This window comes from Bos indicus, chromosome 16 (assembly GCF_029378745.1).
Source record: "Bos indicus isolate NIAB-ARS_2022 breed Sahiwal x Tharparkar chromosome 16, NIAB-ARS_B.indTharparkar_mat_pri_1.0, whole genome shotgun sequence".
Taxonomy (NCBI): Eukaryota; Metazoa; Chordata; class Mammalia; order Artiodactyla; family Bovidae; genus Bos; species Bos indicus.
Genome location: NC_091775.1, coordinates 932965 through 1050037, shown reverse-complemented (window position 1 = coordinate 1050037; position 117073 = coordinate 932965). Strand labels below are relative to the sequence as shown.

The window sequence follows — 117073 nt, the reverse complement described above, 5'->3', positions numbered from 1 at the left end:
TTCCAATGAATATTCAGGACTGATTTCCTTTAGGATTGACTGGTTGGATCTCCTTGCAGTCCAAGAAACTCTTAAGAGTCTTCTCCAACTCCACAGTTCAAAAGCATCAATTCTTTGGTGCTCAGCTTTCTTTATAGTCCAACTCTTACATCCATACATGACTACTGGAAAAATCATAGCTTAACTAGATGGATATAGTTGGCAAAATAATGTCTCTGCTTTTGAATATGCTATCTAGGTTGGTCATTAACTTTTCTTCTGAGGAGCAAGTGTCTTAATTTCATGGCTGCAATCACCATCTGTAGTGATTTTGGAGCCCCCCAAAATAAAGTCTGTCACTGTTTCCATTGTTTTCCCATCTATTTGCCAAGAAGTGATGGAACCGGATGCTATGATCTTAGTTTTCTGAATGTTGAGTTTTAAGCCACCCTTTTCACTCTCCTCTTTCACTTTCATCAAGAGGCTCTTTAGTTCTTCTTCGCTTTCTGCCATAAGGGTGGTATCATCAGTGTATCTGAGGTTATTGATATTTCTCCTGGCAATCTTGATTCCAGCTTGTGCTTTATCCAGCTTGGCATTTCTCACAATGTGCTCTGCATAGAAGTTAAACAAGCAGGGTGACAATATACAGCCTTGGTGTACTTGTTTCCGAATTTGGAACCCGTCTGTTGTTCCATGTCCGGTTCTAACTGTTGCTTCTTGACCTGTATACAGGTTTCTCAGGAGATAGGTCAGGTGGTCTGGAATTCCCATCTATTTAATAATTTTCCATAGTTTGATGTGATCCACACAGTCAAAGGTTTGGCATAGTCAATAGAGCAGAAGTAGATGTATTTCTGGAACTCTCTTGCTTTTTTGATAATCCATCAAATGTTGGCAACTTGATCTCTGGTTCCTCTGCTTTTTCTAAATCCAGCTTGAACATCTGCAAGTTCATGCTTCACATACTGTTGAAGCCTGACTTGGAGAATTTTGAGCATTACTCTGCTAGAGTGTGAGATGAGTGCAATTGTGCAGTAGTTTGAACATTCTTTGGCATTGCCTTTCTTTGGGAATGGAATGAAAACTGACCTTTTCCAGTCCTGTGGCCTCTGCGGAGTTTTCCAAATTTGCTGGCATAATGAGTGCAACACTTTCATAGCATCATCTTTTAGGATTTGAAATAGCTCAACAGGAATTCCATCACCTCCACTAGCTTTGTTTGTAATGATGCTTCCTACGGCCCACTTGACTTCACATTCCAGGATATCTGGCTCTAGGTGAGTGATCACACCATCGTGGTTATCTGGGTCATGAAGATCCTTTTTGTATAGATCTTCCACATATTCTTGTCACCTTTTCTTAATATCTTCAGCTTCTTTTAGGTCCATACCATTTCTATCCTTTATTGTGCTCATCTTTGCACGAAATATTCCCTTGGTATCTCTAATTTTCTTGAAGACATTTCTAGTCTTTCCCATTCTATTGTTTTCCTCTATTTCTTTGCATTGATTAGTGAAGAAGGCTTTCTTATCTCTCCTTGCTATTCTTTGAAACTCTGCGTTCAGATGGGTATATCTTTCTTTTTCTCCTTTGCCTTTAGCTTCTCTTCTTTTCTAAGCTATTTATAAGGTCTCCTCAGACAATCATTTTGCATTTTTTTCCCCCTTGGGAATGGTCTTGATCACTGCCTCCTGTACAATGTCATGAATCTCTTTCCAAGTTCTTTGGTACTCTGTCTATCAGATCTAATCCCTTGAATCTATTTCTCACTTCTACTGTATAATCATAAGGGTTTTGATTTAAGTCATACCTGAATAGTCTAGTGGTTTCCCCTACTTTCTTCAATTTAAGTCTGAATTTGGCAATAAGGAGTTCATGATCTGAGCCACAGTCAGCTCCCAGTCTTGTTTTTGCTGCCTGTATAGAGCTTCTCCATCTTCGGCTGCAAAGAATATAATCAATCTGATTTCAGTATTGACCATCTGGTGATGTCCATGCGTAGAGTCCTCTCTTGTGTTGTTGGAAGAGGGTGTTTGCTATCACCAGCGCATTCTCTTGGCAAAACTATGTTAGCCTTTGCCCTACTTTAGTTTGTATTCCAAGGCCAAATTTGCCTATTACTCTAGGTATCTTTTGACTTTCTACTTTTGCATTCCAGTCCCCTATGATGAAAAGGACATTTTTTTTGGGTGTTAGTTCTAGAAGGTCTTGTAGGTCTTCATAGAGCCATTCAACTTCAGCTTATTTGGCATTAGTGGTTGGGCCATAGACTTGGATTACTGTGATATTGAATGGTTTGCCTTGAAAATGAACAGAGATCATTCTATCATTTTTGAGATTGTATCCAAGTACTGCATTTTTGACTCTTGTTGACTATGATGGTTACTCCATTTCATCTAAGGGATTCTTGCCCACAGAGGTAGATATAACGGTCATCTGAATAAAATTCGCTCATTCCAGTACATTTTAGTTCACTGATTTCTAAAATGTTGATGTTCACTCTTGCCATCTCCTGTTTAACCACTTCCAATTTACCCTGATATATTGACCTGCCTCTTGAGAAACCTATATGCAGGTCAGGAAGCAAGAGTTAGAACAGGACATGGAACAACAGACTGGTTACAAATAGGAAAAGGAGTACGTCAAGGCTGCATATTGTCACCCTGCTTATTTAACTTCTATGCAGAGTACATCATGAGAAACACTGGGCTGCAAGAAGCACAAGTTGAATCAAGATTGCTGGGAGAAATATCAATCACCTCAGATATGCAGATGACACCACCCTTATGGCAGAAAGCGAAGAGGAACTAAAGAGCCTCTTGATGAAAGTGAAAGAGGAGAGTGAAAAAGTTGGCTTAAAACTCAACATTCAGAAAACTAAGATCATGACATCTGGTCCCATCACTTCATGGAAAATAGATGGGGAAACAGTGGAAACAGTGACAGACTTTATTTTGGGGGGCTCCAAAATCGCTGCAGATGGTGACTGCAGCCATGAAATTAAAAGACGCTTACTCCTTGGAAGGAAAGTTAATGACCAACCTAGACAGCATATTAAAAAGCAGAGACATTACTTTGCCAACAAAGGTCTGTCTAGTCAGGGCTATGGTTTTTCCAGTAGTCATGTATGGATGTGAGAGTTGGACTGTGCAGAAAGCTGAGCACCGAAGAATTGATGCTTTTGAACTGTGGTGTTGGAGAAGACTCTTGAGAGTCCCTTGGACTGCAAGGAGATCCAACCAGTCCATTCTAAAAGAGATCAGCCCTGGGTGTTCTTTGGAAGGAATGATGCTAAAGCTGAAACTCCAGTATTTTGGCCACCTCATGCGAAGAGATGACTCATTGGAAAAGACTCTGATGCTGGGAGGATTGGGGGCAGGAGGAGAAGGGGACGACAGAGGATGAGATGGCTGAATGGCATCACTGACTCGATGGACGTGAGTTTGGGTGAACTCTGGGAGTTGGTGATGGATGGGGGGCCTGGATGGTGCAGTTCATGGGGTCGCAAAGAGTCGGACATGACTGAGTGACTCAACTGAACTGAACTGAACTGATGGACCAATTACCTAACTTTCCAGATTCCTATGCAATATTGTTCTTTATAACATTGTACTTTATTTCCATCGCCAGGCACATGTACACCTGGGTGTTATTTTCGCTTTGGCTCCATCTCTTCATTCTTTCTGGAGTTATTTCTCTGTTCTTCTCCATTAGCAAATTGGGCACCAATCAGTTGTTCAGTCATGTCCAACTGAATGCCTAAGCATACACTTTTGTACAGGATACTAATCCTTGAAGCTAGTTCTTGAAGCTTTGGGCTGAATCTTGGTCATTCTATTTGAATAAAATCTGCATAATCCATTTAAACTAATGATCCATTTTGTCTTGCCCTCACCCAAGGCTGTTTTTGGGGCAGTACTCAGGGAGGCAGTTAAGGATGGAGACAGGTAGGGAGAGAAATGAGCTGACTCTTTGCATGGGTACAAGCAGCACCAGATCCCTTGAGCAGGGACTTCCCCTCTATTCCCTGCCTGTGTGCCAGGCTTCTGAAAGCTGCTCTTCAGTCCAGAGCACAGGTCTGCTTTTGCCCATGTTTTTTCCGCTGAGGTCTCAACTGAGACTTAACTTCCGCTCAGAATGGAGTGTAGAATGGAAGTCTCCTTATGGTAGGGGGAGCACCAGGCAGGAGCAGAGCTGACTTCCTGCCCACCACCTACTAGTCGTGTGAGTTTTGGGGAAGAAATGGGAGCTCAGTGTCCTAGTCCGTCCTGCTGGCAGGGTGGGTGAGCATTAAGTACACATTAGCTGGATCAACATGATCAGCACTGCCTCCCACGAGCCTTCTCAGTGGGCTGTCTGCTTCTTGTACCTCTCTCAGCCAGTCCAACCTCCTCACTGTGACTAGCTTGATCTTTCTAAATTAGGAATCTAATCCTGTCATCTCCCATGCTCAAGAACTACCAACAACTTCTTCCTGTCTAAAGAATAAAGTCTCTGTCAAGTGCCAAGACCTTCCATCAGGCCCTAGTCTCTTCTCCTGCTCTCACATCTATCGTTCCACTCCAGTTTGGTTGCCAGGTACCCCAGTGGTCAGTGCTAACCTCAGACATGCCAGCTTTTCATATAGGATCCCCAGATGTCTACCATCATATGTCTACATCTTCCTATAATCTGAGCCCCTGCCCCATAGCAAATATTGCTTTAAACAAGACTGTCTCCATTGATCCACCAGTCCGTTGATCTCCAGTTGATCCTACCCATCCACCCCTAATTTTATAAACTAGGTGATGCACCCTTGAGTGGAGCAGGCCTTTGAAGTCAGGTGCAAATGCTGCCTGAAATGTTAGAATTTGCTTGTCTTTGAGCCACACAGTTTATATAAAAAGGAATTTGGGGTCACTTATGCTTTAGTGCTTAGCCCATGAATTGCTGTTAGACCACTCTTCCTAACAGCAGTGACCACTCTGAGCCCCCTAGAGGAGTTCCTCTGGTCTTCTCTCTGAGCACACTCTGAGCATTCACCACCATGTCTAATACGCCTGCTGGAACAGGCAAATCCTCAACCCCTATGCAACCCGGGACCCAGCTCTCTTGGTGGGCCCACAGGACTGCCCCAGCATCATCCACCTCTGACTGTGCCACACCTCACCTGGAGCCACGGAAACCGAAGCACTATTGTCTTTATCTTGTTTCAACTATGAAATCTACCACAGGAGCAAAAGAGTGTTTAAAATATGAATGTTCAGTATCTTCCAGAAATCAATCACAGGAGGTAAGGAAACAACATTACCAGGAACTTTGAAGCTACTCATGGGCCCCTCTTTAGTAGCACACTCTTGTAGCCAGACTTTGGTTAGTCATTCCTTCTTTTTTGTTAGTTTTACCAACTGTGTATATGTTTCTAAATAAGATATTGTTTAGTTTAGCCATTTTTGAACTTTAAATAAATAGAAACATACGTGTGGTACCTTCTGTGGCCCACTGAGTATGCTCCCCAGAGCTGGAGCCCAGTCTTCTTCACTGCTGTGCAGCAGTCCCTCACATGACTATACCACAACTTATACACACTGCTGTCAATTGGCATTTTGGGTTGCTTCCGGCTTTTGACCAGTGTGGACAATACTGGTATGAACAATACTGGTATGAACAGTCTTGAGCATGACTTGTGATGAGTGTGCATAGGGTGTGTCCAGGACTTAATCGGACCTGAGGCATGTTGAGCATGGCTTTTGATGAGTGTGTATAGGTTGTGTCCAGGACTTGACAGCACCTGAGGCATGTTGAGTATGACTTCTGATGAGTGTGTGTAGTGTGTGTCCAGGACTTTAGAGGACATGAGGCATGTTGAGCATGACTATTGCTGAGTGTGTATAGAGTGTGTCCAGGACTTGATAGGACCTGAGGCATGCATAAGTTCATTTTTACTGGGTGCTGGTGAATGTTTTTTCAAAGTGATTATACACATTTTTCCTCCTATTGAAAAGTTTACATTGCCTTCCATCCTTTCTACCAATCCAAGAGGTGCAAATAGGTATCTCACTATGGTTTAAATTTGCATTTTCATGACTAGTCATTACTTTACCATATTTTCCTGTATCTTAAGCTATTTGTATTCATTCTTTTGTGAGTAGAGTGAGTGTCTCTTGCCCATTTTTCTGTTGGGTTGTTTGTCTCTTTCTTATTAATTGTATGAGTTCTTTACATATTTTGAACACTGATCCTTAAATCTTTACAAGTTCGACTATATTTTCTCCCAGTTTGAGGCTGGCTTTTCATTCTTCTTGTGTGTGCTGGTTGCTCAGTTGTCCAGCTCTTTTGACCCCACTGACTGGATGAAGCTAGTTTCTTCTGTTCTCGGATTTCTCCAGGCAAGAATACTGGAGTGGGTTGCCATTCCCTTCTCCAGGATATCTTCATGACCCAGGGGCCGAACCCAGGTCTCCTGCATTGCACTCAGATTTTTTAGCATCCGAGCCACCATGCAAGCTCCATATCTTGGTCCCCCATCTTGGTAGACGGGACAGTAAATCCTTCTGTTTTCTGTTTCAGGAATGTCGTGGCTATTCTTAACTCATTCTATGTACATGTTAGAATCATTTTGCCAAATTTCATTAAAAATTCTGTTTAGGTTTTAATATGAACTACATTAAACTTATAGGTTAATTTAGGGAGAATTGGTATTTTTATTGTTTCCTATTCTAAAGACATGGTATATCCCTTTATTTAGTTTTATCTTCTAAAAGTAGCTCAATAAAATTTTGTAATTTTTTTCATAAAGATCTTATACATTTCTTATGATACTTATTCCTAGGTTTTTAATTTTTGGTAAATTTTATCCTTTTTAAAAATTAAAGTTTTTCATTAATTGTTGCTAGTGTATAATAATGTCAGTGATGTTTGGATATAGATGTTATGCTCAGAAACTTTTCCAATCTTCTTGTTAATTTCAGTGGTTATTCTACAGAAAGTTCTATGTAGACAATCATATCGTCTCCATGAATGTGTTGTATATTACGAACCTTATGACCTTTGTTTAATTTTCTTGTTGTCTGCACCTCCAGTATGGTGGTAAATAAAAACAGTGACAGTGGGCATCTTTATTTTGTTTCTGGCCGGATAGATGTTTGCAACAGTCAATCTTAAGTATGCTATTTATTGTAGGGTTCTTGTAGATCCCTTTTATAAGACAAAGGGAGTTTCTTTCTATTCCTAATTTGCCGAGAGTTTTCATAAGAAGGACTGTGATGCAAAATAAATGAGTCACCAGCATGAAATGTACAGTGTCAATAACAATGTTGTATCTTTGTATGGTGACATATAACTAGACTTATTATATGATCATTTTGAAATATATGGAAATATCAGATCACTATGTCACTTAATGGGAACTAAATTAGTGTTGAAGGTCAATTATACTTCAAAAACACCCAAGCAAACTCACAGAAAAAGAGTTCAGATTTGTGGTGTGGTTTTCAGGGGCAGGGCCTTGATAAGATGGTGGAGTAGAAGGACGTGCGCTCATCTTCTCCTGTAAGAACTCCAAAGTTACAACACACTGCTGAACAACCATCGACAGGAGAATGTTGGATCCACCAAAAAAGATACTCCACATCCAAGGGCAAAGGACAAGCCCCAGCAAGATGGTAGGAGGGGCAAAATCGAGTTTTGAATCAAACCCTGAACCCATCAGAGACTCTCAGAGGGCTCAAACAAAACCTTGTGCTCACCAGGACGCCACAGAGACTGAGCCAGACCTGCCTTTGAGTGTTTCAGAGTCTCCTGCAGAGGTACAGGTCAGCAGTGGCCTGCCACATGGGCAGGGGCTCTGGGTGCAGCAGACCTGGATCACACAGCATGTGGCACAAGCTCTCTTCAAGGAGGTCACCATTCCCCACCATAGAGCTGCCAAGAACACGACCCACAAACTGCAGAACAATTATACCAAATAAATTCTCGCACTGTTAAAAAAGTTCTAGGACCCACAACTGATTTCCCAACCTGGAGATCTGGCAAAGGGACTGAAAATTCCCAGGGAATTTGACATTGGAGGCTGGTGGGATTTGATTACAGAACTTAAACAGGACTGGGGAAACAGGCTTTTGGAGGGCACAAACAAAACCTTGTGCACACCAGGACCCAGGAGACAGGAGCAGTGAGCTCACAAGAGACTGAGCCAGACTTGCCTGTGAGTGTCCAGGAGTCTCCAGCAGAGACATGGGTCAGCAGTGGCCTGCTGCAGGGTCGGGGGCACTGAGTGCAGCAGTGCCTGCATGGGACCTTTGAAAGAGATCACCATTCTCTTCATTACCTCTGCCATGGTTTGGTCTCAGGTCAAACAACATGGAGGGGACACAGCCCCGCCCATCAACAGAAAGTTGAATTAAAAATTTACTGAGCATGGCCCTGCCCATCAGAACAAGTCCCAGTTTCCCCCACAGTCAGTCTATCCCATCAGGAAGCTTCCATAAGCCTTTTATTCTGATCGGAAGCCAGACAGAATGAAAACCACAATCACAGAAAACTAATCAAACTGATCACATGGACCACAGCCTTGTCTAACTCAAAGAAACTATGAGCCATGCTGTGTAGGGTCACCCAAGACAGATGGGTCATGGTGGAGAGTTCTGACAACACATGGTCCACTGAAGAAGGGAATGGCAAACCACTTCATTATTCTCACCTTGAGGACCCCACAAAAAGGCAAAAAGATAGGACACAGAAAGATGAACTCCCCAGGTCGGTAGGTGCCCAATATGCTACTGGAGAAGAGTGGAGACATAACTCCAGAAAGAATGAAGAGACGGAACCAAAGCAAAAATAACTGTGAATGTGACTGGGGATGGAAGTAAAGTCCAATGCTGTGAAGAACAATATTGTATAGGAACCTGGAGTGTTAGGTCTACGAATCAAGGCAAACTGGAAGTGGCCAAACAAGAGACGGCAGGAGTGACACCAACATTTTAGGAACCAGTGACCTAACATCGACTGGAACGGGCAAACTTAATGCAGATGACCATCATATCTACTACTGTGGGCAAGAATCCCTTAGAAGAAATGCAGTAGCCCTCATAGTCAACAAAAAAGGCCTGAAAAATGCAGTACTTGGATGCAGTCTCAAAAATGATAGAATGATCTCTATTCATTTTCAAGGCAATATCACAATAATCCAAGTCTATGCCCCAACAACTAATGCCAAAGAAGCTGAAGTTGAACGGTTCTATGAAGACTTACAAGACCTTCTAGAACTAACACCCAAAAAAGATATCCTTTTCATTATAGGGGACTGGAATGCAACAGTAGGTCAAGAGATACCTGGAGTAACAGGCAAATTTGGCCTTGGTGTACAAAATGAAGCAGGGCAAAGGCTAACAGAGTTTTGCCAAGAAACCCCACTGGTCAGAGCAAATACCCACTTCCAATAACACAAGAGATGACTCTACATATGGACATCACCAGATGGTCAATACTGAAACCAGACTGATTATATTCTTTGCAGCTGAAGATGGAGAAGCTCTATACAGGCAACAAAAATAAGACCAGGAGCTGACTATGGCTCAGATCATGAACTCCTTATTGTAAAATTCAGACTTAAATTGAAGAAAGTAGGGAAAACCACTAGACCACTGAGTTATGACCTAAATCAAATCCCTTATGATTATACAGTGGAAGTGAGTAATAGATTCAAGGGATTAGATATGATAGGCAGAGTGCCTGAAGAACTATGGACAGAGGTTCATGACTTTATAGAGGAGGCAATGATCAAGACCATCCCCAAGGAAAAAAATGCAAAAAGGCAAAATGTTTGTCTGAGTAGGCCTTGAAATATCTGAGAAAAGAAGAGAAGCTAAAGGCAAAGGAGAAAAGGAAAGATATACCCATTTGAATGCAGAGTTCCAGAGAATAGCAAGGAGAGATAAGAAAGCCTTCCTAAGTGATCAGTTCAAGGAAATGGAGGAAAACAATAAAATGGGGAAGACTAGCGATCTCTTCAAGAAAATTAGAGATAACAAGGGAATATTTCATGAAAAGATGGGCACAATAAAGGACAGAAATGGTATGGACCTAACAGAAGCTGAAGATATTAAGAAAAGGTGACAAGAATATATGGAAGATCTATACAAAAAAGATCTTCACAACCCAGATAATCACGATGGTGTGATCACTCACCTAGAGCCAGACATCCTGAAATGCAAAGTCAAGTGGGCCTTAGGAAGCATCACTACAAACAAAGCCAGTGGAGGTGATGGAATTCCAGTTGAGCTATTTCAAATCCTAAAAGATGATGCTGTGAAAGTGCTGCACTCAATATGCTAGCAAATTTGGAAACTCAGCAGTGGCCACAGGACTGGAAAAGGTCAGTTTTCATTCCAATCCCAAAGAAAGGCAATGCCAAAGAATGTTCAAACTACTGCACAACTGCACTCATTTCACACTCTAGCACAGTAATGTTCAAAATCCTCCAAGCCAGGCTTCAGCAATATATGATCTGTGAACTTCCAGATGTTCAAGCTGGATTTAGAAAAAGCAGAGGAACCAGAGATCAAATTGCCAACATCTGTTGCATCATCAAAAAAGCAGGAGAGTTCCAGAAAAACATCTACTTCTGCTTTATTGACTACAACAAAGCTGACTGTGTGGATCACAACGAACTGTGGAAAATTCTTAGAGTGATGGGAATCCCACACCATCTTACCTATTTCCTGACAAATCTGTATGACGGTCAAGAAGCAACAGTTAGAATCGGACATGGAACAACACACTGGTTCCAAATAGGGAAAAGAGTACATCAAGGCTGTATATTGTCACCCTGTTTATTTAACTTATATGCAGTGTATCATGGGAAATGTTTGGCTGGATGAAGTGGGAGCTGGAATCAAAATTGCCGGGAGAAATGTCAGTAACCTCAGATATGCTGATGATACCACTCTTGTGGCAGAAAGTGAAGAACTAAAAAGCCTCTTGATGAAAATGAAAAAGGAGTGTGAAAAAGTTGGCATAAAATTCAACATTCAGAAAACTAAGATTATAGCATCTGGTCCCATCACTTCATGGCAAATAGATGGGGAAATAATGTAGACAGTGACAGACTGTTTTGGGGGGGCTCCTAAATCACTGCAGATGGTGACTGCAGCCATGAAATTAAAAAACGCTTGCTCCTTAGAGGAAAAGTTAATGACCAACCTAGACAGCATAATACAAAAGCAGAGACATCAGTTGGCTGACAAAGTTCTGTCTGGTCAAAGCTATGGATTTTCTAGTGGTCATGTATGGCTGTGAGAGCTGGACCATAAAGAAGGCTGAGTGCTGAAGAACGGATGCTTTTGAACTGTGGTGTTGGAGAAGACTCTTGAGAGTCCTTTGCACTTCAAGGAGATCAAACCAGTCGCTCTTAAAGGAAATCAACCCTGAATATTCATTGAAAGACGGATGCTGAAGCTGAAACCCCATACTTTGGCCACCTGATGCAAAGAACGAATTCACTGGAAAAGACCTTGATGCTGGGAATGACTGAAGGCAGGAGGAGAAGGGGATGACAGAGGATGAGTTGGTTGGATGGCATCACCGACTCGATGGACATGAGTTTGAACAAGCTCCGGGAATTGGTGATAGACGGTGAAGTCTGGTGTGCTGCAGTCCATGGGGTCGCAAGGAGTCAGACATGACTGAGCGGCTGAACTGAACTGAGTGAGGCAGGGATGGGGGAAGAGGGAATTAGATGAAGACAGTCTAAAAATATAAACTTCCAGTTATAAGATAAATAAGTACTGGGGATGTAATGTACAACATGATAAATACAAATAACACTGCTGAATGTTACATATGAAAGTTTAGAGAATAAATCCTGAGTTTATCACAAGGAAAATATTTTTTGTGTTTCTTTAGCTTTGCACCTATATGAGATGATATTCACTAAATTTTTGTGATAATTGTTCCATGGTGTCGATCAAATCATTATGTTGTACACTTGTATACAATGCTGTATATCAATTATATCTCAAAGCTGTAAGAAAAAAATCTAAGGAATAAAGCTGAGACATTGTAATGTTCTAGAAAATAAGTAGAAGGGCTGTGAATTTTATCATATGGTTTTCATTTATAACACTTTTTGCTTTTATTCTCATAACATAGTAAATTACAGTCCTCAGTTTTCTCTCTTAAGCTCATCTTGCATTCCTAGGGCAAGTCTGAGTCTTGATAGCTTACAGTTTTTGTATATTACTGGATATGGTTAATATTGTGTCTCGTGTTTTTGCACTTATTTATTAATGAATAAGATGGGCCTGTATGTTTTCTTTCTTACATTCTAGGATGTCCTTGCCATTTCTTGCTGTCTTCTAGGCTTAAACTGAATTTTGCTAAACTTATAAAATGAGTTGGAGAGGTTCTATCTTTCCATTCTCTGAGTTTCATTGAAGGACTCATCTATTTCTTGAGTGTTTGTGCCATACTTTCACAGAGGATGATTTGTAACTGCTAATTAAATGTCTCTTTGTGGTTACAGGACTGTTGAATTTTCTAGTTTTCCTTTAGTAGATTGATGGCTGAAACTCTATTATTCTCTGGGCCAAAGTTCTTCCCTTCCTCCTCAGTGAATCTAAGAGTTGTATCTGGTGGCACTAGAGCCTGCTTTTATTTACTCAGAGTACAGTATCCTGTGCTTCTGGTACAGCCTTCATTTGAGATAAAGTTGGGGAGGTTACTGGTTCTCTCTTCTTCCCATCTGCCCCTCCCAAGTGGCCCTGGAGAGGATTGGGTCAGGTTGCACACCCATAATCTCAGAAGTCAGTGGGGTGGACTCAGATTGTTGAAGGTCCCATGGACAGTTACAAGTCTCCTGGAAAGGCAGCCCATCTAGACACACCATCCTTACCTCCTCCCACTAAAGAGTTCTCAGATACCCCCAGGGATCTCCAGGGGGTTCAGGCTCAAAGAACTAGCCTCCCCTATGCCTCTCTGCTTCCTTCCTTTGCCCTGACCCCAACTCCTACCCAGAAGGCAAAAGCCTCTGGATGCCACTCTCCCTCCAGTGTAAGACCTGGGAAACACTTGCAACCCTTGACCCTAGGGCCCGCTATTGATGAGTTTGGGGAAAACTGGAAGGGATTGTGGCTAAGGGATGAGCACCATGAGAGCTACAAATGGAGAGGTATGGAAAGGCATTTTAGATAGAGCTGCTTCTAAGAGGCTAGCGGAGGCCATATCAGGAGTTGGGGGCTGCTAAAGGACCCCTGGACACCCCTGCCGTGTCATGCTGCCCGGGCAGCTAGTCATACAGTACTTTTGCTAAGCATCTTCACCGGATGCCACCACACAGGTCAGTGTGGAGTCCCTTCCAACAAGCACTCCTGGAGTTCATTCCACCTTTCTCTGCTGTTAAGAAAACCCATTTCCTCATGTTTAGATCTTGGTGCAAAGTGAAAATAGCCAGTCATATATTAATTAAGCCAATAATTAACTCAGTCATTCAGACAAAAAAGTGTTTTTTAAATACATCTCAAGTAGAAAAGCATAGCTTCTGAAAGCTGACTGTTCAGATTCCCTTGGGCCTTGCCTCATTTTATTTAGCACTGGGAGTAGGGAGAAGAAAACACACAGACTTTCCTGGCACTCCCCTCTCCTCCTTGGCCCCCACCATACAGCATGTGAAATCTTGGGCGTTTAGGATGGCCCCACCATCATCCACTTCAGAGTCTCTTTGCTATTTCCAGCTGTTGCCTGAGCCAATAGCAAACTGACAGCTCAAAGCAGCCAGGACCCCAGGCTTAGCTGAGGATGTCCTCCCAGTCCTCCCATCCTCTCAGCCCCTTCATTTCCTGGAGACCATGCTCCAAGAAAGGACACCGAAGGGGCAACCTCAGAAGGAGAGGCACCTGGATGAAAAGGGCAGAGGGACTCAGTGTCCATAACTTCCATCATCACTGTGACTTGCCCTTGGCTTTCCTCTGAGACAAAACAGCTGTGGTACTGGGGAGCCAGACCAGTCTAAACCAGCCCAGACCACAGGCCTTGGGTCTTGTTTTCCTTAAGGTCCTTCCTAGCATTAAATATGAGAGCCTGGAGCTATAGTAATAATTCACGAAGCTTATTTGGACCTCTGTAGGTCTGGAAAACTTCACCCTATTGATTTTTAAAGTAAGCCCTCAATTAACACTCTTGGCTTCTCTGTGTCCATGTGTAAGTCTTGGGCTCCCTTCCAGTGTACAACCCAAGGCTCCTTCACTCACCCTTGCCCCCCTGAAAGGCAGACTTCAAATATGAGGAGCTCAGACTGTGTAACACGAGCCAGGGCAGGATTTGAAGCCAGACATCTGGAACCCCTAAAGTCAGAGTACGGAGAGATTGTCACCCCGTCTTGTTCCTACCACTGTCACCCAGACTGAAAAGTGACTTGATAAGGCAGAACGTATACTAGGCTTTACCTCGGCCTCCCTGTGCGGCCTTGGGCAAGTCACTTCTGATCCTGAGTCATTAGTGTCCTGCTGTACAGCGGGTGGTGAGACTTACTGGCCACAACCAGCCACCACCAACCACCAAACACCTCTTCCCAGGAAACAGCATGGGGAGGCCAGAACCTCCTTTTGGCTTAAACATTTCCCCCTCACTCTGTTCTCCCAACTGAACGGCCACTTTTAATATAAGTCTTGAGCTGAATGTTGGGAACATGCCCTGTGAATTTCTCCTACACACACACACACACACACACACACGCATAGGAAATTTGTGCTTCCTTGGCCAAGCAAAGGAGCTGCAACACTAGAATGGGGATTTTCCATTGCCCTTCATGCTAGAATCTGTCTTAACATATTTCTCAGGGTCTCCATTTCCGCTAGCAGACTTCAACCAGGCCTTCCCTGCCCTTGCCTCTGCCCTGTTCCACATCTGCAGGGGCAGCCTCAGAGCCAAAGCCAGCCAACAGCTGAGCATAATGTTCTGGCTGTGCTCCAGAGCATCCTTGGAGTGATTCAGAGGTCACTGGCCTCTGGGGGACATCCAGACCTCCACTCCCCAGTGGTGGAGCGATCTCTCAGCACACCAGTCCTCAAATGCCTTGAAACAATCTCTCTCCAATCCTTTAATCCAGGAGGTTGGACCATTTTCTATTAAGAGACAGTGACCTCAGTGGAAAAAACAAAACATCCGTGGGTCATATAATCACATAAAATTGCTTAAGTTAGGTGTGGATGCTGCTGCTGCTCCTTTTTAGCTTAAAGAGATGTATAAGCATTAAACACACCTAATTTTAAAAGGTAAACAAAGCTATACTAAATAATCAATGTTTTTAAATACGTCTTTAATCTAAAGTTTGGTTAGTTGAAACGATACGACTTGAAATAATGTGAAGGAAAGCACAAATAAGAAATTTGTGATGGAAGAAAAGAAAGAAAAATAAAGGGTAAGAAAAAAGGTGAAGCAGTGAGAAAAGTCAGGGAGGAAGAGGGAGATGGAATTAGGAGAGAGCAGGGAAGACTTGTTAGGACAACTGCTAATAATGCCTCACCTTCTGAGCTTCATGTTCCCGGTCATCCCTAACCTTATTAAGCTTGTTTCTAAATTACTACCCGGATTATAATTTACCATTCGTAAAGAGTCAACATGGTAGATGCTTATTTCTATCATATCATTTAATTTCATAAAAATTCTAAAAATGAGATCTTTTACAAATGAAGAAATTAAGACCCAGAAAATTTGTCCAAGTTCACACACTACTAATAATTAGAATCAGGACTCAAATTCATCCTTTGTTTTAAAACTCTATATACTATGCATCTTTTATGGGCTATCTCACTATCAGCTCCCTATTGAACACTTGTTTCCCATGACACAGTTACTCTCCCCTCCCTCTAGTCCTCACAGCCTTTAAACTCGCTCCATCTCTCTTCCCGCATTCCCCAATCTCAGAGCTTTGTGTTCCCCTCTTCACGGACTGCTCTCTTTGCCTTTCTGTGGCCACTCATGCTCATCCTTCAGGTCTTTCCTTAAGACCCACTTCTTCAGAGAGCCCTGGCACTCATTTTCCAGTTACACTATCACATCATTCTGACTTATTCTTTATCATGGCACTTACCACTAACTGATGTTTTCCTTGCTTATCATCTGTTTCCCTGGGTGAGAATAAAATCTCTACCTGAGTAAGAACTTAGCAGTCTTATTACTCTATCTCCAGCATCTAACATTATTTCTGGCACATGGAAGATACTTAATAATTGTTTGTTGAATGAATGGATGGGTGAATGAATGAATGAACGAATGGATGTTATCCCTTTATATACTGCTTTTAGCAGAGAGATGAATTTTTCCCAGAGAACCAATAAAATTAAGTCCTAGGCTGCATTTCCCACATCATTTCAAGTTTCCCCCTACAACTTTAATCAAAACTCACCCATTCCACAAACTTTACAGGATCTCTGCTAAGACTGTGGATGGAGATAAATGAGATTTGGGCCCCAGACACAAGGCTTGATCTCCTGGAGTTTATAGAACTAGAAGGGGCAACATGCATGCCTGAAGCATTATACTCCAAGATTAAAATGCCAGAAAGAATGAAAGAGGAACAAAGTAAACATGTTCAAAGGGAAGAGAAATTTTCTTTGGTTGGGTGCTGGGTGAGGGCTTTAACAGAGGTGCCAGCACTGAGACTGAGCCTTGGATGTGGGTTCAGATCCTCCTCAATCTCAGAGGCAGAGCATTACCCAGGCAAGGACTGAGTGCCAGGATCCCCAGGGCACAGCCAGACTGACTGGACATGGCACACGCAAAGGAGGCACACACAAGACAATGATGGAAGTAGAGGTTGGGGCCAGATTGTGCAAGGTCGTGGACTGGACCTAGCCAGGGGGGAGTGAGCCACAGTGCGCCTTGACCTAGAAGCAAAGCGAGCAAGTGCAGCCAGTTTCCCTTCCCCCATCAGTGGATGGGTGGGGGGAGGGTGGGCAGAGGAGGGTCTTCACTTGCAGTCATGCGGGGGCTGAACTGGCTTCTCTCTGAGAAGTTCAGTGAGACACATTTCTCTTCTTCAAGCAGTGTGAAAAACAAGCTGGTCGACATACACGATTTCTCAACAGTAAGAAATTAAGCAACAGTTTTTGAGACAACATCCTGCCTTGAGAGAGGGCAAGGTGCCAGAATAATTTTGCTCTGTAGTCAATCCTGTTTTTGAAAGCAGTTTTCTTTGTAAGGGTGCTAGTCTGTCTGGGAAGGGGCGGAGACCTGGGGCTGGAGACAGGGATGGAAACTAAGAGTGATCTGTATGGAGTTGGCATGGACAGTGGGTATTCTGGTGGAAGAAGACTAGGGTGTGAAGGGCGGGGGAGAGGTGAAGTTGAAGGTGAAGTTGAAGTTCAAGGAGACTCGGGGAGTCTCACGGGAGATCCACCAGATCAGGAATAATTCCAAGCCTCTGCATCCTTTCTCTTCACCTTCCAGAGGCTCATGGCCCCTCCCATAGACTCAGCCATACTCCCAGTTTCAGAGACCAGCAGACATTTTCAGCTCCTTCTCCTGGGTCCATCTCTACAACTGCTTTACCACATTGTGCTGTAATTACAGGTTCATACACATGCTCACACACACTGTGAGCTCCTGAGGGCAGGGGCCGTGTCCTCCTCCTCTGGTGTCTCTAGCATCTGTGCAGCCAAGCCTGTAGGCTGGACAAAGTGTTTGGCTGAATGAAGTGGCTCCAGCTGCACCTTCTGGGTGCTACTATCTCTGCCTGATCTCTAACCATCACGGGGCTTGGACAAGGGCTGGCTGCCCTTCCATCCCTGGAAGATCTCATCCATTCTCATGGCTTTAAATAGCATGTTTATGCTAATGACACCCATACTTCTATCTCTGTAGTCCAAGGCTCCCCTCTGAGCTCCAGACATATATATCCATAAGCCTTCATGTTATTTCCACCCAGAGGAAGTGTAAACAGCTCATCTTTACCATGTCTGAAACAGAACTCTTTACTCTAAAACCTATCCTCACCCCAAATATTCCTCACTTTAGAAAATTACCACAATCCTCTCCAAGTTGCTAGAAGTCCAAGGTGGTTCCTGATTCCTTCTTTTCCATCATCCATTTACATCCAACTCATCAGTAAGTTTGTTAATTCTCCTCCAATAAATGTCTAGAATTTGCCCACTTACCTCCATTTCCATCTCTACCAGCCTGGTGCAGGCCTTGATGTCTCTTGCTTCGACTCTTTAATAGCTATTTATGTTCTTACTTCTTTCCACTCTATATCTATTCTTTACAGAGCAACAAGAGTGGCTTTTAAAAACACAAATCCTACCACATACCTCTTTGCTTAAACATTCAGTGTCATCTGATTGCACACAGAGTAAACTCCCCCCATGGGTTACAAGGTCCCCCTGACCCAGAGCTTCCTCTCTCTCTCCACTGGGCTTCCTGCCTCTGTGCCCCTTGGCTCAGTCTGCCATAGCCACAGTGACTGTCTCTTTCTCTTACTTAAAAAATAAAATATCAAAGCTGTTTCTCACTCCTGGGACTTCACATATGGTATTATCTACCTAGCTCACTTTCCCATTTCTTGGCATGGCTAACTTCCTATCCCTCAGATTTAAGCTTAAGCTCACCTCTCCAGAGAGACCTCCCTGGCCATGCAGGGTAAAGTAAGTCCCTCCATGCACTCATCACTCCTACCCACACTGCTTAGCCCAGGACTTGGCACCTAATAGGGCTCAGCAATTACTTCCTGAAAGGATGGTAGGTGCAGCCCTGGGTCCCATATCCTGTGAGTTCTTTTCTTCCTCCTTCCATACCACCAGGGATTCAGCACTCTCCCCCACATTTTTACAGTTTCTCAAACCTGCCCACACAAGCACCATATTGTAGGATTTCTTTCTCCTCCAAAATTAGCTGCAAAATTGGACAAAGACTCCTTTGCTATCTGCTTCCTGGCCGTCACCTTCAGTTTCAGGTTTAAAAGCTAGTCACTGCAGGGAAACAGTGGGGAGAATGGAAAATCACCAACAGGGAGAAGTGGCTGAGTCCAGAGCCCGATGCAGTTCCCGGAGACGTGGTCGTGCTCTATAGTTAGCTCCTGACTGCCTCTCTTGGCAAGACCCCACCAGTTATCTAGGACAGCCCTGATTTCCACCGATCTGTTCTAGTGTTTGACTATGTACCATGAGCCTTCTTACCATGCGGTCATTCTAACCTTTTCCTGCTCTTCTCCCAAGACAGCAGGCTTTCTTAAACCACCCCCACTCTCAGTAGTTGAAAGGCCACAGTCTGGTCCAAACCCTTGTTCTGCCACATTAAAATCTGCATGACTTTGGGGAAATTACTTATCCTCTTCATGTCTCAGTTTGCTCATTTGCGAAATAAGGATAAGAACAATACCTCCATTCCAGGAACTGCCAAAGCCGTGACTGGCATAATAAGTGTCAAGTATTTGGAACCCATAAAAGTGCCCCCATTTCCCTCAGAATGGATAAATGGTATGACAGAATCCTAGGCTCTAGTGAACACTTTAGTGCTTTGACCAGTCTACACATGATATGGCATTGGATGACTGTTACATTCCTGCAGGCTGGGTTGTGAGCCAGGTCACGTCTATAGGTCAGGAGTTCGGTCTCCCTGAGGAGAGGAAGAAAGTGTGGGGACTTTTTCTTCTAGGGACTCAGGTTTGCACTTTAGTGGGGAAAGGGCAAATCTTTATTGGAAATCAGAGCTCCTAAGACTGGTCTTAGGCAGACAATAAAGGATCTCCAGTCTTTTGGGCATGGTTCTCTTAACCCCAGCTCAGGAACAGGGGTGCATCCCTGAAAAGTGGTTGTGAGATGGCACCCTTCCTACAGCATCAGCAGGAGACCATAGCTGGAAGGTCTGCTTCCTGTGGAATCCATCGCTTAGTGCTCACTTCCCTTTGACACCCCGGAGCCGCCCCTAACGTCTTAGTTGAATCCAGTGGCTCAGACCCAACTCTGCAGAGGGAAGGCGTGCCACCTCCTGGGCTAGAGTATTCATTGAGGGACAACCAGTGTCCCAAGGCCACTTTGCTGATAGCCTCTCAAGGTGGGATCACGTAGTCCAGTTGCCCTTCTGGAATTCCTCCAGCGCCAACTCAGGCAGTCCTGCTTGAAGTTTGCTTTTATTAAGGGAGCTGCAATGGCCCCTTCAACATTCCAGGGGCATTCATTTCACACTGCGCAGGTTTTACCTCCCAAGGCTTTGCAGGAGAACCCTCACTTTCAGGCATGGCCTCATAGTCCCTGAGCTCAGGTCTGCTTTATGCTGTGCCTGTTGGAACAAAACTGAAGTCTGGGCTCTAGGGCAGGCTTTGTCACAGCGGAGGAATGACCTGGGAATTCACCTATTCTATTTCCTTGTTGCTAGTTGGAGAAAACAACCTCTGTGTTAGTTTCCTACTGCTTCTGTAACAAATTACCACAAACTTTAGTAGCATATTTATTCTCTTACAGTTCTAGAGGTAAATTCTGTGGTGCTAGAATCAAGGCATCAGCAGGACTGTACTCCTTCTAGAGGCTTTGGGGTAGAATCCATTTTCTTGCCTTTTTACTGTCAACAAGCCACGGCATTCCTGGGTCTGTGGCCCCTTCCTCCATCTTCAGAGCTGATCACTCCAACCTCTGCTTCCATCATCACATCCCCTTTTCTGTGTTTGAAGGATTATTATGATTACATCAGGCCCACCCAGATAATCCAGAGTAATCTCCCCATTGCACAATTCTTGATTTAGACACATCTTCAAAGCTCTTTTTGTGTGTAAGGTGCTGTATTCCCAGGTTCAAGAATCAGGACGTGGGTATCTTTGGGGAACCCATATTCTGTTTACTGCAATGTCTTAGTGTATAAGCTATTCTTTTCAAACTTCATCTATTTCCCAGGCTCCAAAAGAGATTTTGTTATCTTAGTCCAAAGTGCCTGGCTTAAGATTCTAAGAATGGAGGATCTATCTGATGCTGGGAGGTATTGGGGGCAGGAGGAGAAGGGGACGACAGAGGATGAGATGGCTGGATGGCATCACTGACTCGATGGACGTGAATCTGAGTGAACTCCGGGAGTTGGTGATGGACAGGGAGGCCTGGCGTGCTGCAATTCATGGGGTCGCAAAGAGTTGGACATGACTGAGTGACTGATCTCTGATAGATGTTTCTAGTTGCCTGTTTTAGTGTTGAAAGCCCTTAAAGGAACCATCTCCTGGCTATGGTATAAGAGATCCATGTAGCTCTGCATTCACTCTCTCACACAAATGGATTGAATATTGTACTTGGATGAAAAAGGCTCTACAATCCTACCCCATCTTTTGATTAACCAGAACCATGTAATCTTATTATTGCAGATGATAGTCTATTAATCATAATTACAAATTAGTTTTCCTTGTGTCTACTAAAGGCCCCTGCTATAAGCTGAAAAATCAGAAATTCAGTCTTCTGAAAGAAATAACTAACAAAGGAACGTCAATAAAACAAAACAAAACCCTGAATCTGGTTGGTACTCTTGACTTGAACCCCATAGGACATACACTCACAGGTACAGTTCAGTTCAGTTCAGTCATTCAGTCGTGTCCGACTCTTTGTGACCCCATGAATCGCGGCACGCCAGGCCTCCCTGTCCATCACCAACTCCCAGAGTTCACTCAAACTCACGTCCATTGAGTCAGTGATGCCATCCAGCCATCTCATCCTCTGTTGTCCCCTTCCCCTCCTGCCCCCAATCCCTCCCAGCATCAGCGTCTTTTCCAATGAGTCAACTCTTCGCATGAGGTGGCCAAAGTACTGGAGTTTCAGCTTTAGCATCAGTCCTTCCAAAGAACACCAGGGCTGATCTCCTTTAGAACAGACTGGTTGGATCTCCTTGCAGTCCAAGGGACTCTCAAGAGTCTTCTCCAACACCACAGTTCAAAAGCATCAATTCTTCGGTGCTCAGCTTTCTTCACAGTCCAACTCTCACATCCATACATGACCACTGGAAAAGCCATAGCCTTGACTAAACGGACCTTTGTTGGCAAAGTAATGTCTCTGCTTTTCAATATGCTGTCTAGGTTGGTCATAACTCTCCTTCCAAGGAGTAAGCATTTTTAATTTCATAGCTGCAATCACCATCTGCAGTGATTTTGGAGCCCAGAAAAATAAAGTCTGACACTGAAACAGTGTCACTTCTATGAAATGATGGGACCAGATGCCATGATCTTCGTTTTCTGAATGTTGAGCTTTAAGCCAACTTTTTCACTCTCCTCTTTCACTTTCATCAAGAGGCTTTTTAGTTCCTCTTCACTTTCTGCCATAAGGGTGGTGTCATCTGCATATCTGAGGTTATTGATATTTTTCCGGGCAATCTTGATTCCAGCTTGTGCTTCTTCCAGCCCAGCGTTTCTCACGATGTACTCTGCATATAAGTTAAATAAGTAGGGTGACAATACACACCTTTTTATACACACCAAATAGGAAAAGGACGTACTCCTTTTCTTATTTGGAACCAGTCTGTTGTTCCATGTCCAGTTCTAACTGTTGCTTCCTGACCTATGTATAGGTTTCTCAAGAAGCAGGTCAGGTGGTCTGGTATTCCCATCTCTTTCAGAATTTTCCACAGTTTATTGTGATCCACACAGTCAAAGGCTTTGGCATAGTCAATAAAGCAGAAATAGATGTTTTTCTGGAATTCTCTTGCTTTTTCCATGATCCAGCAGATGTTGGCAATTTGATCTCTGGTTCCTCTGCCTTTTCTAAAACCAGCTTGAACATCCGGAAGTTTACGGTTCACGTATTGCTGAGGCCTGGCTTGGAGAATTTTAAGCATTACTTTACTAGCCTGTGAGATGAGTGCAATTGTACGGTCGTTTGAGCATTCTTTGGCATTGCCTTTCTTTGGGATTGGAATGAAAACTGACCTTTTCCAGTCCTGTGGCCAATGCTGGGTTTTCCAAATTTGCTGGCATATTGAGTGCAGCACTTTCACAGCATCATCTTTCGGGATTTGAAATAGCTCAACTGGAATTCCATCACCTCCACTAGCTTTGTTCGTAGTGATGCTTTCTAAGGCCCACTTGACTTCACATTCCAGGATGTCTGGCTCTAGATCAGTGATCACGCTATCGTGATTATCTGGGTCATGAAGATCTTTTTTGTACAGTTCTTCTGTGTATTCTTGCCACCTCTTGTTAATATCTTCTGCTTCTGTTAGGTCCATACCATTTCTGTCCTTTTTCGAGCCCATCTTTGCATGAAATGTTCCCTTGGTATCTCTAATTTTCTTGAAGAGATCTCCAGTCTTTCCCATTCTGTTGTTTTCCTCTATTTCTTTGCATTGATCTCCCTAAATAAATGGACATCCTTACCATAGGCCTATCAGGCTGAGCCAAGTCACCAAGTCAGACTTTCTAGAGTGACTTTGGTCTAGATTTGAATAAGGGTCAGCAAATTATGGCCCTCAGGAGAAATCCAACTAGCTGTTTGTTTTTGTAAATAACGCTTTTTTGGAACATAGTCACGCTCATTGAGGGGTTTTCCTGGTAGGTCACTGTTAAAAAAAAATCCCCCTACCATGCAGGAGTTACAAGAGATGCAGGTTCCATCCATGGGTAGAGAAGATCCCTTGGAGAAGGAGATGGCAACCAACATCATTATTCTTACCTGGAAAAATCCCATGGACAGAGCAGCTTGGCAGGCTACACTCCATGGGGTTGCAAAAGAGTCAGATAGGACTTAGTGACTGAACAACAACATGCTCGTTGAGTCACTGTTATCTATGGCTCACTTCCCACAACAGCAGAATTCAGTGGTTACATACAAGGTATGCAACTCACCTAAAAGTATAAAACTTTGTAGAAATAGACTGCTGCTGTGGCTAAGTCACTCAGCAGCAACCAACTCTTTGCAATCCTATGGACTGTAGCCCATCAGGGGTCCATGGGATTCTCCAGGCAAGAAAACAGGAGTGGGTTGCCACTTCCTTCTCCAGAAATAGACTACCTAACCCCAGATCAATAAAATTAAAATGAATTACCTACAGTTAAATAGACTAAATGGACTGATCTCATATTATTAACATTTATATTAATTGGCATAAGGGTAAAACCCTTCTTTTTAATCTATTTATTACCCTCAACTTAGAATATACTTAACTTTTAAATAATATACTTTATTTAACCCTATGTAATCCATAATATTAACATTCCAACATATAATCAATGCAAAAAATATTACAGATAGCCTATATTTTAAATTCTTTGTCTTCAGTTTTATTTTAAATCTAGTGTTTATTTTTATACTTTAGAGCCTACCGAATCACATTTTGAATGTCATTTTGTCCCAACTGAACTTTCAGATTTCAAAAGGAAAAAAAATAATACCTGACTTATCTTAAAATGGATTATAAGCTGATATATCATTAGCACAATTTAAAAAGAACAATGTTGTAAATTATAATGATCTGTATTGATGGGGCTTGTCTACAGAACAATGATAACACAGGTTAAATAGTATGGAAAGTGCCTTTACTGATTTCCTATACTTTTCATGGCCAAATTCCGTATTTTATAAGTTTGAGGCAATGTAACCAAACTGATATAGCTTATTTACCTTTACAGATCATGTAGATTATTTATATAGGCTCAGTAAGAATCTATCCATTTTTCCTACCAGAATATAATTGAATATTGACTATGCCAAAAATTCCACTTAATTAGGTGTGATAAGCCCTTTTTAAAGGAACAAAGATTATATTTTACATGTAAGGATGACATGAAGTCTTCTCAGGAAAAGTTTTCTGGGACAGCTTTATGGTTTGTGAAATTCAAAAATTTCATTTACTGGCAGACATATTAACAAATATGGGAATTTAAGAGAAAAAAATACTAATAAGGATGGTAAAATTTCTCTGACACATAAAAGTAATTCCCAGCCTAGGAGTTTCACAAGCCTCCAGACAGAAGTTCATTATATGGATATAAATCAAAAACAACAGGCTATCCTGACTGGTTTCAGACTCCAAAATAGTAAATTCTGACTATTTCTCATAAATATGGACTTTGGACAAAAGCTATTTTCTCCTTGATTTTTACCATGCTAACAAGTGAAGATAAACTGAATATGATGGACACTTAAGAAAGCTGCTGATTTCTACTATGAACATAGTAGCCTTAGTCATCTTTTTTCACTTTTTAAATACTTGTTGCAATTTGTATTCAACAAAGCTTTCTTTCTTAAGTTACTTTTGCAATTGTTTACTTGTCCAGATGTTTCTGTGTCTGAGTCTTTGATAGCATTTACTATGTGCTGGCACTAATACCATGCTGGAGCCGAGGATTTGGAAATGAATTTGAGGAAGAGACCTGCCTGTGAATAAAGAACTTCCCCTCAAATACTTGGTAGGATGTTAACATCACCTTCATTTGTTCTGACGCTCCATGCAAAAGGAAAGGATCCTCAAAACAGTTATGCCTGAGAGGCTATCCCTGGGATCCAGAAAGTTGTCCTCTGACATGGTTCTGTCTGCCCACAGCCTCCTGATCCAGCCTTATCTGTGCCTCCCTTGCCCTACTTTGCTCTTCAAAGTGAAAGAAAGAAAGCGAAAGGCGTTCAGTAGTGTCCTACTCTTTGTGACCCCATGGACTGTAGCCTGCCAGGCTTCTCTGTCCCTGGAATTCTCTGAGCAAAAATACTGGAGTTGTTATGTTAGCCACTCCCTTCTCCATGGGGTGTTTCTGTCCCAGGGATCAAACCCAGTTCTGCATTGCAGGCAGATTTTTTACTGTCTGGGCCACCAAGGTGCCTCCCTTACCCTACTTCGTGCTTCAACCTCTTAAATCCATGCAGATCCTGGAACATGGCAGCCTCTTCCCATCACGGGCTTTTTCTGTTTCTCCTGCCTCATATGTTTTTGCCAGGTTAGCACCTGTTCTTCCCCTTCCAACTGAAACATCATTTCCCAAGGAAGACTTCCCTGACCACCCACAGCATTTGTAAACTCTCCTAACCCTCAGAAGTACTTTGTTGAACTTTTCACAGTTGTAATAAATAACTGATTTATATGAGCCGCTGTTTAATGTCCATCTTCTTTGCAGACCACGTGCTTCATGAGGACAGGCGCTGACTCTCTGATTTCACTGTTTTCTGCCTCCACCGCCTCCCACAGTACAGGGCAACTGTAAGTGCTCAATTAGCATTGGTTGCACGAGTAAATGAAGGATAAGAGCAGACGATTAGAATGACTGGATCAGGGAAAAATTGTCAGGGTGCTTTCTTTGGGTTTTCATTGTACCTCCCGAGTTGGTTATTCACAAGGTGACATAACTATTGAAAAGATGAAATTTCTAGCACCTTCGGTTCCAAACTCAAAGCAGAAGAGTTTGAAGTTTTGTACCATCCTGAGATCATTTTTTAATTTATTCAGTCACTTAATAAATACTTCCCTAAGCATCTACTATGTGGCAGGCACTAGGGATGAACACAAACGTGAGTAGAACAGGACCGCGTCTTTGCCTTTACTGAGTTTATAGACTAGTGAGGGAGGCAGACATCAATGACATCCGCACTCACACACAAGATGTAAGATTATAACAGAGTCATGCGCTAGGAGGAGAGGTACAAAGTACTCTGACAGCCCCAGTAGGGATCTTCCCTCACAGGGGAATCTGCCTTTTCTGAAGGTGCTTGCTGAGCTGCAGTCTGAAGGATGCGTAAGTGTGTTAAGTTGAGAATATGCAGATTATGACCTGCAGACCGAGGAGGCATGAGCCATGCACACAGGGTGGGCAGGAGGCTCCTTCACTATCAGCTACGACTTTGGGGAAATGAAAACCCTGGGGCTGTTTTGATTGAAGGTACGGTTTCAATACACAAAGAAAGTGAAGTGACAGGATTACTTACAGACTCCAGAAACAGAGGAGGGAGGCGTGCAAGGAGCTGGGGCCAGTGCAAGGAGCAGTGCTCTGTCCTAGGTCACAAGCCGGCAGGAGACAGAGAGCAAGCACCTTTTACTTACAAGGTGGTTGAGGAGCACCACTTACTTTTCGAGGGCTCAACTTTAAAATTTTATTTTAAAAGGTGCCCAGGGAAATGCAAAGCAGGACCTTGTGGCTGGAATCCTAAACTCAGGTTCTTATCTAAATTGCCAGATTCTGGGTGTGAGTAGAGTTGTCATACTGTAAAATGCTTAGGCAGCAACTCAAATAGCTGCCTCATCACAAGAAATGATGCAAACATGGAGTTCATGCTGCTTGTTGTGACATGAAAAGTCCTTTGTCTCTGCCCTAAGGTTCTGTGTCTTCTGCCGGAATCCATAAGACTGGCTGTCTATCTCATTAGCTTGCAAGTAGTAGAAAATCTCAGGCCCTTCATCGTTACTGACATGCAAGTAGACGGCATATGCAAAAGCTGTGTGGTGGATGAGAGCAGAGCAAATATAAGAAAGTTCAAGAAGGAGGGCATTGGGACTTCCCTGGTGGTCCAGCAATGAAAATTCTGTGCTTCCATTGGTTTCCAACCCTGGTCAGGGAACTAAGAGCCCACATGCCACGTGGCGCGGACATAAAGTAAAAAAAGAAAGATGGAATGAATGGATGGGTTACAGGGGCTGAAGCGGGCAGGACATGAGATGAGGTTGGGAGGTGCTCTGGGACCCTCGGCCAGTCATGCTGGGGCAGCCCCAGGCAATGTCTTGGCCTCTTCTGGCCACATTCATGCACGACATGTGGAACCGATGAACTGGGTTTAGGGGAGCACAGGATAAAGCTTGGGCCAATCTAAGCCTATGAAATAATTTTTAACAAAGGAGGAGAGTGAAAGTAGGTGTTTTCTTAACATCCTGCACCCTGTTATGAAAATTTTTACATACCTACCACTGTAATATTTCTATTAGACTTAGAAGAAGTCTATTTCCCAGTGCCCCAAACAAAGAAAGGTTATTATGAACTATCATTTCTGTCAATTATCTAGGGTACAAAAGAAGGCTATTCACCTTAAGAGGGTGAAGCAATGACCCTTTAGTGTTCATGAGTATGACTCTGGACAAACTGCTCTCTGATCGTTTCTTTCAGTGAAGAGTTGTTTCAGTTCTACAGGGAGAGGAAGGAAGAGAAGTGCACAGAGAGATAGACCTCACCAAGAGAGGGCTGTGAAACCAGTGTGGCTAACATCAGATTAGTACCGAATGTTAGTGTCAAAGTAAAGGTATCTATTGAGAAGCCCTCTGACCTCTTCCAGCAACTGGAGTTCTGAATTTTTCACTCCCTGCCTATTAATTCATTTGTAGCCTACAAAGAATGGAGTTGTCTAGGATCTTTGGATCAAAGTGTATCCACAAATAAGACAAATCATGCAGAGCCTTGTTAAGAAGTTTTGTTCTTATCTGAAGAGTGACCAAAAAAAAAAAAAAAAAAATCACCGAGGGATCTAGAAAGGGGTGGTATCATTACACTTGGGTTTCAAAAGAGAGGAGCTGAGGGAATGGGGGTTATTGATCTTCTGAGATTATCTGCTCCTGGGGGAAACTGAGTAGTCTGCATTTTTACTTCTTGGTACTTCAGCGAAGCCTCAGACTTGCCAAATTCTTTCTCATTCATTGTAACTGGCATTTCAAAAGGAGGGAAAGCAGCAGCAGGTCTCAGAGTGCCACTCAGCACTTCCTACTCCTCTCTAGCTTTTCTTGTTAAACAATCAGCATGTCAGTCGCTGAAAGGCTCTCTGGCCCTCACCTTGACCTTCAGGCTGCTATGGGAAGCAGGCTTGGAGAGGAGGAGAGGAGGTCAGGCAGGGTGATGCCGGGGTCAGGGAGAGAAGAAATAACAGCCTTGTTTGGAGGTGCTGCGGGTTGCAGAATTCAATTGTGCCCAGTTTCAGCCTGGCCAAAGGCCTGGACAGAGGGCTGGAGAGGCAAAGGTAGGGGTTGCCAGAAAAGCAGGGGAACTGCTGACTTTTGGAGAAAAGTGAGTGGGAGGCTGAGTCACTGGGCCCAGGAACCCCCAGATCATCCCTCTAATGGCTGTTCTACTGGCAGATGCCTCAGGAAGACTTGGCCCAAGTTTTCAAGACTCTCCAGGGTTTCCCAATCCGCCTCTCGTGGCCCACAGTGCTCCTCCCCCGCCACTTCACAGTCTGCCAGTTCCTTCACTGACACACAGCTCGGTTTCCAGTAAAGGGAGGATTGCGGTGCAGGGGAGTGGAGAAGGGTACGTATAAGAGGAAGCTGGAGGCCCAGGAAGCGTCCTGCTCAGGCAGCTGGGGAGCAGGAACCTGAAGGCACAGGAAGAGGCCGCGCCATGCCCTCCTCTGCTGCAGCCAGGATGGGGCTGAGGGCGGCTCAGACAGGTCTCTGGGTTGGCCGCAGAGCTACTGCTTGCAGAGACTGGCCTCCTACCTGCTGTGGGGAGAGGCAGTGGGTGGGAGAAGGGGTGGTGCAGAGCCAGGGGGGAGAGAGGAGGTGCCTGGTGTGAGGAGGCCCTGGATTCCATGGTGGTGGCGGGGCAGGTGCAGGGAGCAGGAGGGAGGACCAGAGGTGCTTGCAGGGGGTCTCATCCTGGATTTCCCTTCAGGTTTTGTGGTCCTGGTGCTGCTCCAGAGCTGTAAGTAACCTTCTTTTAACTCATGGAAGGTGGGGGTGTGGTGAGGGCTATATGGAAGGGAACTTGGCACTTTTCCCCAGTTTCTTCTGTGATGCAAATGGCTCAGAAACATTAGCATTTGTTAAACCAAGGTGATGAGTATATAGATGTTTATTATACTACTCTCTACTTTTCTGTATATTTAATATTTTTCAAAATTAAAAACTTTCAAAGGCTCAGGTTCAATGAAGGCTTCAACCAATAGCCTAGTGGGAACCACTAATAGGAGCCCAGGAACAGTGTGCATGAGTGATGCCCACTCCAATCAAGAGGGCAGAAGAGGCCTGCTCTGCAGCAGCAGAAATTAGAAAAAGAAGAGAGCGGGAACTTTCCAGTCCACTGGGTTATTGTGTCTCAGCTAGGGGGATGGACTGAGGGGCCGGAGACTGCCATTCTGGGTGGGTTACGAGTCAGGGGTACCTTCCCCATGAAGGCAGAGAAGAGACAGGCCAGAGCCTCTCAGATCAAGGACTCCTGAAAGGCAAAGGTCTTCTAACACTGGCTGTTTGGAGCTAGGCCACTCCTTTCCTTCAAGGCCTCCAGGGAACCTTACTTACTTGTACCAAGTCCCATCTCATCTTTATTCATTAAAGCCTCCTCACTCCATGCAGTGTTCTGTTCTTAGTCTGCAGTATATTTATATACTTTGATCTTTCCTAAGCATTTTCAAAATAGGTTTTATTTTCACCAGACAGAGAACTCCCTTGAGCCAGCTGCTTTCACTGAGAATTTTAACTATGCTCACAATTCTACCCATCCATCCCACCCCTCCCCAAAACCCCACTGGTGCTCAGCTCAGGGCCCCAGCCAGAGGGTCCCTGGCTCAACCTTGGCCCAGGGCTCACCCTAGCCTTCTCCTCAGGTGCTGCATACAAGCTGATCTGCTACTACACCAGCTGGTCCCAGTACCGGGAGGGTGATGGGAGCTGCTTCCCAGACGCCATCGACCCCTTCCTGTGCACCCATGTCATCTACAGCTTTGCCAACATAAGCAACAATGAGATCGACACCTGGGAGTGGAATGACGTGACGCTCTATGACACACTGAACACACTCAAGAACAGGTTGGGCCACTGACTAGCCAGGGCAGGAGAAAGATGGAGGTCAGGAGGGCTGGTTTCAGGGTAGAGTGCGCCTGCTCAAGGGGATGGGCAAGGTCTCCGGGACTCACTTCTGGGTAGAGAATTGGAGGGCCTTGGCTCAAATGGGAGGCAGTGATGAGGGCAGAGGTCAGGGTATAGAAGAAGCCTGCAGAAAAAGGCATAGATGAACTCCCCTGGGAGAAGGAACTCTCTCTGTCCCCTGTGGGTGCCTCTCCACAGAGAAAATGTTCATGGTTCTATTTTGCCATATCGTGGCTTCCCACTGGAGGGAACAAAAATGGGCAACACATCTCAGAATACATGCCACAAATACTTAGAAAACCTTAGAATAGTGAATTTCAAGGTTGGAAGGGCCTTGGAGGCCTGATTCAGCCTCTACCCAAAGCTAGAAGCCTACTACAGCTTCCTAAACATGGGGCCACCCCATATCATGGCAACTTCACTCAACCCCAGCCTTCCTGCCTCTCTGTGCCCCACAGGAACCCCAACCTGAAGACCCTCCTATCTGTTGGAGGATGGAACTTCGGTTCTCAAAGGTAGGATGCATCCCCCAGAGGATGATGGGATAAGAGGAAGCATAGGTTTCTCTACACCCATGGGATGAAGGTCACAGGGACCCCAGAATGGTCAGGCACAGGGACGTGAATGGTTGTCAGGAGTTTGCATCACGTGCAATCATGAAACCAGAGCCCAGAAAGGGGAAGGAACTTGCCAAGAGACACACAGCAAGATGGCAGTCAATGTTCTGATTGCTTGCCAATGCTCTTTTTACTACTTCTCAGACATGAAAACAAAGAAATTTGAGGGGATACTGTCCTAAGGGTTGGAAGGAGCAAGATGGAATGAATGGGAATTTGGGAGTGGAGACCCTGGGAGGACTTCCTGGAGTGGGTAGAGTTGGAGCAGCTTTAAAAAGAGTTAAAGTAATGGCTATCACAGCTCTCATTTATTGAGTGGTTGCTATGTGTCAGGCATCCTGTCCAACCACTATCACATGTAATCCTCATAATAGCACTGTGAGATATTACATTTATGCCTGTTTTACAGATGAGGAAACTAAGGCTCAGGTTATAATCTGCTCAAAATGGCTTGGCTACTAGGTGATAGAGCCAGGGATATCTGATTATAATGCACATGTTCTTTCTATTAATAAGATGATTAGAAGTGGGTCCTGTCCAAACCATGCCCTCCTATAGCTGTGTGAGTTCAGGCTCCCAGCTGCACATGCCCCAGAGACCACTCCAAGGGGCCAAGGCACCCAGCATTTTGGTGCTGAGCACTCTACTGTGGTGATTTTGGTTCTAGATTTTCCAAGATAGCTTCCAAGACCCAGAGTCGCAGGACTTTCATCAAGTCGGTGCCACCATTTCTGCGGACCCATGGCTTTGATGGACTGGACCTAGCATGGCTCTACCCCGGGTGGAGAGACAAGCGGCATCTCACCACTCTGGTCAAGGTGCTGGTCGGGTCGGGGAAAGGGGCAGGGAGGTGGGGAGCACCAAGGAGTAAGGAGGGCAGAAGCTATCTTTGGGCATGTTCTCCCGAGGCAGGCAAAAGGAGACTAAAGCCTCCTTGCTGCAGAGTCCTGAGATCTGGGCCAAAGGTAAGACAAACAGGCCTGTGTCCTGAGGTCTGACACAGCAGGGAAGACATCCGCTGAAAACAGGGGAGGTGGGCTGGGGTTCTAAGAGGCAGCGTTCACTAACCAGGGCGCCTACTCCTCACTGCCACTTAGTCGAGCATCATTGTCCTCTATTCATTCTCAAACTGACACTGCGCACTCCCGAGCATGCACTAAATCAGGGATACTCAACTCCATCTGGGGGCAGCCCAAGCATCTCTAGTTACCCTAGGGGCAGAGCAATCAAACAAACTGTTCACAGTATCAGTAACATTTGCTGGATCATAGAGAAAGCAAGGGAATTCCAGAAAAACATCTACTTCTTTTTCATTGACTACAATAAAGCCTTCCACTGTGTGAATCATAACAAACTGTGGAAAACTCTTAAATAGATGGGAATACCAGACCATCTTACCTGTCTCTTGAGAAACTATGTGGGTCAATAAGCAACAGTTAGAATCTCAACAACTGACTGGTACAAAATCGAGAAAGGAGTATGACAAGGCTGTATATTGTCACCCTGTTTATTTCACTTATATGCAGAACACATCATGCAAAATGCTGGGCTGGCTGAATTACAAACTGGAATCAAGATTTCTGGGAGAAATATCAACAACCTCAGATACGCAGATGATACCACTCTAATGGCAGTAAGCAAAGAGGAACCAAAGAGCCTCTCGATGATGGTGAAAGAGGAGAGTGAAAAAGCTGGCTTAAAACTCAATATTAAAAAGAAGAAGATCATGGCATCCAGTCCCATCACTTCATGGCAAACAAAAGGGGAAAGGTGGAAGCAGTGACAGATTTCCTCTTCCTGAGCTCTAAAATCACTGTGGATGGTGACTGCAGCCGTGAGATTAGAAGATGGTTGCTTCTTGGAAGGAAAGCTATGACAAACCTAGACAGTGTATTAAAAAGCAAAGACATCACATTGCCGACAACGGTCCATATAATTAAGGCTATGGTCTTTCCAGTAGTCATGTATGAATGTGAGAGTTGGACCAGAAAGAGGGCAGAGCACTGAAGAATTGATGGTTCAAACTGTTGTGTTGGAGAAGACTCTTGAGAGTCCCTTGCACTGCAAGGATATCAAATCAGTCAATTCTAAAGGAAATTGATCCTAAATATTCATTAGAAGTACTGACACTGAAGCTGAAGCTCCAATACTTTGGCCACCTGATGTAAAGAGCCGACTCAATGGAAAAGACCCTATGCTGGGAAAGACTGAAGGCAGAGGAGAAGGGGGTGACAGAGGATGAGATAGATGGATGGCATCATTGATTCAATGGACATGAACTTGGGCAAACTCCAAGAGATGGTGAGGGACGGACAAGCCTGGTGTGCGACAGTCCATGGGGTCGCAAACAGTCAGACACAGCCTGGTGACTAAACAGCGTAGAACAACAGACTGAACAACAATCAATATGAATCACTTTAACTTTGTGTTCTCATTTACTACCTTAAACAAAGCAGAGACCGACAGGCAAATGTCTTCCAGCTCTATCTGTGGACTAAGCGGGATGACTCTTTATTCTCATGGTCCCTGCAGGACAAAGAAAAATGGAATATTGATGAGTACACACGGGGTGTAGGGATGAGATCGGCCCGAACTGTTTTTAGGAAAAGGATGGGTGAGCCTGCAGATGGGACCACTTTATCATTCCCACTAAGCTCCGGTCTGGTTGGAGATTACAGCAGACAGGGAAGGCCAATGACATCCTCAAAGATCTTTCTCCACAAGGCTTGCTGTCACTCACCTGCCTCTCTCCCAACCAGGAAATGAAGGCTGAGTTTGTAAGGGAAGTCCAAGCAGGCACAGAGCAGCTCCTGCTCAGCGCAGCAGTGCCTGCAGGGAAGATTGCTATTGACAGAGGCTATGACATCGCCCAGATATCCCGGTGAGTCTCCTGATCTACTCTGCCTTAGCAATCTGTGTACAATCAGAATACTGGGCTTTTGGTCCCAATTTCTCCAGAGATGAGTGACTTTGAGCAAGTCACATCACTTCTCTGTGCCTCAGTCTTCCTATCTGTCAAAAGGGGTATAATAATCCCTATCTTTCCTTTTCACTTGGGATATTGTGCTGACCAATTGAGAAGATTGCTATGAATGTATGTTTGTGGGAAAAGAAGTAGAGAGAGTTATACAAATGAGCCAGTCACTAGTCTCTGGAAGGGCAAAGCAGCAGTTAACAATACCTTTCATTTCTAGGCTGCTGGAGAGTCCTCAAGGGACTCTGTCTTGCAGAGACTCCCCTTTCTTGTCCACCTGTCCCTTCTCCTTGCCTTGCCTCCTTATGCATGTGGTGATGAGCAGTCTCCAGCCAAGCAGCTTGATTTCTTGGTGAAACAAGACATGGATCTTAGGAAACCCAAGAGTAAGAGACAAAGACTCTTCACTCTGACTAGAATCTTCTTTAGGGTCTCAGGCACATGTAGATTCATTGTTTTAATTGCTTTAATTGATCAGTTCAGTCACTCAGTCGTGTCTGACTTTTTGCAACCCCATTGACTGCAGCATGCCAGGCTTCCCTGTCCATTACCAAACTCAGGTCCATCAAGTTGCTAATGCCATACAACTATCTTATCTTCTGTTATCCCCTTTTCCTCCTGCCTTCAATTATTCCCAGTATCAGGGTCTTTTCAAATGAGTTAATTCTTCCCATCAGGTGGCCAAAGTATTGGAGCTTCAGCTTCAGTGGCAGCATCTGTCCTCCCAATGAATATTCAGGACTGATTTCCTTTAGGATGGACTGATTGGAACTCCTTGCAGTCCAAGGGACTCTCAGTTCAAAGGCATCAACGCTTCAGCACTCAGCTTTCCTTATAGTCCAACTCTCACATCCATACATGACTACTGGAAAAAAACATAGCTTTGACTAGATGGACCTTTGTTGGCAAAGTAACGTCTCTGCTTTTTAATATGCTGTCTAGGATTGATGATAGCTTTTCTTTCAAGGAGCAAGCATCTTTTAATTTCATGACTGCAGTCACCATCTGCAGTGATTTTGTAGCCCCAAATATAAAGTCTCTCACTGTTTCCATTGTTTCCTCATCTATTTGCCATGAAGTGATGGGACCGGATGCCATGATCTTAGTTTTTTGAATTTTGAGTTTTAAACCAGCTTTTTCACTCTCCTCTTTCATTTTCATCAAGAAGCTCTTTATTTCTTCTTCCCGGGTGGTGTCATCTGCATATCTGAGGTTGTTGATATTTCTTCCAGCAGTCTTGATTCCAGCTTGTGCCTCATCCAACCCAGCATTTCACATGATGTACTCTGGATATAAGTTAAATAAGCAGGGTGACAATATAGAACCTGACATACTCCTTTCCCTATTTGGAACCAGTCTGTTGTTCCATGTCCAGTTCTATTGCTTCTTGACCTGCATATAGATTTCTCAGGAATCAGGTAAGTTGGGCTGGTATTCCCACCTCTTTAAGAATTTTCCACAGTTTGCTGTGATCAACACAGTCAAAGGCTTTGGCATACTCAATAAAGCAGAAGTAGATGTGTTTCTGGAACTCTCTTGCTTTTTCGATGATCCAACAGATATTGGAATTTGATCTCTGGTTCCTCTGCCTTGTCTAAATCCAGCTTGAATATCTGAAAGTTCACAGTTCATGTACTGTTGAAGCCTGGCTTGGAGAATTTTGAGCATTACTTTACTAGCGTGTGGAATGAATGCAGTTGTGCGGTAGTTTGAACATTCTTTGGCATTGCCTTTCTTTGGGACTGGAGTGAAAACTGACCTTTTCCAATCCTGTGGCCACTGTTGAGTTTTCCAAATTTGCTGGCATATTGAGTGCAGCACTTTCACAGCATCATCTTTTAGGATTTGAAATAGCTCAACTGGAATTCTATCACCTCCACTAGCTTTGTTCATAGTGATGTTTCCTAAGGCCCACTTGACTTTACACTCCAGGATGTTTGGCTCTAGGTGAGTGATCACACCATTGTGGTTATCTGGGTCATGGAGATCTTTTTGTGTATATCTTCTGTGTATTTCTGCCGCCTCTTCTTAATATCTTCAGCTTCTATTAGGTCCATACCATTTCTGTCCTTTATTGTGCCTATCTTTGCATGAAATATTCCCTTGGTATCTCTAATTTTCCTCAAGAGATCTTTAGTCCTTCCCATTCTATTGTTTTTCTCTATTTCTTTGCCTTGATCACTGAGGGTGGTCAAGTGATCATTGATCACTTAGAGGGTGGGAATGAGGTGGCTCTCAATCATTTGCCCCAAACACCTAAAGCTCATATTCATGCAATCCACCTGGAGACCCCTAATCTGTGTGTGTAGAAAGCTTACTCCATATTACAAGGAATCATAGTTCCAGGCCATCCTTTGGTCCTGCTCTTTCCCCACAAGGCTAGTTACTGATGATATTAATCTGCTTTCTCGAAGATGAATGTGGCTGGAGAGCAGGGATTGAGATGTGCTGGAGGGCAGCTCCCAGTTGTGTCCTGGGTGCAGACAGGAAGAGCCCTGTTCTTGCTTTGAATGCTCCTGTGGGACCCTGAGCAGGAGCCTAGGTCCAGCAGCCTAGTCTGGTCACTGGGTTCTACCAGATTTTGGATTAATGACTGCCTGTTTTTCTTGCTCACATCCTGTTGGGGTGGTGTGCTTTTAAACTTTTCTCCTTGCCCTGCATCCACTCTTTTATAGACACCTGGACTTCATCAGCCTTTTGACCTATGACTTTCACGGAGCCTGGCGCCAGACAGTCGGACATCACAGCCCCCTGTTTCGAGGCCAGGAAGATGCAAGTTCTGACAGATTCAGTAACGCTGTGAGTGTCCCAAAGGAGGGAAGGCTGAGAGGGGGCCACAAATGCCTGCCGCCTGCCAGAGCTCACACACCAACCTCTCCACTGCTTGGTAATCCTGTAAGGGAGGGGTTAGGGGCCCACTTCACAGATGAGGAATCCGAGGCGCAAAGTTCATGCATCCTCCATGGCTCTGGGAACTGAGGAGGTGATATGTACATACAGAATCAAGATACCTCCTGACGGGCCTACAGGGTGAAGGCACAGGGCAGGTGGGAGAGAGCAAAAGAGGGCTGGGGGCTGAGAAGCCAAGAGTCTGGTCTAGCCCTGCCATTTGCTTGCTGTGAAATGTGAGCCAGTCACCTGATTTCTGCAACTATGAAACAGCATCTTCTCCTATACCTAAGAGGATTTCTTTGAGATGGAAACTGTACAGTGCTTTTTAGACTGACATTATAAGTTCCCGGAAGGAAGGGAATTCCAGGTGCATCTAGATCTGGAACTCCCTTCAAGGCAGCAATGGGAATTGCACGACCTTTTCCCTCCTAGACTAACTGCTCAAACTGTCCTGCCCTTCCCACACCCAGGACTACGCTGTGAGCTACATGCTGAGGCTGGGGGCTCCAGCCAATAAGCTGGTGATGGGTATCCCCACTTTTGGGAGGAGCTACACTCTGGCCTCTTCCAAGACAGATGTGGGAGCCCCCATCTCAGGGCCAGGAATTCCAGGCCAGTTCACCAAGGAGAAAGGGATCCTTGCCTATTATGAGGTATGAGCTAGGAAGAAGGTAAGATTTCCCACAGCATCGGCAGCCCTGGGGAAGGTGACCCTCCAAATCATCCTCATTTTACTCCTTTGAAAATTAAAAAAATTAAAAAAAAAAATTCCAGCAGACTTAGCACTCTAGAGAAGAGGGAGGAGGAGGGCAGGCAAATCACGTCTTCATCCCCTCTGGCCACCAAGTTGGGGCCTTCCTTTTAGCCCAGGAAAAAGCAACAGCCAAGAGGTAGGTTTTGTTTTGTTTTGACCCAACTTCTGCTGCTCTGAGTTGCCTTGGCCAGTCCTCAGTGTCAGTGGAGAGCAGCCACAGAACCCCGGGATATTTGCATCTATTTTAAGTAAAGTTGCGTGAAATCTGCAGGTTCTAGGGGCAGGTGCAACCTGCAGGATGAAGCAAGGGGCTGCAATAGATTTGGGGGGTAACATCCCCCCAGTGACCGGCAACGTCTCAGCACAGCTCTCCAGCCACCCCTGCCCTGTTCTCTGCTCAGATCTGTGACTTCCTCCACGGAGCCACCACCCACAGATTCCGTGACCAGCAGGTCCCCTATGCCACCAAGGGCAACCAGTGGGTAGCGTATGACGACCAGGAGAGCGTCAAAAACAAGGTACGTTCACAAGGCCACACCCCCCAGATGAAAAGCGAGAGGGACGCCCCCTGCACCGAGGGTGGGACTTGGCTACAGGGGTGTTTCGGGTCCCAGTGTCATCTAGATAGCATGCCCCCATGTGCACCCTGGCACGGGAACCCAGCCACGCCCACCTTGGGTCTCCCCACCAGGCACGGTACCTGAAGAACAGGCAGCTGGCTGGCGCCATGGTGTGGGCCCTGGACTTGGATGACTTCCGGGGCACCTTCTGTGGGCAGAACCTGGCCTTTCCTCTCACAAGTGCCATCAAAGATGTGCTTGCTGAGGTGTAGCCTTCTGCCCTTGGGCTCACAGTGGGGCAGAGACGCCTCTCACACTTGGCTCTGACTGACCAGAAGCCTGATCTCCTGCCCTGCTGGGGCCCCGCTGAGCCTCAGCCTCCCTTCCTTGGGCCCATGTGAGGGCCACGGCTCCACAGTCTGAGCTCAGCTCTGGTTGAGGGGCAGGCTGGGGTGGGGCTGTGGGGCCAGCACAGCGCACAGTGCAGGGTCAGCACGTACTTGCTGACGAACAAGAATGCTCAGCAGCGCCAAGCCCGACACCGGGAGATTTCTTCCCCTTGCTTACTCTGGGGCCTGATGCCTAAGGACGCCATTTTGGCAAGCTCTGCTGCCACACAGCCTTATAAGAAGCAGCAACCACACTAATTACACTGTCTGCAAGGCCTGGCTTGAAACCTTTTCCCGGGAACATAACTGTATCTCCATCCCACTTCCCCTTGCTGGTTCTGGACCTGCTCAATAAAGCACCAGGGTTCACCTGTTGTTGGCGCTTGCTTCAGTATCTGTGGCCCCACTGGGCTCACCTCCCACCTCTCTTCTGGAATCCTTTCTCTCAGACTTGGGAGCCCTGAGGTGCAGAAAGTGAGACCACCCTGTCCTCTGCTGCCTCCAGGGCATCCCCCAAAGCGGCAAGCATCACCAGATTCATCGGTTGTGGGCTTAACCCAAGAGTGCTGGAGGCCTTCTAGATCTTAAATTCATTGTCATCCAGACTTCTCTATATGGTTCTTTGTTGAAAGAAGCCTTTTCTGTTTCCAGGGGCTAGCAGGCACTAGGAAGGAAACCCTTTAATCCCAGCCCTTCATCTCTTCTCACCCTGGGGAGGGGTAGGAGCCAATATAGGGCCAGGTTAGAGAGAGCCCTGACCCTGGACTCAGAGGTAGGAGACACCAGTGTTACCTCACACACTGTCCCACAATCACTGGTCTAGAGTCTCTGCAGATCTTGAGAGCTGGCCTTCCAAGCTCCCCTCACACTCTCAGTGAGCAGTTGCTCATCACCTTAGAAGAGCCCTTTTCATTGCTGGACTGAAATTGGTCAGATGTCATAGGGCTGTAGCCTAGCCCTCTGTCTCTCTCCTCTCAGGACACACTTAGCCCTCAGCCCATGCAGAAATCAAGGCTCCTTGGCCCAGCCTGGGACACGAGGTGGGGGCCAGATGAGACAGTGTGGGTCAGATAGGATGAGCTCAGATCAGCCAGGCTTCCAGTCTTCATGAAGTAGAGATGCTCTTAACAGTTTCTGCACACTCCAAGAGCCTTGGACAAGCTTTGTATCCCGAGTTCATCTGCATGCTCCAAAATCAAAGAGAATTTATTCATGGATTCCCGGCTGTTTGAATTATCTGTGACTTGGCCCAGTGGTTTGTGGCACTACTTTGAGGTGTGGGGAAAGGAAATACCTATCGGCCTCCCTGAAATCTGAACTAGCTGGAGCAGGGCAGAAGCAACTAATCCCAAGGTCACTGCCAAGCTAAAGGCAAAGAGTGAGAACTTGGCCAGAGCTTCAGGGTTGCCTGGCATTTCACTGCAGGCCAGTGGGCCCAGCATTCCCAATCTGTGCCTACAGCCCTCCCACCACACTGGGGTCTTTGAAATGCCAGGAGCTGTGAATCCTCCAGTGCAGCTACCCCCCTCCCCATCTCCCCCGGCCACCCTTCCCCCATCCTGGGACAGGCTCTGCAGGGCTGACTCAGGGTCCTACAGAGTTAGTCACATTCACTTATAGCTGCAGAGTCAGAGCCCAGGGATGGGGATCGGGTCTCCGGACCTAAATCCCGCCCGGCAGGACTCTGACTCACCCAGCAGAGGGCTCGGGCACCCAAGCAGGGCAGGATGAAGAGGCTCCTGAGGCCCTCCACTGCCTTTCCCAACAAGAACAGCCACCATGGGACGTGGCCACCACACTCCTGTGCTCTCAGCGCTGGGGAAGGGGCAGAGTGTGAATGCGACTGATGGCTTGAAATAAATTACACGGGCATTGATTTTAAAACGGTAGGATATATCATACATGCTGAAGAGTGCACAAAATGTATTTTCTTTTTTTTAATTTAAAGAATTACTATATAGTGAAAGGCTGTATAACTACTACTCAGGACAGGAAACAAGACCTCATTTGTGCCTCTGAAACTCCATATCTCTGTCCCTCCACCCAGAGGCAAGCACTATCCTAATCTTCCTTGCCTTCTTTTGTGGTCTTATCACCTAAAGATGCCCCCTGAAGAAGAGAGCTGGTGCTGCCCGTGTTTGAATTGAGTATGAATGAGGTCGCATCACTCTCTGTGCCCAGCTTCTTTCGCTCCCTGTTATGTCTGTTAGATCAACCGAGTAGCTGAAGTTTGCTCATTTTATTCCACTTTTGGTTTATAGGTGCACATATACGCCACTTATTTATGCATTCCTCTGTTGAGGCAGAGCTGTGCTCTCCAACTTTAATGTTATACACAATGCTGCTGTGAATGTTTACATGCATGTTTCTAGGACTGTAACTGCTCGGTCACACACTTTCAGTTTGACTAGATACCATCTCACTTTTTTCAAAGAGATTGCTCCCATCTACACTCCCGCCAGCAACAAATCTTAATGTTTTATTGGATGAATGACTCAGTGACTAGAAATCTGGCCATACCTGCCTCATTTCCCCCGTGGCACACAAATGTCCATGCCATGTTCTGCTTCGAGGACTCTAGAAGTCTCTGAGTGCTGTCCTCCTCCAAGATCGCTTCCAGATCTGTCTTACGACTTGATTTCACCCCAAGGGCTAGGGGACTGTCATAGTGTCCTCTGTAACAGACAAGGAAACTGAGGTCCAGAGCAGGAATTTGAGAGGCTGGGTAACCTGGGGCCTTGGACTCCCTTCCTGGGGTCCCATTGTTAGAAGACTTCCTGCAATCCAGCCCACTTTGGGCATCTCAGCTCCCTCCCTCTCTAGGCCCTCAGCCTCATACAGCCCAAGTGAAAATTCCCAGGGAATGTGAGGGCTAGGGGAGTGCAGGAGCCCAGGAACACAGTTGGGAGTGCTCTAAGAGAAGGCTGTTGCAGGCTGTGTGCACCCAAGCCGAGAAGCCCTGAGCACAAGTGGCCCCACAGAGGCCAAACACACAGAGACTGATCTGGGTTCATTATCCAGATGGAAGCTCTGGTTCCCAATGCCCTGACCCCTGGCACAGCCTCCTGGCAATGTCCCATCTCACTGATCTGTGCCCTCCTCCCATCTGGGCACAAGAACCCTGTCTCTAAGATTCAATCGGGATGATGGACGAGGTTGTGTGCTCCTCAAGGGACCCTTGCAGTTCCTCCCCCAGAGCTATTCCTGGCCTATGCGCCTCCCTCTCCCTTCAGTCCCCCTGCCTGACCTGACCCCACAGCTGGGAACATTTGCTTGGGGGTGGGGCAGCCCCCTGACTATATAAGACTGAACCTAGGTAGTCCCAGGCACCCTGGAAGCACAGCTCCTCCAGTGCTAATCCCTGCACACTCCAGCTTGACCCTCCAGCGGGCACTGCAATGACAGAAAAAGCCACCTCGGAGGCCCCTGCCTGTGGTCTGGAGGAGACCACCTCTGAGTCTGCACATGTGCCCCTTACAGAGCTCTTTGGAGACACGGCAGCTCCGCAGGCTCCTGGGGGGGAGCAGGCTCCCGGGGGACAGCAGGCTTCTGACCCACAGGAGTCTGCCCGTCAGCCTCCTGACCCCGCAGCCTCTGCAGCCCCCGCAGGCCCTGCAGCCACTGACCCTGCACTTCCACGTGAAGGTGATGAGAGCTGGGGTGGGCGGAGGGGGGAGGCAGTCATGGCAGGGAGCGGTGGGGGGCGAGGTCTCGGCTGCAAACCCCTTCACCGCCCCCTGCTTCTCCCTCAGATGTCCCCAGTGCCCCGCTGCTGCTGGCTGTGGAGGATGTGAGTGACAGCTCGGTGACTGTGAGCTGGGAGCCTCCAGAGAGGCTGGGGAGGCTGGGGCTTCAGGGCTATGTGCTGGAACTCCGTCGAGAGGGAGGTGAGCTCCGGGTTAAGCCCTCATATACGGAGGGGAGGTGGGCCTGGGGGGCAGTAGGGACAAGACCCCAGACTCTGCAGTTGAGTCAGAACAGAGGGAGACGCAGAGGGGGAGTGGAGGCAGTCTGCTTAAGCCTCATGGACAGCGTCTTGCTCACCTACACATCTCTGAAAGCAGGAGGGCATCCAAGGGGCCTCAGCAGGTGCCTTGTCCTCCAGCTTCAGGAAGCCTCTGAGTAACAAGGGTAAAATGGTCGGTGACACTGCGGTTCTCCTCTGTAAGAATTAAGGAGGTCCTGAGTCTCAGAGGACCCTGCTTGTAAAGAAGCTGAGGGAGAGGGCTAAGTTAGAACAAGAGACAGTGAGGAGAAGGAGCGGGGCTGTGGCCAAACTCCTGATGCCGCCATCTTGTCCGCTGCCGTCTTGTCCACCTCCGCGGCAGGCAAGTTCAGTCTGGCTCCTGCCTTTGCCTCCGCCTTGCTGTGTGACTTGGTGAACGTGTCCAAGCCTCTCTGGGCTTCAGAAAACCCGTTTCTGGCCACCACTCAAAGGTTCTGATACAAGGTGTCTTTGATGCCATTTGATACATGAGAAGTCAAGGAGGGACAGCGGAAGGAAAATAAGGCTCGGAAAGGGAGGCCAGCTTCCCCAGACCGTCAGTGAGCAGGGAAGCCCCACTGAGAAAGGGTGCTGGCGGCCATGGGGCCAGGCAGGACCTTGTACTGTCTTCATTCCTCTCAGCCTTGGACTGGGTGCCTGTGAATGCCCGGCCCATGATGGTGACCCAGCAGACCTTGCGGAACCTGGCTGTAGGTGACAAGTTCTTCGTGCGCGTGGCTGCAGTGAGCTCTGCAGGGGCTGGCCCACCGGCGGTGCTGGAGCGGCTCATCCACATCCAGGAGACCATCGGTAAAGCCCATCCCTGCTCCCCAGTCCTTCCCAGGCGCCTTAGCTAAAGGATGGAGAAAAGGAGGCCAATGGATAGAGTCGCTTCCCCACACTCACGTGCACAAGCCACCTGCTGGCGCCATCTTGCCTTAAGAAAGTTCCAGGTTCCTCAGCAGCAAGGAGTCTCTGGAGGTCAAAGAGGTCAATTTTCTGGGTGGTCCGGCTTGCAAGCATTGGAGGAAGGACTTCCCGACCCCCAGAAACGAAAGTTCACGCTGCCCCGGTCACCTGCTCAGAGTCCCAACACTTAAGAGTCATTTCATTCTTCCTATCTAATCGTAATCCCTTCAGCGGCCATAGAAGCTCATTTTCTGCTCATTTCATATGACCTGGGTTCCAGATTCTCCCAAAGGTTTTGGAATAGAGAAAAATCTTTGTTTGCCTCTTACTGTACCAAGTCCCTAGTGGAAAGAAGACGAACACCCTGCAAAAGACCTGTGAAAGTTTCTCCATCCCCAGAGGCCAGTGCTGAACTGGAAACCTGGGAGGCCAGCTGCTGTCTCCTTGCTAAGATTTCTATTTGTAGGGTGCATTAGCCTCAAGCCTACCCTTGCTCCCCTCCCAAGGCTGGTCGGGTTTCAGTCTGTTAATGGCAGTGAGTCATTTGGTCTGATCCAAGGTCTCTGGGGACAGCCCAGAGCCCCAGAGTGACAAGAGACATGGGCCAGCAGGTGGCCCGAGGCCTGCTCCACCTTCCTGCTTGTCCTGCCCTCCTCTCTCCCAGAGGCAGAGGGGCACCCCGCAGCTCTGGACAAGGCCACCAGAAAGAGGGGGCTTCATGGCCACAGAAGGGAGTCAAGTTTGGATTCAAGGAAATACTTTTCAGCTTTAAGGCCTGAGAGATGTGGGAACCACAGGGCTAGGCAATATAGAATTATAGATTGTCATGGCTGGTCCATCCAAGCCAAGACACCCCAGGACTCCCTTGAGGTCACCCAAACTATTAGTGGCAGTTCCAGAACTGACTCCCACAGAGGACCATTCCTGTCCCACCAGGTGGCAAGCAATCTTTTCTGGTGAATTTCAAAACCAGAGGACATGTCCATCCTTTGAGTCTGGGTGAGACATGGTCCCACCTGGCAGCTCAGTGTGATTCTAGCCTGGAAGTGGCGGGGAGACCTCCTGGTTGGGAAGGGGGCGTTGGCAGGCATGCTGGACCCTCCCTGATGGCACAAGGAGTTTGGACTCTGAGAGCTTGTTGGAGCCAGGACCTTCGACTTCAAGGCCTAACGTTGGAGGAGTCGGCTAGACTCGGCACCCACTACTCCATTAAAATTCCTCTGGCAGGAAAGAAGGGGATTTCCTGGAGAGAAGCGGGCAGGAGGAGGTCGTGAATAAACAGGGAGCAGCCAGGCCCTTCTTAGGGGCAGGGCAGGGTGGGGACCCTGTCTAGAGTCCTCAGCTGCTCAGCTGTCCCTCTTCAGCCACCTGGAGCTGCCAAGCATTCCTGGCCCCCTGCAGCTGCCTCTGGAACATTCCACCCCTGGTGCTCCCAGGGCCAAGTGCCTGCGCAGCTAGTCCTCAGAGACACTGTGTTCCTTCTCACTGTCCCCTGCCTCTCCGCCCTGCACGCCACTAACCACCTGCTGCCACCTGTTTGTCACTGAGGGGCCTCAGCCACCCCCACCCCCACCCCGCCTAGGCAGAGAGTTGCGAGGGTGTTGCAGCTCCCCGTGGAATGCCCAACAGCTTCAGTGGTTGCACCTGATGAGGTGATGGTCAGGAATGTGGTTCTCCACTGGAGCACGGGTCGGAAGTAAGGTGTCAGGAAGGACCTCCCAACCGCAGACTGAAAGGTAGTGGGAGGGAAAAGAGAAGGAAGCGGGTATGCCTGCTCTGGCTCCCTTTAGCAAGGGAAAGACCCCAGTTCTCTCACCTGGACTGGGGACAGAACAGTGTGCAAATGGGTCTCACGGGGCGTCTCTGAAGGCCTGGGCTGGTGCGAGGCAGAAGGGCAGAGGCATTAGGAAGGAGACAGTTGGCCATCCTTCTTGGGAATGCAGGCGACAGGTGCACATGCACTGCCCACCAGGGGGAGCCCGGGAGCCAGCAGGGCCCATCTGGAGTCCAGGAATGCCAGGGCTGCAGGGCAAATCCCAGCCTGGCAGGGTTGGAGCACCAAGGGAGTGCCTAGGATGCCTACCAGTTCACACCGTGGAGGTCCTGCCCTCCTGGAACCTCCTGTCTCTCAACTCCCCAAGGGCCTCAGGGGATTCTGGCTCCTGAATCTGGGGAGTGAGCTTTGCCCTGCCCACAAGGAGGCAGTCTCAGAGCATCCCAGGAGCCCTGCGGGGCGCAGCCTCACTGTTTGTCACGTCCCCTGCTGCAGAAGCCTCTCAGCAGCCCCCCTGCTGTGCTAAGCCTAGACTCTGGTTCTAATGCAGAGGCCCCCAAGATCCGTGTTCCCCGCCACCTTCGTCAGACCTACATTCGCCAGGTGGGAGAGTCGATTAACCTGCAAATCCCCTTCCAGGTGGGTATGCCTCCCTCCCAGGGTAAGAGCATGGGTGGAAATACAGGGCCCCGCCTGAGGTGTATCGGAGGAGCCCAGAAAATGTCAGGGTTCCCTTGGAGGTCTGCTGAGACCCACCCATCAAGATGCGCGTGACTCAGTCGATTCTCCAGCTGGCGAATAGGACAGGTGGCCCCGGGGCCGGCTGGACAACCGGATGATGAGGGTCTAGGAAGCACCTGTGGCTCTAGCCGCTGCTGCCCTTCCTAGGCAAGGCTGGTGCGGTCAGCTCCCTTGAGCACAGCTCCAGAGAACCCTGGAGCGGTGGTGGGGGCCTGCCACCTTCTGCTCCCATTCAGAGTTTCTCCCTCCCAGGGGAATCCCAAGCCTCAGGCTTTGTGGACCCACAACGGTCATGCCCTGGACAGCCAGCGGGTGAGCGTGCGCACTGGGGACCAGGACTCCATCCTCTTCATCCGCTCCGCCCAGCGCTCTGACTCAGGCTGCTATGAGCTCACTGTGCAGCTGAAAGACCTGGAGGCCAAGGCAGCCATCAACATCCTGGTGATTGGTATGGGACCGGGGGAGGCAAGGGCTGAGGTTCCCCTGCCCCAGGACTGATGGTCAGGGGGGTCAGGCCAAGAGAGAGCGATAGCAGCCCGATCGTGTTGAGGGAGGGGTTGCTGCGAGCCCAGCCCTCCTCCTTACTCTGTGGTCCTGCAGAGAAACCTGGACCCCCCAGGAGTATCAGATTGCTGGATGTCTGGAACTGCAACGCTACCCTCGAGTGGACACCGCCCCAGGACACAGGCAACACAGAGCTCCTGGGCTACACGGTGCAGAAGGCAGACAAAAAGACAGGGGTGAGGCCTGTTCGAGCAGGGTGTTAGGGAGGAGGGTCTGACTAGAGGTGGGTCTGGGGGAGAGGAAGTGGCCGAGGTGGTGGGGAAGGCCTGTCCACAGAGAGTACAGGAACTGAGGCCTTCTGGTCTGCCCACTGCCATCCTGACTCACTGTGTGGGTTTTGGCAAATCTCTTTAAACTCTGGACTTCAGTTTCCTTCTGAAGACTGCAAGGACTGTTCTCTGGGGCCCTTCAAGCTCTAAAGCAGTGCTTCTGAAAATGTAATGTACATGTGAATTACCTAGGAATTTTGCTAAAATGCAGGTCTTAATTCAGTGGGTCTGAGGTGGGGACTGAGATCCTACACGTCTCTGAAGGTCCCAGGTGATTCTTTGCAGGTCATCTGGCCACACTTGGACCAGTAAGGTTCTAGAATTCTCTGAGGTCCCCAGAGAGGTCGCCTTCTCCCAGGAGTTGCTTCTCCGCACTCCAAGCCCCTCAGAGGAGAAGGCCCCAGGGGGCACAGGGAGGGCGAGGGCATGGGGAGTGAGGACAGCTGGGCCGGGCTCTTGCAGCAATGGTTCACAGTGCTCGAGCGCTGCCACCCCACCAGCTGCACTGTCTCCGACCTCATCGTGGGCAACTCCTACTCCTTCCGAGTTTTCTCAGAAAACCTGTGTGGACTCAGCGCCTCAGCAGCTGTCACCAAGGAGCTCGCCCACATCGTAAAGACAGGTAGGTCTGGGTCCAAGACCAGAAAGCAAGCCAGGCATTGCCATGCCCGTCTCTTCCATCCCTTGGAGTGTCGGCACCCCTCCCTGGGTGCATCTCACGGGAGTCCACTTGCCAGAACTTTGGCTGCTTCTCCACACCCAGGCCACCGCTATGCAGACACACACATTCACAGAGTGACTGTAAAAGATGGATGTGGTTGACTGATCGTAACAAACACATCAGAGTAAACCACGCAAATGAGCAGCACCCCTTGGGAGACTGCACTTATGCTAAAGATGCCATGTGGTTGCCAACATCATAGCAGTCACTGGGTCTCATGTACAGCGTCCCAAGAGAACCACTCTGAAGGACAGTGTGTGTGGTTAGGTAGACTGGCGAGTTTGCTAAAAGCAAACTCCCAACCCTAATATAGCACCACGTAGATGGACAACAGAGATATGGTTATTTACTGTTTCTACATAGACACATTGTCCTCTTGTGTCAAATGTGAAATTCCCGGTCCTTTCTCCCTGTCACCTGTGTCACCTGGACGTTGGGCCTAAGGGCCCCACACAGTCCGTGTGGGCCACAGAAAGCACACTCTTTTAAACACCAGCCTAAGTTGCACAGAATTAGGAAAAAGGTTTTGTTTAAAAATAGAAAGCCAGTAAAGTCTCCAAAGACAAAGAGAAATAACATGTGGACTTGCTGGGTTTTAGTCCCCACCCTCAGTCAGCCACCCCCCTCCCTGCCTCCCTGTGACTCGCCCAGCCATGGTTTTGGCTTTCCTCTGCCTCTCTGAGATACTCTGTCTTTGCTCCTGCATGTTGGCTGTGCCTGGCTTCCCAAAGATCTCAGGAGCCTGGGGTCCTGCCATGGGGCTCCAGAGGTGGAGGCAGGGGTGAAGTGGGCTGTCGCCTGCCCTCAGCCTTCCTCCAGACCACTGGCTCTCTGCTCAAAGAGCCACGACCAGCACGTGGCCTTCCACCTCTTAAGCCACAAACTCACTGTGTGAGATTGGCAAGTCCCTCATCCATGAAGGGTCTTAGTTTTCCATCTGTTAGCTGGGGTGATAAACGTACCCTTCCAAAGGAATGCTGTGTAGATTAAATGGGATACCTAGGTGTAAACTATAGTGATTATTTCAGGAAAACAGATGAGGTCAGTCTTAAGAGGTCTCGTCCTGTAACCTCAAACTCATCCCCTCTTTCTCCTCTGAAACCAGATATTGTTGCCAAACCTAAAAGCTTTGTTGAGCGAGACTTCTCAGAAGCCCCCTCGTTCACTCAGCCCCTGGCTGACCACACCTCCACCCCCGGCTACAGCACACAGCTCTCCTGCAGTGTCCGAGCTTCACCCAAGGTGAGGTGAAGAATCTTTCCAGACAACTCTGCCTAAGCCTGAGGGTGGCCTTCGGGGGCTTCATCCTGGCCCACACCCTTCCCAGCTCTCTCTGACCTTGCCCCCCCAGCCCAAGATCATCTGGATGAAAAACAAGATGGACATCCAGGGTGATCCCAAATACCGAGCTCTCTCTGAGCAGGGTGTCTGCACCCTAGAGATCCGGAAACCCAGCCCCTTCGATTCCGGAGTTTACACCTGCAAGGCCATCAATGTGCTGGGGGAGGCGTCTGTGGACTGCCGGCTGGAGGTGAAAGGTGAGGCCTGAGAGAGGCTGCTTTTTAGGAATCTTCTGATGCATGGGAGACCAGGAGAAGCCATCTTTTCTCCTGCTGGACTAGATGAGGCTGAGCGCTGAAAATCAAGGCAAGATGAGGATAGTAAAGATAGAAGTCAGGCTCTCAGGAGGACTTTCCAAATGTGGGAAAAGGAGGGCTGGAGTCTGCCTCTCAGACACACGGCTCACTGGGTGAGGGCTTGAGACTCACTACCTCCCACCCTGCACTTGGGTCCCCAGCAGACACCCGCCCCCTCCCTGAGCTCTAACCTTCAGGTCTCTCCCAGCCTCAGCCACACACTGAGGAGCCTCTGGTGGAAGCTGTGAAGAGGAGAAAGGTAACTGCATGCACCCCCTCTCCTGCCTCTGGGGGTGGAGGCCTGGAGCAGGGGTGGGCTTAAGAAGGGAGGGTGGCAGTCAGCTCTGAGTATAAATCTGCAGTCACAGGCAAGATACCTGCACAGTCCTGGTGGTGCTCTGGAGACCCAGCACAGTAGGGTGATGCTGGCAAGGCCTGGAAGGCTTGGGCATCCAGGGGACGGGCACAGGACAGAGTCTAGTCCCGACTCTGAATGACCTTAGGCTGGGGCATCCCCGTGGGATAATTTCCTCAGCCAGAAAAGTAGCAGAAACAACCATGCCCTGACTGCCCTTCCCAGGTGGATCTGAGGTTCTGGACGGGTGAGGGTATATCCTAGAGCTGCGGGAGGCAGAGCTGGAGCCCGGGCTGCGGGTCTAGGGCCTGAGGGGAGGGGGGCCCGGAAGGGAGGCCTTCTCCCCCTTATCATCTCTTCAGCAGGCGCACGTCTCCCACCTCTGCCTACCAGCGGGGCTCGTGAAACGTTCTTTGCCAGGTGCCACAGGCCTGAGGGGTCAGGGCTTCCAGGCCCAGAATCAAGCGCCTCAGAGGCCCGAGGTATTCACCCCACAGCGACAGTTGATGGCTTTGCTCCTTGGTACCTGCCTCGCCTCTGTCCCTCCGCTGGGAGTGGGCCTAGCAGGCCTCTGGACAGGCTTCTAGACACCAGGAGCCCTGGAAGTTGCAAAGATCGGAGCTCTCCTGCAAAGAGTCGTATGCTGGGCGGGAAGCACTTGAATAAAGGTGTTTGGTGTTATGCTGCAGCGCCTCTGTGACAGTGAGAGTCAGCGTGACGGGCGCTGTGTCCCCAGGAGGGTGGGCTGAATGTGTCCCCATGATGGAGTCTCCACCTCTGACACTGTGAGGAAGGTCCAGTGGGAGGGGACCCGTGATCTCATGGGGGTTTTCCAGATATGAGATCTTTTAGGATCTTGTTTCACATTCAGTTTGCTGACCTTAGAGGATAACTACAGGAACAGACACACCCTTCTCTGGAACCCTCCTTGCTCCAAATGCCTCCATGCCCTCCCGATTCCCTTCATTTCTCCCCAGACACCACCACTGATTTCTATCTGTTGAGGTTGCCTGTTGCCCTCAGTGGTGGAGTGCATTCTCCATGAGGGTTGACGGTCTTTTATTAGTCAAGTGACCTCCCTGGGAGCCAGGGGACATTCCACCTGAGAGAGGGAAGGGCCTGGAATCAGCCCTGGAGTTGCTGTTCACACTTAGAACCTGGGCCCTCACTCCTCTGTATGAGGAGCTTTGGTTTGGGCCAGGAGTAGGCCCTTGCCGAAGGGTCTAGTCTAAAGGCCTAGACTCTGCAACAGAGCCTCAAAGCCCGTGAATATAGTACTAAGTGCCTGGGGTGCTTAGGGTACTTAAAATCTGGTAAGACCTTCCTGTCCACACACTCCAGAGGGGCATCTCCTCCGGCCTGAGCAGCCTGTCACACTCATCCCACGGTGCCCATGGCAGCCCACTTTCCCTTGTTCGTCTCCTCCCCAGGCAGGCAGCATGTTCCCAAGAGTTGACAGGTCTGGAGTTCCCCAGAAGCAGCAAAGAGGGGTGTCACCTAGGAGGGTGCCCAGCACAGAGGACTGGAGGAGCTGGTAGAGCTGGTGGCCCAGATGACAAGCCGCAACGCTTCATTCTCTTACTTGGGATGCTCAGGGCAAGAGTCAGGGCTCAATGCTTCTGCCTCGTGGCTGTCTGAGGCCGACACCTGCCATTCCACACTAGTTCCAGGGAGCATGGAGCTCCCACTCAGGGACCAAGGGCTAGTGGAGAATGAAGCAAACACTGGAAATGATTTCTGGACCCGTTCTTTCTGCCTCTCACAAGTATAACCTTGGAATCCCGGGGGCGAGGAGAGCAGGCACCCTGGCAAGCATCATGGTCAGGAACACAGGGTTGTGGGAGGTGGGGACTAAAGGCTCCTTGATTCCTGCCTGTCAGTGGCTCTGGCCACCTTCTTCTGCAGAACAGGAGAGAAAACAAGGCCAGGACATCCACTTTCTCTCCTTCTCTCTGTCTTGGCAGGGAGCTTCTCTCCTTAAGCTGGGTCCCAGGGCTGCAATCCCAGCACCTGTCAGACAAGCCGCTGTCCTGCCTGCTGTGGGAGCTGAGCTTGCTCTTCTGGCCTACGTGGTCCCACGGCAGTCTCAGGGTCTCAGGCCCACTCAGGCCGTGGCACTGGGCTGCCTTGGGTTGATCAGGCAGATGGGGAGGCCCAAGCCACTTTCCTCTTTCCCTCAGGTTACCTGGTTCTCTCCCCATAGACTGACCTCCCAAACCTCCCCCAGGACCGTGAGGGGCGGGTCACAGCCACAGCCCACAGCAGGGAGAGACCAGGGAGACGAGTGGGATAGCAGGGAGGGGAGCCCTGGGCTGAGACACCCCAGATGCGGGCAAGGGGGGGTGGCGGGTGGAGTCTAGTCATCGGGTCTCTCTGCTGGGGCATCCTCATCAACGGGGGGCGCAGGCTGGCAGCGGAAGTGGTCATTCCAGATCTTAAGGAAGGTCACTCGAAACTTCTGGATGCGGAAGGCGTAGACGATGGGGTTCATGGCCGAGTTGCCGTGTGAGAGGAAGATGGCGATGTATATGAGGATCCTGGGCATGTGGCAGGAAGGGCAGAAGAGGGTGATACAGTTGAGGATGTGCAAGGGCAGCCAGCTGAGGGCGAAGAGGAAGAGGATGAGGGCCAGCGACTTGGCGATCTTCAGCTCCTTCCCATAGTACTTCTGCGGGTCTCCGGAGGAGGCCGACACCTTCTTGCTGAGCTGCTTGCGGATCAGATAGAAGACCTCCATGTAGATGAGGACCATGAGCAGCAGCGGGGGCAGCACCCACACGAAGAAGTTGAAGTAGACCATGTACTCCATGCTGATGACCTTCTCGAACTGGCATTCAATCACAGGCTCGCCCACGCTGCCATTGGCCAGCCAGTCCCGCTCCACCGCGCTCAGGTTGTTCCAGCCGAACATGGGCGTCAGGCCCACCACGAAGGAGAGAATCCAGCAGCCAGTGATGGCCACCACAGCCCTTCGAGGAGTCACCACTGTCTTGTACCTGAGGGAGAGGAGGGCAGAGTGTGAGGCCCCCTTCTCGGTTCACCCAGCCCCGGGGGTCTCTAAGAGAAGCTCCTTGCTCAGCCAGGGCCCAGTAAGTGGGGAGGTGCATGTCTTTGGCTAGAGGGCAAAGTCTTTGGGATCTAAAATTTAGGCCAGAACTTGCAATGCACTGGCTCATGTCGCCTGCTGAGGGTGGGAAAAATCTAGAAGGAAATAACAGATGAACTCCTTTAGGAGTTTTACTAAAATTACCAAAGTAAAAATTGTTCATATGCACTTGGAACACCCCCACTGGTGACCTTATCATGGCTTCATGACAGTCCCCACATGGTAGAAAAACACCACCAGAATGAGGGCCCATTTGACAGCTGAGAAGACTGATGTTCAAGGTAATCAGGTGTTCTTCCTGAGGCCACACGGAGGGTGCAGGCTATCCTGTGCTTCCTAGCTTACCACACAACAAAATGATTAACAAACCACCCCTCCCCTTGGGCCAGCTGACTCACTATCATAAAAAGCTCTCCCACACCCGCCTCCCATGGCTCCGTCCCATCTCCCCAGCTCCATCCTAACCTCCCCTCCTTTTACAGTCATTGTACAATGCTTATCTCCTGAAGGGTTTATCTCAAGAACCAGCTCTCCTCCCCCAAACTAATTGGGAATTATTCTCAAGAAAGAGAACTGACGGTTCCTGAGGACTGCATGCAGGGGACCTCAGTTTAGGCCTGCATGCCTGGGCAAGGTCATCCGTTTTCTGAGTGCTTTCTGAGTGCCAGGTGTTGGTCCCTGTGCTGGGACCAAGATAAAGAACCCCTTCCTCTACACAGCTCACATTTTGAGTGAAGAAACAGAAAACATAAAAGAAAGAAAGAAAGAATACAGCTACAGGTTGTGATATGTCCTTTGAAGAAAATGAACAGGACCATATTAAGGGACAGAGCCCCCAACCCTCTTCAGGCCATAACCTACACAGATATGAAACCATTAGGAGGGCCCTGAGAATGGACGCGGCTGACCGTGGGCCATGCCTCTCTCTCTGCCACTGTCCCCACGGTGGAGGAGATGCAGTCTAGAGGGGCTCCCCGCTTCCCTTTAAACCAATTCAGCCAGTAGCCAGCATGTCCTTGGCCCACGCACTGGCCTTGGGATGAGTGCCAAAGGCTGGGGCCTGCCTGGCTCTGGGCCAGCAGCTTGCCCAGTTGTTATTTTCCGATGCAGTTTCTGAGATGGATGGAGTGGCCTCCTGAGCATGTAAACAGCTACTGAGGCCCACGGGTGTGAAGGCGGAGGCCTCCTTCTAGCTCCATTTTCTTCTGTCCTCTGCCTGGGGAATCTGCAGCTTTGTCCTCCACAGCAATATTTACTTTACTGGAGTGGAAAGGGAGATGATTTGGGGGATGTGAGAAGCTGGACCCACTCCCACCCCGCCTAAAAAATGAGCACTAGAAGGGACCCTGGGAACCTCGTTTCCAATCTCATCATCCCAGTGGGGAAACTGAGGCCCTTAGAACACTCCAACACCACAGCGTGGTTCCCCTCCCCTACTCTGTAATCTTGTGTCCCCAGAGCTCTGAGGAGTCTTGAAAGCTGCCCAGATTGCTTGTGCCTATCTGAAGTTATGGTTTTTCCTGTGGTCATGTATGGATGTGAGAAATAACTTGGACTAGAAAGAAACCTGAGCATCGAAGAATGATGCTTTTGAACTGTGGTGTTGGAGAAGACTCTTGAGAGTCCCTTGGACTGCAAAGAGATCCAACCAGTCCATCCTAAAGGAGATCAGTCCTGGGTGTTCATTGGAAGGACTGATGTTGAAGCTGAAACTCCAATGCTTTGTGGCCACCTGATGGGAAGAAGTGACCCATTTGAAAAGACCCTGATGCTGGGAAAGATTGAAGGTGGGAAGGGAAGGGGATGACAGAGGATGAGATAGCTGGATGGCATCACAGACTCAATGAACATGAGTTTGAGCAAGTTCTGGGAGTTGGTGATGGACAGGAGGGTCACAAAGAGTCGGACACGACTGAGTGACTGAACTGAATCCTTGCATTCTTGCTGTAACTAAAGCCTATTTCTGCCTCTTGAATCCCCAGCAGAATAGCAAGCCTGGTGCATACTTTGGAGCCACAGATCCATATCTGAGTCCCAGGTCTGCAACCTACTTGGTCAATTCTTCCTCTGTAAGATGAGAGTATGGGACCTACTTCGGATGAGTTAATATATGTGAAATGCTCTGTAAGCACCCCACCAACATTCCTGTGCCTGAGCTCCTACCCCTCCAAAGCTCCTGAAAACACACACACCTGGGAAACCCTGCTATCTTTAGATGTTCAGCAAACGTAGCCCAACGTGTCTGCAATCATCTGGCTCAGGATTTGTTTCTGATGAGCTCCAATTGCTTTCCCATGTGTCCCATGGTGAAAGAAGTTCTGGCAGAGTCTATGGGCTGTGACTAAAGGACTGAAGATCATTCTACAAAAGAGAAAGGCACTCTGTCACAGCTGTCACAAGCAGGGGGCAGGGCCCTGGGGTGAGCCTCAGCAGGGCCAAATGGGGCTGCAGCTGCAGAAGGAAGGGTGGAGGCAGGCGTCCCCTGTCACAGTTTATCACCTCTGTGTTCACATCACGTGTGCCACTTATAAGGTGCTTTCACATTCATGTCTCAGGTCATCCGCACGACCACCCTGCAGGCTGACTATGGGTTGTTTAGTTGTGGATGATAAGCAGATTCGGAATATCCCTTTCTGACAAGCTTTAAAATGCCTGTCCACAGGTGGTACTACCCGGAGAAGGAAGGGTAGACACGGTGAGCTCTGGTATTGCCATCCAGCCTGAGGACTGGAGGCGGGGGTGCCTAGCCCAGGACTCACATCTGGGCAATGATGACCCACCAAGAGAGGACCTGAACTCTGACAGTGTCCCAGATGGGAGACAAGGAGGAGGCAGCTTCTGTCTAAAGAGGTGCCCCCCTTTTCTCCTTCCCGCACCTTTCTCAACTGCCTGGAGCCCTGGGGTTAAAGCTTTCCTGGGGCTCCTCCAGGACCAGGTCCCAGCAGACCCTGCAGCCTACGGTATCAGTTCTCATCTGTTTTTCTTGCTATTTTTTCCATAGTGGGAAAGGATTAGACTCAGAACCTTGGTGGGGTAGGGGCAGGCATTCACAGGAAGGACTATCTCCCGGGGCTGGGAGAAAAACTCACTTCTCCTTACATGTGGGAAAGAGCAGCAGAGGCTGCAAGTTCTGGGGTGCACATAGAGTGGGACATGTTCAATAGGACAAGCGCTTGTCCCCCTCAAGTCATGGTCTAAGGCCTCATCACCCCTGGGGCTGTGCTGAGAGCTAGTCAGAGAGATGACTGCCTCAGACAAAGGGGAAGCAATAGCGTCGAGGCACTGAAACACCATGTGGGGCCCCACCGCAGGCAAGCAGGGTGGGCAGCCCTTCGAAGACATCACTGAAGGAACCAGGGAGAGCCCTGCCCACCCCTGTAGCCTAGTGAGGGCAAGACACAGGGCAGGGCAGTCAGAGCTGTGGTCTGGGGCAGCCCCCTGGGCTGGGCAGGTCACATGAAACATTTCAAGGTTTTGTTCTTGTGCAGGGAAAGCCGTTGTAAGCAAAGCAAGAATATAATCCAATTTCGGTTTTTAAAAGATACCTCGCGTTGCGGTGTGGAGTGTGCTTTGTGCAGCGGGGAAAGCAAGAACACCACAGGGAGCCTATTTCAGCTGTCCAGGCAAGAGGCAGGGATTCCCTATTCCATGGTGGCTCAGTGGTAAAGAACTCACCTGCCAATGTAGGATACATGAGAGACGTGGTTTGATGAAAAGATCCCTTGGAGGGCATGGAACCCACTGCAGTGTTCTTGCATGGAGAATCCCACTGACAGAGGAGCCTGGTGGGCTCCAGTCCATGGGGTCACAAAGAGTCGGACATGACTGAAGTGACTTACACGCATGAAGGCGAGAGGCGAGGTGGTGACCTCGGGTAGGTGACGGTGGGGGTGGGGAGGAGCTCCCGGCTGTCAGAGGTGTTGGGAGCACAGCTCACAGGACCTGCTGCTGAGTTTGGATGTCCAAGTGAGAGAGAGCACCATCAGGCTGAGACTCAGTTTCTGATCCCTACCACTGAGGGAACAGTGGTACCCCGCCTTGAGCCTGACCCCTCTCTCACCAGGGGCCCTTCTCCTCTCCCAACCCCTCAACGTGAATAAATACACGTAAAAATGGACACATGAATCCATATATCCATTTATTCAATCTTTATGATTTATGCAGTGGCAACCACATTTTATTCAGCAACAAATAAAAACGACTTATTTGACCATTCATGATTGATTGAGGACAAGGGCCTCTTCTGAGCAGTATGAGTGAGTGCCACCAGGCCACCAGCCAGGCTCCAACACACACAGCAGTCCTGCTCCCAACACACAGTGAGACCAGCAGAGGCTTCCCCAGCTGGAACCAGTCTCCCCAGAGTCTCCCAGAGCATTTCCATCTCAAGCTAAATTCCAGCAGGAGCTATGAGCATGCCTGAGCTCTGCATTGGCCCTTTGCATTATGAATAAGCCCTCTTCATGGGTTGGAGACCCGACTGCAGAGAGGCCTGGCCTCTGCCTGCCTACAGCGTCATAGGACGGCTCTTCAGGGACACCATTGTGGACTAATTTTTAGGCAGACTCTGATACCATGAACAATAAGCTCCTTAGAACAGGAAAAGCTTAGAATGCCACCAGGTGATAAAGAGACCCGGGGACCTAGGCAGGAAAGATGCACTGGACAAAGAAGAGAGAAGGGAGGAAAACAGATCCTCAAAAAGTCTTTGGTGGACAAAGAACTGGCCAACAGAGCAAGGCGCTCAGAGAAGCTGCTCCAGCCCTGCACAGACTAGACAGGTGTGCTGTCCTCAGGCTGGGCACCCTACCCGCCCCACACCCCCGGCCCTGCCCTGTTCTGAGTCACAGGGGATGGGGGCTAACTCCTGAAGCCTGCATCTCCCAAGGGCCTGGGTCACTCGGTTCATCGAAGGCATTGGACTGCTGGAAGGAGGAGACGGAAGGATGTTTCCACCCACCTCTCTGTCACAGGAGGGTCTCAGGCAGAGGTTAAATCTCTTCCTTGGCTCCACCTCTGGCTATCAGGCCCACTGTGGTTCCAGCTTCCACTAACCGCCCACAGCCCCTGGGTTCTGGGACCACCTCCTTTTTTGTCCTTCAGCCTAGGGGTAGCTTCTTTGTTGCTAATGTCTGAGTTACCTCACTATCCCCTCTTTGACTTTTCAGATGCTTCATGGCCTATGTTACCAGTTCCTAATGAAGGCATTAAAAGCCCTCGGTTGTAAACACCTAATACTTTCTGTGTTCCAGGTTAGATCCCAATGGTTCAGGAGTAAAGCTGGAGCAGGAACAATTGAGTATAGTTATCACAAAGAACTCCCTGCTAGAGAGACGAAAGACCTGGCCAGACTTTTAATAAATATGTGTTAACTCAAAAGAAGAGAGATAATCCAAAGAATGAGTGTGGAAAAGGCTACACATGGTTCTGTTTGGAGGCAGGGGTGACGAAGTGTCCTGTGAACTGCTGAGACCAGGGCAGGGTCCGCAGGCCATCGTCACCTGCTTCTCACCAAGGCCTTAGGCATGCAGACTGAGTAGGGGACTGGAAGGGGCCCACACCTTTCTGCAACATGCAGTTTGGATAGTCTGCGGCTGAATCCTCCATCTTCCCTTCCCTTTCTTGCCGTGTGAGAAGGAGTCATATTCCACAGCTCGGTTACCGCCTTCCTTGCCTCCCTTCTTATCATAGATCTTAGCTACTTATAAATGGAAACTTGGATCTCAAGATCAGGGACGTAAGACTTTCAGACTATTAAACTGCTTCCTGCAGAGAAATTCTCCCTTTCAAAGGAAACAGGAAACCATATACAATCAAAAGCACACTCCAGGGACAAAATATTTAATAGTAACATTCCCCCGGGAGTCTGGATCAGAAGCCCCAGGGAAGGACCAGGATGTCTGGGTCCTAATTATCCTGCCTTGAATATTGTTTGCTTTAGGCCCTGTGGCATTACCCACCACCTCTAAATATCAGTGTCACCAATCCCCAAAAAGAGGATCCATCTGAAACCCTCAGGGCTACTTTGCAGAGCTACAGACAGTAGGGGAAGACACTAAACTCCTTGAAAGAACAGAGCTGGATAAATTAATTATGCTAGTAGGGTAATGGACCTTGGAAATAACTCCTGGTCATGTTCTGAGGACAAACAATTCAACAGACCGGTAGGAAAAACAATTATATCTATGTATGTGACCCAGTTGGAGAAGGAAATGGCAACCCACTCCAGTGTTCTTGCCTGGAGAATCCCAGGGATGGTGGAGCCTGGTAGGCTGCCGTCTGTGGGGTCACACAGAGTTGGACACGACTGACGCGACTTAGCAGCAGCAGCAGCAGCAGCATGTGACCCAGTAACGTCCTCTATTCTGAAACAACTTCCCCCACCCTCTCTGCTTCAGATTCAGAGCTTCCTTGAATCTGGGAATGAGTGGAAGACACATGCTATTCTCTGCCCCAAGGGAACTCCCCTTCTGACAGGGGAGGTATAGCTCCTAAATCTCTGATGGAAGAGCAGTCCAGGCTAAATAAAACATACAAGGCCAATAAAAGTTCCTGGCCTCAGCCCCAGACTCAAAAGCAGTCCAGATAACTGACATCACAAGCTCCTCTAGAGGCCTAGGAGCCTGTGACAAAGCCCCTCTCCTCTCTGGCTGTGTCCTCTCATCCTCACGAAGAGGGGTTGGGATTTGTTCAGAGCATCTGATGCGGAGGACGCTGCAGGGGGTAGGGTGATTCAGGGAAGGCATGCTCTCAAAGTATGAAGGTGAAAGTGTTAGTCACTAAGTCGTATCCTACTCTTTGCGATCTCGAACTGTAGCCCGCCAGGCTCCTCTCCATGGGATTCTCCAGGCAAGAATACTGGAGTGGGTTGCCATTCTCTTCTCCAGGGGAATCTTTCTGACCCAGGGATTGAACCTGGGTCTCCTGCAGTGCAGGAAGATTCTCTACTGTCTGAGCCCCCAGGGAACCTTGCCTACATCCCCAAGCCTTTCTTGCAGTCCAGGGCATATCAGAACATCCCTACACAAGCAGCAGGAGACCCGGGACTGTGCTCTGACACAGTCCCCTGGGTGACTTTGAGATGCTGTCACTTCCTCCCCAGCCCAGTACTCTGACTCCTGAGACCAGTGAAGCCCCACATCCCAGGAACAGGGTGGTCTTCAGGGAGGAGAGTGTCTTACCTGAACTTCAAACTCAGGAAAACAGGACCCAGACCTCAGCATTCCTGGCCATTTCCTGCTCTCAGATTTGATTGTCTCCAGTTCTTGGGGGTAAGTCCAGGATGGTGAAAACATCAAGGCCAGATAGCCCCACCTGCTGTGGGAGACTTTCTGACTCATTCGGTGGCATGGGAAAAAAAAATCCTGTCTGCATATAGATTTGATGACCTATGAGTGGTTGGCACGGTGAGGCCTTTCTGGTTTGACCACGGTGGTAAAGGGTGTCAAATTCTTTTCCAACAGAGTGGAAAGACCTGATGTTATAGGAAAATGGAGCTGAGTTCTGGTCCAGGCTTTGCAGGAGGGAATGAGCTTGGGTGAAACTCTTTTCCAATGAATGAAGAATGCTATGGAGTCAGATCTGAGTTTAAGCTTTGGCACTACCAGTTAACAATCTGTGGCCTTGGCCAAGTAACAATTCCTTGAGCCTTGCTTTGTCCTCAGCACACTGGCACAAGAGGACCTACTTGGCAAGCTCACTGTGACCACAAGGCCCCTCTGTGAATAGTAGCAACTGGTGCCTCCTCTTACCACCGCCCCTCTCCCAAGGACACCCCTGGCTCTACCAGAAAACACAGTCAGCTCCTGAAGAGAAACAAATCAGGTTGCAGCAACTCAGAGAAACAAAAAGTTACTTGTTTCACTTCAGCTCCCCTCCTGAATTCAGCCTTGGTACAGAACTAGTCTGTGTCCCCTGATCTGACTAGTGTCTGAGTCTTTGGGTGGGGAACGGACGGGCATGGGGAGCTTGCTGAGCCCAGCACTACACCCCACACAAGGCCCTGGAGAAACCTTAATTCCTGGCTAAGTCCAGTAAAGCTCTCGCAAGTAAGCGGCCAGTGCAGAGAGTGGAGACGGGGGGACAGTCTTGGGGGGCTCCGGCGCTGTCTCCCACCCTCCTCTGCTCATCTTCTAGTCTGTCTGGAACTGTAGAGTACTCAATATCTGCCCGAAGGCCTGTTTCCCTCGAGGGGCCATGACCCATCCTGGGTAGAGAGACAGTGAGCAGAGTCAAGAGCAGCCCGAAGGGGGTAGCCCACTGAGACCAGAGAGCAGACCAGAGCGTGGAGTCACAGGGGTGCCCCCCAGGCCTCCCCTGGCCTGGGGGTGGTGGTGCTTGCCCTGCAGAGGCTGCTGCTCTCAGAGGACTTGGGTCCTTACTCTGCTTTAGCCGTCTGGGCCTCATTGGTGTTGTTTAGTCATTAAGTCATGTCCAGCTCTTTTGTGACCCCATGGACTGTAGCCCACCAGGATCCTCTGTTCATGGGATTTCCTGGGCAAAAATACTGGAGTGGGTGGCTATTTCCTTCTCCAGAGGATCTTGCCAACCGAGGGATTGAACCCAAGTCTCCTGCAGTGCAGGCGATTCTTTACCAGTGAACCACCAAGAAAGCCACTTTGGCTTTCAGGGTCCCCTAAGTCACAGCATCAGCCCTCTAGGAAAGATGCAACAGATGTGGGAGGAGGACAGGAGAACAGGGAGACCCTCCTCTGTGGAAATCTTTCCAAAGAGAGGTCCCATCTCACCCACAGGCCTTTATTCCATAGCTTGTACTTTTACACCAGAAAGTCCTACCCAGGATCTAACTTCAGTCCCTCCTGCTGTATCCCAACCCAAGGAAGTACTGCTCTTGGGACCTGGAAGAAGCTGCAGTCATATTTTCCCAGGTCCTGTCCTTGCTCCCGCCTCACGTTCAGGTTGGTGGAAATTTGGAGCCCCAATTACAGCAGTAAGAACTCCAGCACCCAGCAGCTTCCCATCGTCCCTCCTTTGTGCCTCTTCACGCTTCCTTTGTCTTGAGCCCCACCACAGGCCTACTCACTGATCCCCGCAGTGTGCAGGACATTCACACGAAGCTGCAGGCCAGGCCCAGTCCCGGAGCCAGCGCAGCCACTCGGGCAGCAGCACACAGCAAAGTTCAGCAACGGCTGCCAGCCCTGAGCCCTGTCCCACCCTGCCTTTCCGACTTTTTGGACTGGAGGCTTTTCTCCTCTTTTCTGTAGCACCTCCAGAGATGGGCTGGGGAGAAGGAGGGTCCTGATGCAGTGAGAGACGGGGAAGCACCCAGCATTGCCCAGGTGCCCTTCCCAGGCCTTCTCGCAGTCGGCTCACCTGGATCAAGGTGGAGGCTGATACCGTCCTCTTCGCCATGCGGGGCATCACTAAAACTATGCTTTCCTCCCTGAGCATATAACTGCAAGTTCCCCAGTGACGGGAGTCAGGTCTGGTTCAATGTTGTATTCCTGGCACCGGCCATGGTACTGGTACACAGTAGGCACCCAATAATATTTTTAGAAAGGAAAATAGATTCACATAAAATGCTCAATGAAAACCAGAGACGTCAGAAAAACAGAAGGCGGGAGAGAAACAACAAACTCAGTGAATAGAAAACAGGCACTAACATGGTAGATATGTTATCATGGTAGATATGATATCATTGGCCATTTTAAATGGGAATAAAGCAGGAAGGAGAGGAAGAGGAAGCTGCTCTGAGGCTTTCTGCTTCTTGCCACAACATCCCTTCTGGAAGGAGAAGAACAGAACATGCACCCAGCCCACCAGCTGAGGAACCTCCCATAGACTCCTTGAGATTTCCAGTCCTAAGTTTCTGCCCCAGTTACCCAGCCCACTTTCCATTCTAAGTCACCCAGCGTAATACATTAAGCTACTTAATTAGGCGATTCTAGCCTATTTAGAGTCTAACTACACTTCCTCCTGCTGCAAGGCTAGCCTTTCTCCTTACAGCTGCTCCTGGGTGGAAGCAGGGGACAGTCTGTTCTCAGCAAGCTGGCCTACCTCCCCGTGACTTGCATCAGGATAACGGAGCAGTATGGAGCCACTGGCAGCATCCCAGAGCAGGGACCTGGTGAGGCAGCTTCTCGGAGCCTTGATCAATGACCTCATTTTCAGTCACTTCTGCCACTTCTGCAAAGCCTAATAAATCACTCACATCTGCCACAACCCTGGATGAGGGAATCTCACATTATGATGTATGTGGGAGAGGAGGAAGCTTATTAAAAATCAAAGCCTTTTTTCCTGTCTACCATTCACAAAAACTTCCAACTGCTGGGCTCAGAGCCGCAAAAAGTAAAGGCAGATTGTGGGCAATAATGGACCCTGGGGACTCAACCAAGCAAGAATTAGGTGGGAGAGGCATACCAGGCACGTGGCGGGGACCCCACAGTGGCTTCCTCTCCCAGCTGATGTTGATATCAACAGTCTGGGCCATTTGAAAGTTCCAACTCAAGTGCCCCACCAAGGGACCTGACCACCCACTACTGCCCCTCTCCTGGGGAAGCCGCTACCAGTATCTGCAACAGAGTCACACTAGTTGGCCAGGGAAGCAAGAAGCTCAAGATAACAAAGCACTGGCAGGCATGTGACAGGCATCAGAGGGCCGGGGTTCGAGTCAGACTCAAACCTGCTGTGTTAGCAGATTGCATCACCTCTCAGAATCTTAGCAAGGCAGATATCAAACGGAGCTGATATCTCCGGAGCTGCCTCACCCACCTTCCAGTGTTTCCACAGCAACTACTTGGCACTGAGCCTTCCGTGCAGTCTCTCCTTTCCCCTTTTCAAAATCCTCCTGGGAAGAAGGCAGCATCTCCACAGATTAGACTGGGTACTCTCTCAAAGTCATACAGCTGGTGGTCAGAACTGGGATTGTATCTCAGGCCAGCTCCCTCCAAGACCAGGGTTTGGTGTCTCACACAGTCATATCCCCATGAGGCAGGGCAGACCCTGAGAGCAGGGACTGTAGCCTTACATCCCCAGTGTCCCTCACCGTCCAAGCTTCTCAGACTTCAGTGTGTGTCGAAGGAGCAAGGCCCAGTGGTATTCAGCCGAATGGTTGGCACAAAAAGTTACCCTTCCCACTGTTGTTTGTGCAAAAGCCTGTCTGAGGAGCCCAGGAAAAAGAAAGGCATATGTCTTGGATCCTGTAGGAAATAGGAACTCAAATCCATGCCAAGTCCCCTGCAAACCACCAGTGTGACTTGCTTCTCTTTATGGAGAGCCACCTCCACCATATGGAGGGAGCAAAGGCAGGGAGCCAGAACGGGAGAAAGAAGGGCAAGAGGCTTCCACCTCAGCGAAATGACAGTGGGGCGGAGCACCTCCAACCAAGGATCCTCCCTGTTGCACACATTATCTTGTCTGACCAAAAGGATAGCTTTTGTTGTTGACATTTCACAGGTAGGGAAACTGAGGCCTAAGAGGGTTCAGCCATGCAAGGCTGGTATAAACATCATTTTGACAAATAAAGACTTAACCAGGTTCCTCTGACTGTGGCCCAGTGCTCTTTACAGGGTTCCTGCTACCAGCGGGTGGCAGAGGAAGTTTCCCAGAATCTCTCACAACACTAAGCCCTAGGACCAAGCCCAGCGTCTGCTGGGCTGCCTCTTTAGCCCATCTCCTCCATCTCACTTCCACAGACCTCACTGGACTATTTCTACTGCCACGAGGCTAGCAACACTTCCTGATTTAGCTTCCTTGCACTTGTGATTGAAGTAGCTGTGCAGATGAGCACACGCAGGCTCTGGAACCTGAGAGAAAGCAGACAGGGCCTAAAGGAAACCAGACGGTGGGTCATGCCAGGCCTGTGCCCACTGCTAGCAGCCCCTGTCCTGGAAGTCTCAGCCCTCTCAGCCAGTTTCTCTTATCTGAAAAATCTTGTGTGTTCCAGCTCCGTCTCAGCCTAGAAGCTCTCTGAGGACAGGGACTGCGGTTCCCCTGGAAATCCCTGAGCACAGTGGCCGGGTAAGTGGGTGTATCACAAATAGCATTCACTTTGGTGTCTGGCAGGCAGGTGTTCAAGCTCCACTTTTGCTAATTACTAGTTGGATAACAATTTTCAAGTTCCTTTACCTCCTTGGTTCTCTATTTCTTTATTTGTAGAAATGATGTTTATACCAGCCTTGCACAGCTAAATAAAATTGAATATGCTGCCAAAGAAGTCACTCAATGCTGCTCCTGACATTGAGGAGACACTTAGCACGCAGCTGCCTCCCCTTCCCTCAAGATCACACGCCTCCTTCCTCGGGACCCTTTGTCAGACAGCCTCGGGGCTCATGGAAGAGCTTCAGGCAGAGGGAGGAGCCCTGGGCACTGTACCCGGAACAGTGACGGAGCACCACCTCACACTCAGCGCGCCTCCCAGCCTGCCGCAGCCACCTCCCCAAGGTAAAGACGGGACGCTTGTGAAGGAGCCCTCAAGAAACAGTGGTGCAGGTGTGTGTTAACTGTCCACCCCGTTTGCAACAGAGACAGAAAGACAGACAGACAGACAGACACACACACACACACACGCTGCTATCCATCTATTCTCCTCCCTTCCATGAAACAGCAGGAAAGGGGAAGATTAAGCCCTGTGGTACCAGAGAAAGATGGTGGGTTTATATTATTTTCACGTGTAATCCTCTCAGCTGTTCAGTGAGGTAGATATCCTTATGTTCATTTTTCACATGTAGGAACTGAGGCTCAGAGAGTTCTGCCAAGATCCCAGAACAAGTGAGCCGCAGAGTCAGGACGAGGAAACCAGCCCTGCCAGCCTGACTCCTGAGACACATAGTTCTGCGCCCCTCAGCTTGCCTCCCTTCTTCAGACTCAGCACACGAGCTGCCCCCTGGGTCCCTGCAGCCACTCTGAGAGGTCAATAGGGGCTGCGATTCCCCGCTCCTGATGGGGATGTGGGGCTAGAGAAGTGGGGCGGCTTGTTCAGGTGGTGCAGTGTGATGGGTGCAGTCTGATGGTGCAGTGTGATGATAGGTGCAGTCTGATGGGTGCAGCCTGATGGTGGGTGCAGTCTGTGGGTGCAGTCTGATGGGTGCAGCCTGATGGTGGGTGCAGTCTGTGGGTGCAGTCTGATGGGTGCAGCCTGATGGTGGGTGCAGTCTGATGGGTGCAGTCTGATGGTGCAGTCTGATGGTGGGTGCAGTCTGATGGGTGCAGTCTGATGGTGCAGTCTGATGGTGGGTGCAGTCTGATGGTGCAGTGTGATGATAGGTGCAGTCTGATGGGTGCAGTCTGATGGTGCAGTGTGATGATAGGTGCAGTCTGATGGGTGCAGTCTGATGGTGCAGTGTGATGATAGGTGCAGTCTGATGGTGCAGTGTGATGATAGGTGCAGTCTGATGATGGGTGCAGTCTGATGGTGCAGTCTGATGATGGGTGCAGTCTGATGGTGCAGTCTGTGGGTGCAGTCTGATGGGTGCAGCCTGATGGTGGGTGCAGTCTGATGGGTGCAGTCTGATGGTACAGTCTGATGGTGGATGCAGTCTGATGGGTGCAGTCTGATGGTGCAGTCTGTGGGTACAGTCTGATGGGTGCAGTCTGATGGTGGGTGCAGACTGATGGGTGCAGTCTGATGGTGCAGTCTGATGGTGGGTGCAGTCTGATGGTGTAGTCTGATGGTGGGTGCAGACTGATGGGTGCAGTCTGATGGTGCAGTCTGATGGTGGGTGCAGTCTGATGGTGGGTGCAGTCTGATGGTGCAGTCTGATGGGTGCAGTCTGATGGTGCAGTCTGATGGTGGGTGCAGTCTGATGGGTGCAGTCTGATGGTGCAGTCTGATGGGTGAAGTCTGATGGGTGCAGTCTGATGGTGGGTGCAGTCTGATGGTGGGTGCAGTCTGATGGTACAGTCTGATGGTGCAGTCTGATGGGTGCAGTCTGATGGTGGGTGCAGTCTGATGGTGGGTGCAGTCTGATGGTACAGTCTGATGTTGGGTGCAGTCTGATGATGGGTGCAGTCTGATGATGGGTGCAGTCTGATGGGAACAGTCTGATGGTGCAGTCTGTGGGTGCAGTCCGAGTTCCAGCCTCAGGGCTGCTGGCTCCCAGCCTCTCTCTGCCCTGGGAAAATGAAGGAATCAAGTCTCCTTGGTTGGGGAGGGGTTCCCTTGTCCTTGATTCTCCTCCCAAGTGTTTCCCTTCTTTTCTTTAAATCAACAGTAGATTGAGCTCAGACTCAGGCCATGTTCTGACCGGAAGACAGGGGCCCAAAGAGTGTCCCCTTCTTGCCTTTGTGGACGTCAGCAGTGGGAGGTGACAACCACTCCTGTCCAGACCCTTGAGGCCCTAGAGCTGCTCAACACTGAGGACTTCAAGCTCAATGCTAGCCTGCACGTCCAGTGGCTGAGTTCCCCCCACCAGCCCCAAGGTGCCTGCTGACCTTGTGTGGTCAGGGAGTTGTTGGTGTGGAGCCGCCAGTCCACTGTGCTGGAGGTGGATGGCCCTCTCCCAGCAGCCAGAAGCTGTGTCAGCTCTGGTGAGGGGGAGACAACACGGCATAACACCCAAGAGGGAAGAGGTGCTCTTTCTAAATGTCGGCTCCAGAGACACGCGAGGCCCCAGCCAGGCACGCGGCAGCACCCGCCTCCTGCCTTATCGCCTCCCAGCGGCAGCTGTGTTGGCCTCACGCGTTCCTGTCCCCTCGCACAGCCATTGCCCTGCTGCCAGCATTAGCTCCTCTGGCCCTTCTGTGCGCCTGGCTGCCCAACTCGTGGGTCTTCCTCTGCGCTGCAACCAGAGGACAGGTGGGGCTGGAGCACTGGGGGTCCTGCCTCCCCCCAGACACACCCAGAGCCAGCTGACCCCTGAGCAAGCAGCCTTGTCCTCTTCTGTTCTGAGAGCACTGCCTTACAGACAGCTCTCTGCAGTATGGTTAGCAATTGCACCCATTCTATACATGTGGGAACCGAAACCCAAAGAGGTAAGTGGTTTATCCAAAACCACCCAGCACTAACGGTGGAGTCAAGGCTCAAAGACAAGTCTTTTCATTCATCTGTTCAGTTGCTCATTCAACAACCCCAGTTACACTTTGCTGCTCTGTGACTAATATCAAGCTGTTTAACCTCTCTGAGCCTTAGCTTCCCCAGAAAATGAGGAAAAGAGGAACATATTATAACTATTACTATAAAATACTATTAGCTCCTCTTCATAAAATTGTGTAAGGATTTAAACAAGAGAATCCACACAAAGCATTTAGCACAGGGCCTAGCAAATATTAGGTGTTCAAGAGTCACTTGCTACTATTACCATTCATTTATTGATCAGGTATTGGATACCAAAAATGGGCAGAAACTATGCTGGACACTGTGAAGGAGAGATGAATAGGCCTGGGCCCCACCCTCAAGTTGCTCACTGGCCAATTAAGGAGGTTACCTCAGCACAATCTGACAAGGGCTGTGTAACAGGGGAGCATTAGCAAATTAGCTGCTGCTAAGTTACTTCAGTCATGTCCGACTCTGTGCGACCCCATAGACAGCAGCCTACCAGGCTCCCCCATCCCTGGGATTCTCAAGGCAAGAACACTGGAGTGGGTTGCCATTTCCTTCTCCAATGCATGAAAGTGAAGAGTGAAAGTGAAGTCTCTCAGTCGTGTCCGACTCTTAGCAACCCCATGAACTGCAGCCTACCAGGCTCCTCCGTCCATGGAATTTTCCAGGCAAAAGTACTGGAGTGGGGTGCCATTGTCCTCTCCCAGCAGGGGAGCATGGAGAGTTGTAAACATGACAAAAGAAGGAAAGCTTCCTAGAGGAGGTGTCATCTGAGTTGACTATTAAGGAACAAGCAAGAATTAGAAAAGAGAAGGGAATAGTTTTCTGAGGGGTGTGTGTATTTGTTTAAGACATGTTCTTATATTTTAAATATCCTTTTATATTTCTCCTCAACTCCAAGGCTTGGACAGATTAAGCTGTAACTGGCTAGGAGGCAAAGAAAGTTTTGAGCATAGGTGAAAAGAGGGATGGGGCTGAGTGTCCTAGGTGGGGGAGTAACCTTGGCCCTGTGTGCTTGTGTGTGAACCAGGCTGCTCAGGCCTCCTGGTGCGTGCAACTGGTAAACTGCCAGTCTCACCCATCAGCCTATGGGGCTGTGCCCTTGGGGGCAGGACTTGTGTTGTCAGAAAACATTTCTTGACTTGAACACATTGTATTTCCACATCAGAAAGGTGGGGGTGAGGCATGAGGATTGGGTGGGGGCACAAACAGAAAAGAGATTAGCTTGCTGGGCCTCTCCCCTAGGCCTTGAATGAAGGACTGGAATGAGAATTGAATGAAAGGGCTGCAAATCCAGAATAGAATTTCTTGGCCTTAAAAAATAAAAAGCTATAGCTCCCTAAACACACACACACACACACACACACACACACACACACACACACCCCACTAAGAGCCTAAAACCACCGGGGCCTCCTGTCATGACTAATGGTGATGACGGCAGGGGTGTCATGCCGTCACACCCCTCGCTGGTGTGCTGGCTGCGCCCAGACTGTCAGCCCCTGGGCCTGAGTGGTGACTGTGTCTCTCTCAGGCCCTACTGGACCACCCACATTGAGGCAGCACCAGCAACCCACAACATGGGGTGCGGGGTTGTGTTTCCTCCACAGAGGATAGGGAACCACATCAGGTGCATCTGCTGAGCACAGTGGGCCTCTAACACACTGAATGTTTTCCTCCCCAGAGAGGATTTATGGATCTGCCGGCCCCCAGGGGAGCCCTTACGGAAGCTCCCTCAGAGGCCAGCCCTCCAGAAAGGGAAGGATGAGGCTTTGGGAAGGTAAACGGAGCTCAGGAGGGACTCTTCACACCCTTTCCTTATAGAAACAGGAGCATGGAGACCAACGCGAGCTGAGCTGGGGATCAGGAGGCCAGAATACTCCCCCTAACTTGCCAGATAAGCTTGATGAGACCCTTTACTCCTCTGATCTCCTGGGGATGTTTTAATAAAATAACACTTCACTCTCCAATACCTGCATTTGCACTCTGCAGGTGAATATAAAATATCCAACTGACTTCTCAATCTAGCTACTCAGTCTGCCCCACTAACGCTTCCTTCCCCCACCAAACACTGATCCAGCCACCTACTAAGTGCCAGTCAGGCATGTGTTGTTCAGTCCTGAAATACAGTCAGTGAGGCAGGTGAAGAGAACCAGGTCCTTCTCTCACAGAGCAGGCAACGCGTCTCAGCAAGAGCTTCCTCCCTGTGGGGCCACAGTGGCCGCAGAAGAGCAAGTGGTAAGTGAAACCAAGTTTGGGTTATTTGACGATAGTAATAGCCACCATTAATCAGAAAGGCTGAGTAGTTAACCTTAATTAACCTTAAAGTTAAGTAACCTTAATCAGAAAGGTTAAGTAGCTACTCCAAGATGACTAGTTCTAAGCACCTGAACTATCTGTCTGGGGATACTGCTCTTGCCCCTCATTCTACTCATGTACCTCCATAAAGCAGAACCAGAGAGATGTTTCTCTGAAAAGGTGATCATTAAAAATATCTGGGATAGAAGCTGTGGTGTATATATATACAATGGAAAATCACTGAGCTATAAAAAGGAATGCATTTGAGTCCATTCTGAGGTAGATGAACCTAGAGTCTATTATACAGAGTGAAGTCAGAAAGAGGAAAGCAAGTATCATATATTAATGTGCACATATGGAGTCTAGAAGGACGGCACTGATGAATCTACTTGCAGGGAAGCAGTGGAGATGCAGACATAGAGAACAGACTTACGGGCATGTGGGGGGCAGGGGAGGAGAGTGGGATGAGTGGAGAGAGAAACATGGAAACATACACACTGCCACACATAAAATAGCCAATGGGAATTTGCTATCTGACTCAAAGAACTCAACCCGGAGGCTCTGGTACAACCTAGAGGGGTGGGATGGGGGGGGAGGTAGGAGGGAGATCCAAGAGGGAGGGGATATACGTATACTTATGGCTGGTTCATGTTGATATATGGCAGAAACCAACACAATATTGTAAAGCAATCATCCTCCAATTAAAAATAAATAAAATTAAAACAATGCAATAGTATAAAGCAATTATCCTTCAATTAAAAATAAATAAAAAATTTAAATATCTGGGGAAAAATAAGTCATGGGAATGTAATATACAACATAGGAAATATCATCAATAATAGTGTAATAATTTTGTATGGTAAAAAATCAACTAGACTTATCCTGGTGATTGTTTTATAATGTATACAAATATCAAATACTATGTTGTACACCTGAAACTAATATAATATTGTAAATCAATTATACTTCAATAAAAAATGAAATATATCTGGGCTAAGAGGCTCTTTTCCAAGAAACATTTCCCTCTGGTACCCCCAAGAGAATCATGGCCTGATACGTTCCCATTCCAACTGGGTAGGTATGTATCAGAGCACTTGGTTCCACTGGGTTAGAAAAACAGGACTAGGAAGTAACTCTTGCCCTCCTGTAGTCTTTGTCCCTGCTTTCCCAGGGGTGGGAAGCAGAGAACCGGAAGCCTGTGGACTCTAAGAACAAGTGCATGGTGCCCTCAGGGCTGGCACCAACCCCACAAACTGTAATGCAAAGCTTTCTCTGCTACACAAGGCTAAAGGAGATTGTTTCTGCATAGAAGAGTTAACAGTGCTCCACCAAGCAGTCCATGGCGACAGAGACCCTGTCCCTGTGTGGCCTATGCCAGCCTGGGGCTTTCCCCAGCCCTCCTGCTCTGCCCACTAGGGCTAGTCTAGAGCTGATAACTGCCTCCTTACTGGTTGACCATCTTCTTTACTGTGTTAGCTAAAACCAGCCCCCCAGTGCCCAATATAGCAGCTGTGAGAGGACTCTGCTGTGGAGTGGGAGAGGAACAACCTTTGTGCAGAGGATTAACACAGTCCACACTGCCAGGCCTGGAGAAGAAAATGGCAACCCGCTCCAGTATTCTTGCCTGGAGAATCCCACGGACAGAGGAGCCTGGCAGGCTACAGTCCCTGGGGTCGCAAAGAGTTGGACATGACTGAGTGACTGGGCAGCAGCAGCACAGTGCCAGGTCACTGGCGGGTTCCAGCGATGAGGGTGGGAAATGAGGCCGTGGACACAGAGTATCTGCGGAGAGCGCCCGGCTGACTGAGGATGGGCAGAGACTCGAGGTGGCCTTCGCTATCACAGAAGCCACTGTGCCTCATTCTAAATAAAGCCTGGCAAGAAGGACAAACCCCCAACTCTGCCACCTCCTTCTGGAAGCTTTAGGGAGTCCAAAGTCGCATGTCCTTATTTCTGGGGTTTCAGCCTAAGACAGCCAGTCTCCCCCTGAGAATTGAGGTTGGAACAATACACGCAGCAGCTGGAGGCACCCGGGAAGCTTGCTCGATGTTTGAGGGACTCCTTAAAGAAGGCGGTTTGAGGCCAAAAGGCTGTTTGTTGGACCACATGAAAAGGACAGAAGCTGGTGAATCAGCAAGAGAGAGACCAGCACCAGACCTGCCATTGCATCTATTCCACTTGAATACCTACTAGGATCTGAGTCGCCCCCTCTCCAATTCCTCCCTTCCTCACCATTCCCTGTCTCCAGAAATGGCACCACCGTCCACCCCGTGGCTTCAGCCTTCATCTGGGGGAGTCACACTTGATCCCTCTCCTACTTTGCACATCCAGTTCTTTACCAGCTGGTTCTAACGCTAACATGCCTGCAGTCTCTGCAGCTCTCTCCATCGCCACTGCCTCCTTGGCTACCTGCCTGCCCCAACCCCCGCCTGAGCCATGGTCTCTTACTGTGTCCTCTTATCTGCTCTAAACCATTCTCCACACACCAGGCCGAGTGACCTTACAGTACTGTGGTAAAGATACTCATTTTTTTCAAATGTTAAACCATACCTGAATACTTGGGATAAAACCTGTTTGGTTGTGATATATTACCCTTTTTATGTATCACTGGATTTGATTTGCTTCTCTTTTGTTAAGGACTTGACATTTTAAAAATGTAATCTGGACTATGTCATTCCCTGCTTCAAGCACTCAAAGGCTTCACTGTGCACCTAGAATCCAAACCAAACTCTTGACCATGAACCAACCGGGCCTACAAGATCCTGCCTTAGTGCTTGGACCCCGAGTGAGCTGGACTGACAGAAAGTCTGCAGAAGCCAAAGTCAAGTGCCAGCTACAGTGGATTCCAGGATGGCTTCCTTCCTCAAATTCTTTTCAAGTTGCAATTGTAGCTACCTGCTTGTGTTTGCTTTTTAAATTTTTTATTGGCGTATAATTTCTTTACAATGTTGTATTAGTTTCTGCTGTACAACAAAGTGAATCAGCTGTGCAAGTGCAAGTTGCTCAGTCATGTCCAACTCTTTGTGACCCCATGGACTATACAGTCCATGGAATCCTCCAGGCCAGAATACTGGGGTGGGTAGACTTTCCCTTCTCCAGGGGATCTTCCCAACCCCAGGATCGAACCCAGGTCTCCCGCATTGCAGGCGGATTCTTTACTAGCTGAGCCACAAGGGAAGCCCAAGAATATTGGAGTGGGTAGCCTATCCCTTCTCCAGAGTATCTTCCCAACCCAGGAATTGAACCAGGGTCTCCTGCATTGCAGGTGTATTCTTCACCAACTGAGCTACCAGGAAAGCTGAATCAGCTATATCAGCTACATGTATACATATATCCCCCCTTGAATCTTGCTCCCACCCCATCCCTTTAGTTTGTCACAGAGCACGGAGCTGAGCTTCCTGTGTCATACAGTAGCTTCCCACTAGCTATCTATTTTATACATGGTAGTGTATATATGTCAATGCTACTCCTCAATTCGTCCCACCTTCTCCTTCCCCCACTCATACCCCATGTCCACAAGTCTGTTCTATACATCTGTGTCTCTATTCCTGCCCTGCAAATAGGTTCATCTGTACCATTTTTCTAGATTCCATATATATATGCATTAATACTATCTGGGTCTTGGTTCACTCCCACTCGTCTCTAAATTCCACAAGGGCAGGGATCAGGGCTGACATCTTGGCCATTGTAAGATACACAATGCCTGGCAAGGAATCTGGCACTTCTGATTAAGTGAAAGAATGAATTGTTCACCTGCGCTATGCCTGTGCCCATGCAGCTGAACACTCCTATTGATCACCATGAACTTCAGGTGGGCCCTTAACGCTGCCTCCAATTGTACTAGATTTGCTGAATCTAGTCATTTTCCCATTTCCTAAAGAATTATTTCACACTTTCTACTCTCTCCATCACCTCCTCCCTCTCATCTGATGACCTTGCTTCCCACTGCTAAGAAAACCGAAACACTCAGAAAAGAACTTCACCTACCAGTGCCCACACCCTGCCTTCCTGCCAGTTAGATGACCCCCATGCTCCTCTAAAGCCAACCCCTCAGAGTTTGCCCAGGTCCCAGCTCTGATCGTCTGAACAACAACATCAATCCAGAAATTCTCTTCTTTATCTTATTGTTAGTTTTGCACTCTCTACTAAATTGTCTCAGTAAGTACACAGACATACCAATGTCCCTCCTCAGCAAAAACAGAGCAAAATGCCTCGCTCCCATTTCCCCAGGCAACTCCTGCCTCCTGCCTTTGCGCTCTGCAACAAAATTCCTCAAAGGAGTAATCTGTGCCAGCTGCCTTCGATTCCGTTCATCTTCTCTCCTGAGTCCTCTTCAATTAGACATTTTTCTCTCACCGTCTATTAACATTGCTTCTGCTAATGGTAATTCTCAGTCTTCGCCTCCCTTGCCACACTGGCAGCATGTGGCAGCCAGCCTCTTGGTCCCCCTTCACCTGCTGTCTCTAGCTGGCTTTTGGGACACCATGCTAGGGACTCAGGGTTTCTTCCAATATCTGTGGCTCTCCTTTAGTCTCGGTTGCTGGTGTCTCATCTCCCCAACCTCTTAATGCTCAGTCCTTGGTCCTTTCCTCTTCTTTTTTAAATTAAAAAAATATACTTATACAATTTTGAAAGGTTGCTTTCTATTTACAGTTATTACAAAATCTTGGCTCTATTCCACATGCTGTGCAATACACCCTTAAGCCTATGTTACACCAATAGTCTGTACATCCCACTCACCCACCCCTGTGTTGCCTTCACCCCGCCTGCTCCCCACACTAGAAACCACCAGTTTGTTCTCTGTATCTATGAGTCTGCTTCTTTTTTGTTATGTTCACTAGTTTCTTATATTTTTTAGATTCCATGTATAAGTGATATACAGTATTTGACTTTCTCTGTCTGATTTATTTCACTTAGCATAATGCCTTCCAAATCCATCTATGTTGCTGCAAATGGCAAAATTTTGTTTCTCTTTTATGTTTCAGTAGTATCCCATTGGGTTTCCCTGGTGGCTTAGACAAAAGAATCCGCCTGTAATGCAGGAGACCCAGGTTCGATCCCTGAGTCAGGAAGTTACCCTGGAGAAGGAAAGGGCAACCCACTCCTGTATTCTTCCCTGGAGAATTCCATGGACAGAGGAGCCTGTCGGGCTACAGTCCATAGGGTCACAAAGAGTCAGACACAACAGTGACTAACACTTTCACTTTCAGTATTCCATTGCATACACACACACATACACACACACCACATCTTTATCCATATCTGTTAATGGACACAGGTTATTTCCATATCTTGGCAATTGTAAATAATGCTTCTATGAATATTGGGATGCATGTATCTTTCTGAATTAGTGTTTTTGTTTTTTTCAGATATATACTCAGTAGTAGAATTGCTGGTTCAAATGGTAGTTCTATTTTTAGTTTTTTAAGAAACCTCCATACTGTTTTCCACAGTGGTTTTACCAATTTGCCTTCCTACCAAAATGTAGGAGGATTCTCTTTTCTTCACATCCTTTCCAACATGTGAAAATCCAACATCAACAATGGCTTTTTTGATGAAATCCATTCTTACAGGCAAATGATTCAACATCACAGTAATCCAAGTCTATGCCCCAACCACTAATGCCAAAGAAGATGAAGTTGAATGGTTCTATGAAGACCTACAAGACCTTCTAGAACTAACACCAAAAAAGATATCCTTCTCATTGTAGGGGACTAAAATGTAAAATTAGGAAGTCCAGAGATATCTGGAGTAACAGGAAAGTTTGGCCTTGGAGTACAAAATGAAGCAGGGCAAAGCTAACAGAGTTTTGCCAAGAGAACGCACTAATCATAGCAAACATGCTCTTCCAACAACGAAAGAGGTGACTCTACATATGGACATCACCAGATAGTCAATACCAAAATCGGGTTGATTATAGTCTTTGCAGCCAGAGATGGAGAAGCTCTATATAGTCAGCACAAATAAGACTTGGAGCTGACTGGCTCAGATTATCCACTCCTTATTGGAAAATTCAGGTTTAAAACGAAGAAAGTAGTGAAAACCACTAAACCATTCAGGTATGACCTAAATCAAATCCCTTATGATTATACAGTGGAGGTGACGAATAGATTGAAGGGATTAGAAGTGGTAGACAGAGAGCCTGAAGAACTATGGATGGAGGTTTGTAACACTGTACAAGAGGTGGTGACCAAAACCATCCCCAAGAAAAAGAAATGCAGGAAGGTGAAATGGTTGTCTGAGGAGGCCTTACAAATAGTTGAGAAAAGAAGAGAAGAAAAAGGCAAAGGAGAAAAGGAAAGATATACCCATTTGAATGCAGAGTCCCAGAGAATAGCAAGGAGAGATAAGAAAGACTTCTTCATTGATCAAGGCAAAGAAATAGAGGAAAAAAATAGAGTGGGAAAGACAAGAGATTTCTTCTAGAAAATTAGAGATACCAAGGGAATATTTCATGCAAAGATAGGCTCAATAAAGGACAGAAATGATATAGATCTAACAGAAGCAGAAGATATTAAGAAGAGGTGGCAAGAATAAACAGAACAAAACAAAAAAGATCTTCATGACCCAGATAACCACGATGGTGCAATCACTCACCTAGAGCCAGACATCCTGGAGTATGAAGTCAAGGGGGGCTTAGGAGCATTACTATGAACAAAGCTAGTGGAGGTGATGGAATTCCAGTTTAGCTACTTCAAATCCTAAAAGGTGATGCTGTGAAAGTGCTGCACTCAATATTCCAGCAAATTTGGAAAACTCAGCAGTGGCCATAGGACTGGAAAAGGTCAGTTTTCATTCCAATCCCAAAGAAAGACAATGGCAAAGAATGCTCAAATTACTGTACAACTGCGCTCATTTCACATGGTGGCAAACTCAAAATCCTTCAAGCTAGGCTTCAACAGTACATGAATAGAGAACTTCCAGATGTACAAGCTGGATTTAGAAAAGGCAGAGGAAACAAAGATAAAACTGCCAACATCCACTGGATCATAGAAAAAGCAAGGGAATTCTATAAAAATATTTACTTCTCCTTCATTGACTACACTAAAGCCTTTGACTGTGTGGATCACAGTAAACTGCATATAATTCTTAAAGAGATTGGGAATACCAGACCACTTTACCTGTTTCCTGAAAAACCTGTATGCAGGGCAAGAAGCAACAGTTAGAACTGGACTTGGAACAATGTACTGGTTCAAAATTGGGAAAGGAGTACAACAAGCTGTATATTGTCACCCTGTTTATTTAACTAATATGCAGAGTACGTCATGTGAAATATCAGGCTGGATGAATCACAAGCTGGAATCAAGACTGCTGGGAGAAATATTAAGAACCTCAGATATGCAGATGATACCACTCTAATGGCAGAAGGTGAAGAGGAACTAAAGAGCCTCTTGATGAAAGTGAAAGAGGAGAGTGAAAAAGGTGGCTTAAAACTCAACATTCAAACAACAAAGATCATGGCCTCCAGTCCCATCACTTTATGGAAAATAGATGAGGAAAAAGTGAAAACAGTAACTCATTTTATTTTCTTAGGCTCCAAAATCACTGTGGAAGGTGACTTAAGCCATAAAATTAAAAGACACTTGCTCCTTGGAAGTAAAGATATGACAAACCTAGACAGCATATTAAAAAGCAGATACATCACTTTGCTGACAAAGGTCTGTATAGTCAAAGCTATGGTTTTTCCAGTAGTCATGTATGGATGTGAGAGCTGTACCATAAAGAAGGCTGAGCATCAGGAATTGATGCTTTTAAACTGTTGTGCTGGAGAAGACTCTTGAGAGTCTCTTGGACAACAGGAGATTAAAACCAGTCAACCCTGAATATTCATTGGAAGGACTAATGCTGAAGCTGAAACTCCAATACTTTGGCTATCTGTTGTGAAGAGTAGACTCACTGGAAAAGACCCTGCTGCTGGGAGAGCCTGAAGGCAGGAGGAGAATGAGCAACAGATGATGGGATGGTTGGATGGCATCACTGACTCAGTGGACATGAATTAAACAAATTCCAGGCAACAGTGAAGGACAAAGAAACCTGGCATGCTGCAGTCCATGGGTCACAGAGTCAGACTTGACTTAGCAGCTGAACAACAACCACAGCATTCTGACAGGTGTGAGTTGCTGTGTCATTGTGGTTTTGATTTGCATTTCCCTGATAATTAGTGATGTTGAGCATTTTTTATGTGCCTTCTGGGCATCTGCATTTCCTCTCTGGAAAAATGTGTATTCAGTTCTTCTGCCAACTTTTTAAGCTTTTTTTTTGTTTTTAACGTTGAGTCGTGTAAGCTATTTATATATGTGTGGAATATTAATCCCATATTGTTTCATACTGTTTATAAATATTTTCTCCCCTTCAGTAGGTTGCTTTTTCATTTTGTCTATGGTTTCCCTTGCTGTGCAAAAGACTTTAAGTTTAATTAGGTCCCATTTGTTGTTTTTGTTTTTATTTCCAATACTCTAGGAGATGGATCCAAAAAAAATATTGCTGAGATTTATGTCAAAGAATCTTCTACCTATGTTTTTCCTCTAGCAGTTTCATAGTATCCAGTCTTACATTTAGGTTTTTAATCCATTTTGACTTTATTTTTGTATGCAGTATTAGAGAATGTTGTAATTTCATTCTTTAACATGTAACTATCCAGAAGGCAATGGTACCCCACTCCAGTACTCTTGCCTGGAAAGTCCCATGGACGGAGGAGCCTGGTAGGCTGCAGTCCATGGAGTCGCTAAAGAATCGGACACGACTGAGCGACTTCACTTTCACTTTTCCTTTCATGCATTGGAGAAGGAAATGGCAACCAACTCCAGTGTTCTTGCCTGGAGAATCCCAGGGACGGGGGAGCCTGTTGGGCTGCCGTCTGTGGGGTCGCACAGAGTCGGACACGACTGAAGCGACTTAACAGCAGCAGTTTTTCCAGCACCACTTGTGAAAAGATCATCTTTTCTCCATTGTGTACTCTTGCCTACTGTGTCGTAGATTAACTGACCATACGTGCATGGGTTTATTTCTCGGATCTCTGTTCTGTTCCATTGATCCGTGTGTGTGTGTGTTTGTGTGACTACCATACTGTTTTGATTACATAAGGCAAGGAATGTGATTCCTCCAGCTCTGTTCTTTCTTTCTCAAGATTGTGTCAAGATTATATTCTGTGTCTTTTGTCTTTCCATACAAATGTGAAAAGTGACATTGGTATTTTGACAGCGATTGCACTGAATTTGTAGATTGCCTTGGGTAGTATAGTCATTTAAACAATATCAATTCTTCTAATCCAAGAACATTGTGTGTCTTTCCATCTGTTTGCATCATCTTCAGTTTCTTTCATTGATGTCTTATAGTTTTCAGACTACAGATCTTTTGTCTTTTAGGTAGGTTTATCCCCAGGTATTGTATTCTTTTGGGTGCAATGGTAAATGAGATTGTTTTCTTAATTTCTCTTTCTGATATTTCATTGTTAGTATATAGAAATGCAGCCGATTTCTGTATATTAATTTAGTATCTTACAACTTTACCAAGTTCATTGATGAACTCTGGTAGTTTGCTGATGGTGTCTTTAGAATTTTCTATGTATAGTATCATATCATCTGCATCCTCTTCTTTATTTCCACTTTCTCTCTTGGTGATCTCATCTAGCCTTATGGATTTAAACACTATCTACATGCCAATGGCTCTCACATTCACATCCCCAGCCCAGACTTCTCTCCTGAACTCCATCCTCGTATATCCATCCAGCTGCCTGCTCAACATTTCACTGAGGTATTTAATAGATACAGACAATTCAACATGTCTAAATCTGAACTCCTTTTACTGCTCCCACAACTTGTATCACCTATAGCCTTTTCCACCTTGGATAATGCACATTCCATACTTCCAGTTGCTTAGAACTAAAATCTTGGTCATTCTCAACTCTTCTTTCTCTCACACTCCACATTCAAGCCATAAACAAATTTTTCTTTCTTCCAAATATATCCAGAATTAAACAGATCATGGCATATTCATTCAATGGAATTCTAATAACAATGAGAAAAAAAAAAAAAAAAACAAGCAAAACCTACTATTTCATTCAATAGTACAGATAAATCTCAGACACAATTTTAAGCTTCAGAAGCCAGACAGAAAGGAGGGTATACTACTCCATTCCCTTTATAAAAGTTCAAAAACAGGCAACATCAATCTATGGGGATAAAAGAATAGTGATTATCTTTTGGAAAGTACCTTAAGGGTGCTGAAATTGTTCCAAATATTGATCTGGGTGGTAGTTACATAGATATATCCATATGTGAAAAAGTTTATTTAGCTGTACATGTAAGACTATGTACTTTATTGTGTGAATATTTTATCCCAATAAAAAGTGTGTGCTTAGTCCCTCAGTCATGTCTGACTCTGCGACTGTATGGACTGCAGCCCACCAGGCTCCTCTGTCCATGGGATTCTCTAGACAAGAGTACTGTAGTGGATTGTCATGCCCTCCTCCAGGAGATCTTCCCAACCCAGGAATTGAACCCAGGTCTCCCTCATTGCAGGCAGATTCTTTACCATCTCAGCCAACCAGGGAAGGATACAGTAAAAACAATACAAAATGTTAAAAATTGAAAGTGTACACCCAGAATTAATCACTTCTTACCATCTCCTCTGCTTGCTATTTTATCATTCTTATTCAAGTCACTTCCCTCTTCTCTTGCCTGAATTTCTGCTTTCCACTCTATTTCCACACATCAGTCAGAGTGAGCATTGAAAACCTAAGTCAGTAATATCATATCACTTCCTTGTTCTAAACCTGTAATAGCTTCCCATTTCCCTCAGAGTAAAAGCCAATGTCCTTTCAGTGGCTTCCAAGCCAGCAGTTTATAAACTTTTCAGCCTTATCTTCAACCAGTCTCTCCTTTTATCTCAGCTGCACAGACTTTCTTGCTACCACTTTGGGTACATTTCTTCCCCAGAAACTTTGCTCTAATTATTTCCTCAGCGTGGATTATTCTCCCAATATCTGCATGGCAGAGTTCCTCATCCCCAAGTTTGTGCTCAAACAGCATCTTCTCAAGAAAGTCTCAATTATCACTCCATTAATAATTGCAAAACCAACACCACCACCACCACCCCCAGCCCGCCAGCCCCTATCCTGGCATTTCCAATTTCATTTGCCCTGCTCTTTTTTCTGTTTTAATTGGAGGAAAATTGCTTTACAGTGTTGTGTTGGTTTCTGCCATACAACAATGTGAATCAGCCATAATTCTATACACATCCCCTCCCTCTTGAGCCTCCCTCCCTCACTCCATCCCACCCCTCTAGGTTGTAACAGAGTGCCAGGCTGGGCTCCCTATGTTTTACCTTCTAACACTCTACATATTAGGTTTTATGTTTTTTATTTAGCATCTGTCTACCAACCCAAATAGCCTGCAAGCTCCATGAAAATCTTTGCTCTATTAATGAATGTATTTCAAGTGTCCATAAAAATGCCTGGCACATAGGATGCCTCCTATGAATGAATGAACAGATATCTCTAAATTAGGGCCCTGTGTGGAGACAAATTCAGTTCAGTTCAGTTGCTCTGTTGCGTCCAACTCTTTGCCACCCCATGAATCACAGCACGCCAGGCCCCCCTGTCCATCACCAACTCCCAGAGTTCACTCAGACTCACGTCCATTGAATCAGTGATGCCATCCAGCCATCTCATCCTCTGTCGTCCCCTTCTCCTCCTGGCCCCAATCCGTCCCAGCATCAGAGTCTTTTCCAATGAGTCAACTCTTTGCATGAGGTGGCCAAAGTACTGGAGTTTCAGCTTTAGCATCAGTCCTTCCAAAGAAATCCCAGGACTGATCTCCTTCAGAATGGACTGGTTGGATCTCCTTGCAGTCCAAGGGACTCTCAAGAGTCTTCTCCAACACTACAGTTCAAAAGCATCAGTTCTTCAGTGCTCAGCTTTCTTCACAGTCCAACTCTCACAACCATACAGGACCACTGGAAAAACCATAGCCTTGACTAGATGGACCTTTGTTGGCAAAGTAATGCCTCTGCTTTTTAATATGCTGTCTAGGTTGGTCATAACTTTTCTTCCAAGGAGTAAGCGTCTTTTAATTTCATGGCTGCAATCACCATCTGCAGTGATTTTGGAGTCCCCCAAAATAAAGTCTGACACTGTTTCCCCATCTATTTCCCATGAAGTGATGGGACCAGATGCCACGATCTTCATTATCTGAATGTTGAGCTTTAAGCCAATGTTTTCACTCTCCTCTTTCACTTTCAGCAAGAGGCTTTTTAGTTCCTCTTCACTTTCTGCCATGAGGGTGGTGTCATCTGCATATCTGAGGTTATTGATATTTCTCCCGGCAATCTTGATTCCAGCTTGTGCTTCTTCCAGCCCAGGGTTTCTCATGATGTACTCTGCATAGAAGTTAAATAAGCAGGGTGACAATATATAGCCTTGACGTACTCCTTTTCCTAGTTGGAACCAGTCTGATGTTCCATGTCCAGTTCTAACTGTTGCTTCCTGACCTGCATATAGGTTTCTCAAAAGGCAGGTCAGGGGGTCTGGTATTCCCATCTCTTTCAGAATTTTCCACAGTTTATTGTGATCCACACAGTCAAGGGCTTTGGCATAGTCAATAAAGCAGAAATAGATATTTTTCTGGAACTCTCTTGCTTTTTTGATGATCCAGCAGATGTTGGCAATCTGATCTCTGGTTCCTCTGCCTTTTCTAAAACCAGCTTGAACATCTGGAGGTTCACGGTTCACATATTGCTGAAGCCTGGCTTGGAGAATTTTGAGCATTACTTTACTAGCATGTGAGATGAGTGCAATTGTGTGGTAGTTTGAGCGTTCTTTGGCATTGCCTTTCTTTGGGATTGGAATGAAAACTGACCTTTTCCAGTCCTGTGGCCACTGCTGAGTTTTCCAAATTTGCTGGCATATTGAGTGCAGCACTTTCATAGCATCATCTTTCAGGATTTGAAATAGTTCAACTGGAATTCCATCACCTCCACTGGCTTTGTTTGTAGTGATGCTTTCTGAGGCCCACTTGACTTCACATTCCAGGATATCTGGCTCTAGGTGAGTGATCACACCATCAGGATTATCTGGGTCGTGAAGATCCTTTTTGTACAGTTTTTCTGTATATTCTTGCCACCTCTTCTTAATATCTTCTTCTTCTGTTAGGTCCATACCATTTCTGTCCTTTATTGAGCCCATCTTCGCATGAAATGTTCCCTTGGTGTCTCTAATTTTCTTGAAGACATCTCTAGTCTTTCCCATTCTGTTTTTTCCTCTATTTCTTTGCATTGATCACTGAGGAAGGCTTTCTTATCTCTTCTTGCTATTCTTTGGAACTCTGCATTCAGATGCTTATATCTTTCCTTTTTTCCTTTGCTTTTCGCTTCTCTTCTTTTCACAGCTATTTGTAAGGCCTCCTCAGACAGCCATTTTGCTTTTTTGCATTTCTTTTCCATGGGGATGGTCTTGATCCCTGTCTACTGTACAATGTCATGAACCTCTGACCATAGTGGAGACAAATTAGGGTTAACAAATCAGTTACCCTCCTCTCCTGAAGAACAGAGTTCTGAAAGCAGGTGGTAGAAAGATAGTCCCAAAGGCCCTCTCTACCATGACCAGGGCTACAGAGAGTGGATGTGGAGTCAGGCCCAGACAACCAGCCCAAGCACTGCAAAGGGTCAGGGGCTGGATTCCAGCTCTCCAGCTACCCCTACTCCCACCATAGACAGGTTGGGATTTTCTACTTGGCCACCTTGGCATATAGGAATCCACAACTTCAGCAGCATCTAAGCACCCCCAGACAGAGATAGAGACCAATCCAACCCACCCATCTCTGTATCCCCAGGCCCCACAAAGTACCCAATAAATGGTCAGTACAAAAAAGTATGTTTATGAAATAGACAAATAGATATAACCAGCTCCCTAACTGAACAGCTCCCTGCGATCCTGCTAAAGAAAAAAAATTCCAAGGTGAGAACATTGCAAGATAAGATGTCTGATCTCCTTTTTTTGGGGAAGGGGTCAGGGAAGTCCATTGCCAGCTTCCCCACTCTGTCTGCCCACCCCCAAGCCAGTATTTCCAAGGAGATATGAATACCAAGGCCCACCTACCTGTCTTTCCTCTGTATCCCACCCCACCTTCAGCTGCTAGCCTTTTCTTTCTTCTGCAGCAGCTGATAGCCTCCTCTGGGCTTGAGTTAAGAGACTGAGGCTAAAGAGGTGATTCATGCAGTTCAAGGAGTCAGGTACCCTTCTTCCTCTCTGTCCTGTGCCCACCCTGCCGGATGAGGCCAACCAGGAAGTACCATACTCCAAGCCCCTCTCCTCTAGGGGGTGCTCTCCTGACCAAGACACAAAGAAACAGGATGCCCAGGCCTCCTGTGGACTGGCCTTGGGGCCCAGTCATTCCTGCCCCACCTAGCCCAGAAGGGCAAGTGAGCAGAGAAATGCCACATGCAGCTATGGAGATTTGCAGTTTTCATGAAACTGGGCAGGAGGAGCAGGGAGAGTAGGAGGACAAGGAGTTGGGGAATATTTAAATTGTAAAATCTCTTACAGGTAGAAGCTGTGCCATTTACTAGGAGGCACAATCCAGAGTTCTAGGCTTGGCCCTGATCCTACAAACAATGTGAACTGTGGATATCACTGCAGTGTCATTTGTAAAAATTTAAAAATCAGTAATAATCTAAAAAGTCAAAATTATAAGAATGAATCAACAAAATGTGATAATCATTTATTTAAAAATGTTTACAGTATGGCTATTCTGTGCCAGGCATGGGATAGACATCAGTATGTGAGCAGATGTGTTCCTGCCCTTTCGGTGCTTACTAAATCCAGAAAGAACTACCTGGGCCAGGAGAGATGGGAAGGAGAAATATATCCAACCTAAGTAAATAACAGAGGAAATGAAACTGGGTTAGCTGAGGAGGGGGTCAGAGAAGGCCTCTCTATGAAGGTGCTGCTTTAGCTAAAACCTAAAAGATGAGTAAAAAGCCAATTCAATATTATATCATTATAAAAATCCTTAGAAAATATTTTTATTGATGGGGAAATGCTTATAACATTAAGTGAATAAAATAGGATATAAAAATCATTGATGTACTCAACTACATAAAAACATAATTATCTATCTATCCATCTATCATCTATGTGGGAAAATTTTCTGGAACACCAGAAAGTTAACAGTAGTCATGTGCAGGTGGCAGAATTACTGGTAATTTTGGAGACCTGAGTGGCTCAGATGGTAAAGAATCTGTCCACAATGTGGGAGACCCAGGTTTGATCCTTGGGTTAAGAAGATCCCCTGGAGGAGGGAATGGTTACCCACTCCAGTATCCTTGCCCAGAGGACTCCATGGACAGAGGAGCCTGGTGGGCTACAGTCACAGAGAGTCAGACATGACTGAGCTACTAACATTTTATCATCTTTATTCTTTTCTATATTTCTCAAAATTTTTACAATAAATATGGATTGCTTTTATGCTTGGAAATAAATATAAAATGTCAGGGCACAGCCTCTAAAACTCTACCCCATGATCTCTGGGTAGAGGGGTTATCCAGACGGTTTCTTGGCTGTTCCCTTGCTTCCAAGCAGCATTTCCACCAGGGTATCTTGCTCCTAAAGCACTTGGAGGCTTCCTAGATGCCATTCCAATGCCAGCTAGCAGGAGCTTTCACCACTGAATCTAATCCAGAGTGCTTAGCACGATCTTTAACATAACCCATCTGAAGGCTATCCCTAGTCCAAGCAAAGACACTACTTTTTTAATCACAAAGCTGACATCTCTCCATCACTTTTCCCTTCTAGACCCATCATGAATTTGCTGGCAAGCTGTAGAGGCTGAATTTCTCTGTTCTAGTCCTTGAGGATGATTGCCTTTTACATCAGAGGCTGGGGAACAACAGTCAGAATGAGGAGGAGAAAACAGCCTGTGGCTGAGTGACCTTGAAAACGCTGGAACTCTGTGCTTCTCTTTCCTCTTCTCCACATGTGAGGGAGTTGGGCTTCAGGGTTGCTGTCACTCCTCTTCTGTCTCAGACACTCTAAGCCAAGGACTAACCCATCCTTAGACAGAGGAGCTAGAGGTGACCTATGTCTACTGAAAGCAGATGGCGCCACTGAAGAGCAATTATTCTGGGACCCTGAGGCCACAGATGAGCGCCTGCTGGTTCAAGAACAGGAGGCACTTAACCTGTCCAGAAAAGCCCAGGGTAGCTGGAGAGTTGGGGTTGCCTAAATTGATGCCTAAGAGCAAACATACCTTAATCTATCAAATTTCTTTCCCTGTCAGAGCTCTGGTCCAGTAATCTGGCCTCCCCCACACTCTGCTGTACTTCCCTGGTCAGCAGCCCAGTTGGGCAGGCCTCCAGCTGTGGACAGAGGCAGGGCTGCCAGAGGCTCAAATGCCCACTGGAGAAAAGGTGAGGAGGGAGAGAGAGCTGTCAAGCATGGGCTGGAGCAGAGTGTAGAGTCCATGGTAAAAATAAGAGGAGCAAAATCACCCCCACTGACAGCCTGGAGGCAACTCCTCCTTAAATCCTATAGCTTCTAAAGGCTGATTCAAAATACACATGGGCTCACTAGTTAAGGGCTTCCCAGGTCGTGCTAGTGGTAAAGAATTGGCCTGCTAATGAAGGAGATATAACAGACAAAATGTGGATCACTGGGTCAGGAAGTTCCCCTAGAGGAGGAAATGGCAACCCATTCCAGTATTCTTGCCTGGAGAATCCCATGGATAGAGGAGCCTGGTGGGTTACAGTCCATAGGGTCACAAAGAGTTGGACACAACTGAAGCAATTTAGCATGCATGCATGCATGCACTAGGCCTGGATTCAAATCCTCTCTCTGCTCCTGATAAGATATTTGAGCAAATTACTGAAATGTTCTGAGCTTTAGACTTTAGTTTATCTATAGAAGTATCTAGAATGGGGATAATAATCTCTACCAGCAAGAAACTATGAGCATTATGCTTTATCTCATTTAATAATAATAAAAAAAATATGACTACTTCACAGGGGGCCGGTGGTAAAGAATCTGCCTGCCAATGCAGGAGATGCGGGTTCAATCCTTGGGTTGGGAAGATCCCTTGGAGGGGAAAATGGCAACCTGCTTCAGTATTCTTGCCTGAAAAATTCCATGGACAGAGGAGCCAGGCAGGCTGCAGTTCATGGGGCAGCAAAGAGTTGGACATGACTGAGTGGTTGAGTGCACGCACACACGCGCACGCACACACACACACACACACACACACACAAATATAGTACTATGTGTAGCTCATCACCACTAGGAGCTAAAAAACACAACACAATTTTCCTAGGATTTCAACAGAGTATTGGCAGGAGTCATGATGAGAAATAACCATAGAAAGTTAGAGGTGAAAGGAACCTCAGAGACCTCAAATCCAGAATGCAGGTAGCAAGGGGCGGGGTGGCAAAGAGGAGGCTCAGAGAGATCAAATAGCTTATTAAAGGTTGCACAGCTAGTTTGTAACACAGCAAGGTTCAAACTCATGTATTTCTTACTCCCAAATGCCCATTACCCCTTCCCCTCACACCAACCCAGATGACAGACAGATCGTGCTCAGATCCCCTTTCCACAGACAGGGCTTTGGTGGTTGGGGAGTGGCACTCCTCACCATAACAAGCCCCTGGTGTAGGTATCAAGATGACACAGTGCCACCAAGAAAATCCAGGGGTTCCCTAGAAGCAGGAAATGAGAGGGATAGGGTGTCCATTGCCAAACATGTGGAGGTACTACACAAATAACCCGTAAAATACATGTAAATAACCACAGGTTATTGATGAACCAACAATTTAAACTTTTTAAAATTGTTGTTACTTCCAAATGGAAAGAAATAAAAGTTGTGGTTGACCGGTCCAATCATGCCTTGCTTAGTAAGGGGTCCAGCTAATTCCTGTCACTGAATGCCCCATACATACTTCACCAATGCTTAGGCAATGCTACTCCCTGGCTCCCAGGGTCCCATCCGCCTCGGACTGGCTTGTCAGGGCAAGCAATCAGGTACGTGGGGGCCTCTGGCTGAGAGGTATTCTCCCAGCCCGGTAGCCTGCTGACTCCAGCTGCCCAGAGTGGAGCCGTGCATGCTGTTCCTCCTGCAGGAGGGACCCGGGCAGTGACCAGCAAGGACCTGGAGGAGTCTGTCACTTCAGCCCAGCCTCTGGGATCCCAGCTTTGGAAGCCAGGCCTGGCAGCCTTTTTCTCGCAGGCACTATTGATACGTGGCTCTGAAGCAGCTGCCTGAGCTGGTATGGGCAGCTGTGGTCCTGATCCTGAGGTGGGAAGCCAGGAAGACAGGCCACAGCAGGATGGTTAGAGGTCAGACCCCTGGGAGGCCTGCCTGAGGCTTCACCGTGTAACTCTGAACACTCATCCAATTCAATTGACTTTCATTGAGTAGACATTTGCTATGTGCCAGACACTATGCTAGGCATTTTAGAGAATCTGTAAGAATTAACAAAATGTGGTCACTGCTAGGTTGCTGCCCTTGAGGCATGACAATCTAGCAAGGGAGAAGAAACATGTATAAATATAGTTTCGTAGTAGTTTGACACCTCCCGGGGAATGTGGTGTGTTGTGTGTGTGCACATGTGTGTGTGCACATGTGTGTATGGGCATATGTGTTATTATATAAGACCTGAGCGTGTGGGGCGTGGGAGTACAGGGCTTGCCTATTCAGACCCATATGTTAATAATGATAATAAAGCAACAAAATAAACCTACCACTTAAGGACTGCATATAATGCTAATTGTATAATACAGTACTAAGTGCTTTATATGTAGGAATTTATTATATTCTTCCAAGCACCCTAGAAGGAAGGTACTATTATTAATGTCTCCTTTTATTGACATGGAAATTAAAAATGAAGGAGGTGAATAAGTGACTTTCTTAAAGTCATAAAGCTAGGAATTCATAGCAAGGATTTGAACCCAGGCCTGCAGTCTTAGCCTCTACGCCAAAGCCTCTGCTTTGGCTCTCCAATGATAGCCCCTAAAGACCACCACCTCCCCCGCCGCCACTCCGCCGCCCCAAGGCTGAAGCAAGGAGTGGCAGAAGCTGCCTTCTGCAGGAATGAGCCTGCAGTTCCTGCCAGCACAGCCATCCCCACCCCCACAGGACAAGTTGGGCACATTCTGTGAGTCTGTGATCACTGTTACATCACGGCCAGGCCTTTGTCTCACCTTGGCACCCACTCAGTAGACCACATTTCTTAAGCAGCTTTCTTATATTCACACATCTGCATGACTTTCCGATTGTGGCAACACTTTGTTGTAATGGCCAGGCTCAGAGGCCCAGACCACTCTAATGGACTGAAACCAGGTTCGTCAGCACAGGCCAGCCGTGACCTGGGGCTGATAACAGCATGAAGGCCCCTCAGCTCACAGGCTTTGTGGGCCGCCTTCCCCTCTTGCTTGAGCAGCAGTCTTCACCTTTCCTAGAAAACTCGGGTGTTGTGAGGGGGGTAAGCAAGGCAGAGAGCACGGCATGGAGGGGCAGGACACGGGGGGTCAGGAAGGAAGGGAGGCTGTGGGATTAAGGCTGCGTTCCCAGCCAGCCCCAGGAGAGCCTCTGGATCTGTTTCCCCTTGACCAGGTTCCACTTCACCTCCCTCACAGAATCATGTTGAAAAGAGGTGGAAAAAATGGCGCATTAAAGAAGCTTTGAAAAATTAAATGTACAAACAGGACAAATGTGGGTGCCTAGGCTTGCTTGGGAAAATTATCAAGTGAGGCCAGGGGCCCCATGTCCCAGGTATGGAAGCTACTCCAGGGATGGCTGGTGACAAAGATGGCTAGAACTTCACAGTAGAGAGGGAATCTACCAGTGAGAAGATTTAAGGAGGAGGCAAGCACGCCTCACAAGAATGTCCCAGCAAGGCAGCACTGGCAGTGTGCCCAGGCATTTGCTGGCACTTGGTGGCCCAGGCACTGCCTGGTGATGAGCCTATGGCCTGGCAGGCCCAGGGAAGGAACCCCAGTGTGGGCTTGACACCTGCGTGAGAGGACGGCCATTATTGGGCCACCCACTCTAGTGCTGCCTGGACACAGCGTAAGGACCTCTGCTGTGACTGGAGAAACACCCGTTTCACAACAGAACGGGATCATTAAGAGCCTGTCTCCTCCTCCCTGCAACAGAGATTCTGTAAGTGGGAGTTGGGCAGAGGTAATCAGACTGCTTAGGTTCGACAGGATAGCCCTGGAGCTTGGAGCTGGCTAGCGCAGGGGTATCTGGAGAACAGGAGAGCTATGGAGTATCTTTAGGAAGCTTTCCCAGGTCTGGCTAGAGAAGCAGCATCCCTGTCTGCAGTGTGTCACCCTCAGCCCACCCGAGCAACCTGCTCTGCTCTTTCTACTTGCCTCAAACAGGTGGAGTTCAGCTCCACCACCTAGCCCCTCCCCACCACCGCCTCCGCGGGCCGGACAGGCAGCCTCAGGTGCCCTGGCCGGATCAGGAGAGCAGCAGCAGCTTCAGCTCTGGGGGCCCAAGCACTACTAGGTTCACATTCTTCCAACCACCCAGCCCCTTCCTGCTTCAACTTCAGTTCAGCTTGGCGCTGCAGAGTGAGAGCTGGGGCATAACGGCCCAAGGAAAGTCCAGCTCACGTGGGGTTTTATGTTCTACCTTTTATCCTCTTCACATGGCCCTCGAGCCTCCCGGTATGGGGTACCTGCAGCTGCTCTAAACTCACCTGAGTGGGATCTTGACACGGAGGTAGCGGTCAACAGCAATTGCCAGCAGGGCCAGGATGGAGCTCTGAGTGAGGATGAGGACAGGGCAGGCGACCTTGAGGCAGGTGTGGAAGTAGGTCCGCGGCCCAATGTTGATGAGGATGGCGAGCGGGATGACCAGAGCGCCCACCGCCACATCAGCCACTGCCAGTGACACGATGAAGCAGAAGGTGGCATCCCGCAAGGCCTGATTCACCTTCACCGCCCAGATCACCAGCACGTTCCCAGGCACAGAGACCAGGGCGATGAGCACCTCGATGCCAATATATGCGGCCTGGAAGGCCGAGATGGAGGGCGGCATGGTGGGCACAGGCTGGGCACATCAGCAGACAGGCGCCAAGGGGCAGGAGGCAAGCACCTGTGGTCACGGAAGCCTAGGGTGGGAAGGCCTGCCTGGGGGGAGGGGAGCCAGGCAGCTCTGGAACTCCAGCTGCCCTTTGGAGATGTGCCCCACTTGGCACATCTAGTGCCTACCCAAGCCGATGGGATACGCTAACCCTTTCTCTGCCTAATCTCTGTCCCCTCTCCTTGTCAACCCCAGAGAATCCATTCAACAACTTAAAATAGCAGCACTCACTCCTCCACTGGCTTTTTTTTATCAGGTGTGAGGCAGTTCCCAGCACACACACAACCCACAGGGCTCCCGGTGCCTGACTCTACCTACCCATGCTCATAGAACAGGATGCAGGGAGCTCACCATCCTGTCTGCTGGGGGCCAGCGAGTCCCAGAGGCGGTGCTCAAAGTTCTGGGCACCTGGTGCCTCCTGAGGCTAGAGGCTGCGCCAGACTGGGCTGGGCTCTGGGCTCCGCGCAGCGGTTCACCATCCTCCAGGCTCCCAGCCCTGCCTTTCAAGCAATCACATGGTGCAGCAGAGGCTCAGACTGGACGCTTTTAAAGAGGTAGCGCCCCAGTTTCGCACCTGGGACTGGTCTGGCAGACGCGGGTGTGGAGGACTGAGCCCAGCAGCGGCCAGGGTGCGGGGATCCCCGTCTCCCACTTTGCCGGGCATGCATGCCATAGCCCACCCCCCCCCCCCCCCCTACCTGAGACACGGCTGGCTCCTGCTTCCTAGCTGTCCCCAATCCCGGTCCGGCTCTGCCAGGGACCCTCGTAAACATTCGGTCCCGGGGTGGGGGGGATTCTAGGAGTCCCTGTCAGCCCTTTCCTTCATCCCCACTGGGGATGACCGGCAGGCGAACGAGGTACAGACTTACCAAAGCTGGCAGAGCTCCGAGCCACCTGAACGGCTCAGTCCAAGCGCCCTCCTACCTCCACGCCGTGCGCAGTCGCTCGCTCCAGGGATGCTTGAAGAATCCAGAGGGAGAGTAAACTGGCTGAGACTCAACTCTGGCGCCCGGCGCCTCCGTCGCCCGGCGCGGGAGCGAGGCTGCCGGGCTCCGCACAGCCGGAGCGGCGGGGGCGGCCCCGGCCCCTCCCTCCTGGGCCTCTGTCTCCTCCCTCATCCCCTCCTCTAAACAAAGGCCGTGATTCCGAGTGAGAGAAGACCTTTCCGTAGGGTCTGATGTGCGAATCCAGGTCACAGCAGGGCATGGCACCTGCGAGTCTCTAGGACGCCCCTTCTCCATTTGCCTCAACAGTCAGTTGGAAGCCCTGGCACACTCTCCTACCCCTCAGAGCTGAAACCCTCCTTTCCCATGAAACCAGCCCCTGCATTTTCTTAGGCGCTAATGTTCTTCCAGTTGACTCATTGGAAAAGACTCTGATGCTGGGAGGGATTGGGGGCAGGAGGAGAAGGGGACGACAGAGGATGAGATGGCTGGATGGCATCACCGACTCGATGGACCTGGGTTTGGGTGAACTCCGAGAGGTGGTGATGGACAGGGAGGCCTGGCCTGCTGCGATTCATGGGGTCGCAAAGAGTTGGACAGGACTGAGTGACTGAACTGACTGAATGTTCTTCCAGCACACGTTGCTTTGAAGGCTCTATCCTGAGTCAACACGTTCGCTTTACCTCTATCTTTCAGAACACCTTTTCATCTATTAGCAATTCCCATTTTTCAGATGAGGGCACCAAGATGCAGACAAGTGACCTGGCTTCACAAGGTCATTTCCATCAGTGCCACCTCCTCTTGTGCCTCGTTTCTTTTCTCTATCTCCCTCTTCATAGCACAGTACGTAAACCATGGGTATCCAGTCCAATGTCCACGTGTTATTGATAAAGAAGCCGGCCGGTGGAAGGAAGAGACTTTTGTAAGTTACCATAGCGAGTCCTAATAGAACTGGAGCAAGAAGCCAGGCTGCTGACTCCCCGCACAGTGCTCTCTCCACTCTCCTCCATCCGGACCCCTCTCTTGGCAATCTCCTGCCACAGTTTCAGTTTAGGTGGGCCACTGGTACTGCCTCAGGACCACCCCAAGGAAGATGCTCACTCAGACCGGGTGCCTTACAAAGATCCTGACCTGAGAAGTCCTTGCTCATGGATATTGGAAAAGAGCTCTGAAAGGGCAAAGAGTCAAGTGGGGGGAGCCCAATGCCACCTGGCCACACCCAAGTCCCTGAGGTCACTGCACTCTTCTTGGGTTTCAGGATGTCAAGAGAGGGGTTCTGTTGCGAGGTGGGTGCCTACTAAAACTGCCGTTTGCCATCTGCCTCTACGAGGGTTAGGTCACTAGCCACTGCAGTCACTGACTTTCAACACAGGAGTTCAGGGCAGAGATCAAGAATAAGGCACTCTAATGAGTTTTATATTGTAATACTTGATTCATGGCTAAGTGTTAAAATGAAGCTATGTGATCTCTGGTTGTATCTGTCTATATGTCTGTTAATATCATCTAACTTTGGATGATATTAGCTCTACTTAATTGGCTTAAAGAAAAGAGCTTATATAAATTTCTCAGAATAAAAAATTTGCCAGAATGAATTTTGTACTCACATGAACTGGGAAATTTTTAGTATTAAATTAATACCTGGTATTAAAGTTTTGAGCCACCAGGGAAGCCCAAGAATACTGGAGTGGATAGCCTACCCCTTCTCCAGGGAACCTTCCAGACCCAGGAATCCAACCAGGGTCTCCTGCATTGTAGGCAGATTTTTTTACCAGCTGAGTTGCTATCAAGTCGCTTCAGTCGTGTCCGACTCTGTGCGACCCCATGGACTGCAGCCTACCAGGCTTCTCCATCCCTGGGATTCTCCAGGCAAGAACACTGGAGTGGGTTGCCATTCCCTTCTCCAATGCATGCAAGTGGAAAGTGAAAGTGAAGTTGCTTGGTCGTGTCCAACTCTTAGCGACCCCATGGACTGCAGCCTACCAGGCTCCTCCATCCATGGGATTTTCCAGGCAACAGTACTGGAGTGGGGTGCCATTGCCTTCTCCCACCAGCTGAGTTACCTAGTATTAAATTAATACCATCTAAAATCACTGCAGATGATGGCTTCAGCCATGAAATTAAAAGATGCTTGCTCCTTGGAAGAAAAGCTGTGACCAACCTAGGCAGAATATTAAAAAGCAGAGACATGACTTTGCTGACAAAGGTCTGTCTAGTCAAAGCTATGGTTTTCCCAGTAGTCATGTACGGATGTGAGAGCTGGACAATAAAAAAGGCTGAGCACCAAAGAATTGATGCTTTTGAACTGAGGTATTGGAGAAGACTTTTGAGAGTCCCTTAGACAGCAAAGAGATTAAACCAGTCCATCCTAAAGGAGATCAGTCCTGATTATTCACTGGAAGGACTGATGCTGAAGCTGAAGCCCCAATACCTTGGCCACCTGATGTGAAGAGCCAACTCATTGGAAAAGACCCTGATGCTGCGAATGAAGGCAGGAGGAGAAGGAGATGACAGAGGATGAGATGGTTGGATGGCATCACTGACTCAATGGACGTGAACTTGGGGGAAATTCTGAGAGATGATGAGGGACAGGGAGGCCAGGCATGCTGCAGTCCACGAGGTTGCAAAGAGTTGGACACGACTGAGTGAATGAACAACAATAAAGCTTGTTGATTAATTAATATGGACATGTCTTTAGAGACATCGATATTTTAGTGTAGTACTCATACTGTACCTAAGCTTAATAGAAGTCAAATAAGGTCTTAACATCTATTGCAAATTTGTCAGCAAGAGAAGTAACTTGGTATGATGAAATTTTTATAAGTAAAATATAAACAAGATAAGAGCTTCTGGGTGAACTCTTTAGGAGTAATTCTATTTTAGGAATATCTGTGCATGTGTATGTGTGTTCAGTCATGTCATGACTGTAGTCTGCTAGGCTCCTCTGTCTATGGAATTTTCCAGGCACAATACTGGAGGAGGTTGCCATTTCCTTATCTAAGGGATCCAGGGATTGAACCCACAGCTCTTGCATCTTCTGCACTGGCAGTCAGGTTCTTTAGCAGCTGAGCACCGGAAAAGCCCCCCCAGGAATGTTTACTTAAAAATAATCTCTCCAGGTATTTGGTAACTTAAAATTTTAGAGTTGTGCTAAGTTAAATGATAGAAGTTTATCATTCTTAAATAAAATAAGATACTGAAACTTTAATTACTAAACATCGGCCTCCTTTCACAGAGAAACCAAAGGTATTCACTACTATTAATACATATATTTGGTGCCATACTGAGATAGTTGATATAAAAAAGTACATGTTTTTAGCAATTGTTATTGATATTTATGCTTTCCAGTCTATAGGATGTTAATGTAGTAGACAGTTCACAATTGCTTACTTTTTAGTTTTCACTAGAAATTAAGGTTTTTAAGAGTTGAGGATTCTAATTTAAATATCATTAAAGCTACTGGAAATAATAAAAGGTTCAGTATGCAGTAAGAAAGTAGGATGTATGTTTTCAATAAAAGAAGATATGAAGAATGGAATTGCATTTCATTAAGGAAAAGAAATTTTGTCCTAGAGCTGGTTGTTTCTGGATGGAGAAAATAAGGGATAAACTAATATGGATATAGAAAGTGATGGATAAGGAGCCTTGAGAAGAGATTTGTGCATGATTAAGATGGACTAAATTTTGAATCAATTTTAAAAGTAAACTGTGGAAATTTAAATTTGGCTTTTCTCTCTGTTAAGAGAACAAAGTTTTCTTAAAATGTTGATCTGCTTTGATAGCAGATTTTAAGTTCTTTATCTTTTAATTGATTTGCCTCTGTATTTGCCTCTGATATATTTTATTGTCACATTGGTTAAGTGAATAAGTATTTTTTCACAGTGACCTATGATCCTATTTGACCAAGAATTTTAAAACTTCTTTGATATTTTTTGACCAACTCCCCAAATAAAATTCTAATGAAGTTTAACATCTAGCTTACTTTGGGATGCTTTAAGGGGCCCTGAAACATCCCAAAGAAAGATATTTAATTAGGTTCATTTGGAATGTTAATTAATGGGAAGTAGTGTCAAATGGGTAATAAATCTTAGGTTATATTGTATGGGTAGTCCTTTTTTAATGAGGGAAACCTCATCTTTTAAAATTTTTATTTATTTTATTTTTGGCTGTGCTGTCTTTGGACTTTCTCTAGCTGTGAGCGAGGGTTGCTATCTAGTTGCGTTTCAAGGGCTTCTCGTTGCGGTGGCTCCTCTTGTCATGGAGCATAGCCTCTGGAGGAATGGGCTCAGTGGATCTGGCACACGGGCCTAGTTGCCTCCAGCATGTGGAATCCTCCCGGACAAGGGATCAAACCCTTGTCCCCTGAATGAGCAGGCAGATTCTCAACTGGTGGACCACCAGGGAAGTACTGGGTTACTGTTTTAAATATAGATATTTTTTAAATTATATAGAATTTCTAAAAATATGGTATGTTCTGATAAACTATCATCAGTCATAATTCTAGTTATTATCTTAAAACATTGTATGTAACCGAGTTACTTAGCAGTAACCGAGTTTCTTTGTCAATGGCATTGTATAATCAGGCACTTAACTGTACCTTCTTAAGTCTTTTTTGTATTCATAGATGGTCATTGTTTTACACTTATGCCTTTGCAAAAATGTTTCCTCTTGAAGAAGACTCATAGCAATAACTTTTAAAAATATGTATCTATCTATTTACTGACTGCATCAGGTCTTAGTGTGACATGTGGGATCTTAGTCCCCTGGGTTAGAAGGTGGATTCTTAACCACTGACCATCAGGGAAGCCCCTAGCAAGAACTTTTTGACAAGTACCAGCAAAGCTAAATTTTTAAAAAGCCTATATGGTCAATTATATAAGTAATCAGGCCAAGTTTGTTGAAACCAGACTTATTTTGCAAACAAATTAGTCAATTTTGCAGTATTTGTTAGAAATGAGGGTAATTCTAGAGAGAGAAAGATGGTGTTTCAGTCGATATTAAATTCTAGATTTGTTAATTGAGGTCTGTATTTACTGCCTAAGACTCACGTCACACACAGCTGTTTGCTATTATGCTATATTCTTGTAAAGCTTAATTGAATTATTAAAAGGACACTCTAGGTTTATTTCTGAAGGTTATCTCATTAATGTATCTTTGGATTAAGATCAGAGGCCCTGTGACCTGAAACTAGGGGAGTATGCACACTTGAAAAGATGTCGTTTATTTATTTATTTATTTTTAAAATTTATTTTATTTTTAAACTTTACATAATTGTATTAGTTTTGCCAAATATCAAAATGAATCCGTCACAGGTATACATGTGTTCCCCATCCTGAACCCTCCTCCCTCCTCCCTCCCCATACCATCCCTCTGGGTCGTCCCAGTGCACCAGCCCCAAGCATCCAGTATCGTGCATTGAACTTGGACTGGCATCTCATTTCATACATGATATTTCACATGTTTCAATGCCATTCTCCCAAATCTTCCCACCCTCTACCTCTCCCATAGAGTCCACAAGACTGTTCTATACATCAGTGTCTCTTTTGCTGTCTCATACACAGGGTTATTGTTACCATCTTTCTAAATTCCATATATATGCATTATTATACTGTATTGGTGTTTTTCCTTCTGGCTTACTTCACTCTGTATAATAGGCTCCAGTTTCATCCACCTCATTAGAACTGATTCAAATGTTTTCTTTTTAATGGCTGAGTAATATTCCATTGTGTATATGTACCATAGCTTTCTTATCCATTCATCTGCTGATGGACATCTAGGTTGCTTCCATGTCCTGGCTATTATAAACAGTGCTGCGATGAACATTGGGGTACACGTGCCTCTTTCCCTTCTGGTTTCCTCAGTGTGTATGCCCAGCAGTGGGATTGCTGGATCATAAGGCAGTTCTATTTCCAGTTTTTTAAGGAATCTCCACACTGTTCTCCATAGTGGCTGTACTAGTTTGCATTCCCACCAACAGTGTAAGAGGGTTCCCTTTTCTCCACACCCTCTCCAGCATTTATTATTTGTAGACTTTTGGATCGCAGCCATTCTGACTGGTGTGAAATGGTACCTCATAGTGGTTTTGATTTGCATTTCTCTGATAATGAGTGATGTTGAGCATCTTTTCATGTGTTTGTTAGCCCTCTGTATGTCTTCTTTGGAGAAATGTCTATTTAGTTCTTTGGCCCATTTTTTGATTGGGTCATTTATTTTCTGGAGTTGAGCTGTAGGAGTTGCTTGTATATTTTTGAGATTAGTTGTTTGTCAGTTGCTTCATTTGCTATTATTTTCTCCCATTCTGAAGGCTGTCTTTTCACCTTGCTAATAGTTTCCTTTGATGTGCAGAAGCTTTTAAGGTTAATTAGTATGCAAGGATTCTTCAATATCCACAAATCAATCAATGTAATACACCACATTAACAAATTGAAAAATAAAAACCATATGATTATCTCAATAAATGCAGAGAAAGCCTTTGACAAAATTCAACACCCATTTATGATAAAAACTCTCCAGAAAGCAGGAATAGAAGGAACATACCTCAACATAATAAAAGCTATATATGACAAACCCACAGCAAACATTATCCTCAATGGGGAAAAATTGAAAGCATTTCCTCTAAAGTCAGGAACAAGACAAGGGTGCCCACTTTCACCATTACTATTCAACATAGTTTTGGAAGTTTTGGCCACAGCAATCAGAGCAGAAAAAGAAATAAAAGGAATCCAAATTGGAAAAGAAGAAGTAAAACTCTCACTATTTGCAGATGACATGATCCTCTACATAGAAAACCCTAAAGACTCCACTAGAAAATTACTAGAACTAATCAATGACTATAGTAAAGTTGCAGGATATAAAATCAACACACAGAAATCCCTTGCATTCCTATACACTAATAATGAGAAAACAGAGAAATTAAGGAAACAATCCCATTCACCATTTCAATGGAAAGAATAAAATACTTAGGAATATATCTACCTAAAGAAACTAAAGACCTATATATAGAAAACTATAAAACACTGGTGAAAGAAATCAAAGAGGACACTAATAGATGGAGAAATATACCATGTTCATGGATTGGAAGAATCAATATAGTGAAAATGAGTATACTACCCAAAGCAATTTATAGATTCAATGCAATCCCTATCAAGCTACCAACAGTATTCTTCACAGAGCTAGAACAAATAATTTCACGATTTGTATGGAAATACAAAAAACCTCGAATAGCCAAAGCGATCTTGAGAAAGAAGAATGGAACTGGAGGAATCAACCTACCTGACTTCAGGCTCTACTACAAAGCCACAGTTATCAAGACAGTATGGTACTGGCACAAAGACAGAAATATAGATCAATGGAACAAAATAGAAAGCCCAGAGATAAATCCACGCACCTATGGACACCTTATCTTTGACAAAGGAGGCAAGAATATACAATGGAGAAAAGACAATCTCTTTAACAAGTGGTGCTGGGAAATCTGGTCAACCACTTATAAAAGAATGAAACTAGAACACTTTCTAACACCATACACAAAAATAAACTCAAAATGGATTAAAGATCTCAACGTAAGACCAGAAACTATAAAACTCCTAGAGGAGAACATAGGCAAAACACTCTCCGACATACATCACAGCAGGATCCTCTATGACCCACCTCCCAGAATATTGGAAATAAAAGCAAAAATAAACAAATGGGACCAAATTAACCTTAAAAGCTTCTGCACATCAGAGGAAAAGATGTCATTTAAAAGACTATCTCCAATCTAGATGGCAGGACCCTTATCAGGTACTCTTAACTAACTCATACACAGGAAACTGAAGAGAATTGACTCTAGGATTACTATTTCCTCTTAGCAAGTGCCCCTGCATTGGACTGGCCTATAGAGAGGACTTCTGACCTTAAAATTACTTTAAATCAATGTTCATACAGAGAAGAAACTACCAGATCAGGATAAGAGGAAGACAATAACTGAAGTAGACAGTGGACCCAAGATGCTGGACCAGGCCTGTATGCCAAAACTTTTGATAATTGCTCACACCTTTGCTTATGAACCAAATGTCTATCACAATCTTATGCAGAGTTAAAGTTCATCCAATTATTAGGCTTATGGTCAGTTACCTATAATTGGGTTGCATTTGTTGATTTCTCTACCCCAAGGCTCTAATCGGAAGGCCCTTAGGAAATCATTCTAAAAGAAATTGTAGTTCTGTTCAAGCCACTATTCATATTATTAGGTAGGTTCCTCTCACCTGGCCATTTAATAATACCTGCTCTGACTCTGACCATAAATAGGAATTTTCTTCTAAAGTTAAACTTGTCAGAGTAAAATTTTAGCCAAGGAATATAACCTCCTTCAGTTGTGGAATAGATTTATATGACTAACATCAAGATATAATCATTTAAGTTCAAGTCCTCCTTAAGTTGGGAACAATCAAACCATACTAAGGATTAAAAGTGAAGAAGAACTAAAGAGCCTCTTGATGAAAGTGAAAGAAGAAAGTGAAAAAGTTGGCTTAAAGCTCAACAATCAGAAAATGAAGATCATGGCATCTGATCCCATCACTTCATGGCAAATAGATGGGGAAACAGTGGCTGACTTTATTTTTCTGGGCTCCAAAATCACTGCAGATGGTGATTGCAGCCATGAAATTAAAAGACGCTTACTCCTTGGAAGGAAAGTTATGACTAACCTAGACAGCATACTAAAAAGCAGAGACATTACTTTGCCAACAAAGATCTGTCTAGTCAAGGCTATGGTTTTTCCAGTAGTCATGTATGGATGTGAGAGTTGGACTGTAAAGAAAGCTGAGCGCCAAAGAATTGATGCTTTTGAACTGTGGTGTTGGAGAAGACTCTTGAGAGTCCCTTGGACTGCAAGGAAATCCAACCAGCCCATCCTAAAGGAGATCAGTCCTGAGTGAATAATGGTAATATATAATTTCTGTTAAAGATACGATTGGTACAGAATAGAATAAGTCAGATGACCTAGGGATATACTGGAAGTTCTTGGCATTATACTGGATATAATGGAAGTTCTTGGCATTTTTATTTTCCCTGATTTACAAAATTGTTGTTTCTTGCACTACCAGATGTATGGCTGAGCCTCTGATAAAATAATAAGTAGATGACTTGAAGCAGTTGACCACTTATGTAGTAATATATGAATGATTGTAATAGTGTAACTTTAATATGGAAAAAAAGCAATAGGGAATTGGTTCCTGGACCATAACAGATTAGTAAGACAAACTGTCCAGAGATTTTTGGCTACCATTAATAAGGTCTCAGTTCAGTTCTGTCGCTCAGTCATGTCCAATTCTTTGTGACCACATGGATTGCAGCATGCCAGGCCTCCCTGTTCATTAGCACCTCCTGGAGCTTGCTCAAATTCATGTCTATCCAGTCAGTGATGACATCCAACCATCTCATCCTCTGTCGTCCCCTTGTCCTCCCACCTTCAACCTTTCCTTTCAATCAGGGTCTTTTCCAATGAGTCAGTTCTTCACATCAGGTGACCGAAGTATTGGAGTTTCAGCTTCAGCATCAGTCCTTCCAGTGAATATTTAGGTCTGATTTCCTTTAGGATGGACTGGTTGGATCTCCTTGCATTCCAAGGGACTCTCAAGAGTCTTCTCCAACACCACAGTTCAAAAGCACCAATTCTTAGGCGCTCATCTTTCTCTATGGTCCAACTCTCAACATCTGTACATGACTACTGGAAAACCATAGCTTTGACTAGACAGACTTTGTTGGCAAAGTAATGTCTCTGCTTTTTAATATGCTATCTAGGTTGGTTATAACTTGTCTTCCAAAGAGTAAGCGTCTTTTAATCTCATGGCTGAAGTCACCATCTGCAGTGATTTTGGAGCCCAAGAAAATAAAGTCTTTCATTGTTTCCACTGTTTCCCCATCTATTTGCCATAAAGTGATGGAACCAGATGCCATAATTTTAGTTTTTTGAATGTTGAGTTTTAAGCCAGCTTTTTTCACTCTCCTCTTTCACTTTCATCAAGAGGATCTTTAGTTTTTCTTCATTTTCTGTCATAAGGGCTTCCCTCATGGCTCAGATGGTAAAGCATCTGCCTGCAATTCGGGAGATCTGGGTTCAGTCCCTTGTTCTGGAAGATCCTCTGAAGAAGGAAATGGCAACCAACTCTAGTACTCTTGCCTGGAAAATCCCATGGATCGAGGAGCCTGGTAGACTGCAGTCCATGGGGTTGTAAATAGTCAGACAAAACTGAGCGGCTTCATTTTCACTTTCACTCTTTTCTGTTATAAGGGTGGTGTCATCTGTGTATCTGAGGTAATTGATATTTCTCCTGGTGATCTTGATTCCAGCTTGTGCTTCATCCAGCCTAGCATTTCATATGATGTACTCTGCATATGTTAAATAAGCAGGGTGACAATATACAGCCTTGATGTACTCCTTTTCTGAATGGAACAAGTCTGTTGTTCCATGTTGAGTCCTAACTGTTGCTTCTTGACCTGCATACAGATTTCTCAGGAAGCAGGTCAGGTGGTCTGGTATACCCATCTCTTTAAGAATTTTCCATAGTTTGTTGTGATCCACACACTTAAAGGTTTTCCTAGTCAATAAAGCAGAAATAGATGTTTTTCTGAAACTCTCTTCCTTTTTTAATGATCCAGTGGCTGTTGGCAACTTGATCTCTGGTTCCTCAGCCTTTTCTAAATCCAGCTTGAGCATCTGTAAGTTCACAGTTCATGTACTGTTGAAGCCTGGCTTGGAGAATTTTGAGCATTACTTTGTTAACATGTGAGATGAGTACAATTGTGCAGTAGTTCGAACATTCTTTGGCACTGCCTTTCTTTGGGATTGGAATGAAAACTGACCTTTTTCAGTCCTGTGGCCACTGCTGAGTTTTCCAAATTTGCTGGTGTAATGAGTGCAGCACTTTCACAGCATCATCTCTCAGGATTTGAAATAGCTCAACTGGAATTCCATCACCTCCACTAGTTTTGTTTGTAGTGATGCTTCCTAAGGCCCACTTGACTTCACATTCCAGGATGTCTGGCTCTAGGTGAGTGATCACACCATCATAGTTATCTGGGTCATTAAGATCTTTTTTGTGTAGTTCTTCTGTGTATTCTTGCCACCTTTTCTTAATATCTTTTGCTTCTGTTAGGTCCATACCATTTTTGTCCTTTATTGTGCCCATCTTTGCATGAAATATTCCCTCGGTATCTCTAATTTTCATGAAGAGATTTCTAGTCTTTCCCATTCTATTGTTTTCCTCTATTTTTTTGCACTGGTCACTGAGGATGTCTTTCTTATCTCTCCATGCTATTTTTTGGAACTCTGCATTCAGATGGGTGTATCTTTCCTTGTTTGCCTTTAACTTCCCTTCCTTTCTCAGCTATTTGTAAGGCCTCCTCAGACAACCGTTTTTACCTTTTTGTATTTCTTTCTTTTGGGGATGGCCTTGATCACTTCCTCCTGTACAATGTTATGAACCTGTGTCCATAGTTCTTGAGGCACTCTATCAGATCTAATCCTTTGAATCTATTTGTCACTTCCACTGTATAATTGTAAGGGATTTGATTTAGGTCATACTGAAATGGTCTAGTGGTTTTCCCTACTTTCTTCAGTTTAAGTCTGAATTTTACAATTTGGAGTTCATGATCTGAGCCACAGTCAGCTCCTGGTTTTGTTTGTGCTGACTGTATAGAGCTTCTCCATCTTTGGCTGTAAAGAATATAATCAATCTGATTTCAATATTGACCGTCTGTTGATGTCCATGTGTAGAGTTGTCTCTTGTGTTGTTAGAAAAGAGTGTTAGCTAGGACCAGTAAGTCCTCTTGACAAAACTCTCTTAGCCTTTTCCCTACTTCAGTTTGGACCACAAGGCCAAACTTGCCTGTTATTCCAGGTATTTCTTGACTTCCTACTTTTGCATTTTAGTCCCCCATGATGAAAAGGACATCTTTTGGGGGTGTTAGTTCTAGAAGGTCTTGTAGGTCTTTATAGAGCCATTCAACTTCAGCTTCTTTGGCATTAGTGATTGGGGCATAGGCTTGGATTACTGAGATATTGAATGGTTTTCCTTGGAAACAAACAGAGATCATTCTGTCATTTTTGAGATTGCACCCAAGTACTGCATTTTGGACTCTTTTGTTGACTATGAGGGTTACTCCATTTATTCTAAGGGATTTTTGCCCACAGTAGTAAATATAATGGTCATTTGAATTAAATTCACCCATTCCAGTCCATTTTAGTTCACTGATTCCTAAAATGTTGATGTTCATTCTTGCCATCTCCTGTTGACCACTTCCAATTTACCTTGATTCATGGGCCTAACATTCCGGGTTCCAATGTAATATTGTTCTTTACAGAATCATACTTTACTTCAATCACCCATCACATCTACACCTGGGTGTTGTTTTTGCTTTGGCTCCATCTCTTCATTCTTTCTGGAGTTATTTTTCCAGTCTTCTCCAGTAGCATATTGGGCACCCGTCAGTTGCTCAGTGATGTCCAACTGAACGACTAAGCATACACATTTTTCCAAGATACTAATCCTTGAAGCTAGTTCCTGAAGCTTAGTGGTGGATCTTGGTCATTCTATTTGAAGAAAATCTGCATAATCTACTTAACTTAATGGTCCATCTTGCCATGCTCTCACCCAAGGCTGTTTTTTGGGCAGGACTCAGAGATGCAGCCAAGGATGGAGATAGGTAGGGAGAGAGATGAGTTGACTCCTTGCATGGGTACAAGCATGCAAGCATGGCTACAAGTCATTAAGATCTTTTTTGTATAGTTCTTCTGTGTAGTCTTTCCACCTCCTCTTCATATCTTCTATTTCTGTTGAAAAGTGAAAGTGAAGTCGCTCAATTGTGTCTGACTCTTTGTGACCCCGTGGTCTGTAGCCTACCAGGCTCCTCTGTCCATGGGATTCTCCAAGCAAGAATACTGGAGTGGGTTGCCATTTCCTTCTCCAGGGGATATTCCAGAGCCAGGGATCAAACCCAGGTCTCCCACATTGCAGGCAGACACTTTACCTTCTGAGCCACTAGGGAAGCCCTACTTCTGTTTGCTCCCTACAATTTCTGTCCTTTTTAGTCCAGTAATATCAAATTGAGTGACCTATCAATGAAGTCCTCACCTGACCTAGCACCATGGGACAAAATGGTCATGAAAAGCCTCCAAAAATCATGGCTGAATTTATAACCATGAGGGAGTACCTGCCAACTAAAAATTGTCACTTGCCATCTGCCTCTACAAAGATTAGCTCACTAGTCACTGTAGTCACTGACCTTCAACTCAGGAGTTCAGACAGAGATCAGGAATGAAGTACTCTGTGCTCTGGGAAAAACTGGCCAAACAGCCCTTCAGATAGATATTTTCAGAAGAAGATTCTATGAGCCCAATTTCTTGCAACTTCTCATATCTAGAAAATCACTACAATCATTAATGGAGGCATTTGCTTCTTATAACTAACAGCAACCCTCTACCAAAATGGGTGCTTGTTTGTATATATCCCCCTTCACCAAAATCACATATATACTGACTTCCCCCCACCCACCTCTTTGAAGCAGTTCCTCAGAGCTATCTGAGAAGCTGTTTACCAGGCTATGGTCCTCTTTTTTGCCCCAAATAAAACATAACAGACAACTTTCACGTTGTACATTTTTTCAGTTAACAAGTGTGAGCCCATAGCTTCTTCTGGAAATCTGTGCTGAATCACAGTGAGGCCTGAGGTGGGGCTAGAACCTGAATAGCTTGGAGGAGAAGGGGAAGGGTAGATTGAATCTCCCAAGAGGAGGAGGAAGCCCAGCATGGGGAAAATTAACTTCCATTTCTACCTTCAGGGGGAGCAAGGAATCTACGCCTCAAGAGCAAAATTGCAATCTTTCCCTAGGACCTAGCTGGAGAAACTGGAACATGTCAACTTTCCTACCCTCATCCCCCTCCACTTCCCCTACAGATTTCCTTCACATTCCTGAAGGTCTGCTTACTCCCCATGCCCTGTGAACATACAAGCCTTGTGTCCACACACCTGTGTCTCAGACCTTTCCTTGACTCAAATTCTTTTTGATTCAAGGCTTTCTCTTAATTCTCACTCAGCTTCCTAATTTTCATTAATCTAGCTGTCATAAAAACCTGCAAAAGACCTAGCTTGGGGTGGATGGTTGGGTCACCCTATTGAGACTCCAGCAGCTGCTTCAGTCCTGGAGGCAACTGAGCACCGCCCCCCCCCCCCCCCCACACACACACACACGCACTTTCATCTGCAGTTCTCACCTCACCATGGATTTTTGACATGTAATAGATACATTTGCATAATACCTGTAGGTAATTTGTTTGTTCTTCATCTCTGGGTAAAATAAACCAAAATAATTTTCCCTTCTTTCCTCCCCCAATCCTTCCCTCCCTCCCTCTACTCCTGCCTGTTTCCAGGGTCAAGTGTCCTGGGGGAATAAACTGGCCTTTCTGAGAACAGAGCTGATTCAGTTAGGGTCCATCCTGGAGAACTCTGGGAAAAGCACACGGTCTCTTCAGAGTCTCCTGGGTGGGAGATGGTGGGGGTGTCAGTGGTGAACTGTCTTTGGCAGCAGGGCCCTTTGGTGCACTGAAAAGAGCACTTGAGAGTTAGCAGAGCTGGAAGCTGGCTTCTAGTGACCATACTCTGCCACTCACTAGCTGTGTGGCCTCAGCCAAGTTACTTTTCCTCTGCTGGCTTCAGTTTATACATCAGTCATCTCAGACGATTGACACCTACCATCCTGTCCTGCTCTGACAACTGGTGAGTACATTCCAAGGTGGAAAAGATGCCAAGATGGATACGGAACCCATGGGCACTTGGATTTTCCATATACGTGAAAGTGGCTCAGTCGTGTCTGACTCTTTGTGACCCTATGGACTATACAGCCCATGGAAGTCTCCAGGCCAGAATACTAGAGTGGGTAACCATTCCCTTCTCCAGGGGATCTTCCCAACCCAAGATCAAACCTAGGTCTCCCACATTGCCAGTGGATTCTTTGCCAGCCAAGCCACCAGGGAAGCCCATTTTCCATCTAGAAAAATTCTAAATCCAAGCTACTTAATCTAAGGCAGATTTCAGGGCTGAGAGGAGGGGAGGTTTGTGGTGGGAGAAGTAGAAAAGGGGGACAGAGGTCTATAGTGGGCAGAGGATGGTGTAGAGAGGTGTTAGCTGAACAAGTGGAACCAAGGTGTCTGGAGTTTACACTGAGAGAAAAACTCTGGCTTTCACAATATGTCCAGGGCACCCTAATAGATGAACATGCCTATGGCCAGGGTCTACTTATGCTTTGCAGACCTCCAAAGCATAAATGACCTCCATGCTTACACCAGCCTTGAACAGCTTAGCCTTGGTTTCCTTATCCGTAAAACTGGCATAAGAATACCACCTCATTGCACAGTTATGAAGGCTTAATGAGCTGACTTGCAGAGTGTCTAGCACAGATATTTTATCAACAATGCAAGTAGATAGCACCAAGCAGGTGGAGTAGTGGTGGTAGAATGAGTAGCGAAGTGAAAAATTCTGGAATCTGCTCTGTGCAGCCAGTCATGCTAAAGTCCCACAGGTACCAGGTTTGGGTGTCCTTAAAATACCCGATGAAAAGCTTATATTTGGCATGTGGCTCTGGGAGCAAGATGACATCACCATGGGTCTACAGGTCCCCAAGGCCTGGCCCTCATCCCCTTTACCTCTTGGTCCTGCTTCTGTCCTCCCAAGGCCCCTGTCCTGAGTTTCTCCCTGACCCTTCACCCTCACAGTCTCAGCAGTGGGGGAAAGGGTGGATAGAGGAGAGGGGGGCTGAGGTGGAAGCACTATTGAGGGGCAGCTCTGCATTTCTTCCTTCCTGGAGTTTTCCAGACTGGGTTAGACTCCCCAAATCAGGAAGGGCCCCCCAGGGAGGCTGAAGCCATCCCAGTCACCTCCCCCCCCACCAGCCGCCACCAGGATACCAGCAGGGAAGGGGGCTGTCAAAGCTTTGTTTAGCTCTAAGGGGACTAGGTGGGTAGATGAGGTTTTAGGGTTCTCCTCTTCCCAACAGCAGGAGGTTATTTCAGTTCTTGCCTTATTTTTTAGGATTGTTCTGAGCATCATGTGTACAAGGAGGAGGAAAAGGAACAGGACTGGGCAAGGACAAGCAGTTTGGAAGGAAAAAATTTCTAGATGGCAGGGAAGCCCTGGCCTTTCTCCAGTGGGGCCCACCCCAAGCCAAGCCTGCCTTTGCAGCGGCTTTCCTGAAGTTCCCTTCCTCTCCTTCTTTCTTCTACCCTCCTCCCTTTAGATCTGGAATCTAGGTCTCCCTGCCTCCTTCTCCCTCCCTCCTCCTCTCTCCCTTCTCTGGGATCAGAGGCTCCATTGTTTGAGATGCTGGGTCTATGGGAAGGAGACAGGCAGAGAATTCCCTGTGGCTCGGTGTGCTTGTGAGGAGAGGGAGGTGTGGTGTAGGCCAGGGCCAATTAGTCCCTCCAGACAGCATGGAACTGTTTCTAAATCCTGAAATGAAGATGTCACTTTCATTTCTTCTTAAACTCATTGCTCATTCATTCATTCGTCCATCCACTTGATCTATTCTAGAGAGGGTTATTGAGCTCCTTTTGTTGTATCAGTGAGCTGAGCACTGCGGATATAGAGATAAGAAAAGCTCCCAGTCAGGAGGGGGACAGAAGGCATAAATGACCCCCAATACATAGGGCTTGGCAGAAGAGGCTCTAAAGGCTGGGAAGGAGGGTCAGGTGTTGGGGCTCAGAGAGCTGCCCCTGCTTTAGCTGTTCTGACTTATATTACATACGGGTTGCTCATATAAGATTTTACTTAAACATAAGATTTGGAAGTGTTTTTCAGGTTGTAAATCACTAAATAGATATTGAGGTCTCTTCTATTGGTGACAGGAAGCTTTTGTAGGTTTTGAACAGGAGACTGACAGATCTGAATGAAGCTTTGGAAAGATAATTCTATGACCCTGTGCAGAGGGAACTGGAGGAGGGAGAAGGTAAAAGCAGGGACACCTGTCAGAGAGTTGGTTTTACATGGGGAGACCTGAGCATGCTCATAGTGAGAGGGAGGGAAGTAGTGGCAAGGAAGAGATGAATCAGAAACTGAGAAGACACCTTACTTGTCAAACTTCTAAGTGATTAATGCCTTAGGACTGCTGGGCATGAGGTTCTGGATACTCAGAAACCTGGAAGCACCAGTGCTCCAAGGCCCTCTCTCCCAGCCCCAGTGAATCTTGAGGGGAAGCTCCCAGGCCTTCTGCCCCAGCCCAGTCTCTCTGCAAAGCCCCTCCACTCTTCCACCCCACCAGCCCCTGACAGGAGGCCAGCAGTTTGCCTGGCCCTGTTGCACATCCGTTAAACAACCAGTCTTCTCCCAGCAGCGGCTCCTCTTCATCTGGGCCCATGGCAAAGCCTTCACTCCTGACCCCAGCCCACACAGTACTGGCTATGAATTTCTTGACTTCTCTGGTCCTTGACTGCAGCCCAAAAGGTGCCTCTGGGCAGTCCGTCCGCCAGGCTGGAAGATGTGGTGTTGACACTACCATGCACTAGATTCATTAGCGTTCACACCTCCCTGCACAGCCTACACTGTCCTGGCCAGAATATTCACACCCATCTCCCTGGACTCCTCAAACATCACCTCTAAGGGTGTGAGGCAGGGATTCTCTGCTTTCCCTCCCCTCAGTGGGCAGAAAGAAAGATCAAGACTGGGGAATTATGTGACTTCTGTTGGAGATTAAGCAGACTGGTATCCAGATTCCCTGATGCCTCCCTTACTCCTCACTCATCAAACAGTGCTCTTGTCCCCTCAAGAAAGGAATATGCCCACTACCTTCTGTATGTTCTGAGGAAGGGAAGAAGTCCATAAAGACTGGGGCAAAGAGGAAGGAAGGATAAAACTAGAGTTGCCAGATTAATTTTAAGAACAGTTAAATTTTTTAACAGCTTTAATGAGATGTAACTTACATAACATAAAGTTCACCCATATAAAGTGTACAATTGAATGGTTTTTAGTGTATTTACAGAATTGTGCAGCCATTACCAGCCATTACCTGGTGGCTCAGCTGGTAGAGAATCCGCCTGCAATGCGGGAGACCGGGGTTCAATCCCTGGGTTGGGAAGATCCCCTGAAGAAGGGAAAGGCTACCCACTCCAGTATTTTGCCCTGGAGAATTCCGTGGATTCTATAGTTCATGGGATCGCAAAGAGTTGGACATGACTGAATGACTTTCACTTTACCATAGTTTAATTTTAGAACATTTTTCTTACTCCCCCCAAAACTTTAAACCCTTTAGCAGTCATTACCTAGCCCCTCCCCATCCCTACCCAGCTCTAAGTAAACACTAATCTACTTCTGGTCTCTATGGATTTTCCTGTTTTGGACATTTTGTATAAATGGAATCAAACAATATGCAGGCCTTTGTTACTGGCTTCTTTCACTTAGCAAAACGTTTTTAAAGTTTATCTGTATTGTACCACGTGTCAGTGTTTTATTCCGTAATATGGCTGAATGATATTCTGTTATGTGGATGTCTTACGTTTTGTTTATCCATTCTTCAGTTGATGTTCATTTGGGTTGTTCTATTTTCAGACTACTTTGAATAATGCCAATATGAACATTCATGTATTGATACTAGTTTTGGTGTAAATCTATATTTTCATTTGTTTTGAGTCTATCCAGAGAGAAGGAAAAGTAGAACCACATGCCTGACCCTTTCTCACATTTATTTCCATATATCATCATGCTGCCTGTCTGGGAGGATATTGTATGATCCCTTTTAACAGATTCCCATTTAACAGATTAAAACACTGAGGCTCAGAGGGAGACCTGAAAGCACCAAATGCTGGAGCTGAAATATCAACCCAGTCTAGGGTTCTTTCCAACACAGCACAGTGAATACCTCTCAGATAGTCAGCAATGACTCTCCAAGAACTTTGAAACACTTGAATTTTGAAAAGCAACATAAAGTGAAGAGTCAGTCTAAACCTCTAATTAGGTGCTGGCTAGTGGAATGGCCCCTCTTCTCCTATGGGACCCTGGGAGCCTATCAGAGAGCTTTCCACACACAGGTTTTCCTACTGATTTATGTGACTGAAGCCCTGCCCAGCAGGGATGGAACCAGAGTCAAAACACTAAGCATGCACCCCATCACACTGAGGAGAAAACATTCCCGGGAAATAATTCTGGGGAAAGAATGGACAGGAGACCTTTTTCTGGCTTCAGCTCATTCTCTCAGCTCCAGTTTTATCTGAAAGCTAATTCCCTGATCTTAAGAAGAATCCCAATATTCTATTCAAATCTGCCTTGACCATCTATCCTGAGTCTAAAACACTTTCACCAAAGAACACTTGGTGTCTGAAAAGACTGCACTAAGTACATTTTCTGAAGTCAGGATGGACAGAGAAATAGGTTCTGGCCTGGGTTCCCGGGTCCCTCAGTGAGCCCATCCAAAAGTTCCAAATTCCAGGCCAGAAGAACAAACAGGAGCTTGCCAGAGGTATCCAACTATACCTAAGAGCCATCCACTCTATCCAGCTGATCAGATGGAGTGGGAAACATAGTGGAACCCTCCAGTTGCTGGATTTTTCAATTTCAATCATTGCCCCTGCCCCAAGGGTTGAAGAGATTCCATCTAGGGCTTAAAATTACTCCTGGTGAATAATAGAGCTCAAGAAACATTTTCTGAATGCTGAATTTTCAGCTTAATATAGTGATTGTACAAGAGTACAACAATAGGAAAAAGTCTAGCAATGCTTATTGTTTATTTAGAACTCATTTAACTCTCACAGCATTGCTGGTGAAGTAAGCATATTTTTCCTTTTTTCAGAGCAGAAAACTGGCTCAGGGCAGCATGTGGATCTGCTCAGAGAAGGGATCCAGATCCCGAAGAAGCTGCCCAGCTCAGCCCTGTTGCCTGGGGCTCAGGGTCCCCCTGCTGGCAGCCCAAAGCCTGGGTGTTGGTTGAGGAGCTGCGGAGTGCCAGCTTCCTCACTGGGCCTGCTCTGAGCTAGGGTTCCGAAGGCTGGGAGGAGGCTCAAGGCTAGGGGCATGATTGAATACACTATAAAAGGCTTCAGGTGGGATACTCCATGGTAAAACAGATCAGATCTGTGGGAGACAGCCTGTGTCTAGTCCCTTCTCTCTCCAGACTTTGACCAGGATCTCCTCTTGGAGAGCCCACCCAGAGGGAATGAAGAGACTGACTGCTCTCCTTTATTCTTCTTTCTCCAGGCAGAGCCGTTTAAAGCAGCCCAAAAAGATGGGATGGTTCCTACTTAGCAAAATCTCTAGAGAGGAGGATTTTCTAGCTTCTTTTACTTTCCCACCCCACCTCATCCAGCAGCTGTCAGTTCCAACGGTGAGAAAGGCTAGCTTAGAGGCATCCACATTTTATTTCTCCTGGAAATGTGGGTCTGCTGGCTTTCTGCTAGATATTTTGTTAATTCAATCCTCCTCAAGGGTTATGAGTTTTATTTGTAATGTCAAAAAAAATTGGCATCAAATTTCACTTCTGTCCCTTCTTAGTGTCTGACTTTGAGCACATTGCTTAACCAAGAAACTTCATTTTTCTCACCTATAAAATAGGCCTTACTTTCATAATGGGCTGTTAGGATGATTCAGTGATACATCATTAAATCAATAGCACTATGCGTATAGTGACTTCAGTAAATATTATTAATAATAACGATTATTTTCATAATTCTTTTACCTTTCTTATTTTGTCACTCTACTTAAGAGAAATGGAGTGAGGGGTACAGTAGGCAGGTAGGAGTTCTGGAAAGAAAAGTGTGGAGAGCCCAGTCATGTGCTTGAAATGTCCGCGATCCAGCCACCTCCTTGTGCTCTGACCCCTTGTTTGCCAGGGGAGGGGTGGCAGCTGCTCCATCCACCTGCCCAGGCCCTGATCCAGCCAAGGGACTGGCTGCTGCTGGAATGGCCCAAATGTCCTGGGTTTAGAGCTAGGTAGAGGACAGCTGAGGATGGGGGAGAAGGGTGAGGGGGCAGATAAGGAACACTCTTCTCTCTCATTATGTCCACCTACCCTGCAACTTTGTAAGCTTTCCAGGTCAGCTTGGGACCTCTGACCTCAAGCCTGCTCCCCCCTGGGGGTAGGACTGGAGGAGTTCCCCCTCTTTCCCTCCCTTGTTCTCTGCCCTCTCTTGCCTCCTCCCCCATGGCTAAACCCACTCACCCAACTCCCACGCCCCTGCTCCCTCCCCATCCCATGTGCTGCTCAGCTGTCACTGGCCCTCAGCTAGGCACTCTGCCTGCCTGTACCCCTTATGAATTGCCACCATTCACACACTGGCTCCAGAGTCTCCATCTGTCTCACTGGGTCTGAATAGTAGGGCTATGTGGCCTCATCTGTTGTCCTCCATCTGGAATCCAGGGCAAGAGACTAAACTTCAAAATCCCCAACTTTCACCTGCCAGGATTGAGGTAGGCAGCACTGGCTGAAAGGCAGAGTCTGAGTTAGGGGCACCCTCATCTCCTGGAAGAGCAGGCCTGGTTCTTCTCTATCCTAGACCCACCAACACTGACTGAAACAAACTGGCAATGCAGTGTGAAAAAAAGCAAGAAGCCCACTCTTCTCAAAAGGATACTTGCATATTTAATAGCATTCTCTTATTACATTTCATTTATTTGTAGCCAGGACCTGAATCAGGGGTTTCAGTGTACAATGTAAACAGAAAGACACACAGTGGCAATATTTTTTAAATTAATTTTTTTGTTATATAAGCAATATGTAAATGTTCTTTCCTTGAATAGAAAAATGAAACCATTGCATTTCAGAGTCAGACTTCCTTTGATCAGTCTCCTAAATCCAGACTATTTCCCCTCAACACAGAGGTAACCACTGTTACCAGCTTGAATATATATTTGCCTAATATATACATAGAAAATATATAATTCTGTCATGTGGACTTGGATTTTGCTATTATTTTTTACATAAATTGTAAACCACAAATATTTCACAACTAAATTCACTAAAAAAAGGTCATATCTAAACCAGTACATACAGATTTATATCATGATATTCTTAGAATAGACATATCATGGTTCATTTAGCCACCTCCTTGTTGACAGACATCCAGGTTCTGTCATTTTCTCTCATTATAAACATTGTATTCTGTCACATGCTTGAGTCTTCTCCAACCTTGTCCTGCCTGGTCCTATGTTCCTACCCCTTATGAAGGGGAAAATTTATCATTTATACTGTTTTAAGGGTGCAAAAATAGTAGAAGTGTTCTTAAGAACTCTTTATAACACATTTTTAGTAATTTAAAAACCCTAGGTCCCATTAAGATGATTTCTACATCCAGTTGGGGACAAATCACTGCTCTAGGAAAGACAGTGCACCCAAGGAGGTAGAAGGAGTTTCAAAAGAGAATGAAGAGAGTAGAAAGGGAAAGAAAGTGAACAGGAAAGAGTAAGAAAGAGAAAGATGTAAAAGAACATGTATACAGTAGCACTCTCTGCAACAGAGTAAAATTGGAAATGTCTAGCAGAAAAGAAACAAATAAAACTTGTCATATATATTCACCAGAATATTATGTAGCATTAAAATAATAATTTGAAGACTGTGTAAGAGTATGAAAAAGCTTCTGATATTAAGTTAAAAAGTAATCTATAGGGCATTTCACCTCAAAACAATGAATTTCACCTTTTTCTCAAGTGCACATGGAACCTTCTCCAGGATAGATCACAGCTTTGGCTATAAATCTAGCCTTGGTAAATTAAAAAAAATTGAAATCATTCCAAGCATCTTTTCAGATCACAATATGGTAAGATTAGATGTCAACTACAGGAAAAAAACTATTAAAAATTCAAACATAAGGAGGCTAAACAACACGCTTCTGAATAACCAACAAATCACACATGAAAGAAAAAGAAATCAAAATATGCATAGAAATGAATGAAAATGAAAACACAACAACCCAAAATCTATGGGATTCAGTAAAAGCAGTGCTAAGGGGAAGGTTCATAGCAATACAAGCTTACCTCAAGAAACAAGAGAAAAATCAAATAAATCAAGTAAACCTAGCTCTACACCTAAAGCAACTAGAAAAAGAAGAAATGATGAACCCCAGGGTTAGTAGAAGGAAAGAAATCATAAAAATTAGTACAGAAATAAATGGAAAAGAAACAAAGGAGACCACAGCAAAAATCAACAAAGCTGGTTCTTTGAGAAGATAAATAAAATAGACAAACCATTAGCCAGACTTATCAAGAAACAAAGGGAGATGAATCAAAGCAACAAAATTAGAAATGAAAATGGAGAAATCACAACAGACAACAAAGAAATACAAAGGATCATAAGGACTAGTATCAGCAATTATATGAAAATAAAATGGACAACTTGGAAGAAATGCACAAATTCTTAGAAAAGTATAAGTATCCAAAACTGAACCAGGAAGAAATAGAAAATCTTAACAGATGCATCACAAGCACAGAAATCAAAACTATAATCAGAAATCTTCCAGCAAACAAAAGCCCAGGATCAGACAGCTTCACAGATGAGTTCTACAAAAAATTTAGAGAAGAGCTAACACCTATCCTACTCAAACTCCTCCAGAAAATTGCAGAGGAAGGTAAATTGCCAAACTCATTCTATGAGGCCATCATTACCCTAATACCAAAACCGGACAAAGATGCCACAAAAAAAGAAAACTACAGGCCAATATCACTGATGAACATAAATGCAAACATCCTTAATAAAATTCTAGCAAACAGAATCCAACAACATATTAAAAAGATCATACATCATGACCAAGTGGGCTTTATCCCAGGGATGCAAGGATTCTTCAACATTTGCAAATTGATCAATGTGATATACCACATTAACAAAGTGAAAGACAAAAACCATATGGTTATCTCAATAGATGCAGTTAAAGCCTTTGACAAAATTCAACATCCATTTATGATAAAAACCCTCCAGAAAGCATAGAAGGAACATACCTCAACATAATAAAAGCCATATATGATAAACCCACAGCAAACATTATCTTCAATGGTGAAAAATTGAAAGCATTTCCCCTCAAGTCAGAAACAAAACAAGGGTAACCACTCTCATCACTACTATTCAACATAGTTTTGGAAGTTTTAGCCACAGAAATCAGAGAAGAAAAAGAAATAAAAGAAATCCAGATTGGAGAAGAAGAAGTAAAACTCTCAAGTTTGCAGATGACATGATCCTCTACATAGAAAACCCTAAAGACTCCACCAGAAAATTACGAGAGCTAGTCAATGAATATAGTAAAGTTGCAGGATATAAAATTAACACACAGAAATCCCTTGCATTCCTATACACTAACAATGAGAAAACAGAAAGAGAAATTAAGGAAACAATTCCATTCACCATTGCGATGAAGAGAATAAAATATTTAGGAATAAATCTACCTAAAGAAACAAAACACCTATATATAGAAAGCTATAAAACACTGATGAAAGAAATCAAAGATGACAAATCAAATAAATGGAGAAATATACCATGTTCATAGATCGGAACAATCAATATACTGAAAATGAGTATACTACCCAAAGCAATCTATAGATTCAATGCAATCTCCATCAAGCTACCAACGGTATTTTTCACAGAACTAGAACAAATAATTTCACAATTTGTATGGAAATACAAAAAAACTTGAATAGCCAGAGCTATCTTGAGAAAGAAGAATGGAACTGGAGGAATCAGCCTTCCTGACTTCAGGCTATACTACAAAGCTACAGTCATTGACAGTATGGTACTGGCACAAAGACAGAAATATAGATCAATGGAACAAAATAGAAAGCCCAGAGACAAATCCACACACCTATGGACACCTTATCTTTGACAAAAGAGGCAAGAACA

General features: G+C 46.5%; 3 protein-coding genes across 10 annotated transcripts; 2 read left to right on the top strand and 1 right to left on the bottom strand.

Annotated features, from left to right (window-relative positions):
• The first annotated feature begins 29128 nt into the window (after positions 1 to 29128).
• CHI3L1 (chitinase 3 like 1) lies at positions 29129 to 39239 on the top strand. Its single transcript, XM_070767725.1, has 10 exons — positions 29129 to 29261; positions 29486 to 29515; positions 30417 to 30618; positions 31137 to 31193; positions 31963 to 32113; positions 34055 to 34176; positions 36945 to 37068; positions 37632 to 37814; positions 38317 to 38433; positions 38607 to 39239. The coding sequence occupies exons 1-10, from the start codon at positions 29213 to 29215 to the stop codon at positions 38745 to 38747; spliced, it is 1176 nt and encodes a 391-aa protein (XP_070623826.1). The 5' UTR covers positions 29129 to 29212; the 3' UTR covers positions 38748 to 39239.
• A 2937-nt stretch (positions 39240 to 42176) lies between these two features.
• MYBPH (myosin binding protein H) lies at positions 42177 to 50500 on the top strand. 3 transcript variants are annotated; one of them, XM_070767723.1, is made up of 11 exons: positions 42177 to 42509; positions 42617 to 42751; positions 43492 to 43659; positions 46083 to 46171; positions 46526 to 46721; positions 46874 to 47013; positions 47569 to 47728; positions 48933 to 49069; positions 49179 to 49365; positions 49673 to 49723; positions 50240 to 50500. In XM_070767723.1, exons 1-10 carry the CDS (start codon positions 42263 to 42265, stop codon positions 49687 to 49689), a joined length of 1476 nt encoding a protein of 491 aa, XP_070623824.1. In that variant the 5' UTR covers positions 42177 to 42262; the 3' UTR covers positions 49690 to 49723; positions 50240 to 50500. The 3 variants fall into 3 exon arrangements, with proteins under 3 accessions (XP_070623824.1, XP_070623825.1, XP_070623823.1); XM_070767724.1 differs by having other exon boundaries at positions 50185 to 50500; XM_070767722.1 differs by having other exon boundaries at positions 50182 to 50500.
• A 361-nt stretch (positions 50501 to 50861) lies between these two features.
• On the bottom strand, positions 50862 to 92371 carry ADORA1 (adenosine A1 receptor). 6 transcript variants are annotated; one of them, XM_070767728.1, is made up of 3 exons: positions 92168 to 92371; positions 90913 to 91345; positions 50862 to 52815 (listed from the first exon to the last, which is right to left on the bottom strand). In XM_070767728.1, exons 2-3 carry the CDS (start codon positions 91251 to 91253, stop codon positions 52176 to 52178), a joined length of 981 nt encoding a protein of 326 aa, XP_070623829.1. In that variant the 5' UTR covers positions 91254 to 91345; positions 92168 to 92371; the 3' UTR covers positions 50862 to 52175. The 6 variants fall into 6 exon arrangements, with proteins under 6 accessions (XP_070623829.1, XP_070623830.1, XP_070623828.1 ...); XM_070767729.1 differs by having other exon boundaries at positions 90913 to 91310; XM_070767727.1 differs by lacking the exon at positions 92168 to 92371 and adding an exon at positions 91617 to 91932 and having other exon boundaries at positions 90913 to 91310.
• Positions 92372 to 117073: the final 24702 nt, after the last annotated feature.

Coding starts and splice junctions, on each gene's coding strand:
- CHI3L1 (XM_070767725.1), top strand. CDS start 29,213: ATGCCCTCCTCTGCTGCAGCCAGGATGGGGCTGAGGGCGGCTCAGACA. Junction 31,194..31,962: donor TGGAACTTCGGTTCTCAAAG/GTAGGATGCATC, acceptor TTTTGGTTCTAG/ATTTTCCAAGATAGCTTCCA. Junction 32,114..34,054: donor ATCTCACCACTCTGGTCAAG/GTGCTGGTCGGG, acceptor TCTCCCAACCAG/GAAATGAAGGCTGAGTTTGT.
- MYBPH (XM_070767723.1), top strand. CDS start 42,263: ATGACAGAAAAAGCCACCTCGGAGGCCCCTGCCTGTGGTCTGGAGGAG. Junction 43,660..46,082: donor CCACATCCAGGAGACCATCG/GTAAAGCCCATC, acceptor GTTCTAATGCAG/AGGCCCCCAAGATCCGTGTT. Junction 47,014..47,568: donor AGGCAGACAAAAAGACAGGG/GTGAGGCCTGTT, acceptor GGGCTCTTGCAG/CAATGGTTCACAGTGCTCGA.
- ADORA1 (XM_070767728.1), bottom strand. CDS start 91,253: ATGCCGCCCTCCATCTCGGCCTTCCAGGCCGCATATATTGGCATCGAG. Junction 52,816..90,912: donor CGTGTCAAGATCCCACTCAG/GTGAGTTTAGAG, acceptor CCTCTCCCTCAG/GTACAAGACAGTGGTGACTC.